At 44.5% G+C, this 130,896-nt stretch overlaps 1 protein-coding gene across 2 annotated transcripts; it reads left to right on the plus strand.

Annotated features, from left to right (window-relative positions):
- Window positions 1–2,369: 2,369 nt before the first annotated feature.
- Window positions 2,370–101,999, plus strand: ERGIC1 (endoplasmic reticulum-golgi intermediate compartment 1). Of its 2 annotated transcripts, none has more exons than XM_044280733.1 (10): window positions 2,370–2,531; window positions 30,211–30,272; window positions 36,062–36,134; window positions 69,427–69,521; window positions 71,744–71,868; window positions 73,160–73,264; window positions 78,634–78,694; window positions 80,814–80,914; window positions 81,692–81,814; window positions 99,007–101,999. In XM_044280733.1, exons 1-10 carry the CDS (start codon window positions 2,512–2,514, stop codon window positions 99,112–99,114), a joined length of 873 nt encoding a protein of 290 aa, XP_044136668.1. In that variant the 5' UTR covers window positions 2,370–2,511; the 3' UTR covers window positions 99,115–101,999. The 2 variants fall into 2 exon arrangements, with proteins under 2 accessions (XP_044136668.1, XP_044136667.1); XM_044280732.1 differs by lacking the exon at window positions 2,370–2,531 and adding an exon at window positions 2,584–2,647.
- The last annotated feature ends 28,897 nt before the right edge of the window (window positions 102,000–130,896 follow it).

Here is a 130,896-nt window from a genome sequence, read left to right on the forward strand (position 1 = left end):
ATGGTAGTTTTTTCATCCACGTCTTTCAGGTTTTGGTTGCCATTTTAAAGCATTTGCGATCATTTTAGCTGAGCAGCCTATCATTTTCTGTACTTCTTTATATGTTTTCCCCTCTCCAATCAACTTTTTAATCAAGGTACGCTGTTCTTCTGAACAATGTCTGGAACAACCCATGTTCCTCCGAATTTCAGAGAGAAATGCACTGCAATCAGCATGCACAACATTTGCTACCTTCCTTCCTTAAATAAATGCCACCTGTTTTTCAAAGAATGAATGACCTCACTCATTGAACTCCACACTGCTATTATTTTGGACATGCCCCTCTCAATAAGTGATTGAATTACAGATAATCAGCAACATGCATGTCATGACTGTTGGGTTTCTATTACGCTACTACACCTGCTAGTAAATTATTTGCATTATAGTAACCTATGATGCTGTGCCCACGATGTATGCCGCTCCGGGACATATGGCCCGCTCACGGACAATATGTCTCAGAGGGCATATGGGCATGTGCATGAGCCCTTAGACAGGGATTGACAAGAGTTGCAGTGGACTTCAAAACAAACCCTCTGTATGGAAGACATCTTGGCTAATTAAGCTGTCAGGGTGTACTTAGAAGGTATCTGAGGCTTAGCGCTGGAAACTTAGAGGGTGTCTAATGTACTCTCAGCAGCTCAGTGTGGAACACATGAATGCACGTGTGCTGACAGACGGTCAGTGGACCTTAACGAGGTAGGTGACAGACACTTCTAACATTTTCTTTACACCGGACACACTTGGTGGGTAAGAAGATCAATATTTATTAGGCAAACAACAAAGTGCTTGTACAATACAACCAAAGAACCGTGTTATAGCGGACCCTTCCACCTAAGCGCTGGTCATTGTCCCCATAATCCCTACCGTTAGCAGGACGGCGTGTCCTCTGAGGATCACCAATCTTCTACAGCAGCACCAGTCGCCTCAACTGGGGTAAGGAGTTACTTTCCGGATGGGGTTTATTATTTACATTAATAAACCATAGGAAGGGGTAATGAATCTTGCACACGTTAGGACCGCTCACGTATCCATTGACTAGGGCATCTCTCACCACATACCGCCATGTCAAACGGTCGGCAGCTGTCCATCCGTGCTTGTAAGCAGAGTCTCATGATGTATCTGGCATCTCCATATGTTCCATCAATCCTCCGAAAAAGATATGCAAATTACAACCTAGGTGCAACAAGGGTAGTGACATTGCACCCAGAGGTTCCCCTCCCTGTCTTCTATGCCACACCCTTACTGCTGTGATAGACATTTTGAAGTCTCACGGGATTGCGTTCTGTACACACACAGTAAAGGGATGGGACCGCCGGGCAATCTCCATCCCTTTACTGCACATGTACAGCATATAAGACAGAGAGAGGAGCCGCTGGGTGCAATGGCACCACCCTCATTGCACCTAGGTGCTAACATGCATATTATAAAAACATATGGAGATGCCAGAGACATCATGGGACTCTGCTAACAAGCACGGATGGACAGCTGGTGCCCATTTGACATGTGGTGACAGATGCCCCTTTAATGTGTGTGGTTTTCAATGGACCGTAGGTCTGCCCTGACACTACAAAGCATGCCCCATTTATGTCAACAATTACAGGTCCCTCGTGCACATTATAGTCTATGGGGCTGTGAAAACCACGGATACAACACGGATGCCATCTATGTTTGCTCATGGTTTTCACAGATCACTACTAGGAGATGCGCCAGTTTTACCGGGAATTGCTGCGGTTTTAGGCCTCATGCACACAACCGTAGTTGCAGTTTTTGCGGCTCGGGTGCGGACCCATTCACTTCAATGGGGCCGCAAAAGATATGGACAGCACTCTGTGTGCTGTCCGCATCCGGTGCTCCGTTCCCCCGCAAAAAAATATAGCATGTCCTATTCTTGTCCGTTTTGCGGACAAGAATAGGCATTTCTACAATGGGCCGCCCGTTCCGTGTTTTGTGGATCCGCAGTTTGTGGACCGCAAAAAACTTTACAGTCATGTGCATGAATGCTTCACCTGAGAAGTGGCACTGCCACATCACTTAGAAAATGCCCTAGATAGCTAGTGGGTTTAGTAGCCGGAGTAAGCCCTAACATGAACCCCTTCAGGTGCCCTCCTGATGAGGGAAGTGGCTGCCTCCTCGCAGCTCCAGTCACTGGCAGGCTGCAGTGGGGCACATAATGCTCTCACTGTGCAGGTGCCAGGCAATCAGTGATCCTTGGCACCCCGCTGCAGGAAGCAGGATGCAGAGCCAGCACTCAGGCACTTGTAAGAACACCCCACGTGGCTGCAGCGCTTTCCACCGGATGTGTCCTCCTCCTCAGGCCGCCCGCCTCCAATCACAGGCCGCCGGTGAGCGCTGCTGACGCCAGTTCCTTTGTGTCTAGCCGGCAGGCTTGAAGAGGGTGCTTACACTGACTGCCAGGACCAGAGGAGCGGCCCCTTTAAATCAGCGCCCAGTGGCAGTGGGAGGCGGTACATCATGCCCTTTGACTTTAGGAGGTGAGTGGTGTGGGCACCCTGCACTGTCAGGGAAGGATGCTGTGCCCGGCAGACGGGGCATCACCCTGCAGTGCTCATTGTGGGCTGCAGTCTACCTGGGGAGCTTACATGGAGAGGTAATAGTGTGCCACTTACCGATGTGCCCTGCACACTGCTGGCATCCTGCTTATCATTCCTCCAGTCATTCATTCATTCCTGTCTGCTATATGTAACATTTCTCTTTTGGGGGGCATTACCCCTGTAATCACTGGTATATATATATATATTTTAAATTAGACTTAAAGGGGTTCTCTACTATGACTAGAAGTAAGCCACCCAGTCTCACTGGATGTGTTGTATGCCATGTCCTGCACTATAAACAGATGATGGCACCTATAGAAGATCTGTGGCAGGGATCAGCAACCTCCAGCTGTTCTGAAACTACAACTCCCACTTCTATGGGAGTTACAAGAACAGATGAGTAAGAGTGCATGCTGGGAGTTGTGGTTTCACAGCAGCTGGGGTGTCGAAGGTTGCTGATCCCTATTCTATGGGGTGCTGATGGTTTACTTAAGAGGCATATGTCAGTGGCAATAGCAGAGAACCCCTTTAAAGTAGATGAAGGGCAGATTTTTTGCACGTCAAAAATCTATCGAAGTCAATACGGGGTTGTTTCTGCAGCATACACGTGGATTTCTGCCAACATCATCCTGATGAAAGAGACCCTTACGCGCACATTCTGCCCGTCATTCACGTACATGTCAGTGTTCCACGGACGTGTGCTGTACGTGTTCTCCACGGACAGCACACGTACCCATTCATTTTAATGTGTGTATTCACGCATCAGTATTTGAGCACGGTCCGTGGATTCGTGTTTTTAAAACGGATGCATGCTCTATTTTGTCCATCACGCTCATTATAGTCTATGGGTCCGTGAAAACCACGGCTGCAACACAGATGCCATCCGTGTTTCACAGATCATTAGGAAGAGGTGCTTTGAAAATTATTTTACAGCTGTTCGGTGAAACACGGATGACACAGACAGAAAAAAAACTGACACATGGATCCATTATGGACATCTTCACGGATGCATCACTGACCACCTTTTCATGGATTTAAGCATGGACACAGATGTGTGAATGAGGCTTTAGGGCTCATGCACACGACCGTATGTATTTTGCGGTCTGCAAAACACAGATCTGCAAAAAATGCGGGGGACAACTGTATTGCATCCGTTTTTGAGGATCCATTGTAACCATGCCTAACCTTGTCCGCAAAATGGACAAGAATAGGACATGTTCTATCTTTTTTGCAGAATAGTCATGGAGACATACAGAAATGGAATGCACACGGTGTCATTTTTGGTATGGTTCCGCATAAACCCCCGGGACGGACACTGAAAAAAAAAAGAGGCCTCCGTTTACGTTCTGTTTTTTGTGTACCGTATCCGGAACCATTCATTTCAATGTATCTGCAAAAAAAAGGAAGGTACTCCGTATTTCCTTTCAAAGATAGAACATGTCCTATTATTGTCCGCATAACGGACAAGGATAGGACTGTTCTATCAGGGGCCAGCTGTTCCGCACAAAACAGAATGCACACGGACATCATCCGTATTTTTTTGCAGACCGCAAAATACTGAAAAAGCCATACGGTCGTGTGCAAGAGACCTAAGCCCGTTCCGTATGCGGAACCATTCACTTCAATGGGTCCACAAAAACAACGAAAGGTACTCTGTATGCATTCCATTTCCGTTCCAAGATAGAACATGTCCTATTATTGCCCGCAAATCACGTTCCGTGGCTCTATTCAAGTAAATGGTTCCTCAAAAAAAACTGAATGCATCTGTATGTCTTCCGTATCCCTTCCGTTTTTTCCGTACCATCTATTGAAAATGTTATGCCCAGCCCAATTTTTTAATGTACTTACTGTTTAAACATTATTGTATGCTTTCGTTTCCGTTTGCGATCCGCAAAAAATGGATCAAAAACTGATCCATTTAAAATGGACCGAAATGCAGAAAAAGCCATATGGTCGTGTGCAAGAGGCCTTATATTGTATATATGATTGCGTTTAGGGGGTAATGACTGGTGTTCACCTCATGTACACGGACAGCTGAAGGCTAAAAATCTACGTTGTAATCTTTAGGCATCTCTGTATTTGATTTGAGATGTCGCGGTTTTCGATATTCAGTAAAAAGGCGCAATTATCTGTGCAAACCCAGCAATGGATGAGGTGTAAGGCTTCAGCGCGACATCTGTTGCATGTCTTCAACGTGACGACAAAATATGTGCGGCTTTTCTACAACTTGCTGTTGTGCGACTATTTTGTACTGTGATGTCATACATTACTTATAGTAAGGTCAGAGGCGTAAAAGTCGTGTGCAACTTCCGCCATCAGATCTGGATTTTTTGGGACTGCCTGGTCTTAAGCGCAGCGTTGTGACACCATTATCAATCATTAGATGTAATGACTCCGTGTAGTCCGCAGCCTCAGGGCTTATTCACGTGTCAGCAACTCGCGTCTGCGTGCTTCCACACATAGCATATGGATCCGTTGAATCATTTGTATCCAGGCGTCGGTATTTTTTCCAGGATCATCGGAAACATTCACTACTTTCATCCATTTTGCAAATGGAAGCCGCCCGTTCTACTCTTCTACTGCTCCAGATGTTGGCTGAAGGTCTTTGGAAAGCAGGACACACAAGTGGATTTTTTGCTACTAGTATTTTTGTTACTTAGACCTCTTTCACATGGTCGGTGTTTGGTCAGTGATTTCCATCAGTGTTTGTCAGCTAATACCATATACCTTATCTCTGTGTAGCTTCCACTCCTGGTTTTGGCTCACACTCACTGATAGAAATCACTGACTAAACACTGATGTGGGAAAGCAGAGGTTTTTTTTTTTTTTTTTGTCTTTCTGGCTCCTCATTGAAAATGCCTTCACTATAGGGAGAAAACGCCATGAAGAACACACTAGCGGTCGGTAATATGCTGTGGGGAAGATTTCTCAATACTGGTGTAAAGGAAAAACTGCACAGATTTTCTGTCTCAAAACCCGTACCTGTGTGCAGATAGTTTTAGTTGCCCATAGCAACCAATTAGATTCCACCTTCTATTATGCAAAGGAGCTCTGAAAATTGAAAGGAGGAATCTGATTGGTTGCTATGGGCACCTCAGCCAGTTGCACTGTTATTCTTTCTGATAACTCCTGGTTTTGGCTTAAAAAAACCTGAATGTGGACGCCCAGCCTTTGTGCTCGAATTGCCGTTTATTCTGCCCTTAATCTAGAACTCTACAAAAGGTTGTCACTAGTAAAATGTGTTACATAGCAGACAGCTGGGGTCCAAAATACATATTCTGGAAGTCCGATCCCCACCCAGAGCATCCATATTTGTTTGAAGCATTGCTTTATTGTTCTTTTCTAGATTTTATTGTGTGCTCATATTTTAGGGTTTGGCTGCTATAACTGATGAAAAAAGTAGAATTCATTGAGTAAGGGTACTTTCACATTAGCGGCAAGAAACTCAGGCGGGTGAGTGGCATGTTGTACTTTTATTCCGGCCGCCTCTCGGCTTGTTTGCCATGCTGCTGCCGGAACTCTGATCCGTCCCCATTATAGTCAATGGGGCTGGAGCGGTAGTCTGGGGGCACTAGCGGCAGCACGGATCCAACAGGCTGTTCACCCGGCAGAACAGCCTGCCGGAGTTCCTTGGCGCTATTGTGAAACTAGCCTAAAGGTATAAAATGACTACCCCCACCTCTACGCTGAATGGAATAATTCTCTGTATATTGTATGACTGGTTATGCTATTGTGTGATAGATTATTCATCGTGGCTCCACAAAACACCATTGTTCTTAGCTTTGGCTCTGGGTATATGCACATTTTGTGTAATGTGTAGAGCAGGGGTCAGCAACCTTCGGCACTCCAGATGCTGTGAAACTACGACTCCCAGCATGTACACTTTCCTTGTCTGATCTCCCATATAAGTGAATGGAGCATGCTGGGAGTTGCAGTTTCAGAACAGCTGGGGGTTGCTGATCCCTGGGGTAGAATATGTAGTGTGGTTGGTGTGTTAGGAAAAAACACGCATAAGCCTCTTTCACTCGTCCCTGAATCACAGACCGCTCATGTATCTATTGACTTTAATGTGTGTATTCACTCTATTTTCTATGGACTATGGGTACGTGGTCACACCATGGAAGCATGCCCTATTTGTCCATATTATAATCTAACACGAATGCCATACATATTTGGTCCGTGGTTTTGACGGATCATTGCTAGGAGATGCTCTGGAAACTATATAGATGACTCGTGGAGGGCAAAAAACAGACACATGGACCAAACGCTGATCTTTCACAGATGAACCACTGACCAACTTGTCACAGATGTCATCACGGACACGGATGCATAAAAAAGACCTTAATGTTCCAGGCAGGAATTATTCTGCTTGCTGAAAGTAGAGACAAAATGCAAAGTAGGGAATTTTGGAGAGTCGTTGGGTGGCAAAAACACTCTTGAGCAGGGGCGGTTCTAGGTGAAATGGGGCCCTGGTGGAGAAAAACAATAAGGCCCCCCCCCCATGACATCGATGACTTTTACAGAAGAAACTGTATATTGTGGGGCACAGTGTATGCTGTATGTGTATAACATAAACATATTTCATATGAAAAATTACAATTACTTGGCTTGGTCCTTGAGGATCTCAGACGCCACTTCAACACTCGGCAGAGCTGATGTTGTGTTTTTTATCCTAATGAGAAATATTTCATAATAAGGATTTGGAGAAGGACCAGAGGGATAGCAGAGCAGGGAGAGGCTGGTGCTGCTACTAGGGGGTCATACCATGGGGGAGTAATAAAGCCCACCATAATGCCCCCCCCCCCCCCCCCGTAGAAATAATTCTCCTTATTATGTGACAGTGCAAAAAATACCCCCTTGTAATGCCCCCAGTTGAGCTAATGTCCCCATAGTGCCCCCATAATGTGCCAGTATAAAATACCCCTATTTAGTACCCAGTAAATGCCCCCAGAGTGCTCCTCTCCCCCTCCCTCCTAATGCCCCCCATAATGTACCAGTATAAAATGCCCCAGTAGATGCCATCAGTGTCCCCATAATTTGTAAGTAAAAAATACCCCATCCCAGTGCCCCTGTAGATGACCGCATAGTACTCCTCTCCCCCTTCCCCATAGTACCCACCATAATGTGTCCCAGTATAAAATGCCCCTATACAGAGCCCCCATATAAAATAACCGTTCTTTGTGGCCTCAGTAGATGCCCCTATAGTGCCCACCAATAAATGTGCCAGTAAAATGTGCCCTCATAGATGCCCCCCCCTATATCATGTGCCAGTAGCCAGAGCCCCCCCTATATCATGTGCCAGTAGCCAGAGCCCCCCCATATCATGTGCCAGTAGCCAGAGCCCCCCCATATCATGTGCCAGTAGCCAGAGCCCCCCCATATCATGTGCCAGTAGCCAGAGCCCCCCCATATCATGTGCCAGTAGCCAGAGCCCCCCCCCATATCATGTGCCAGTAGCCAGAGCCCCCCCCCATATCATGTGCTAGTAGCCAGAGCCCCCCCCCCATATCATGTGCCAGTAGCCAGAGCCCCCCCCATATCATGTGCCAGTAGCCAGAGCCCCCCCATATCATGTGCCAGTAGCCAGAGCCCCCCCCCCATATCATGTGCCAGTAGCCAGAGCCCCCCCCATATCATGTGCCAGTAGCCAGAGCCCCCCCCCATATCATGTGCCAGTAGCCAGAGCCCCCCCCCCCCCATATCATGTGCCAGTAGCCAGAGCCCCCCCCCCATATCATGTGCCAGTAGCCAGAGCCCCCCCCCCCCATATCATGTGCCAGTAGCCAGAGCCCCCCCCCATATCATGTGCCAGTAGCCAGAGCCCCCCCTATATCATTGTTCTCCTGGGCGTCTCCTTCTCCTAGGCTGTAGCGCTGGCCAATCGCAGCGCAGAGCTCACAGCGTGGGAGAACAAAACCTCCCAGGCTGTGAGCTCTGCGCTGCGATTGGCCAGCGCTACAGCCTGGGAGAAGAAGACGCCCAGGAGAACAAGGGCAGTCTCTGCCTACTATAACCAACCGACTGAAGATACCGGAGGACATAGCAGGAGAACGGAGCGGCACCCAGGAATAATAGTAAGTGCAGTGAGATCCCTGGGCGCCGCTGTACAGATCATGATACTTAGTTCACAATGTTTTGCCAGATGAAAGGTCCCTTTTTAAGGCTACATGCGCATGAACGTTAGGGGCCCGTGCTGCGGACCGCAAATTGCGGTCCGCAATGCACAGGCACAGACTGTGGGTCAGCCACATGCTGATCGCAGACCCATTCACTTGAATGGGGTCCGCGATCCACATGAGACGGTCCGCACAGCAAAAAAGTAGTGCATGCTTTACTTTTTTGCGGTGCGGAGGCACGCCCACACACCTCCGTTCCGCATCTCCGTGATTGCGGACCCATTTAATTGAATGGGTCCGCAATCTCTGATGCAGAAGGCACACGGCCGGTGCCCGTGTATTGTGGGCCGCAATACGACCACAGGGTGCACACGGTCGTCTGCATGTAGCCTAAAGCAGTGTTCCCCAAATCCAGCCCTCAGGGCCTTCCGGTCATGTTTTCAGGATTTCATTAGTATTGAGCAGGTGATACAATTAGTGTTGATACATCCGGACTTACCTCAGGTATTCATTCTGACCAGTAGGTGGGCCCTGAGCACTGGAGTTGGGGAACACTGATTTAAAGGTATTCTGTCACCACATAAGCTGCTTGGTGCAATAAGGGTGGCACCATTTCACATCATTGCACCAAAATCCCCTCCTCTTATTGCTTCCTGCTCCATCCCCAGCTTTGAGTGACAGGGCCAGGCAGGGGAGGTGTAATATCGCCTAGCCCTGTGTTTTCACACGTACGCCAGCAATTTGGGATTTGGCCCATGCGCACACACAGGCCTGATGATTGCCCTCAGGCGCACACATGTAAGAACACAGGGTCAGGTGAGATTACATCTCCCCTGCCTGACCCTGTTACTCAAAGAATTCTCAAGAATGCGGGCAATCGGAATGAGGGGAACTGTTTGAATCAGGAGAGCTGCTCACATCTGACACTTGGATTACTACCGAGGAACATGGTGACAGATTCCCTTTAAATCCCCTAGGATCTGTGGCTACTGTTAAATAATTAATTGGAGTTTTCACTTTTCACAGCTTGCCAAGCACAGCTCCATACATTGTATAGTGGCTGTGCATGGTATCGCGCCCAGACCCATTCACATCTATGGGGCTGAGCTGTGTCTAGGCCAGGGATCAGCAACCTGCGGCTCTCCAGCTGTTGTGAAACTACAATTCCCAGCATGCTCCATTCATTTCTATGAGAGTTCTTAGAAGAGCAGAGCAAGTATGCATACTGGGAGTTGTAGTTTCACAACAGCTGGAGAGCCGGAGGTTGCCTACCCCTGGTCTAGGCCATGTGACTGATGAAACTGTCGTCATTGGCCTAGGGAAAGCAGAGTGAAGGCCGCTTCGCTACCACCTTAAACAGCAGATCAGCGGGGGTGTCAGACCCCACCGGTCAGACACTGATGACCTATCATCAGTAAAAGAAAATCTTGGGAAACCCCTTTAATGTTAAGTATATACACCATCCTCAACATTTAACCACTTCCCGCCCTTAGCCATATTATTGACTACACAGTTCCTGTGAACTGCCGTACTATTACGACCCAGTGATGGTGTGGGCACAGAATCATCATTTGGTGGTGCCAGCTCTATACAGCCAACACCTCGCTCTAACAGCTGGGATAGGAATTAACTTCTGTCTCGTCTCTATAACTCCTTTGAGGACACAGTCAGTACTGACCATGGCATCTTAGGCCTCGTTCACCTCTTCATTTGGAAATCCAGCAGTCTGTTCCGGCACAGAGCGGCCTGCTGGATCCTCTACTTCAAAGCTGGATCCTCTTTGACTGCAATTGGGTCTGGCGGTGATCCGACTGATTTCCAGCATAAATGCCGCGTTTTAGCCGGACAAAAACCGTTGCAAGGCTGCGTTCACACAGCACAAATGCATGCAACGTATTTTTTTTGTCTGGCCGAAACCTGACATTTATGCCCCATTTCAGTCAACGGGGATCGAAAAATTTCGTATGAAATCCATCGGGTCAGCAGTGAACTACCTCTTTGGCCACAGTGGATCTTAGGGATGCTTATTATCATGTTCCTATCCATCCACACCACCAAAAGTTTTTGAGAGTAGCAGTTCTCTTAGAGAGCAGAATTATGCATGCCCAATTTCAGGCCTTTCCCTTTAGACTGTCTCAGGCCCCAAGGGTTTTTACGAAGATCATTGCAGAGATGATGGCTCATGTGAGAGAGAAGGACTGTGATAATTTCCTATCTAGACTATTTTTTGCTCCTCGCCCAGTCAGATCACCTCTTGGAAGCACAGATTACCTGGTTGAGAGAGGTTCTGGACAAACTAGGATGGGAGATAAACTTAGAATAGTCCAGTTTGCAACCGAGTCAGTGCACTTTTATTGGGGATGATCTTAGATTCAAAGTCCCAGATGTGTCTTTTGCCCTTACACAAATCTCTGCTGATCTCATCAAGGATTCAGAACCTTCTTTCTCAGCAGGTAGTTTCCCTAAGAGAAGCCATGTCGGTGCTTGGGGTGATGACTGCCGCGATTCCGGGAGTGGAATGGGCCCAGTACCACTCAAGGCCCCTACAGCTTCAGATTCAGGCGTACTCTCTTTGGATCGGGAGTTTCAGTTATTATCCCAGACTTTGTGAAGATTCATCCACCACTCAAGAGAAAACAATCTACAAAAGGGTGTTCCCTGGCACAGAGATGCAGTTCTCTCTGTGACCACGGATGCCAGCCCCTTCTCTGCTACTGTAGGGAACCTGGGACTTCGGTTACCGTACCCAGTTTCAAAATTTCAGAGAACTGAATGCTATCAGCTTAGCATTGACTCAGGGTGTTCCGTTAATCGGAGCCAAAAATGTCAGGATCTACTCTGACAATATGACAGCAGTTGCCCATATCAACAAGCAGGGTGATACCAGAGCTCAAAGTCTGATGACCCTAAGCCACCAGATTTTCAGGCTAGAGGAGGATTTTTTCTTATCTCTTTCTGCAGTGCATTTAAAAGGGGTAGACAATGTAGAAGAAGATTTCCTCAGCAGTCATCTATGCCAGAGCGAGTGGTCCCTAGATCAGGGGGTTTTCGACAAAATCTCGGCCTTATGGGGCGTCCCGGAAATAGACCTCTTTGCCACCAGGTCAAACAAAGGTGGAGGGGTTATTTTCTCTGTCACCAAGGGATCAACCGAAGGCTGTAGACACGTTGGCTCAGTCCTGGAAAAGGGGTCTTCTTTATGCCTTGCCCCCTCTGAAGCTTTTGCCAAGAGTACTCAAAAAGATCAGGGAAGATTGTGCTACAATTATAGTGATAGCCCTCTTTTGGCAAAGAAGGGTGTGGTTTTCAGAGCTCCGCAGAATATCAGTCGCCATCCCCTGGATTCTTCCAGTTTTCCGGGGTCTTCTAGCTCAGGGACCAATCCTTCACCCAGAAGTGTGGAGTCTTTATCTGACTGCCTGGATTTTGAGAGAAAAGAAAGAAGGGGTCTTTTTGATGAGGTTAACACTACTCTGTTGGCTAGTTGTAAGAAGGTCACTTCTGACATTTATTTGAGGATTTGGAGGACTTTCTGCAGATTTGCCGATAAACCAGTGGATGTTCTGGAGGCTCCAGATATTCCTCTTGTCTTAAATTTTTTACAGGAAGGTTGGAGAAAAAAACTTAGACCTAGCACTTTAAAGGTGCAGATCTCAGCCTTAAGCGCCCTATTTGAATTTAAATTAGCTGGTCATCCCTGGGTAAAAAGATTCATCACTGCAGTTTTAAAATTAACCCCTCTTTGCAAAAATAGGGTCCCTCTTTGGGATCCAAACTTAGTTCTTTCAGTCCCGACGTCTGATCCTTTTGAGCCTATAACCAGCATTTCCACTAAGATGATCTCCCTAAAGCTGGCCTTTCTCTTAGCTATTACCTCTGCTAGAAGGGTTAGTGAGATAGCTGCTCTTTCCATTGACCAGCCTTACTTAAGGATCTTGGAAGATCGGATGTAATCTCTCCTGATCATTCCTTTTTGCCAAAAGTGTCCTTTTCACCGTACCCAAGAGACACGATAGTTCTTTCCTCCTTCTGTGCTTTTCTAAAAAATGAGAAGGAATCGGGTTTCATTGTTTAGACGTGAGGAGATGTTTAATTCAATATCTGCAGGTCACGCAGCCATGGAGGTCTTACTACCCTGAAAGCAAAGCAACAGACGGGAGGAAGAAGGGTTCCGCTTCATCTTCCCAGACTATCGATAGATGGATCAGGCAGGCTATTTACTTAGCATACTCTTCCAAGGGAGCTGTTCCACCATCGTGGTTCAGTGCTCACTCTGCTAGATCAGTCTCCACTATTTGGGCATAAAGGGCTTCTATTAAGCAGATTTGTAGGGCTGCCACATGGAGTTCCCCACATACTTTTTTCAAACATTATAAACTTCAGCTGCCTTTAAGGCCTGATATTTGGCCATAAAGTACTTCAGGTCGTTGTCCCACACTAGATAGATCTCGCTTATATCTCCACGGGTGCTGTAATAGGTGAGGGGGGGAAATTAGATTACACTAACAGGTAATCCCAAAAGGGGAATTATACGTGTATATCTTATATCTTATATGTCTTAGTTCTCGGAAAAGGACTGGAGGTGGAGAAGGCGGTCCCTCTTTTAAAGCAGTTTCTGTTTCCTGAGGAGGTGTTGTCTGTTTCTCTCCATGGGTGTTGTCATAGGCTCAAAGAAAACCGATTACCGGTAAGTGTAATCTAATTTTTGGCGGACTAGAAATGTGGAAATACGGATGCGGACAACATACTGAATGCTGTCCGCACATTTTTTTTCACCCATAGGAATGAATAGATCCGCATCTATTCTGCAAAACGCAGAACGGATGCAAATCGGAAGCGGATAAAATTATACGGTAGTGTGCATGTACCCTAAGGCCTCTTGCACACGACCGTATGGCTTTTTCAGTATTTTGCGGTCTGCCAAAAATACGGACGACGTTTTTTGTGGAACGGAACAGCTGGCCCCTGATGGACAGTACTATCCTTATCCGTTATGCGGACAATAATAGGATATGTTCTATCTTTGAACGGAAATACGGAAACGGAAGGCATACGGAGTACCTTCCATTTTATTTTTTATTTTTTGCGGATCGATTGAAATGACTGGTTCTGTATACAGAATGCAAAAAATGGAAACGGAAAAACTTTCGTGTGCAAGAGGCCTAATAGAAAGGTGTCAGAACGCAAATGGTGTCACAGCTTGCTGAATATGGGGCTACATAACCATAGACTGTTCATAGCGTCCATGCTGATCCCTCTCCACTGGAAGCATCTACAATGGGTACATTACAACTGAGCCATGGAGCAATGGAAGAAGGTGGCCTGGTCTGATAAATCAATTTCTTTTACTTTAATGGCCAGGGGTTTAAGCAAGATAAAGAGGTCTTGTGGAGCCTATGCCTTGCGAAGGGAAGCCTACTCCATATGAAGCCTAGTTCACACTTCAGTGATTTGACCAGCGATTTCCCGTTTTTAGGCCTCCTGCACACGAACGTAGGTGTCCCGTTGCCGTATTGCGGACCACATATGCGGATTCGCAATACACTGGCACTGTTCCGTGTGAATTCCGCATCACGGATGCGGACCCTTTGACTTGAATGGGTCCACAAATACGGAAATGCGGAACGGAACCCTACAGAAGCACTACGGTGTGCTTCTATGGGGTTCCGTTCCGCAAAAAGGTAGAACTTGCTCTATATTTTTGCGGAACGGGCGGATCACGGACCCATTCTAGTTGAGTAAGTGGGAATAAAAGACCAACCATATTGAAATTCAAAATTTACTATCTGTGTCAGAAATCGGCAACCTTCGGCACTCCATCTGCTATAAAAACTACAACTCCCATCGTGCAAACATGCTCAAAACTCCCACAGAAGTGAATGAAGCATTCTGGGAATTGTGGTTTCTGAACAGTTGGAGTGCTGGAGGTTGCAGATCCCTGATCTATGGGTTCAGCAGGCCTTTATCTAGGGTGTCTTATCTCAGGAGTGTGGTGTGCAGATTTGTGCATACAGGTAGTATATCTAGGTCCATATAATCGCTATGACGACTACTTTCCATGCACTGATTTATTATAGGTATTGGTAACAGGTAGCGCTGACTCTGCTCCTGCTCCTACTCTTCTATACTTGCTGACGTCCCCCTTGCTGATTAGGCTGAACAAATATCCTAGTTCCGTGAATGTTCATTATTTGCAGTTGGTTGAAGATATAAATGCTGTTACTATTGTAAAGTGGCTAATAGTACACTACGTTATCTTCTTTTCTACCATTAGTGAATAAAAAGCACCTTAAAAAGATTAATTTTAGTGTTGCTTACATCATATCTCCCACCATTGCACACCTGATATGGGATACAGCACAGCTGCTAAATAATGGAAGGCTGGGCTTGGTGGTTTTCCCTATCGCTGAAAAGTTAGCACAAAAAAGTCAACAACCTACAGTCCAAAAATCCATGTAGAAACTATATAGAAATTAATATCTTATGCAAGTGTATGACCAAGGCTACTTTCACACTTCCGTTTGGTGCGGATCCGTCTTCTATCTGCAGAGACGGATCCGCACCAATAATGCAAATGCTTGTATCCGTTCAGAACGGATCCGTTTGCATTATTCATAAAAAAAAAGTCTAAGTCAAAACAGATCCGTCCTGACTTACATTGAAAGTCAATGGGGGACGGATCCATTTTCAATTGCACCATATTGTCAGTGAAAAACGGATCCGTCCCCATTGACTTACATTGTAAGTCAGGATGGATCCGTTTGGCTCCGCATAGTCAGACGGTCACCAAAACGCTGCAAGCTGCATTTTAGTGACCGTCTAAAAAAACGCAACGGAGACCACACGCAGCCAAATTGATGCATTTTGAACAGATCCTTATCCATTCAGAATGCATTGGGGCTGAACTGATCCGTTTTGGGCGGCTTGTGAGAGCCCTGAAACGGATCTCACAGGCGGACCCAGAAACGCCAGTGTGAAAGTAGCCTAAGGGTGCCTTCATTCACAAATTGTTTGTTTTTCCACAATTTGAGTGAGTTTTTTTCTTTTTTTTTTTTCTTCGCTACATGGAAGTTGGAAAAACTCCTGAAAAAGTGCTATTGCTTCAACATGCTACCACAAAATTGAAAAAAAATGCAGTCTTTTTTTTGTCCTGCTTTTAATGTTTCCCATAGACTTTCAGCTAACAACTTGATCTGGTGTTTTTTTTTTTTTTTTTTTTTTTCTTCAGTGGAAATGCCCCCAAAGAGTGCTACTAAAAACACAGAAATTCTGAAAAACCACAAATGCCTATGTGTAAATCCACCGTAAGGGTCCATTCACACGTCCGTGGTGTATTGGTGATCCGCAATACACCCGTCCAGCGCCCCCCATAGAACTGCCTATTCTTGTCCGCAATTGCGTGCTCCGGAAATGCAGATACAGAGAGCACATAGTGTGCTCTCCGCATCCCTTTCTGCCCCATTGAGAATAAATGGGTCCGCACCCGTGCCCGATATTGCGGAACGGATGTGGACCCATTTGCGGACGTGTGAATGGACCCTAAGGGTCTATTGAGATGAGCGTTGTGAAAATCATCCATGTGCTGTCCACTAGAAATAGATGATTTTAAAGGGATTCTCCAGGATTTTCATATTGATGACCTATCCTCGGGACCAGCGGGAGTCTGACTCCCAGGAACCCCACCAATCAGCAGTATGAAGAGGCCAGGCGCAAAGTGAGCACTTGGGCCTCTTCCTAGGCCACTGACGTCACTGTACGTTGGTCACATGGCCTAGGTGCATCTCGGCCCTATGGGTATAAGCTGCAATGCCAAGCACAGCCACTATACTATGTACGGCGCTGTATTTGGTCAGCTGCCAGAAGGCTACAGCACTCAACCGCTCCCTCAAACAGCTGATCGCTGCGCTGCTGGGTTTTGGACAACCACCGATCTCATATTGATGACCTATCCTGATGATAGTTATCAATAAGTAAATCCTGGAGAACCTCTTTTAAGTAGTGTTTTCATTCCTTGTAGCCTTAGATCTGTAATACAGATAAGGCCTCATGCACACGACCGTTGTTGTGGTCCGCATCCGAGACGCAGTTTTTGCGGCTCGGGTGAGGACCCATTCACTTCAATGGGGCCGCAAAAGATGTGGACAGCACTCCGTGTGCTGTCCGCATCCATTGCTACGTTCCGTAGCCCCGCAAAAAAAATATAACATGTCCTATTCTTGTCCGTTTTGCGGACAAGACTAGGTATTTCTACCACGGGCCGCCCGTTCTGTTCCGCAAATTGTGGAAGGCATATGGACAGCTTCCGTTTTTTGCGTATCCGCGGTTTGCGGACCGCTAAAAAACGGCACGGTCACGTGCATGATGCCTTATGCTTGCATTGTAATTTGCCTGGTGATGTCACTTTTTCCAGGCATCAAAGCAACAATGTGCTCTTTTTGCTTCCTGCCTTACTATATTTTCTTGATCTAATTTCCTCCACAAATTCTCTTACTAGCGCCTCCGTTTGCCTTTCTTTGTATCCCTCTAATTTTCTGCTTTAATGATGATGGCAGTCATAGGACATCCTCGTGTTCCTTGCTGTCATCATAGTTGCCTTTCTGGAGTATATAATTCCAGCAGACCTGGAGGAGCCTCTGTGTTTTCTCTGTGCAAACATTGATGTCATAGTGTTTGCTGTCAAGTGTTCATATTGTACCGCTGCCGTTATTAAACTTAATCAAATTAAAGGGGTTGTCCATTTTTAATAACTTGAGAAATTCATTTCTACTGTAAAAAAACATTTACTGAACTTGGGTTCGCTCCATACAATATTTAAATGAAGTTTTATGCAAATGGACTTTGGATGTTTCATTTGCTCATCCCTAGTCATCAATATCAGATCGGTGGGGGTCTGACTCCTGGCATCCCTGCCGATAAGCTGTTTGAAGAGAAGGCAGTGCTCATGCAAGTACTGCCTTCTCCTCTCTGTTTACCTGCTTGCTGCAGCAATAGCAGTGGTCAGCAGGTGTAATTACAAGTATGGCGTCCCCATTCTCTTCTTTGGGACAACTCTGGAGTATTGACTTGAATGGATAGAAGGGAATGGGGATGCCATACTTGTAATTACACCTGCTCCCCACTGTAATTGCTGCGGCGAGCAGAGAAGGCAGCACTTGTATGAGTGTTGCCTTCTCTTCACACAGCTAATCGGCAGGTGTGCTGGGACTTGGACAGTGCCGATCTGATATTGATGACCTATCTTGAGTCCTCAATAGTAAAAAGCTGACATCCCCTTTAAGTGCCTCGATCTGTAATTTAGAACAGTAATGATTCTGCTACATGGCGATCTGGATTGTGTGACAGCTGTCGCACCTAGAATTGCAGTGTAGCGGTGTCAGCATAGAAATGAATGGGCTTGCAGTAGTGCATCTTGCATATCTGTTATTACGATGAACCCAGAATCACAAAAAATTCTAGCAATGTTGGATTTTTATTTTTTTCTTAATGGGGTTGCGGTAGTGGCATATGTGTGAGTTTGGCTTTGACCCATTTAATTTGCATGCTAGCACTGCTATTCTGCGATCCTTGGGCACGTCTGCTGTCACACGACCAAGAACGCTGTGTAGCCAAACCCCAAAGTTTACTATGTTACTAATATTGTAAGTTAAAGTGGTTGTCCAGGTTCAGAGCTAAACCTGGACATACCTCTATTTTCACCCAAGCAACCCCCCCCCCCCCCCCCCCTGACTTGAGCATCGGAGCAGTTCATACTCTGATGCTCTCGCTTTGCCCTGCTCTAAATCGTGCAGGGCAAAGGCATTTTCAAGAGTTCGGGTGACGAATCGGACTCTCCATGGGGCTGCCAGGAAGCCCGGTGACGTCACTGGCTCAGATGGGCGGGCTTTAGCGCTGCCCTAGCCAGTAAAACAGCTAGGGCAGCATTAAAGCACGCCCATCAGTCGGTGACATCACCGAACACCTTGCCGGGCGGAAGCCTCCGCCCAGCAGTGTTATTGTAAACAAAAGAGCCCTTGCCCTGTGCGATCTAGCGCAGAGCAAAGGGGAGCATCGGAGTCAGGGGGGCTGCCTGGGTGAAAATGGAGGTATGTCCTGGTTCTGCTCTGAACCCAGACAGCCCCTTTAAGGCCTCACGCACTTGACCGTATTTTGTATCCGTGTCTGATCCGTATTTATTTGCAGATTGCACGCTGACAGATTTATTTCTAGGGGTCCACAAAAAATTGTCATCCATGCGCTGTCTCCATCCATGTCCATTTCACAAATTATCGAACATGTCCTATTTTTGTCCACATTGCAGAAAAGACTAGTGATTACTAGTAATGGGAGTGAGAAAATTCTGGACTGATCACAGAAGATGTCTTTCATTTGTGGATCCATGGTTTGTGGATTGCAATACAGTTGTGTGCATGAAGCCTAAGTAACTTTATCTAGTAGTCAGTCAGTGGAAGATTTGACAGGTTGTTAGATTCTGTTTAGTAGTTTCCTCGCACCACTTTCTCAGGTTAAGGTGGAGGACAACTCCCTTTTTGGAGCTGTATTGGAGGCCATGTTGGTTGCTACCTAGCGTTCCTAAACTCCAGAATGGCTTAGCTTCCTAGTTATCTCTCACACTTTTATTTCACTGTATAATTGGGCATATTTGCTTGTAAGAAGATATTTGATATTTGAAAGCTGAGTGTCCCTCAACCTTTCCAGAAACGACTGACTGACATCTATGGCTGGCCATAGATATTTCTCTGCAGACCATTGAAAGATTCAGCTAAATTTGGTGAGATCTGAGGTCTATGGTGATCGTGGACAGAAGAGATTACCAGAAGATGCTGCTGTAATTTTGCCAATGATCTGCAGACAAGTATCTCATGTACAGTTGTGGCCAAAAGTTTTGAGAATTAGATTAATATTGGAAAAGTTGCTGCTTAAGTTTTTATAATAGCAATTTGCATATACTCCAGAATGTTATGAAGAGTGATCAGATGAATTGCATAGTCCTTCTTTCAACTGCATTTCATTGCTGTCATTAAAGGACCTGCTGAGATCATTTCAGTAATGTCTTGTTAACTCGGGTGAGAATGTTGACGAGCACAAGGCTGGAGATCATTATGTCAGGCTGATTGGGTTAAAATGGCAGACTTGACCTGTTAAAAGGAGGGTGATGCTTGAAATCATTGTTCTTCCATTGTTAACCATGGTGACCTGCAAAGAAACGCGTGTAGCCATCATTGCGTTGCATAAAAATGGCTTGACAGGCAAGGATATTGTGGCTACTAAGATTGCACCTCAATCAACAATTTATAGCATTATCAAGAACTTCAAGGAAAGAGGTTCAATTCTTGTTAAGAAGGCTTCAGGGCATCCAAGAAAGTCCAGCAAGCACCAGGATCGTCTCCCAAAGAGGATTCAGCTGCAGGATCGGAGTGCCACCAGTGCAGAGCTTGCTCAGGAATGGCAGCAGGCAGGTGTGAGCGCATCTGCACGCACAGTGAGGCGAAGACTTTTTTGGAAGATGGCCTGGTGTCAAAAAGGGTAGCAAAGAAGACACTTCTCTCCAAAAAAAACATCAGGGACAGATTGATCTTCTGCAGAAAATATGGTGAATGGACTGCTGAGGACTGGGGCAAAGTCATATTCTCAAATGAAGCCTCTTTCCGATTGTTTGGGGCATCAGGAAAAAGGCTTGTCCGGAGAAGAAAAGGTGAGCGCTACCAGGCGTCATGCCAACAGTAAAGCATCCTGAGACCATTCATGTGTGGGGTTGCTTCTCATCCAAGGGAGTAGGCTCACTCACAATTTTGCCCCAAAACACAGCCATGAATAAAGAATGGTACCAAAACACCCTCCAACAGCAACTTCTTCCAACAATCCAACAACAGTTTGGTGAAGAACAATGCATTTTCCAGCATGATGGAGCACCGTGCCATAAGGCAAAAGTGATAACTAAGTGGCTCGGGGACCAAAACGTTGACATTTTGAGTCCATGGCCTGGAAACTCCCCAGATCTTAATCCCATTGAGAACTTGTGGTCAATCCTCAAGAGGCGGGTGGACAAACAAAAGAATGGGTTGCTATAAGTCAGGAATTGGCCCAGAAGTTGATTGAGAGCATGCCCAGTCGAATTGCAGAGGTCCTGAAAAAGAAGGGCCAACACTGCAAATACTGACTCTTTGCATTTACCGTTTTTAAGTTCTGGGTGGATCCTGTAACCCTATTTGATCGGTCTAATATGCTGAAATGTGGTGACAGACTCCCTTTAAGAGCCTGTTAAGAAGTTTTGAAAACTTGACGTAAGAGTGGCTTCTCAAGACAGCACATGTCTATGAGCCTACAATGTAACTCCTATAAAGAGGGGCATACAGCCTGAAAACCATGCCACTATACAAGCTTTGTACACAGGGCTCTGCCATATGCCACCACCGTGAGCCGTAGAAATCCGCTTCAGAACCAGATACGGCCCTGAGGTGCAAATGAGGTGTATGAATTTTTTTAGGCAAGGTGACCAAAATATAACATATCTGGAATGTTTTGCAGTTATGTGCTTTACCGTGATGGCCATGCAATTTTTTTTTTTTTTGTAGGCTCTCGTACATGGCAGACCACAAGGTAAACCTACAAAACGATGTGGCCATCCATTATCATTGTCATCAATCAATTCTCAATTAATAGTTAATACCAATATTAACAAGAAAGTGGGGCACACTGAGAGTGTTGGTTGAGTGCAATTAAAGTACCGTATACAGTAGAAAAGAAGGCCTAAAAGAAAATAAGCAGCACATCCTAAAAAAAATCTCTATTATTGCCACAGCAAGACAAAGAGCTTAAAATATTGTATACAATAACAACCCTATGAGGAACCCAAAATACATCCCTACATGTAAGTACACGTATAGTGGCTGTGCTTGGTATTGCAGTCCAGGCCAATTCATTTGAATGGGACTGAGTTGTGCCAAGTCCAAATGACTGGTGAACGTGACATCACTGGACTAGGAAGAACTGTTTGACGGGGCTGCAGTGCTCATTGGCAGGGGTTCACCGATGAGATATTGGTGACCTATCCTCAGGATAGGTCACCAATATTTTACTCCCCGAAAACTCCTCTAAGCAGTTAATCAGAAAAATCTACTTTCTGGACTGTAACCCTCCAGAGCTATTTGTGAGGAGGATTGCCCCGTGTAACAGGATTCCCTCCTGTTTGCTGGTGAGGCCCTCTCCTTTGTGATGTATTGTTGTTATGCATTTTGAAAATACCTCTATTCATTAGAGCTAATGAAATGGGGAAGTAACTGAGGAATTGTCTTGTCCAATGAATTAGTTACTAATGCCCGTATTTATCATGACGTTCATCTACTGTCATAATAAAAGCATTTCCTAGTGATCGGCTCACATCTTCCTCCTAGACTGCACAGGAAACGGGAGTGAAATGCATTCCTCCAACCCATCCTGTTCTCACCTTCTCTGCTGGTTTGTTTGTCTGGAGGAATGGCTCGGAGCCGCCACTGGGCGTCAGCTTTGTGCATGCAGGAAGTCTGTGTCTTTCCTCTGAGCAGTGCCATGATGTCATGGCTTGGCAGTAATGTAAATAGTGTGCGATGGAGACTGGGAAGCTGCTGGCATTTTCCTGATTTAGATGTGAGAAGCGTCCAGCAGGTCCACTAAAGTGTCTAAGAAAAACAATATTTGGACCAAGATATATTTTTCCATTATACACTCTGCATCCGTTCCTCACAGTTTTCAAGATTTCTACTTGGACATTTTAATGAGAACCTTTAGGCTCGAATCGCACATTCAGCTTTTGATGCAGATTTTAGAGCCACAACCAGGAGTGCTTACAAAGGAAGGGAGAAACTTGTATCCTTCTTGACTTATGCCTCATTCACACAGGGCCACATTTATCATTAGCTCAAGTCAAAATAATGGCGTGAAAAAGTCGCAAACTTTTTTGCACAATCGCTAAGACTGCACAAAAATGTGCGACTTTTATTGGCTCTGCGCTATGCTCGCCAGTTTTCTGAAAGTGGGCGTGTTACCTTATGTAAATGAATTTCTAGACAGATTTACTATTGCGCCAATTTAAAAAGTCGCAAAAAAATTGCACAATTTCACTCCCGTGAGGACCGTGGTTATCTTATGCGACTTTTTAATAGAACATGCAACTTTTTTGTAAAGCCGCTTACTGAAGAATATACTGCTTCTATCAAACCACATTTATCACAGTATTAAAGGACCAGTAATAAATCTGACTTGGCCAAAAGTGACTTTGGACATATGTAAAAGGGGAGTAAGATGTAAGGCTACTTTCACACTTGCAGCAGAGGATTCCGGCAGGCAGTTCTGTCGCCGGGACTGCCCGCCGGATCCGGCAATACAGACGCAAATGGATAGCATTTGTCAGACTGATCAGGTCCCGAATGCATTGAAATGCTGGGTCCGTCTCTCAAGTGTCATCCTGAAAAACGCATTCGGCATTTATTTTTTTCAGTCTGAGCATGCGCAGACCGCAGTGCCGGATCCGCTTTGCCGAAACACTCGGTGCCAGATCCGGCATTAATGCATTTCAATAGGAAAAAATGACGGATCCGGCAAGTGTTCCGGAATTTTGGATGGAGATAAAACCACAGCATGCTGCGGTATGATCTCCGTCCTGAAAAGGCAAAAAGACTGAACTGAAGACATCCTGATTCATCCTGAACGGATTTCTCTCCATTCATAATGCATGGGGATAAAAACTGATCAGTTATTTTCCAGTATTGAGCCCCTATGACGGAACTCAATGCCGGAAAAGACTAACGGTAGTGTGAAAGTACCCTATGGCTCCATTCACACGTTCGCAAATGGGTCCGCATCCGTTCCGCAAAAGCGGAACGGGTGCGGACCCATTCATTATCTATGGGGACAGAAAAGATGCGGACAGTGAACTTCCGGGCTTCGGCCCCGAACTTCCGATCCGTGGTTCCACAAAAAATAGAACATGTCCTATTCTTGTCCACAATTGCGGACAAGAATAGGCAGTTCTATGGGGGGTGCTGGCCCGGTGTATTGCGGATCCGCAATTTTCAGATCCGCAATACACCACTGACTTGTGAATGGACCCTAAAGGCCTCATGCACACGACCGTGGTGTGTTTTGCAGTCCTCAAAACACGGGTGGCGTCCATGCGCCTTCCGCAATTTGCGGAACAGCACGGACAGCCTTCAATATAAATACCTATTGTCCGCAAAGTGCGGACAAGAATAGGACGTGTTATATTTTTTTTGTGGGGCAACGGATGCGGACAGCACACGGAGTGCTGGCCGCATCTTTTGCGGTCCCATTGAAGTGAATGGGTCCGCATCGGCGGCTCTGATGCCGACACAAACAGCGGCCGTGTGCATGAGGCCTAAGAGTAATGATAAATCTGGACAGTGATTTCCATCATGCCTCTTTCACACAACTGTGTGGCTTTTTCTGTATTTTGTGGTTCGTTTTTCACGGATCCGTTGTTCCATTTTTTGTTTTCGTTCCGTTGTTCTGTTTTTCCGTATGGCGTATACAGTAATTACATTTAAAACAATTGGGCTGGGCATAACATTTTCAATAGATGGTTCCGCAAAAATGGAACGGATACGTTTTTGTTTTTCTTTGCGGACCCATTGACTTCAATAGAGCCACGGAACGTGATTTTTTGGCAATAATAGGACATGTTCTATCTTTCAACAGAAATACAGAAACAGAATGCATACAGTGTACATTCAGTTTTCTTTTGCGGAACCGTTGAAATTAATGGTTCCGTATACGGAATGCCCGCAAACAGGTAAAAAAAAAACAACAAAAAAACGATCGTGTGAAAAAAGAGGCCTCAGTGATTTTTGAGCCAAAACTAGGTGCGGCTCTAAACCCAGAACAGGTGCAGAGCTTTCCCTTATACCTTATGTCTGTGGAGGCTCCACTCCTGGTTTTGGCTCCCAATCACTGATGGAAATGACTGACCAAGCACTCATGTGTGAATTAGGCTTTAGGCTGGATTCAAACATGGCATTTTTGTGCCAGTTTTATGATCCAAAGAATGGTTTCACACAGGCCTGCATTTACTGATGTGATCGCATCTAGGTTTAAAGCAAGTTCCTGCAGCTAGTCCATAGAGGCACATGGCTTCTCTGAAAACGTGGTGGAGATGTGACATATTGCCCCACAGTTCTGGTTTAAAATGTTGTCTCATTGTAGTTGGTATGGAGTCAGAGAAAAGTGTCTGCACAGATTTATCATCCAGCCTTGCTGTTGCTGTTTTCCGAGATTTTAATTAGGGGTGCACCGAAATTCCGGCGGCCGAAAATGGGCCTAATCCATTTCGGCCGATATTGGTACATATCGGCAGAAAATATGGTTGGTTATATACGTTCGGGCGGCCGGCCAGCGGCGCCCCTCATGCTGTGCCTCCTAAACGCTTGCCGCTCTAAAGAATCTCCGGCTCAGTGCTGCGCAGCCTGCTGTGTCTGCTCTGTGCTACTGCTGTTAGTGTAGCGTGGCCGAGCTCTGTTCGTTCCGCGGTACAGGAGCTTTTGTTTCCTGTACCTGGCCGGACTGACAGGAAGTGCTCACTTAGTGTGCACTTCCTTTCAGTCCGGCCAGGTACAAGAAACAAATGCTCCTGTACCGCGGACCGAACAGAGCTCGGCCACGCTACACTAGAGGTGACAAGGGAGGGGGTGGGGGGGTGTAAAATGAGAGTGACAAGGGGGGGGGTGTAGAATGAGAGTGACAAGGGAGGGGGGTAGAATGAGAGTGACAAGGGAGGGGGGGTAGAATGAGAGTGACAAGGGAGGGGGGGTAGAATGAGAGTGACAAGGGAGGGGGGGTAGAATGAGAGTGACAAGGGAGGGGGGGTAGAATGAGAGTGACAAAGGAGGGGGGGAGTAGAATGAGAGTGACAAGGGGGGGTAGAATGAGAGTGACAAGGGAGGGGGGGGTAGAATGAGAGTGACAAGGGAGGGGGGAGTAGAATGAGAGTGACAAGGGAGGGGGTAGAATGAGAGTGACAAGGGAGGGAGTAGAATGAGAGTGACAAGGGAGGGGGGGTAGAATGAGAGTGACAAGGGAGGGGGTAGAATGAGAGTGACAAGGGAGGGGGTAGAATGAGAGTGACAAGGGAGGGGGGGGGTAGAATGAGAGTGACAAGGGAGGGGGGGTAGAATGAGAGTGACAAGGGAGGGGGGGTAGAATGAGAGTGACAAGGGAGGGAGGGGGGGGAGAGTGACATTTTTTTTAAAATAACCACTTTGGGTGGCATTGTGTGTATAATATTTATGTATCTGTTTAACTTTATATTTTAATTCACTTTCCTTTTTTTTTACTTAAAAAAAGTATTTTAAAAGTATTTGGGCAAAAAGGCAGTTTCGGTTTCGGTTTTCGGTCAAGGGCATCCTGGATTTTCGGTTTCGGACCAGAATTTTCATTTCGGTGCACCCCTAATTTTAATACTGATCTTTAGGATAGGGGCTCATGCACACGACATGTACAGCCCGTGCTGCGGACCGCAAATGGTGGTCCACAAATCACGGGCACCAGCTGGGTGACCACCATTTGCAGATGCGGAGCTATTCACTTGAATGGGTCTGCGATCTGCAAGATTCAGTCTGCACCACAAGAAAATTGCTGTATTGTGTTCTATTTTTATTTTTTATTTTTTGCGGTGTGGAGATACGGACCAAAATCCCACAGAAGCACTCCGTAGTGCTTCCGTGAGCTTCCACTCCATCCCTCTGGTCCACATCTATAATAAAGAGTGCACACGGCCGGTGTCCGTATAGTGCAGGCCGCAGTGTGGGCATGAGTCGCACACGTTTATGTGCGTGAGCCCTAGTGTCTACTCGGTGGTGGTCCCAGGTGTTGGACACCCACCGAGTAGATACTGATGACCTAGGGCTCATGCACACGAACATGTACGACCTGTGCCCGTACAGCTATTTGAGAAGGTAGCCGCACTCACAGTATGGCGGCGACCTCTCAGCTTCATTGGTCACATGGCCTAGTGAATGGGCCTGAGTGTGATACCAAGCACAGCTGCTTTAGGGCTCATGCACACGACTGTTAGTGTCCCGTGCCCCACCTCCCGTGGGGCAGGCGCAGGGGGATCGCAGACCCATTCACTTGAATGGGTCCGCGATCCCTCTGTTCCGCAAAAATATAGAGCATGCTCTATCTTTTTGCGGTGCGGAGGCACGGAACAGACCCCAGAAAACACTCCGTAGTGTTCTGTTCCGCACCGTTCTGCATCTCTGGATTTGCGGACCCATTGAAATGAATGGGTCCGCATCCGTGATGCGGAATGAAAACAGAACGGTGCCCATGTATTGCGGATCCGCAAATGCGGTCCGCAACACGGGCACGGGAGACCAACTGTTGTGTGCATAAGCCCTTATAGTGTATGAGGCTGTGCTTGGTAACCAAGTAGAAGGCCGCAGAACTCGCAGGAGCGCCGGTCCTTCTCAAACAGCTGATCTTCGGGGGTCTGGGGTGTTGGACCTTCACCGATCAGAGGATAGGTCATCAGTATTAAAATCTCCAAAAACACCTTTAATGTTGGCATTTTTGGGTGGTCTTTTGTGCAGCCAAATGTTACAGTAAATTATATGTAATAGAAACGCTATAAATTTATATTTATAAATTAAAATGGTGAAATATAATTTGGTGGACAAAATTTATGCACATGCCTCTTAATAAATATGGCACATCTTCCAGCAGTCCATGGACCAGCTATGAGTTTACGCAGATCTGGACTATAACTTAAGCCAGATTCTGGAGTAAATGACTGTAAATGTTATGGGCCTAGACTCTAGAGAGGCCCTGTTATTCTCGCTACGTCCCAAACACTTTTGAAAGTGGTGAGAGAAGTGAAAAATTGCTTACTACTTTTTCACGTGACACAGACTGCTTCATATGTGAGCTTCCAATGTGTTTTTGTTTGGGGCGGGGGCTGTCCTTTATGTGCAAAATGTGGCATGCACTGGGTATCGCACTTTTTTCTAGTGTTTCTTCCAAAGCCTTCTCTATTGGAAAAATGGCAGAATTCGGCCTAAGTCAGGAGTTGATTAAAAATGGGCTTGAGCTGGCCATACACTTCGCACAGCTGTCTCTCCCGATCCCCTGCATACAGCTGAATGTGCATGTGGCGTAAGCCGCTACCAGACACGCCTGGTGGTGGCTTATCACCTTGAAGACAAAATTATCGGGCATGTTGGAATCCAACATGCCAGTCTTTCTGCTCCGTGACATCTGGTGTCGGGGGAGCATTGGGACATCCCCATACACATTAGTTGATCAGCCAGTCCAACTGGAATTGGCGGATTTGTCTGACATCATAACTAGAGATGAGCTCATTTCATGTTATGAAATTTGTTCACGCTTTGTTTGGTGGTGACAGCTGAATTGCGTTATGGATTTAGTTACCACAGACCATAACGCAATTCTACGAGGCATTCCGTTATTCAGTCCGTCATAGAAGTCTATGGCCTGCATAACGGATCCGTCCCGTTTCTGTTCTACTGGAGAGGACTCCCCTGCATAATGGAAACGGGACGGATCCATTTTGCAGCCCATAGACTTCTATTATGATGGACTGAATAACGGAATGCCTCTGAAGGCATTCCGTCGTAGAATTGCGGTATGGTCGCTCATCTCTAATAATAACGTGTGTTGTGGTCACCTTCACGGGTACTTCTCCACCCCTGGCTCTGGCTGGAGAATCTTTTTACAGGAGGTGTACCAATAGAATCTTTGGTCTATGGGAATTCATAAATTCATTCTTTGTATGAATTTCCGCACCTTCCCACACACAGCTTTTTATAGTGGGTTTGGTTTATTAGGAATAGATTGGTTTTATTTAATGATGGTTTATGGTCATTTTATCTAATGGAACATGCTTGGCTTACTTTTAATCAGTTTGAGGAGCGCTTACTTTAGGGAGGGACAATTTAAGGATATGAATTATACATGTCAGCTCTCTTTTGTAACCTTAAAATAGTGTCAGGAAGCAGGTCTTTCCTGGCGGCAGTACTGGGGCTGTGTCTTCCATTTTCCTCTTTATATGTGTATAATATTATTATTATTACAACCCAGAGTTATGAATGGGACCCTGGAGACCACAGCAGGTGTTAAAGCTAGTACGTATTTGTATATGTATTAGGTATGTGTTGGTCTACCGTATAAACAAAGTTATTTTTATGTATTATATGGGTCACTGCCCATTACGGCTTACAATGTAAGGGTGCATTGAGATGTAGCAGATGTGCCATCGTATCTGCTGCGTGGCGGAGAACTACAGGACAAAACCGCCATCCTGGTTAAGGCCTCATGCACATGACCGTATCCGTTTTGCAGTCCGCAAACCGGGGATCTGCAAAATACGGATGTGATCCATGCGCACTCTGCATTTTGTTTTTGTGTGGACCCATTGAGAGCGAGTCCAGATTTTCCAGACAATCATAGGACATGTTGTATCTTTTGCAGTACGGACATATAGATGCTGAAAGAACATGAAAGTCATATGTGTGCTTTCTATATCTTATATGACTTATATGACTGTCCTTTCGCAAAAGATACACAAAATAATGATGTTGTATCTGTGGTTTGCAGAAAAAGAAGTATCAGACAGTTGGATTTCAATATGCCCAATCCTTTATCAGGGAAGATAAGCTGTCGCCAGAGCTAGCAGCTTACTCCCCTCTCCCTTGCTGAGCTGAACTGGAAAGCTACTGTGTGGACCTTTTTTGTTACTAATAAAGCAACCTGATTCATTGTAGGCAAACCTTTCACGGTTTAGTGTTTAATACAGTACAATATGCAGACGGCCGGTAATGGCATGGTAAAGCCCTGAAACCACCTTTCTAAGGGTGTTTATTCAATAATGGATTATCTCAAGAGGTTTAACCTCATGGCCCGCTCCTTGCATTGCCTAGATTAAGGCTCTTTTAACAAGCTCCAATTGTATGCTGTTCTTCATTTGTGAAACACATGAGTTTAACCTTGGGATAAACTGCCTTCACAATGGCACGTCAAAACCTTTTATTAAAGTCCCTGCAGGTCTGCGCCGATGCGGCTCTGTTGGCTCCGATCCCGTGCAGTCATCTATCTGGGCAATTTAATACATCTGACGTGAAGAAGGTTGAATGGCGTGTTGGTTCTGGAATAGGAAGTGGAAAAAGAAAGCTGTATCTTGTATTCTTGCGGCTTTCGTTCTGAAACGGCGTATGATAGTGGTGACAAACGCAGGCTGAAGCTTGCTGACGTTTCTTCATGGCCACCCAAAAGATAATTAAAAATAACTGCTACTTGCTTGCTTCTCCATTCCCCTGCTGATCAGCACAGTGGCTCTGGTGGTCCCCCACCCTCCACAGACTGTCAATACGTGCCATACTATTAGTGTCGTGGCTCTGTGTGTGTGTGTGTGTGTGTGAAAATAAATAAATATATATATATACACAAAAGATGAGCTACAATTAAGCATTTATTCATATATTTATATTTTTTTGCTCTAGGTTTGACATCTACCGGAAGGTACCCAAAGACTTAACACAACCCACCTACACTGGCGCTATCAGTAAGTAATGTATACTGAGAATACCTTCATTCTTTGCATCGTTTTTTCATTTTGAATTAATATTGGTAAATTACAGGGGACCTAAACCCTTGCTGAAATTGACAGAATAGTCTGCACATTCGGCTTTCATTGTCTCTACTCTTTCTTTCCAGTATGCAGAGTGCAGATCTATAGAAAGTATATGGATCTGTACTCTGCACCCTGAAATGTGCAGGGTGCTCTGAGAAGTGCTGCTGCGTCTTCGTAGTTTCAGCAAGGGTTTAGATTAAGCTAAGACTGTGTGGTGTGCTGCAAGATAACAGGCTAAAAGAAGATGTGGAACCTGCATTGGCCTTCCCTACCCAATAAATGATTGTTACTAGCCTATTGTTTGATCCAGTCCCTGGTACGATAGGTTGCTTCTCTGGTGAGTAATGGTAATTTAATGGACCGCTTGCTCTAAAGTGGGGCAAATGGTGCTGCCATTTCTCAGCCGTGGGTTAACAATGCAGGGACCAGATTTTCTCTTGACTTGCTATTCAATAGAAGAACTACGAAGGATTGAGGTGGTGTTCACCACTGTACTACAGAACAGACCATGCTGGTAAGGAAACAATCTAATGTTTGTGTGTATATGTATGTATTGTATTTCTTGACTGTATATACGCGTCCATGCGTGTGCTTACTGTCTGTGTATGCTTGTGCCCGGGACTTACTTTCTTTTCTCCACTTGTGACTTGACCTGACCATCTGTCATCTGATAGCCGTTCTGTTTCCTGAAGACACAAAGAGCTACTGTCCTATGCCTAGCAAGAAAGCTTGAAAGGTCATCGAGCAAAAACCTTGTGGCCACATACCTTCTATTACACAATTGTTTATTCAGATATCCTTTCTGTGTAGGAGATCTCCTACTTTATGTCTGATCTGGCCACTCTTTGGATCTCCTGAGCATGAAGCACATGCTGGGTGACCTAGAGTGATCCTATCTTGGTCATGTAAAATCCAACTTAATTTTACAGGAATGTTGTCCAAAGAGCAGCTTAAATGAAGGGTTTTAGGTACTCTAATGAATAGATCTGAAAATGAGCTTTATATTTTTTAGTATGAAACTGAATTCACATCCTAGTCACATGCTGGCTAAGACGTTTCTTCCTGGTATTTATTTCCTCTGACATCAATGCAGATTTGTAGAATACCTCTACTATAACAATGCTGCTTTGTGCCCTGCACACACTAGTCTATTGGGTTCTGCTTATCTATGGCCACCGGGCATAGTGATTACCGAGGCAGCTACATTAACCATCTCATGATTAGCTAGAAGAAAAACTATTAAACCGTAGAATTAAAGGGTGTCTGTACCTATGACAGTGGCTGACCTGTTACATGTGCACTTGGCAGCTGAAGACATCTGCGTTGGTCCCATGTTCATATGTGCCCGCATTGCTGAGAAACATAAAGTTGTAATATATGCAAAGGAGCAACGGGGGTGTTGCCGTTACACCCAGAGGCTTAGCTCTGTCTGCAACTGCTGTGCCCTTTGCACTTTGACAGGGCCAGGCGTAAATTAGTTTTCACTTCTGAGCCCTGTCAATCAAAGGCACGAAAGTTGCAGAGAAAGCAGACCCTCTAGGTGTAATGGCAACGTTCCCGTTGCTTCTAAAGGCTTATTTGCATATACTAAAACTTCAGTTCCGCCCGTTTGATATGTACAAAACTGCTGACAGATGCCCTTTAAGTTCTGCTTGCCATAATGAAACGGCCATGGATTCCCGTTATGCTTGACTGGCCGCCTCACCCTGACAGGGGCACATTTTCCCATTTTTGAGATCTTCCCTTTACTTGGCCAGTTCTCTTCTATGTTGTGTGGTGACCATTATTCATTTTTCTTGTATCCCTCTAGGTCAGGGATCAGCAACCTCTGGCACTCCAGCTGTTCCGAAACTACAACTCCCATAATTCTGCTTTCACTTTTATGGGAGCTTCAAGAACAGCGAGCAAGTGTGCATGCTGGGAGTTGTAGTTTTACAGCAGCTGAGTGCCGACGGTTGCAGACCCAGGCTCTAGATCATTTTTGGTTTGGTAATCTGTAGGTAACCATTTTGCTACCCTTCCCCCTTCAAGTCTAACCAGTGGGTGAGATCAGCACTCCCTTTCTTTAGAAGTTCTTCCAAAAAATATCGAAATGTTGGAAAATGAGATAATAGTACTTGCTAAGTGGCCGGCTCTGAAGAAATAAATTGAGCGGAGCGCAGTTTTAGCTTGCACATTTATAAATTATATATCACAGTTCAATGCATAGAACTCCTATGTGCTTATTAGTATGCAGATCTATTGTAACAATGCCTGTCCTTGTCCACAAAACGGACAAGAACAGGACATGTTCTATCTTTTTTGCCGAACAGACAGGTAGACATGGAATGCACATGGAGTCATTTAGTTTTTTTCCCCAGCCCCTATGAAGTGAATGGTAAAAAAAAGACCGGAAACAGAAAAATATGTTCATGTGCATGAGCCCTAAAGGAGTATTCCCATCTCAGACATTGATGGCATATTGCTAGGCTATGCCATCAATATCAGATAGGTGTGGGTCCCACGTCCAGGACCCGCTCCATTTTCCAGAACTGGACCTCCGAAGTGAACAGAGCGGCCACTTACCGCTATGAATATTTCAAAAATAGTCGATCGCTCTGACTTAACTTTTTTTGCAACACTCATAGCAGCTCTCCTTCACTTTGTTCGACAGATAGGTGCATGATCCCACCTTTGGGATCCGCTTCTGACCTTGGTGGCATAGGCTAGCAATATCTGAGATGTAAATACCCCTTCATTCCTGTGATGGTCCATTAATAAATTATACAATATTAATATTTTGTTTTAAATCTGGAACTGGACGTGATACATTTCTACTCTCTCTGATTCTACCTAAAACTGCTCTGGACCCCACAGCCCCGATTTGTATTAAGTCACGTGGCACGTTTTTTGTGACATGGGATAGGCCATCAGTATTTGGACTGTGGGGGTCTAAATCCTGTAACCCCTGCCAAAAGCTTATTGGAATATGGCTCGATTTTCCCATGGCCGTAGGTCATTCTGCAGTCTGAAGCTACAGCTGCTAATAAGGTATGACCCTAGAGTTCTCCACCGATCATGTCATTTCCTATACCACCTTCTTCCATGCCATGTTTTACACTCTACTTATAGATATTAAATACATTCAGATATATTGATTTCGGCTTGCATGAAAACTGTACCATTCGGTGGGGCAGTCTCATTGGCTGTCGGCACTGCCGTCTATTTTGTGAGCTGTGGAAATGGCTAATCAGCTTTTCTAGGATTTTGTATGGGCCGGAAGTCTAGCTACATCACGAAGTTAATGATCTTAGGTTCTTAACCCCCTGTCACTAAGCTGGACACTGCCAACAGGTGGGTGACTACCTCTGCGATGCTGCAGCTCCTGAAGCACTACTACATTTGTGTTCACTTGACAGATACAGCTTAGGCTACTTTCACATTAGCGTTTTCAATTCCGCTATCGATATCCGTCATAGGATCTCAATAGCGGAAGAAAACGCTTCCGTTTTGTCCCCATTCATTGTCAATGAGGACAAAACTGAACTGAACGAGACGGAATGCACCAAAATGCCTTGTGTTCCATTTGGTTGTGCTCCCATCGTCCTGTCACACAATGTAAGTCAGTGGGGATGGATCAGTTTTCTCTGACACAATAGAAAACAGATCCATCCCCCATTGACTTTCAATGGTGTTAAAGACGGATCCGTCATGGCTCTAGAAGACCTAATACAACCGGATCCGTTCATGACAGATGCATGTGGTTGTATTATGGTAATGGAAGCGTTTTTGAAGATCGATGACGGATCCGCAAAAAACGCTAGTGTGAAAGTAGCCTTAGAAATCCAATGTAGCTTTCTTTAAAGTTATGTTCACATGGTATTTAAATGGAGGCATTAAAGGGTTTGTCACCACACTTTTCACTATTAAACAGGCTGACATTATACATGTGCAAATCTCACCTAAATTTAACCCGTTTTTGTGCAATTTTATAACTTTTATTATATGCAAATTAGCTTCTAATAGCCGGGGGAGGGGGCGTTGCACCTGCTCCTAGTGGCTCTGTTCCCATCTACTCTTGATTGACAGGGCCAGGGCAGCGTTGGTCTCCTCCTGCCGGGTGACAGAAACCCTTTAGTCAGTAGCTGAATCAGCATATTTTCCATGCTGATTTTGAACACAGATATCAAAATACACGTGGTGTTTGATACACATACGGCAGTTTTTTTTCTGCTTGCCATTCATTCAGTGGGAATTTAAGGAGCTGATTCAGTTTTAAGTTAGGGTATTATGGTTTATTTTTTCCCCCCAAGGGTTCTGAAAAAATCTGCAAAATATGAATTACAGTACGAGTATGGGAGGCAGACATTTTTCTTGCTGATTCTGATGTGGAAAATGATCTTTGTGAACATACCCTTAAGGAGTAGCAGGATGAAGGGGTTGGTTAAGCTTGAGGCAGACAACCCCAAGGTTCCAACCTGTGGCCCTGAACATAATCGCCCCACTCGCTGTTCCATTCCTGGCTGCTTCCAACTCTTGCAGGACCAGGAAGCTGATTGGTCCCCTGACTGCTGGGGCCAATCTCAGGCCTCAGCAGTCACAGCTTCTTGAAAGGTACATAACTGCTGTGATGCAGCATTAAAGCTGCTGAGACCTAGGGTTGGACGATATAAAAAATATTTCCACGATAACGATATTAAGAAATATATCGTGATAAATGCCCATTTAGAAGAAAAAACCACTTGGGGCCACAAGGAGACATTATACTGTATGGGGGCAGCCACAAGGAGACGTTACACTGTATGGGGCCAGCCACAAGGAGACGTTACACTGTATGGGGCCAGCCACAAGGAGACGTTACACTGTATGGGGCCAGCCACAAGGAGACGTTACACTGTATGGGGCCAGCCACAAGGAGACGTTACACTGTATGGGGCCAGCCACAAGGAGACGTTACACTGTATGGGGCCAGCCACAAGGAGACGTTACACTGTATGGGGCCAGCCACAAGGAGACGTTACACTGTATGGGGCCAGCCACAAGGAGACGTTACACTGTATGGGAACAGACGTTAATTGTTATACTTTTATATGTCATTGTTCACCATTTCGGGTATCTGTAACTAGTCAATTAACTTCTAGTAACAACAAAAACATTACAGGGTTAATTCTGTACCAGAACGAGTGGTTTATAGTAGGGATGTCCCGATACAATTTCTTTTTAGACCGAGTACCGATACTCTTATGTACTCACCGATACCAATTATAACAATTAAATAAATAACACATTTATTTTGTGACCACTGACCAACCAAAAGTAAAAAAATCAGCCCCCCCCCCCGTATTAATCATTAGTGGCAGTGTTCACAGGGTCGTCGTCGTCGTCGTCGTCGTCCCCCCCCCCCCATCATTGGTGGCAGTGGGCAGTGCGCCCCCCTCTCCCCAGTATTAATCATTGGTGGCAAAAAAAAAAAATAATATATATATATATATATATATATATATATATATATATATATATACACATTTTATATCTTCCTTAAAACACATCCCCTGGCATCACACACATTGTCTCAGATTACATGGTAGGTTGTGAGTCAACCTCATCTGATATTTGAGCAATATTTCTTTTGTATGTGAAATCTGTGTTGAGCGTCTCTCCTGCGCCTGTTCACATGATTCTGTCTGTACAGTCAGTGTTTTTATTCCTCCAGTGACACAGTTTTGTTTTCTTTCTTACAGTTTCCATTTGCTGCTGTTTCTTCATCACTTTTCTGTTCTTGTCAGAGTTGACTGGATTTATTGCCAGTGAAATGTGAGTATTTAACCACAGATAAGCCAGTACAGCAAGTGTGGGATATGTAGATGTATTTGTCCTTTAAAGTGGAAAAAAAAAGTTTTACATTGGTTAGTTTGAATAAAAAAAAAAAAAAGAAGTTGCACGAAGTTTGTCTGCAGTCTTCATTACTTTTTATTTTTTATTTATTTTCAGTCGTTCAATTTACAGCAGACTCCTAGTTTCAGACTTACTCATGTGGATGTGTCCCTTCCAGTATTATATGTTGGATCAGTATGCCTAGGATGCCGCTGCCTTCCCTTTCCCTTGTGTGTGCCTTACTACCCATCTGTAGTCTGTATGAACTGCCCTTCTTGAATCTTCTACCCCTCTCTGCATCTTCATGTACATCCTCCTGCTGTTATCTATAACACTGAGAGAATGGACGAGGAGAGCAGAGAGACCTGTTTCTGAGAGTCAAACGGGAGCAGTGCTCGGATGGATTTATGTAAGATTCAGCAGCACCATCACCTAGGTGAAGGACTTGCACTTACTGTGCAGAAGACTAGAAAGTTGCCTAATTTTGAATTTAGGAAGCAAATAAAGATTAGACCAATCTGTGCAAATGTGTCCATAGCATTTAAAGTGGCTGTCCAATTACAAACATTTAATTCCCTATTCTGTGGATAGGGTTTAAGTGTCTGATTGGTGGGAGTCTGACAGCTGAAGTCTATGCTGATCACAAGAATGAAGGCCCTGTGCTACCTCGTGTTTGCGGTGGTCACTTCGTTCAATTCTGTAGGACTGCCGTAGATAGGTAGCTGAGCACTTGTGATGGAAAGCAGCTGATTTCATTTGTGACATACTGTTGCAAAGAAAGCCCGCTAAAAGGTAGTATAAAGTTATACTACACAGTCTAAAGATGCAGCAGGATCAGCTACTGTAATAATCTAGCATATCTTCTAAATTTACACTAAATCTAAATTTTAGGATTAGATTTAGAAAATATGTGGTAAGATATTTAAAGCCCTTATAAGGGTTTATGGACATCGGGGTGGATGTTATTGAAAGAAAAGTTAAATTCCCACGGTGCAGGCTATCTTCATTGAATGTGCTGGCTGTCACAACTGGAGCATAACACTAATGTTTGTAATATGTATTTCCATCACAAGTAAAGAGGGATTTGCCCTGCCCTTGAACTATGAGGTCTGTCTGTTGGACAGGCTGGTGCATTATTCCCCAGTAAATGGAGATACTGAGCATAGTAAACTGGGATAGGGTACAGCCCACTGTTGTGTTGTATTTTTGGCATGATTTTTCTGTTCTTTAAGATCTAGATTGTTTCTTATTTAAAGAGGTTTTCCGGGAGTAGTGCATTGATAACCTAATCTCTGGGCAGGCCTTCAATATCTGATCTGTGGGCTCCTGACACCCCTGGTGATCAGCTGTTTAAGGAAGCCATGGCCCTCTGTAAGTAGGCGCTTTGGCCACATCACATTTTACCAAGTACAACACCGTACAGCGGAAGTGCTTGGTATTGCAGCTCAGGCCCATTCACATGTTACCAATGAATGTGATGTCACTGGCCTAGGAAGAAGTTGTGACACTGAGCAGAACCCCATGGCCTCTTTAAACAGATGATCAGCAGGCGTGGTGGGAGTCTGACCCCCACTGATTAGATATTAATGACCTATCCTGACGATAGGTCATCAATATTATACTCCCGGGAAACCTTTTTATTGATCAATTTAGTTTTTATACAAATTCCTCTAGAGTACACTAACCTAGGCAAGGAAGAGTCCGTATTTAACCCAATAATCCAGTGAAACCAATTCTTCAATTCTCCCTAAAAAAAAAAAAAAAAGTATGGATCGAGTTCACTAAAGCAGAAAAGAGGTGTAACATACAGAATGAGGTTGATTAAAAAGGACCCTACATGAATACAATGTTTCGGATCCTAAAAGCCTATTTCCAGTAGTGGTACAAGTGTAAATTTCAGCCTCGTAATGGTATCCACACCAATTGCATAGCCATGCAGGTAGTCCGCATACTCAGTTATTACTTGTCACTATATAATTTGAAACATGTGCGATATAAAGATATATCGCAATATATTATTTTCTTCTGTATGTATACAAACTACAAAACACCATCAGCCCCATGCCATTGCCACCATCATCATGTCCACCAGACAGCGCCATCAGCCCCATGTGCCATTGCCACCGTCATCTTGTCCACCAGCCAGCGCCATCAGCCCCATGTGCCATTGCCACCGTCATCTTGTCCACCAGCCAGCGCCATCAGCCCCATGTGCCATTGCCACCGTCACCATGTCCACCAGCCAGCGCCATCAGCCCCATGTGCCATTGCCACCCACCTCCTGGTAGATTCGGGCCCTGCTACTTGCCTTTCCTGCACGGCTGGCCGATGGATTCCGCAGGAGATGGGCTGCGTCTTTTTCCCAGCATGCACTGGGAGGGACCTGACGTCACACACAGCGTCAGCCAGCTCGCTGACTATGTCTGACCGCGAGGCCCTGCAGCACGGTGCAGAGTTGGGAGGCCACGGAGTGGTGAGAAGCTTCTTCAATTTACCACTGCTCCGTGGTCATCTATCGCGATATGGCGATTATAACTAAAATCTATATAGTCGGCTGAATTGGTGACGCCCACCCCTAATTCCAACATCTGTGGAACAGTCCCGCATAGAACATAACAATTCTGACTTTAATGTCATTGAGTGAATATTGCTTTTTTATGGACATTACTTTCATTGTGTGTGTGCCCTAGGACAGTAATGAACATATGCAAATAACGTGAGGCTTATACGAAATGTTTGCGGCACACTAGTGTTAAAGAGGTTTTATATTAATGAACTACCCTCAGGAAGGATACTGATAGTTATCTGTGTGTACACACTTACACAGAGAATGCTATCAATAACTGATAACACCTCCCCTGTGTACAACTATCAGTGCCTGACTATCTATGTATTCACTCTTATGGTCCATTCACACGTCTGTATGTGTTTTGCGAATCTGCAAATTGTGGACCTGCAAAACACGGGCATCAGCAATGTGCGTTCTGCGTGTTGCGGACCGCACATTGCCGGCACACTCATAGAAAATGCCTTTTCTTGCAATTGCAGACAAGAATAGGACATGTTCTATTTTTTTTGCGGAACAGAGGTGCGGATCCGCAAATGCGGATGTGGACAGCACATTCCGCCGCTATTCAAAATGAATGGGTCCGCATCTGTTCCGCAAAATTGCGGATGTGTGAATGGACCCTTACACAGAGAATGCGATCAATCACTGATAATACCGCCCCATGTACATCGATCAGTGACTGACAGCTATCTATGTATATACCCTTACACAGAGAATGCTATCAATCACTGATAACACCTACCCTGTGTACAGCTCTATAGAGGCAAGGAACCAGGTTGTAAATTAAACTTTAGTGTTTTATTCACACTCAGCAAATCAAAAGAGTCTTGGTGCTTGTTCATACACAGCAAAAACAAAACGGTGTTCACCTGGAATCCTAGGTGTCAGTTTACACCCAGCTGAATGCTCAGCCACAGAAAAGTTCACTAGCCTCTTCCAGGCGGCCTGCACGCCTGTTTGCAGTCTTTGACTACTCCCAGTAAAAGCCGTCCCGGATCAGCTTTACAGCCATACTAAACAGCTGAAGTGTCGGACTGCAATCTGCAATAATGACCCTTGAGAAAAATCGGCTCTTAACTTACCGAGGCCAGGAACCTCGGTGACACATACCGACCATCAATGACTGCCCCTTGTTCCTTCCTACAACACTTACACAGAGAATGCTATCAATCACTGATAACACCTCCCCGTGTACAACTATCAGTGACTGACAGCTATCTATGTATACACACTTACACAGAGAATACTATCAATCACTGATAACACCTTTCCCATGTACAGCTATCAATTGTATACACACTTACACAGAGAGTGTGTATACATACAACTGAGGTCAGAAAGAGCAGAGATTTAAATGTATAAATTACAAGTTACTCTATATCGATCTGCTCAGCTCCTCCTGCTCTATAACATGCTGCCTGCAGACTACACTGCATTTTTGGTGACAGGTTCTCTTTAAAGATAATGCCACATTTCTAGCTGAATGTGCTAATTTTTGAACAGATAACATATTACTCATGGCATTTCCTAATATAAGGTAATTGTTTTTCTGGTTACTCCTCTGCTTCCCACAGACATTCTCAGAGCCCTCGTAATGTTTCCTGGACAATGCTACTCGTCCCATCCTGTATCATCCTACAGAACTGTACAATAGATGAAGGTCCAGTCAGCGTCACTCCTTCCCAGTGTGAACGTTTTCACAATTATTCCCCCTTCTTTCTACACTCTATACGCAGTCCATTTTCTTTCCAGCAATAGCTGCTAATGTGAGTTATTTGGTAAAATTTGTTTGCTCCCTATCACAGTATGGAGTTACTGTGTTCTTCCACATTCTTTGAATGCATTTAGTTGGTCATAGACATAGGATAATCAGTATATTTCCCAAATCTTTTATGTTGCTCCTGGTCCCAATAAAGATGGGGTAGTAAAAAAACATATTGGCTTATTTTCACTTTAGAGTTGTTGAAAGGATTGGCACAGCACTAAGGTGCACTTTGTAGTTAGTCTAGAAAATTTGGAAGGAATGTTGAGTCTTAAGCCACACCACTGGCGTTTAGAAACCCTCTGGGAGTTCCCTAGGTTTACTTGTAGAAGTCCATCCAAAAAAGAAAAGAGCAACTTGAAGCACAGTTATTCTCATACTCCAAAAAGATACTCAAATATCCAGCTTAGGACTCGTTCAGATCACCAATCTCCTTTCCGTTCTCTGGCTCCGTTGAGGAGCAGGAGAACGGAAAGGACAGATTCTGCAGATAACTGAGACCTAACAGAGCGTAACAGAGCCTAAAGACCCCATAGACTATAATGGGGTCTGTTCGGTGTCCGCTCAGAACATGATTTTTGAATTTGGGTGCACCCCTACCTTTTTGTTTTCTTTGTGTTGATGGGTACTGCCCATGCCGCACTGTACTTCTCCAGTACTTCCAGGCTGTCTTGTAGGCCTCTCTCTGTTGGTGACAGTAATAGGAGATCATCTGCATACAACAGGAACTTCACCTCTGTCATGTAAGGCCAGTCCTGGTGCTGAGGAGGATTCTAGGGCTGCAGCCAGTTCATTGATGTAAATGTTGAACACAGTTGGACTTAAACTGCAGCCCTGTCTAACTCCACGAGCCTGCTGGAAGTACTGTTCTTTTCCCATTCATATTTATGCTGCAGATGTTCTCAGTATAGGAGCTCTTGATGACCTCATAAGTCTTCCCTCCTATTCCACTCTCCAGTAGTTTGAGGAACAGACCTGGGTGCCACACGCAGTCAAAGGCCTTCTTAAAGTCCACAAAGCAGGCAGGCAGGCAGATATCTTCCCGTGCTTTGTATTGTGGACATGGTTCTTGATGAGACTGTGTAGAGCAGGCATGGCCTACCTGCGGCTCTCCAGCTGTTGTAAAACTACAACTCCCACAATGCTCTGCTGTAAGCTGATAGCTGCTGTCAGTCTGGGCATGATGGGAGTTGTAGTTTTGCAGCAGCTGGAGAGCCTCAGGTTGGCCATCCTTGGTGTAGAGTATAGATGTGATCAGTAGTGCGATAGTTTGGCATGAACCCGGCTTGGCTTCTGTGGAGGATATTACGCTGTGTCAGGAAGGTGGGGATCCTTCTGTTCAGAATACTATTGTGCTGCTGACAGATTCCTTTGTAGTTGGCCGGGTCATACTTGTCTCCACTCTTATGGATGGGTGTCATGAGGCCTTGGTTCCATACGTCAGGGTAGTGCCCAACACTCAGGGCCAGGTAGAAGACCTTCCATATTGCGGCATGTACCTCTGGAGAACTGTGTTTTATTATCTCTGGAAGGATTCTATCCATCCCACTGGATCTTTACATCGCAGGTCTTTAATTTTCTCAGCTATTTCTTGGGGTGTAATGGGTGTGACTAGGAGGTTTTGGTAATCTTTGATTGTTTCCCCCATTTCATTGAGTCTTTGGATGATGTGATTTTGTTCCACACTCAGCTCCTCATTTGGAATGTCTTTGTACAGGCTCTTGAAGTAGTTGAGCCAGATGTTGCCGTTTTGGATGTGGAGATTGGTTTTCTTGGATCCTGAGCCGATTTGATTCCAGGTTTCCCAGAAAGAGTTTTCCTGAAGAGCATCTTCCAGTTGTTGCAAGTTTCTGGAGAAGTCTTGTTTCTTCTTTCTCAGGATTTGTTTGTAGTTTTTCTGTAGGGCCCCATAAGTGCTCCTCAGATCAATATTGTCAGGGTCTTTGTGTTTTTTATTTGAAGCTGTTCGCAGGGCGTTTCTTAGAGTTCAGCATTCTTTATCAAACCATTTATTTGGCTGTTTATTGGCTGATTTTCGGTGGGTGACATTTTTGATGTTAGAGGTTTCTGCAATGAATTTGTAATATTCTTTGGAGGTCCTCTGCTGCTCGGTTCACCCCTTGGGGACTTAATACATAGGTGGTGTTGTGGAAGTTTTACAAACCGTTCTTTGATGTCGTGTCTGTTGGCTACCTCTCTGGAGGTTGTGGTGGACTGTCTGGACCATTTAAATGATGGTGGGAGGTTGTACAGACCGGTCTGATGGGGTTTTGAGGATGGCTTGTTTGAGGATTTGATATAGAGCAGTAGTTGGCTGTGGTCTGACAGGTGTGTTTGTGGGGTAATTGTGAAGGCGTTGATGTCTGTGGGGTTCATGTCTGTGATGGCGTAGTCTACCACACTGTTACCTACATGGGAGCTTAGTGTGTATCTTCCCAGAGAGTCTCCCTTGGTGCAGCCATTCAGAATGTAGAGCACTAGACTCAGACACAGATTCAGCTGTTTTCTTCCACTCTTGTTGATCGTATTGTCATAGCTGTTTCTCTGTGTGTGTATTGACTCCTGGCAGTAGCTTTCAGATCCCAATATGTATGTGTTCCCCTGCGGTGACAGTCCTTTTCTCTTCCAGTCTCTAGGACATGTGCTCATCTATGGAGACCTCAATGCCAGAACTGGAAGTGGTTGATCTCGCTTTGTAGAGCCTCATAGATGTCTGGTCTGAAGTATGGGGATTCGGGTGGGGCGATATATACTGTACACAGGTAGATGTCAGACTGAGGGGTGAGGATGGAGCTACTTATTTTACTTCCAGATGTGGAGCTCTCCTTTTTTGATTGCTCTGATGTTGTCATGTAGCTCCTCTTTATACTACACTAAAATTCATCCTGAGTAGTGACCCTGTTTGATGTTTTTATCTTTTTGGTCGGGCACAGAGAATTCTCTATAGCCGAGGGGCGCTTGTGATTCATCCTGTGCCCGGCTCCATGTTTCCAGAAGGATTTGTGTGTCGCTATCCTGCAATCTTTGTATGAAGTCTGGATCTTTTACTTTGGATCCAAAGGCTGAAGCGTTCAGACCTTGAATGTTCCAGCTGCTGATTATAAGTGATGTCATTTTGGATTGTTATACCTTGTTATGAGTAAATTGTATGGGACAGTCCAGCTTGTAGATGGTCGTCACTGTGTCTGTTACATAATTGGTTCAGTCACATTAATTTGTTACATAACGTGCTGAGGAGGGTCCGTATCTCCTCCATGTCTCTGCTCTCTGGTGGTCTTGAGATCCATCTTGGGGTGGGTGCTTCCCCCCCATTCCTGCCATCTGTGCGGTCTTGTTTTTGAGTTCAATGTGTTGTCCTTGTATTGGTTTGATGATTGAGGTCTACTGTTATTATGTTAGTTTTTGTTTGGTTTGTACCAGGTTCAGGGGTATGGGTTCTGTTCAGCACAATGTCTTTTAGCTCTCTGACCAGGTGACTCGCCCCTTGTTTGTTGTGGTGTTTATTATCATAGAGGTGATGATGTGTTATGAATGATGTTGGGGCAGGTGAATGTTGGGCTTTGAGCTAGTTTTTTTCCCGCCAGTTCTGTATTTATCTTATGGATGATATGGTCCGCTATGTCCAGGACAGGACAGTATGACTTTGGAGTGGGGGAATTTTTGCTGTGCAGTCTGTTAGTTGTGACATTCTGTCTGCAATGATTCCTTGTTGTTTCTGGATGTTGCTTGTTCCTGTGTGTATGATAATGTGTTTGGGGTCGATGAAATAGGGATTGTTGAGGACTTCTGTTGCATGTTCAATTGTAGCACAGAAGATTTTGGTGACTCTCTTTCCTAGGAAGAGCCGTTGTGTGTTGAGGCATTTCCCATTTGAGTCCATTATTATCATTTCAGAAGTGTGAATTCTGGGGGTTTGCTGGCTGTCTGGTGGTGGCTTCAAGATTATCTGAGTGGCTTTGGCTTTCACTGCTCTTTGTTATGTTGATTTTTGGACACTCATTAGTCTTCTTGGTGTCTTGTTCATTGTTGTGTACTTTGTCTGTACATATCCTCCTTTTTGATCCTCTCTCCTGGTTGTTGGGCTGTGTTTGTGTTTTTAGTTGTGTTATCTCTTCTCTCAGTTGGGTATTTTACTCTTGTAGATGTCGGATCTTCAATTGCACTTCCTGTAAGGCAGACCTATGTTCAGATTTCAGTTTGTTTATTTCTTCTCACTTGGTCATTTGTATTGCTTTCTGCTAATTGTCTTTGTCTTTGAAGCTGTTCCTTGAATTGAACGAAATCTCTTTCTAATTGAGATAAGCATTCTCTGAAGACCTCGGGTGAGGGGCACGCCGGACTGGGACATGATGCAGGCATGTCTCTGGAGGATGTCTCTGTTGGAATTTGTTCCTCACAGGTCTTGTTCGATGGACTTTGTATATCCTTTGTATTTAATTTGGGGGAAAAGTTGTTCAAATTCTTCCAATTTGGCCTCGGTGTCTTGTGCCAGGATGGTGCCATTGTGGTAGATGTTCAGGGTGAGTACCTCACACTGTTGATTTTCCTCATCCCTGACCTTGATCTGCCGGCCCTTGCAGATGCCTCCTTTTGTGATATTAGAGAATTTGCAGAAAGCTGTATGCCATGCCTCGCTGTTCTCAGTATAAAAGAGTATATTGGATTTCTTCCTGCCATGGTCATTGTTAGAAAAGTCAGCAAACAATCTTTCTGGGTTTTGTTCCATTTGTATTTTTTTTTTCCTTGCTCTTCTTGCTTGGCTGTTCTTTTCTGTCTGAGTAAGCAAACTCCAAGGTGTTAGACCCCCTGCTGGCTGTGGCTTGTGTGTTGGAGTCTTTGCTAGCAACATCTTATGTGTTCTGTCCTTTTTAAATTGCAGTTTTCCATGGTGAAAGTATTTGTATGTTTCAAATATAGTCCATATATTTTAGTAATCCTGTGTGTTGTTGGTGTGGTGGCAGGATGGTCTAACCTTGTGTTATTCTGTTGGAATCCTTGGAATTCTTTTTGGTTATGCTTGTCCTCTTCTCCTCTAGATGGTCTTCCTCAAAAAAAAAAATTCCGGTTCTGTCCTTTTTTGCTCATTACAAGGTACAAAGTGGTTCAGGTTGAGGAGCTCATTCTTAGTTGCTGCTGCCTCTCTCTCCTCTGTCCCCTGTCCCTGTGCAATGATTAAATAGATTTCTTTCTTTCTCTTTCTCTTGCTCGCTCTTTCTTTCTCTTGCTCTCTCTCGTGGCCTCCAACAGTTATTATTTATTTATTTATTATTTTTTTCATTTGGTGATCATCTCCCATCTTTTCCTCTTTTGCTGCAGCAGTATTTAAGCATGTTGTAGAGCTTACCTACTGCCACTGTAGGAGAGGACATGCATCTCTTCTTCACCACCATATGTCCTCCTGAGATATGCAGGTTTCTAGAAGGTAAAAGGATTAAATAGATTTCCCCCTTGATCCAAGTCTGGACAGGAGAGGCTCGGAAAACTGGCAGATGGAAATATGTGTCTGATTGCTAGTGGTCCCAGATAGGGTTGGGTGATATACCGCAGGTTTTAAGGAACGGCAACATGGCGATATCACCGTTTCTTAATTACTGAGGTATTATAGTGATATCGTAGGGGCAGTCACACTTGACAGTGCTGACTGCTTCTAAAATGTCCAGCGCACATTACACATTAGTACGCCAACCAGCCAACAGAGTGGAGAAGGAGGGAGTCCCTCCCTCCCCACTGTGATGCGGCCTCTTCTGCCACCAATAAAAGATTAAGGGGAGGGGGCTGTGAAGCTGCCATTGGCCACCAATTAATATAATACTGAGGAGTGTGGGGGGAGGCCACTGCACCACCTATTAATATAATTAACCCCTAGATACAAATTTACGCGGCAGGTGCCGGCACTATGACACGGCCTCAATGACCTGCAACAGCGAACCCGCCAAACCCCATCAGTTAACCCCTCAGATGCTGCACCAATTCTGGTAATTAAGGCCGGGTGCCAGCTGTGTAATAAAGTCGGGACCCACTTTGTACATTTGTATTTAGGGGTTAATTATATTCATTGGTGGTGCAGTGGCCACAGTTCCCCCCACCCTTCTCATTATGATATTCGTTGGTGGGTCAATGGCCACAGGCCCCCCCCCCCCCAAGTATTTTCATTAGTGGTAGTGGCAGCTTCCGATCGGAGCCCCAGCAGTGAATTTGGTTACCATGACAGCCAGGACGCTACTAAAGCCACCCATGGCTACCATGGTAAGCTCCCTGCTGCTGTGTGCACAAAGCACAGGGCAGCAGGTACAGTGTAAAATCCTATTCACCATAATAGATCTCTACTAGGGTGAAAAGGACAAGGGTTTTAGCCCCTTAAGGTGGCTAATAGTTATTTAAATAAAAAGTTAAAAAAAAACAAAAAACACCAACATATTAAGTTTAAATCACATAAACAATGATCAAACATATTGGGTATCGCCACATCCGAAAAAGTCCAAACTATTATTAAAAAATAACTCCTATGCGGTGAATGCCGTAACAAAAAAATAAAAAAGAAACACGCAAATCGCCATTTATCTTTGTCACATTGTCCCCCAAAAATAGGATAGGACTATTCTATTATGGGTTGGATGTTCCATAAAATGCAGAATGCAATCAGCTTTTTGGGTGTTTTTTATTTTTCATTTCTGTGGTATCAAATGGTATTTAAATCAAATCAGAAATTTTGGTATCGTGACAACCCTAGTCACATGGACATAACGTCATCTCAGGTCCTTTACCTCACCAAGAAATGGCATCTAGCGGCTGTAAACCACCAGAGCCAGGAGACCCGGTACTGGATAATAGTAGCTATGCTCCGGTGGCTGCTAGGCAGAGAGCCACAGGCCAGGGCTAAGGTAGTATGACTGTAGTGTGTAGTGACTAAGACTATGTGAAGCACCGGTCTTTAGCAAATGACTCCCAATGTTTTATTTGACTGAAAGGTTTATGATGCCAATGTGCCCTTTTTGACCATGTGCACTTATTATGGGCACACTCTGAACAACCTGAACAACAGGGTTTCCGCTAGCATGTCCCATTTCCTGTGGGAGCACCAAAGATAGCAGCGGTCAGCTATCTCCAGCACTGCCGTAGAGAATGAATGGAGCAGCAGCAGGGGGCACGCCCGACTGGCCGCTCTATCAGAATGGGGGGAATGGTAACCCTATTCTTGGTAGGGTAACTTAGAGATATTACTGTATGGATACATCAAGGAGACATTATAAAATATCAGGGCAACAAGGAAACGAGAGTACATGTTTTGAGTGTTTTTTGTTCTAAATGGGTATTTATCGCTATATATATTATCGTGATAAATTTCTTAATATCATCATCGTGGGAATATTTTTTTATTTTTATTCTAACCCTAGTCCCAGAGAGAATGGGGTATTGTGTGTGTGTGTGTCCCATTATGAATGGAGCAGCGGTCCTTTTTAGCAGCATGTACATACACTGCGATACTGTGTGGGTTTCTTTCCTGTGAATCCAGTATCTGTGATAATAACCCTTCCATTCTCACTGGATTTCTATTCCCCCATTCTATATTCACTGATTCACACGCTGAAATCATCTTTCGATAGCTTGAGTATCCTCAGGGCATCGAAGTCAGCATTGTTTCCCAGCAACCATACTAATGAATAGATACTACTAAAACAAACACACAAAATACGACATTTCTTATGTGTGAGCTGTCAATTCTTTTAGGAGTATGTAGTAACATAAGCATGCCCTACTAACACCATGGAATCAGATCACTCTGTCACTTCCTGGGTGTCACCTGGAGATTCCAGTGTGGTTATTGCAGCATTAATATTCTCTTTCCTGTACAATTCTACTTTCATTTTTCTTTTCTGTTCACATAGATTCTTGGTATGTTTTTGAAGAACCTTACACCCAGAACTCCTGTTATAGTTTATATAGATCAGCTATAACGTTAGAACCGCCTGCCCAATGTTGTGTGTAATGGCTGATCTGAGATCTACTTGCCTATAAACTGTAACACCACTTATGCCACCAAAGCAGCTCATAGTCGTTGAGGCATTGACTGCGGAAGACCTGTAAATCAGATCCAAAGAGGACGTGTCACTACAAACTGCAGTGTTACAGAGCAGGAGGAGCTTACTAGATAGATATATAGAGGGGCATATATCAATGTTTTTATGCCACCATTGTGGTGTTGCAAATTATGGTGAATGCCATAGTTTGCAAGCTTTTGCGCTTCTCAACACTTTTTTTTAAAGTTGTGAGAAAAGGGAGCGGGGCTTAGAAACCAGCATAAGTTATAGCTGAAGTCTGTGCCAGCTCCTGTCTGGCATAGATTTGACTTTCTGGCCCATGGATGCCCTTTAAAATGAGGATGGCCAGAGATGCGCCTACTTTTATTAAGAGGCATCTGCATCTTAATAAATTAGAAGAATCTTACTCCAGTGCAGGGAAATCAAGACTGGTGTATGGGAACACCAGTCTTAATAAATCTTCCCCATTGTTTTGTGGGAAAAGATTCAGTAAAACTTGTAATTTATACATTTATATCTCTTCTCTTTCTGACTTCAGTTGTACACATGGGAGGTGTTGTCAGTGATTGATAGCATTCTCTGAGTAAATGTGTATACAGAGATAGCTGTCAGTCACTGATGGCTGTACACAGGGAGATATCAGTGATTGATGGCATTCTCTGTGTAAGTGTGTATACATATGTAGCTGTAAGTCACTGATAGTTATACACAGGGAGGTGTTATCAGTGATTGATAGCATTCTCTGTGTAAGTGTGAATAAGGTTAGAACAAGTAGAGAAATAAATGTCCTCTTTAAGTCCTGTAAGGCTGAGTTCACATCAGTGTTCAGCCTTTCCGTTCTCCTGCTCCTAACGGACCCCATTATAGTCTATGGGATCCGTTGGCTCCACTCGTCTCAGTTATGTGCCCAATCCGTCCTTTCCGTTCTCCTGCTCCTATAACGGAGCAGGAGAACGGAAAGGTTGAACGCTGGTGTGAACGAAGCCTAAGTTGTGAGGCCGAGCTTCCTTAGATCAGACTTGTTTGTCCATTACATCCCATGGATGTTTGATTGGATTTGATATCTTAAGAATTTGGAGGCCGAGTCAACACCTTGAACTATTTGTCATGTTTCTCAAATGATTTCAGAACTGAAACGTGCGAATTGATTCTAACAAAGCCCCCTCCTGTTAGTCTAGCAGCAGGTGGGCACTTCTTCACCTGCCTGATGAGGCAAATCGATTCCCTCATCTCTATTCCAGGACAATTTTTGCAGTGTGGCATTATCTAGCTGAAAAAGGTCACTGCCATTAGGGAATGCTGTTGCATCAATGTTAAAGGGGTTATCCCATCATAATGATCACTGTTAAATCTGTTAATGATTTGACAGTGATAATTTTTGTAAATATACTTTATTAGCAAATTCCCACCGATTAGGATAAAATTCATCCCCACTTACCTTATTGTTGTGACTCTGTCTCCCCTGGTTACGACCACCGCTCTTCTCCAAAATCCCGATGGTCGCGCTTGCCCAGAAGACTCCTTCTTATCTCCCGGCCGTGCCGCTCGCTGTTCTGAACGCGCACGCTGCCGCGCATGCGCGACGGTGACTTCTTCCCGGCCAGAATAGTACAGAGCTGCGAACGCACACGCCGGCTCTGTACTATACTGGGCAGGAATAAGTCACCATTGCGCATGCGCGGCGGCGTGCGCGTTCAGTCCAGCGCGTGGCACGGCCGGGAGAAGACTTCAATCAAGATGAAGCCCGCCCCCATCCAGAATCCAGGAAGTGAACGTGCGGTGGCAGCAGGTAAGTTTAAAAACGCAAAGTGGGATAACCCCTTTAAGGTTTGTGTACATGTCAAATAAATATCCACAGGAATAGCATTTAGGAATTATAAAAAAAAATTAAAAAAAGAGGATGACAGACAAATTTATAAGATTAGGCAGAGAGAGGCCAAACAAGTTATAAGAGCTTCTAAAGCACAGGCAGAAGAGAAATTAGCTCAATCAGGGGAAAAAGGCGACAAGGCATTCTTCAGATACATAAATGAAAAACGGAAACTAAAACAAGGAATTACAAAATTAAAAACAAAAGAAGGAAGGTATATGGAAGAAGATAAAGAACTAGCTGACTGCCTCCAATGAATACTTCTGTTCAGTTTTTACAAAGGAAAATGAAGGAGAAGGACCTCAGTTAGGAAAGAAGACTAATGAATCTTTTGATGCATGTGTCTTTACAGAGGAAGAGGTTCTAAGTGAACTGTCTAAAATTAATACAAATAAGTCACAGGGGCCTGATGGGATACACCCAAAGCTATTAAAAGACCTTAGCGGTGAACTAGCAAAACCATTAACAGATTTATTTAACCAATCACTGGCAACAGGAGTCGTCCCAGAAGATTGGAAATTAGCAAATGTTGTGCCCATTCACAAGAAAGGTAGTAGGGAGGAATCGGGCAACTATAGGCCAGTAAGCCTGACATCAATAGTGGGGAAATTAATGGAAATCCATACTTAAGGAGTGGAACATCTAAAATCCCATGGATTGAAAGATGAAAAACAGCATGTGTTTACTTCAGGGAGATCATGTCAAACTAATCTTATTGATTTTTTTTGATTGGGTGACTAAAATAATAGATGGAGGAGGTGCAGTAGACATAGCTTATCTAGACTTTAGTAAGGCTTTTGATACTGTCCCACATAGAAGGCTTATCAATAAAGTGCAGTCATTGGGCTTGGACTCTCATATTGTTGAATGGATTAGGCAGTGGCTGAGGGACAGACAACAGAGGGTTGTAGTCAATGGAGTATATTCAGACCAAGGTCTTGTTACCAGTGGGGTACCTCAGGGATCTGTTCTGGGACCCATATTGTTTAATATCTTTATCAGCGAAATTGCAGAAGGCCTCAATGGTAAGGTGTGTCTTTTTGCTGATGACAAAAAGATTTGTAACAGGGTTGATGTTCCTGGAGGGATACACCAAATGGAAAAAGACTTAGGAAAACTAGAGGAATGGTCAGAAATCTGGCAACTAAAATTGAATGTTGATAAGTGCTAGATAATGCACCTGGGACGTAAAAACCCAAGAGCAGAATATAAAATCAGTGATACAGTCCTAACCTCAGTATCTGAGGAAAGGGATTTAGGGATCATTATTTCAGAAGACTTAAAGGTAGGCAGACAATGTCATAGAGCAGCAGGAAATGCTAGCAGAATGCTTGGGTCTATAGGGAGAGACATTACCAGTAGAAAGAGGGAGGTGCTCATGCCGCTCTACAGAGCACTAGTGAGACCTCATTTGGAGTATTGTGCTCAGTACTGGAGACCATATCTCCAGAAGGATATTGATACTTTGGAGAGAGTTCAGAGAAGAGCTACTAAACTGGTCCATGGATTGCAGGATAAAACTTACCAGGAAAGATTAAAGGACCTTAACATGTATAGCTTGGAAGAAAGACGAGACAGAGGGGATATGATAGAAACGTTTAAATACATAAAGGGAATCAACTCGGTAAAAGAGGAAAGAATATTTAAAAGAAGAAAAACTGCTACAAGAGGATATGGTTTTAAATTAGAGGGGTAAAGGTTTAAAAGTAATATCAGGAAGTATTACTTTACTGAGAGAGTAGTGGATGCATGGAATAGCCTTCCTGCAGAAGTGGCAGCTGCAAATACAGTGAAGGAGTTTAAGCATGCATGGGATAGGCATAAGGCCATCCTTCATATAAAATAGGGCCAGGGGCTATCCATAGTATTTAGTATATTGGGCAGACTAGATGGGCCAAATGGTTCTTATCTGCCGACACATTCTATGTTTCTATGACCCAAGGTTTCCCAGCAGAACAGTGCCCAGAACATCACATTGTCTCTGGCATCTTGTTTTTACCATAGTGCATCCTGCTGCCATCTCTTTGCCAAGTGAGCACGTGCACACGTTCATCCATATGATGTAAAAGAAAACTTGATTCAGCAGTATATGTCACCACTTCCATTTCTCCATTGTCCACTTTTGATGCTCACCTACTTGCTGTAGGCACTTTTGTGGTGGACAGGGAAAATTACATTTCAGACAAACCCTTAGGCTGGGTTCACACCTGAGCGTTTTACAGCGTGTTCAAACGCGCTGTAAAACGCTCAACACATGAAAACCAATGCTTCCCTATGGGAATGGTTCTCACCTGGGCATTTTACAGCGCGTACGATCGCGCTGTAAAACGCCCGACGCATAATCAAGTACTTGAGCTTCTTTGGGGCGTTTTGACGCGAGTTTGTGGCCATAGGACACTGCAGTCAATCACACAAACGCGCGTTTACTATTACAAACAACGCGCGACAAAAACGCGCGTAAAACGCGCGTTTGAGAAGCGCTCAGGTGTGAACCCAGCCTAAAACATGTTATACTCGCCCCTTTCTCTAGCGCTGTCCTGTGTGGCACTAGTACCGTTCTCCTTACTCTCTAAGGGGGAGAATTGTCAAGACTGACATTTTCTGTCCCCTACGCTGCCGGATGATGCACCTAATTAATGCATTCTCCTGCAGTCCGTGCACCTAACCAGAGATCTACGATGGCTCACAAAACTGGCATACATGAAGATAAATTTGTCGCAGTGACTGGCCACGCCCCCTTCCTTGTCTCATTGAGGTGTGTATATATGAGAGAGTACACTTAGATCAGTAATTTGATCATCATTTTCTTAGAACAGTCATTTATGTTTTTGCTCACTTGCGACGTAGGCCATAAAAACCGTGACTTCTATCTGTTAGGAATGTTTTAGTTGCTCCTTAGTTCCTGAAAGAAAAACAAGAATTCATGGTAGTTATGAGGAACTTTTTAAATTCTTGTCATTACATTGGTATGCAGCTTTGATGATGCATGTTTCAGATGCTTGACCTATTTTATACTTGGGCATTACAGTGGTGAAGCTGGTTGGCGCAAGTTTTCCCTTTTAATTGGGGACCTGTACGTCACCAAATATGTTTTCTGTGTACACAGTGCATTACTAATGGCATTTCTACAACTTTTATTTGTGAATTGTTACATTCTATGGCTTTGTTATTTTTTATTAATTTCAACCCATAGTGACTTCACAAATAAGAGTATTGGAGCAGACATTGCATAATATAGAATGTGTGATATGTGTCCTGATTCTATGTACGAATTCCTGGTCCATACATAGTCCTGTCAATCACTTGAGTTTTCCGCAAAATCAGATGATTTAAGCAAACTATATGGAGACTTATTATTAAATTAGTAATAATATGAGAAAAAAGGAATTTTAGGGGGCAAGTCAAAGGTGAAAGGAGTACAGGGTATGCTGTGAAGCAAATTTTATCAGCAATTTAGATACATTTAAAGAAGTTGTCACCCTGAGACCTTTCCATATGCTTTATTAGGGCAATATAGATGCTCATAGACTGGAATTCCCTAAAAAAAAGTGTCTGTTGGAGCCAGTGCATTATGTACTACATGGTTGGCCCATCATTTGAATAATCGTCATGTAATACTATGTTTTTACCTTGTGGTGGCCGACCTCCACAGTTGTATCTAAAGCGTCATTCATGAGAGAGTCCATTTAATCTGTGTTATGTTAGTAGATTTACATCAACAGCAACAACCATTGGAGACTAGTGTAATTACGTCCATATTTCATGCCCATTCGTTTCTAGCGCTTTTTCCTGATCCAAGTGTGAAACTTGTTATCATTTTCTATATCTTTCTTGTACTTTCCATAAAAACTTCAAAAGACTTAGATACATATTTTTTTGTAAAGGGTTTTCATTTTATATATATATATATATATATATATATATATATATATATATATATATATATATATATATACATACATACACATATATACACACACACACCCCCCCACACCCACACACACACACACACACACACACACACACACACACATGCAAATCCCACCTCCGTACCTACACCTATCTCCAGAATCGGGGTCCCTAGTGCTGAGGATATAGTAAAGTGTGAGAGGGGGGGGGGGATGGTTGTGCATGTGCTGCCCTCTCCAATAGTTTCTTTGTGCTGAAAACAACCAAGAATGGCTGCTTAGCTATTTTTGGAACATCCATAGAAGTGAATGGAGGGAGATCTACATGCACTCCACTCACAATAGCCACTTTATGGGGGTCATGAAACACCCAATCTGGAGATTGGTGTGGGCCCCAGAGTTGAAACTTGCATCTCTCAGACGTTTATGTGAATGTGCTTTAAATATCTAAAATGAGAAAACTCATTTTAAGAACACAATTCTTAAAGGGAACCTATCACAATGAAAGTACAATGTAAACTACAGACAGCATGTTATAGAGCAGGAAGAGCTGAGCAGATCGATGTATAGTTTTATAGGAAAAGATTCAAAATAACTTGTCATTTATTCATTTATATCCCTGCTTATTCTGGACTTTTAAGTCAAGGAGGAAGAGGTCCTATCAGTAAATTGACAGTGATCTATGACTGTGTATACAGAGATAGCTGTCAGTCACTGATAGGACCGCCTCCTTGTCTGACTGTGTATACAGAGATAGCTGTCAGTCACTGATAGGACCGCCTCCTTGACGGACTGTGTATACAGAGATAGCTGTCAATCACTGGTAGGACCGCCTCCTTGACTGACTGTGTATACAGAGATAGCTGGTAGGACCGCCTCCTTGACTGACTGTGTATACAGAGATAGCTGTCAATCACTGGTAGGACCGCCTCCTTGACTGACTGTGTATACAGAGATAGCTGGTAGGACCGCCTCCTTGACTGACTGTGTATACAGAGATAGCTGTCAATCACTGATAGGACCGCCTCCTTGACTGACTGTGTATACAGAGATAGCTGTCAGTCACTGATAGGACCGCCTCCTTGACTGACTGTGTATACAGAGATAGCTGTCAGTCACTGGTAGGACCGCCTCCTTGACTGACTGTGTATACAGAGATAGCTGTCAGTCACTGGTAGGACCCCCTCCTTGACTGACTGTGTATACAGAGATAGCTGTCAGTCACTTGTAGGACCGCCTCCTTGACTGACTGTGTATACAGAGATAGCTGTCAGTCACTGGTAGGACCGCCTCCTTGACTGACTGTGTATACAAAGATAGCTGTCAGTCACTGGTAGGACCGCCTCCTTGACTGACTGTGTATACAGAGATAGCTGTCAGTCACTGGTAGGACCGCCTCCTTGACTGACTGTGTAAACAGAGATAGCTGTCAGTCACTGGTAGGACCGCCTCCTTGACTGACTGGTGCAGAAGAAGAAAGAAACTGAACCTTTTGGATGGCGCTGCAGGCTCTTGTATCAGCCATTCCTCCAGCCTGCAGCGCCATCCAAAAGGTTCAGTTTCTTTCTTCTTCTGCACCAATACCTCTCCCTGATGAATGCTCTCACAGCACGGGCTGTAACCTAGGCAGCAGCGCAAACACCCCGCACGCTGATCGGGAAAATCGGCACAAGCTTCATATAGGTGTTGTGACTTCTCACAACATCTTCTGGTAAGAGTTCCTACTTATCTTTTACCAATTTACTATACAACGCCACACATGAGGCGCTGCCTCCTTGACAGACTGTGTATACAGAGATAGCTGTCAATCACTGGTAGGACCGCCTCCTTGACTGACTGTGTATACAGAGATAGCTGCCAGTCACTGATAGGACTGCCTCCTTGACTGACTGTGTATACAGAGATAGCTGTCAGTCACTGATAGGACCGCCTCCTTGTCTGACTGTGTATACAGAGATAGCTGTCAATCACTGGTAGGACCGCCTCCTTGACGGACTGTGTATACAGAGATAGCTGTCAGTCACTGATAGGACCGCCTCCTTGTCTGACTGTGTATACAGAGATAGCTGTCAGTCACTGATAGGACCGCCTCCTTGACTGACTGTGTATACAGAGATAGCTGCCAGTCACTGATAGGACTGCCTCCTTGACTGACTGTGTATACAGAGATAGCTGTCAGTCACTGATAGGACCGCCTCCTTGTCTGACTGTGTATACAGAGATAGCTGTCAGTCACTGATAGGACCGCCTCCTTGACGGACGGTGTATACAGAGATAGCTGTCAGTCACTGATAGGACCGCCTCCTTGTCTGACTGTGTATACAGAGATAGCTGTCAGTCACTGATAGGACCGCCTCCTTGACGGACTGTGTATACAGAGATAGCTGTCAGTCACTGATAGGACCGCCTCCTTGACGGACTGTGTATACAGAGATAGCTGTCAGTCACTGATAGGACCGCCTCCTTGACTGACTGTGTATACAGAGATGGCTGTCAGTCACTGATAGGACCGCCTCCATAACTTCAAAGTCCAGAATGAGCAGGAATTGAATTGTATAAAGTATAGGTTTTACTCCTTTCCTAGTCTTTTCCTATAAAACTATATATCAATCTATTCGGCTCCCCCTGCTCTACAAGAAACTGCCTGCAGCTCAGACACCATGTTCTACATGACAGGTTCCCTTTAAGATCAGAATCAAAAATCAACTTCTGAATCAAGAACATTTTGTTTGTGATTAACCCATGGCAAAAGCAGTTTTAAAAATTCAACATGGATCGTTCCTTTCTTTTGTACAGAATTGTAGTAAGCTGCGATAGTCTGCCTGCCAAAAAATGAAGCCTGACAAAATGAAGGGTAGCTGATGCAAACCAATGAGATGGCAACAGAAAAATCCCACTGCAATATCACTGTGTGTTCCTGTAAACATGATGGAACGCACCAACCTAATAAGGCCTCATGCACACGACCGTTGTTTGGGTCCACATCCGAGCTGCCGTTTTGGCGGCTCGGATGCGGACCCATTCACTTCAATGGGGCCGCAAAAGATGCGGACAGCACACGGAGTGGCTCCGTTCCGCGGCCCTGTTAAAAAAAATATATAATGTCCTATTCTTGTCCTATATATTGCCGGCGCCCATCCCGTTCTGCAAATTGCGGAAGGCGACACGGACGGCTTCCGTTTTTTGCGGATCCGCGGTTTGCGCACCACAAAAAACGGCACGGCCGTGTGCATGAGGCCTAGGTCAAATGCTAGTCTTCATAGATACTTACTAGGGCTTCTCTTAAAGGGCTTGTCACGTCTGCAAATGGCATTCATCATGTAGAGAAAGTTAATACAAGGCACTTACTAATGTAATTTTTCCATCAGATCATACACTGCTTGTATTTAGAGCAGGCATCATCAAACTGCGGCCCCCCAGCTGTTGTAAAACTACAACTCCCACAATGCCCTGCTGTAGGCTGATACCTGTAGGCTGTTTGGGCATGCTGGGAGTTGTAGTTTTGCAACAGCTGGAGGGCCACAGTTTGAAGATGCCTGATCTAGAGGTTGCGGTCACAGCTGTAGCACAGATATGAGGTGGCCTGGACAGGATCTGCTGCATACACAAGCCTATATGCGCTCCCAACAGTCCCGGCCACCAGAGAGACCAGTGCTTTTTCCTATAGTGTGCAAGCACGACCACCGCTGATGGATTGCAAGGTGGTTGGAACCATGTAAATAAGCAGTGTATAATGTGATGGAAAAATTCATGAAGCCAGTAAAGGAAGAAATATGGATAATCACAATACATTAGTAAGTGCCTTGTATTAATTTTCTCTACATGGTAAATGCCATTTGCTGAAGTGAGACAACCCCTTTAAGAGAGATCTGAGGAGTTGAAATATTTAAAGTCTTCATTTTCTGTTCAGTGATGTCAGATATAACTACTGGTTGTAGTAGCTAGCTCTACACTCGAAACGGTACACAATCCTGTTAATTTAGAATGAGTTCCATTATTTAGGCCTCATGCACACGACGTATGTGCATTCCGTATTTAGAGGAAAAAAGCAGCTAGCCCCTGATGGAACAGTCCTATCCTTGTCCTTAAAGGGATTCTGTCATCAGATTTGTGCCCTAAAAGCTAATTTGTGCCCAGGCGCCGGCCTGATGCGCATGCGCACTTCGCTCAACGAAGCCGCTGCCAGGAGTCCGCGGCGCAACAGGCTGAGCCTAGTGTGCAGGCGCAGGATCTGGCAGAGGGACGGGTGGATTGAGGAGGCGGCACTGAGGTGAGGAAGGCGGCGCTGGGCACCAGACGGCGAGGGGTGCAGGCGGGCATCCTGGATTAACGTAAAACCCCTTGGGCACCTTTATGTAGGTGAGTGACAGCTTATAAAAACCTGTTTTTTGGGCTAATAGAGCCACAAGCAGGTTTAATAAGGGCAGTTTAGGATTCGTGTTATTGGCACCGACATGGCCATATGTTTAGCTTATAGGGCACAAATCTGATGACAGAGTCCCTTTAATGCAGACAATAAGACATGTTCTATTTTTTTGCGGAACGGAAATACGGACATATGGAAACGGAATGCACATGGAGTAACTTCAGGGTTTTTTGGCGGACCCATTTAAAATGAATGGTTCCGTATACGGTCCACAAAAAAAAAAACTGGAACGGACACGGAAAGAAAATACGTTCATGTGCATGAGGCCTTACAGTGTGATATGTGTGACTTAGGGCTCATGCACACGACCGTTGTTTTGCGGTCTGTTTTTCATGGATCCGTTGTTCCGTATATGAGGATTTTTTTTTCCTCTGATTTAGGTCCTCTTCCGTTCCCTTATTCCACAAAACATATCCGTATGGTTTCTGTATTTGATCAGTTTTTTGCGGATCGTAAACAGTAACTTATTAGTCACCAAACACATGAGCAATATTGGCTGGGCATAGCATTTCTACAGTATGGATCCGCAAATACAGATGACATACGGATGTGTTCTGTGTGCGTTCCGTATTTTTTGCGGACCCATTGACTTGAATGGGGCCTCGGACCGTGATTTGCGGACAATAATAGGACATGCACTACTTTTTTTGTGGAACAGAAATGGAATGCACACGGAGTCCTTTCCGTTGTTTTTGCTGACCCATTGAAGTGAATGGTTCCACATGCAGTCCGCCCCCCAAAAAAACGCAACGGAAGCAGAAGAAAATACATTCGTGTGCATGAGCGCTTATCCTGATTATGGTCAGCGGTGGACTCTATGATGACTATATTTTGGAATTGTAATATGTTCCCTACTCCCACTCCCTACTTGACGCCTTGCTCACGTCATGTGGTTTCTCTGCTACCTGTAGCTTCTCTGTAATTAAATGTACTTGTTAGCAATAACCTACTTTCCAGGATAATTACAACCTATGCTTACAACCAAATAAAGCTCTGAAAATCTAAATGTAAATGGTTATGTAAGGCATTTTGTAAAGGTGTGGCATGTACAATGCCAGCTGTTTATGCCAGCTTTTGTGTCATTACATAAGTATGAGACCTAAAAAAAAAAAAAAAGCATTCACTGTGTCTTCTCCAAACATTTCCACAATGTAATATCAAGAATAAGGTAGATGGTGGAGCAATTTCAGTACCTAGGTCTATGGCATCAACTATCTGTCATTTTACAGAACTCTCACTTTGCACTTCATTTGTTGTATATGTAAACCACTGTAGTCAAATAAGTTCGAGTCTGTAAAGAAATCGAGCAGTCTAAGGCCCCTTTCACACTCGCGTTTGGTGCGGATCCGTCATGGATCTGCACAAATGCATCCGTTCAGATAATACAACCGTCTGCATCCGTTCAGAACGGATCTGTTTGTGTTATCTGTAACATAGCCAAGACGGATCCGTCTTGAACACCATTGAAAGTCAATGGAGGACGGATCCGTTTTCTATTGTGTCAGAGAAAACGGATCCGTCCATATTGACTTACATTGTGTGCCAGGACGGATCCGTTTGGCTCAGTTTCGTCAGACGGACACCAAAACGCTGCAAGCAGCGTTTTGGTGTCCACCTCCAAAGCTGAATGGAGACGGAGCGGAGGCAAACTGATGCATTCTGAGCGGATCCTTTTTCAGATTGCATTAGGGCAAACTGATCCATTTTGGACCGCTTGTGAGATCCCTTAACGGATCTCACAAATGGAAAACCAAAACGCGAGTGTGGAAGTAGCCTTATGCAAAGCCCCGAAATATTAAAAGGGTTGTCCACTTTTTACAATAACCTTCTATTAGACGTGTCTCTTTAAAATAATACTGGGTCCCCAAGTGATCTTTCCAGTAAAAGTTAAATTCAGCCTTTGCAGGTGAAATGAAGCAATAAAATGTAACTATTGAAAACTAGTGGGCAGGAGAGGTCCTCCATGGAATGTTATGCAATATATATCCACTATCCATACTGGCTGGTCCTGATGTCTCCATGCTGGCTGTTGGAGGGTCCTGAAGATGTCTCCACGCTGGCTGTTGGAGGGTCCTGATGTCTCCACGCTGGCTGTTGGAGGGTCCTGATGTCTCCACGCTGGCTGTTGGAAGGTCCTGATGTCGTCGTCTCCACGCTGGCTGTTGGAGGGTCCTGAAGATGTCTCCACGCTGGCTGTTGGAGGGTCCTGAAGATGTCTCCACGCTGGCTGTTGGAGGGTCCTGAAGATGTCTCCACGCTGGCTGTTGGAGGGTCCTGAAGATGTCTCCACGCTGGCTGTTGGAGGGTCCTGAAGATGTCTCCACGCTGGCTGTTGGAGGGTCCTGAAGATGTCTCCACGCTGGCTGTTGGAGGGTCCTGAAGATGTCTCCACGCTGGCTGTTGGAGGGTCCTGAAGATGTCTCCACGCTGGCTGTTGGAGGGTCCTGAAGATGTCTCCACGCTGGCTGTTGGAGGGTCCTGATGTCTCCACGCTGGCTGTTGGAGGGTCCTGATGTCTCCACGCTGGCTGTTGGAAGATCCTGATGTCGTCGTCTCCACGCTGGCTGTTGGAGGGTCCTGAAGATGTCTCCACGCTGGCTGTTGGAGGGTCCTGAAGATGTCTCCACGCTGGCTGTTGGAGGGTCCTGAAGATGTCTCCACGCTGGCTGTTGGAGGGTCCTGAAGATGTCTCCACGCTGGCTGTTGGAGGGTCCTGAAGATGTCTCCACGCTGGCTGTTGGAGGGTCCTGAAGATGTCTCCACGCTGGCTGTTGGAGGGTCCTGAAGATGTCTCCACGCTGGCTGTTGGAGGGTCCTGAAGATGTCTCCACGCTGGCTGTTGGAGGGTCCTGAAGATGTCTCCACGCTGGCTGTTGGAGGGTCCTGAAGATGTCTCCACGCTGGCTGTTGGAGGGTCCTGAAGATGTCTCCACGCTGGCTGTTGGAGGGTCCTGAAGATGTCTCCACGCTGGCTGTTGGAGGGTCCTGATGTCTCCTCCACGCTGGCTGTTGGAGGGTCCTGATGTCTCCTCCACGCTGGCTGTTGGAGGGTCCTGATGTCTCCACGCTGGCTGTTGGAGGGTCCTGATGTCTCCACGCTGGCTGTTGGAGGGTCCTGATGTCTCCTCCACGCTGGCTGTTGGAGGGTCCTGATGTCTCCACGCTGGCTGTTGGAGGGTCCTGATGTCTCCACGCTGGCTGTTGGAGGGTTCTGAATGTGGAACGCCCAACTCGGAAATTACTGATGGACTGTTAGGGTACTTTCACACTTGTGTTTTGAGGATCCGGCAGGCAGTTCCGTTGCCGGAAAAAACGGAAGCCGCCCGTGTGCCTTCCGCAATTTGCGGAACGAGCGGCCCATTGTAGAAATGCCTATTCTTGTCCGCAAAACGGACAAGAATAGGACTTTCTATATTTTTTTTGCGGGGCCACGGAACGGTGCAACGGATGCGGACAGCACACTAGTGCTTTCCGCATCTTTTGCGGCCCCATTGAAGTCAATGGGTCCGCACCCGAGCCGCATAATTTTTATTTTTTTTGCGGACCACAAAAACGGTTGTGTGCATGAGGCCATACTGTACAGATTGCTCTCCATTCAGAATGCATTAGGATAAAACTGATCAGTTTTTTCCCGGTATAGAGCCCCTAGGACAGAACTCCATACCGGAAAACAAAAACGCTAGTGTGAAAGTACCCTAAGGCTACTTTCACACTAGCGTTCGGCTGTCCGCTCGTGAGCTCCGTTTGAAGGGGCTCACGAGCGGACCCGAACGCTTCCGTCCAGCCCTGATGCAGTCTGAATGGATGCGGATCCGCTCAGACTGCATCAGTCTGGCGGCGTTCAGCCTCCGCTCGCCTCCGCACGGACAGGCGGACAGCTGAACGCTGCTTGCAGCGTTCGGGTGACCGCCTGGCCGTGCGGAGGCGTGCGGATCCGTCCAGACTTACAATGTAAGTCAATGGGGACGGATCCGTTTGAAGATGCCACAATATGGCTCAATCTTCAAGCGGATCCGTCCCCCATTGACTTTACATTGAAAGTCTGGACGGATCCGTCCGAGGCTATTTTCACACTTAGCTTTTATATGCCAAAATAATGCAGACGGATCCGTTCTGAACGGAGCCTCCGTCTGCATTATTATGATCGGATCCGTTCAGAACGGATCCGATCGAACGCTAGTGTGAAAGTAGCCTTAGACAAGCCCTTTAACCTAAAGTGCATAAAGTGATTCAGAATAAATTTAGAAATAATGCAATCTGTAATTTCTACGCCATAATTGAATATATGCTGCCTTGCATGATGTTGTAACAGGATCACCTGGAGAAAGTGTGTTATATGATTTTTGGGGCATTTCCATTATTTTCTTTGGTCTCTGATAAACCTTGTCCTAATTCTTATTGCTTTATGCATAATGATACACTTGCAGTTTTAGCCAGTCCGACAATCCAGCACCCCAAAAATTACAAGCTAGCAAAGTCACAAGCCAAAACTGTATCCAATGAATGACATTTTAGGAATGACCTGTTCACCAGACCTGCATACAGACTGGAATTTCTTCATCCATTATAGAGTTCTTCGTGTTCCAGGTTTTCAGGGTATCATTAAAAAGTCCTTTTGACTCAGAGCATGTCAGACATGCCAGCCGACCAGATGTGTATGACTTACACCTTGCCCTAGTATACTTAATCCCTAAGTTTCATGTCATGAGGTGGCATACTTCAGCTCTTACAGCCTGCATATAATAATCTAGTGGATGCAGCTACTCTTATCATATTGAGTGGGGAAAATATTTCTCCATATTTTTATTTTTTTTATATTTTTTTTCGTTATGTTGTCTTGGGTAAGTGTTCATAGAGCTGCTTTAAATCTTCAGTTCAGTTTTCATGCATTTCAACTTTAAAAGCCATGTTGCTTGCTCTCCTGCATGGGGTCCGTCTAATAGACCCAGAAGGGAGCAGCCTACAGCAGTCAGAGGAGCCACGTGGCCTGCTCTCTTGCATGGGGTCAGTCTAATTGTCCCCACTATATTATAGACCCAGAAGAGAGCAGCCTACAGCAGTCAGAGGAGCCACGTGGCCTGCTCTCCTGCATGTGGTCCGTCTAATTGTCCCCACTATATTATAGACCCAGAAGGGACCAGCCTACAGTAGTCAGAGGAGCCACGTGGCCTGCTCTCCTGCATGGGGTCCGTCTAATAGACCCAGAAGGGAGCAAGCTACAGCAGTCAGAGGAGCCACGTGGCCTGAGAGGTTGTGCTGCTAAACAGTAGTGAGTGGTCAGGGGCAAAGTCTGGGATCTAAAGACTTTTTCAAGTGGCAGGATATAGGTCTTTAAAATGTTCTTGATCCATGATTTTTATGATTTTTCCATTACACCTTTTATAAAAAGTACATACATAAGAAACATACTCATAAATGCTATTAATATAGCTCCATCCTAAGGCTGACCATATGTATTAGATAGCTGTCAACTGAATATTCTCTTATCCCCCCCCCCAATACTCATGCATTCTCGGTCAGGTGTGCATGTTCTTCTGAACCCAGACAGGGGAGAATGTTCTGGCTGTGGCTTTTTTTTCTTCAAGAACAAAGGATCATACAGTCCTGATCAAAAGTTTAAGACCACTTGAAAAATGGCAAAAAATCATATTTTACATTGTTGGATCTTAACAAAGTTCCAAGTAGAGCTTCAACATGCAACAAGAAGAAATGAGAGTGAGACAAAACATTTTTTGAGCATTCAATTAATTGAAAATAACGATTAAACTAAAACAGGCTGTTTTTCAGCTGATCAAAATTTTAGGACCACATGCCTTTAAAAGGCCAAATCTGTGCACAGATGTGGATTATTGTCATTTTCTGTCAGGTAGTCACACATTGTGATGGCAAAGGCAAAAAACTCTCCCTTTTTGAACGTGGTCCGGTTGTTGAACTGCATAAGCAGGTGGGATGCAGTAAGACAGTCATTTGGAATTTCTTAAATGATCCTGAGGGTTATGGAACAAAAAAGTCAAGTGGAAGACCCAAAAAAATTTCATCAGCACTGAGCCGGAGGATCCAATTGGCTGTCCGTCAAGACACTGGACGATCCTCGACCCAAATTAAGGCCCTTACTGCTGCTGACTACAGCCCCATAACCATCAGACGACAGCTGAGACTGAAGGGCTTCAAAAACAAAAAACTTCTTCAAAGACCTCGTCTCCTTGAACGCCACAGAACTGCTTGTTTGGACTTTGCAAGAGAGCACCAAACATGGGACATTCAAAGGTGGAAGAAAGTTTTATTCTCTGATGAGAATAAATTTAACCTTGATGGTCCTGATGGTTTCCAACGTTACTGGCATGACAAGCAGATCCCACCTGAGATGTTTTCCACGCACCACAGTGGAGAGGGGCGCTGTAATGGTCTGGGGTGCTTTTTCCTGTAGTGGAACAATGGAGCTTCAGGAAGTGCAGGGGCATGAAACGGCCGCTGGCTATGTCCAGATGTTGCAAAGAGCATTTCTCATGACTGAGGGCCCTCGTCTGTGTGGTAACAACTGGGTTTTTCAACAGGACAACGCTACAGTACACAATGCCCGCAGGACAAAGGACTTCTTCCAGGAGAATAACATCACTCTTTTGGCCCATCCTGCGTGTTCCCCTGATCTAAATCCAATTGAGAACCTTTGGGGATGGATGGCAAGGGATGTTTACAAAAATAGACAACAGTTACAGACAGTAGATGGCCTTCGTGCGGCCGTCTTCACCACTTGGAGAAATGTTCCCACTCACCTCATGGAAACGCTTGCATCAAGCATGCCAAAACGAATTTTTGAAGTGATGAACAATAACGGCGGAGCTACTCATTACTGAGTTCATGTTTGGAAGTTGGATTTCTATTTTAGGGGGGGTTTAGTTTTTTTTTGGAGGTGTGGTCCTAAACTTTTGATCACCTGAAAAACGGCCTTTCAGTTTATTCGTCGTTTTCATTAAATTGAATGCTCAAAAAATGTTTTGTCTCACACCCATTTCTTCTTGTTGCATGTTGAAGCTCTACTTGGAACCTTGTTAAGATCCAGCCATGCTAAATATGATTTTTTTTTGCCATTTTTCACGTGGTCTTAAACGTTTGATCAGGACTGTACATTGAAATTCAACAGCCCGATACTTACAGTATCTCCCTCAACATCTGCTGTCAGGAAGCCCCCATATACATTAGACTGTTGGATGATCACTTTGTCCGATATGCATCTAAGTATGCAGTTTGGAAAATACAAAGTTCAAATATCTTCCCTGGGTCTCCTGGCCAGTGTGTAGTAGGAGACTGCCAACAAGTTGACTTTTTTTTAGTGCTCCCTCCCCCCGCTGCTGTTAGGTGGCAACCAGGGACTGTAGTGAACAGTTTTTCCTGACTGAGCACAGTGGTTCCATCTATTGCCAATTACATGACCACAAACCTTAAAGTCTATGACCATGTCCCATTTTTGAAGAACTGCTTTGTTTTTAATGTCACAGTACTAGCGCCCCTGTTCTTTCCATTATACCTCTATTGTATTTTATGCTTTCATTCTCATTATAATTTTCACTGACATTTCCTTTCTGACCCAGTTTCTTGATAACCACCTTGTGAGTTATGATTGGAACGCACCCATTTAACACACCCCAAATATTCATGTCCTCAAGTACTAGCACATTATCCACCATGCTGAGATGTTATGTAATTGTTGTATAAGCCACATCTATCGGTTTTATACACAGCTCTGCCAAATTAAATTGGCAAAGTACATTTCCCCCTCCATAAAATGCGCTTGGGTTAGTTGTAGAAGAAATACATCTTTACTAATAACATACAGGGATATTTCTATATAAATCCCCCATGGTGGTGGTCCGTGCTCCTTTAACCCAGCGTGAAATTACGTTTGCATTTTGTGAATTATAAAATGTGGGTTCTTGTAAGTGGAATATCTTGGTAGGATAGCTAAAAAATAAAACATACATTTTTACCTATGTTCTTACATAGGATTTAACTAAGCAAATAGTTATGAGCCTCATATTGGATAATTACTGCATGGGTGATTATCTTTCAGCTGGCAATACGTTATTTAACCCCAACAGGTGCAATAAGTTGCTTCTCATTTCCTAAACAACAATGTTGAAAGACGCATCTCGTGGTTGTCAAAATGATGTTAGTCTGTTTGAGAAGGGTCAAATCGTTGGCATGCATCAAGCAGAGAAAACATCTAAGGAGATTGCAGAAACGACTAAAATTGGGTTAAGAACTGTCCAACGGATTATAAAAAAAACTGGAAGGATAGTGGAGACCCATCGTATTCGAAGGAAGAAATCCTGAATGATCGTGATAAGCGATCACTTAAACGTTTGGTGAAATCAAATTGAAGAAAAACAACAGTAGGACTCAGGGCTATGTCTAATAGTGAAAGTAAGAGCATTTTCACACGCACAATGCGAAGGGAACTCAAGGGATTGGGACTGAACACCTGTGTAGCCGTAAGAAAACCACTAATCAGTGAGGCTTCAATTTGCTTGGGAGCTTAAAGATTGGACTCTGGAGCAATGGAAGAAGGTCATGTGTTCTGATAAGTCAAGATTTACCCAGTTCCAGAGAGATGGGCACATCAGGGTAAGAAGAGAGGCAGATGAAGTAATGCACCCATCAAACCTAGTGCCTACTGTACAAGCCTGTGGGGGCAGTGCTATGATCTGGGGTTGCTGCAGGTCTAGGTTCAGCAACAGTATGTGCTCCAAGAATGTGGTCAGCTGACTACCTGAAGATACTGAAAGACCAGGTTATTCCATCAATGAATTTTTCCTTCCCTGATGGCACGGGCATATTCCAAGATGACAATGCCAGGATTCATCAGGCTCAAATTGTGAAAGAGTGTTCAGGGAGCATAAGACATCATTTTCACACATGTATTGGCCACCACAGTGTCCAGACCTTAACCCATTGAGAATCTTTGGGATGTGCTGGAGAAGGCTTTGCGCAGCAGTCAGACTCTACCATCATCAATGCAAGATCTTGGTGAACAATTAATGCAACACTGGATGGAAATAAATGTTGTGACATTTCAGAAGATTATCGAAACAATGCTACAGCGAATGTGTGCCGTAATCAAAGCTAAAGGCGGTCCAACAAAATATTTTTGGTGGCGACTTTTTTTTTGGGGACGGGCAGCGTATATATGTGTTCTGTACAGTTTATTGGAATCTAGACTATAGTGGTAGTGTTCAGTTTGTCATATTATGATGGCCCAACTTCAAGGGTTGGCATTCACTCACATACCCAGCTGCCTATATGCCTATGTTACCAATGTATTTTTAGCCAAAAATAGTTACATTCCTTTAAAAAAAAAAAAAAAAGGAGGAATACGTTTTCTACATCTGTCTGCAAAAATATCCTCTTCCAAATGTGTACAGAGGATACATGGACCAAAAATAGTAATTTAAAAGATCTCTATAGATGTGTGCGTCCATACCCAGACGGAGCATGTGCAGAGGTGGCATATTTGAACAGTGTCTGCCAAAGTGTCCTTATAAAGTTGACGGAGAGTTCCTACATAACATGACCAACACATTATGTAGAACAAATTTGTTCATACCGGGTTTTTCTCTGCTGTGTATAGGGTTCCCACCCCAAAACGTAATATAATAAGAATTTCTTTGATTGCAATTTATTTTATGCAGGTTATACGCGACTTTCATGTGTAAGCGCGTTTTCGGCTATTAATTCGCCTTCATCAGACACTATGGAACAAAACGTAATAGTGTCATATATACATACATATACATACAAGGTATATACATAAATCTATGTAGTAAACCATGGATGACAATAAAAAACATGGACATAAATGTGAAAAAAAGAGAAAAAAGGAACAAGACAATAAGAAAAAAGAAAAAGGAAAAAATGGCAGGCAGAGAATCAATGAGAAATCATCCAGATGTAAAATTACAATTCAGTAGCTGCATAGTAAATCCTATGCTATACGCCAGTGTAATACTATGCAGCTACTGAATTGTAATTTTACATCTGGATGATTTCTCATTGATTCTCTGCCTGCCATTTTTTCCTTTTTCTTTTTTCTTATTGTCTTGTTCCTTTTTTCTCTTTTTTTCACATTTTATGTCCATGTTTTTTATTGTCGTCCATGGTTTACTACATAGATTTATGTATATACCTCGTATGTATATATGACACTATTACGTTTTGTTCCATAGTGTCTGATGAAGGCGAATTAATAGCCGAAAACGCGTTTACACATTAAAGTCGCGTATAACCTGCATAAAATAAATTGCAATCAAAGAAAATCTCTCACTTGCTGTGATTCTTATTATATGACCAACACATTGCCAGGCACAATGGCCCCTATTTCAGTTGTTACAGTCCCCATAAGGGACAGACAGGTAACTAGAGGGCCACTCAGCAGATACACAAGGGCCGCTTGTATAATGGGTATTAGTATGACACACACATCATCGTGTGCCGTACTCATAGTTTACAATGCACATACGCTGGCGCATCCTAAATTGAGTGATACTTGAATTGCTTTTTGGTCGGACTTTATAATCTCTATTTTCTCTCTGTTTTATGCCAAATCCTGTGCATAAGTTATTATAATAATCCTGCAACCAGTGACTTTTTTAAATCTCTTTTAGTGTCAATGAACTGTACGTAGATGACCCCGATAAAGAGAGTGGGGGTAAAATAGACGTGAGCCTGAACATCAGCTTACCCAACCTCAACTGTGAATGTAAGTATAGAGCGCTCAAATGTTCTTGTGGGCACCATCACAAGCTTTACTGTTAGGGCTCATGCACACGGCCGTAGATGTTTATCCGCTCTGCAAAACACGGATACCAGCATAGAACTGTCATATCCTTGACTGCAAAACGGACAATACTAGGATATGTTCTATATTTTATTTAATTTTTTTTGTGAAGTGAATTGGGCCGCATCCAATCTGCAAAAAATTTGTATCGGATGCGGACCAAAACCATGGTAATGATTGTCTAGAGTTATATGACAATTTGCAGGATTTTGCATTGCTGAGAGGACTGTAATGTGCATGAGCCCTTAGATTGATTGTCTAGAGTTATATGACAATTTGCAGGATTTTGCATTGAGAGGACTGTAATGTGCAAAGGTATTGTCTTACATTTATTGATGCTGCATTATTATGATTACTTTGGTATTGGATTAGGTTCTGTTTTGTCCCAGATTACGTGATTGTTCCCTATTTGTGGACTTTGTTGAGCTATTTGTCTGTGCCTGCTTTTATTTGTACCGGCACACCTTCTATTGTATACAATTTTTAAGTGTTTGTGTGCCTTTCACAATAAAATTGCTATATAATTGGATGTGCATTGCCATTGCGGTTTTCTTGGCTCAGTCTTTGTTTATTATAGTGTACAAACCGTTTTTGCACTCCTTGTTATAGTGAGTGTGGCCCTTCTGCTCAGTATTACTATCCTCAGGATAGGTCATCAGTACCAGATTAGTGCGGGTGCCAAAATGATCTCAAAATGATTATGGGGGCAGCCATCTTGTCTGAGCTGTTCTTAACTGCATTGAGAAAACTGCTTTACAGCAGCCACCATATGCTTTAGACACAATGGACACGAGGACCTCCTGGGTGAGTTTTCTAGGCATGCTCTGTGACCTACCTATGCAGAGGTCAGGAGGGAGTAGATGAGCTACATTTATCACCTTTTTGGTGAATGGTGGATCCTGTCTTATCTATATATAGGTGATGTCTATCCCTGCCTGTAATGATAAGCAGATATCTGCAGTAAAGTGATCTGTGCAGACCTATTGGGCTTAGTTGCCAGTGTGAAAGCTGCAGGATTTTAATATTTAAAAAACGGAAACCTGTCACCTCCAAAAACCATCTCAAGTAGCCAGCAGCGTGTTTCCGACGATGCTTTTCTTCCTGAATGCGGCTAAAGCTCAGAAAACGTTCTTTTATCCCCTGCTGGCGCGCTTCTCTATTCATGCTTGGAGTCAAGGGGGCAGCGGCCTTCCCGCTTCAAGTCCAGATAACCTCGCCCCCTTCCCTGCCCCTTTGCTGTAAATGACGGCGCTTATGCAGAGAGTTCGGCAAAGTCAGCCAAACTGCCGGCTGTCAGTCACAGCAAAGGGGCAAGGAAGGGGGTGTGGTTATCCTGACTTGAAGCAAGAAGGCCGCTGCCCCCTTGACTTCAAGCATGAATAGAGAAGCGCGCCAGCAGGGGATAAGAGAACGTTTTCTGAGCTTTAGCCGCATCGGCCGTCAGGAAGAAAATTATCATCGGAAACACGCTGCTGGCTACTGTCAGGTACTGCTGACGGCTTGGGATGGTTTTTGGAGGTGACAGGTTCCCTTTAAGATTGAAAATAAAAGATATTATCAAAAAGTCTTTAAAAATATGTTTAAAGAGTAACTAAACTTTTGTATATGTTTTTGTTAACCTGTCTCTAATACCTTAAAGGGCTGTTTCACACGAGCGAGTCCATTGCGGGAATCACGCTCCGTGTGTGTGTGATCCTCCGCTCTGGACTTGCAGGAGCATTATCATGATTTATAATGCTATGTGTCTCTGCATGGCCTTTTTTCCAATAGTGACATAAAGCTGTCAGTATGATTCTGTAGAAATAAGGTCAAGCAGAGACACATAGCATTATAAATCATGATAATGCCGCTCGCTCCTGCAAGTCCAGAGCGGAGGATCACACTCACACACGGAGCGCGATTCCCGCAATGGACTCGCTCGTGTGAAACAGCCCTAATAGTTTTTGTAATATAGTTTATTCATGTTTTTTGTATTTTTAATACACTTTACCACCTCCCCCCTTAAAGAGCACATTTCGCTGTGTGCTTAAAATCTACTTCTCTGTACACCGCTGAATTCTCGGCAGAGTACACATCTTTATCAATGTTATATTAGTGTTCATTGAGTGAAACTGGACTGTGAACAATTTTTCTTTTCTTCATAGTGGTGGGGCTGGATATTCAGGATGAGATGGGCAGGCATGAAGTTGGACACATAGATAACTCAATGAAAATCCCACTAAATAATGGGAATGGATGCCGATTTGAAGGACGCTTCACTATAAATAAGGTAGTGTACGAAACTTGTCGGGCGTGTAATATGTGCACACTTTCTTCAGTGATTTATGTTGCACATTACTCTGCTTTACAACCTCCTAATATAACTCAGCTCTGCAGCGGAGATATTGTGGCATTCCTGTTCGCTGTTACTTTTGTGATGAAATCTAATTATGTCTAATAACATGGATGTGGGTTATGTGAAAGCTGATGCCATAATATGGGCAGGACAAGAATTGTACTGGAACATTGGTACAACGCCCATAGATACTATTAACTGATGATATAACAGTCTGGAGAGTAGTCGTGGAGCCAAGTATACAAGTCCCTTCAAAGCAGGGGATTTCAGGTAGATTTTAAGGTCTACAAGATGAGAAATCCCCTACAATTTGAAAAAGGGCCTGACTGATATCAGATTAATTGCTCATGAACTTTTTTCCACTTTGTTTGATTAACCAGTTCTTGCCCGGGCCATTTACCCCCTTTCCTGACCAGGCACCTTTTACATTATTTTGGTATATGCGTCTTTGAAGCCATAACTTCTTTTTCGTTTCATGTTAAGTAAATAATTTTTGCACCTTTTTTTTGGTGATGCATGGGGCTTTATTCTTACTGTATTTTTCTGTTCTTATATTTTATTTAAAAAAAAAAGAAAATGTAAAAATATATATATAATTTTTATTTTTTTATTTTTATTTCCACAATGGTTATTTTGATATATGGGTTATGGTGGCGGGGCTGAGAGCCGCATTGCAGTGTGTGGAAGGCAAGGACACTGTAAAGGGGAGCCCTGCTGTCTGCATGCAGCTGCAGTCTCTGCCTGGATGTTTTAAAACGTCCGTGCAAAGATATATGCTGAAGGCCCATCATAGTAATTACTAAATGGACCCTCTCCGGTTATCACTATTTTATAAATGCTTCCCCATAAAATATCAAATTCAGAGATGTATATATTTTTTATACCTCCATGTTGAGTAACCACAGAAAACAGGGATGTAGGACACTGACAGTACAGTAAGGCCCTTACATAGGGACCACTCTGCACACTAGGCTCAAATGGGGGCTTTTATCAAACTGGTGTAAAGTAGAACTGGCCCACAGCAACCAATCAGATTCCAGCTTTCATGTTCCAAAAGAGCTGTGAAAAATGAAAGGTGGAATCTGATTGGTTATCAGCAACTAATCCAGTTCTACTTTACACCAGTTTGATAAATCTCCCCCATAGGATACAGTGATGTATATTGTAGCATCTAAATGAATGGTAAGCCTACAGATATAATGTTAACTATTTGTTGGTTAATTAGGTGCCTGGAAATTTCCATGTATCTACACACAGTGCCACAGCTCAGCCTCAGAACCCTGACATGAGCCACTTCATTCACAAGCTGGGCTTTGGAGATACTTTACAGGTAAGCATGCGCGTCAGCTGACATCTGCCCTAGTGTTTAGTACCATATATCTGAATATAGCTCTGTAATTAAAGGTTACAACATTATTATTTTTTCTTCTTTATACTGTTTTATTAGGTTTTCAAAAGCACATAATTAGCTCATGGCCATGTTATATGAAGATAGAGTAGATAATACATATGCAAAAATGGACATAAACATCACAAAAAACAAGTGCATGTGGCCTCATTCACGCGACCGTTGTCTGGTTCCACCTTCGAGCCGCATTTTCTGCGGCTTGAATACTGACCCGCTCACTTCAATGGGGCCGCAAAAGATGCGGACAGCACTCCTCGAGCTGTCCGCATCCGTTGCTCTGTTCCATGTCCCCGCAAAAAAAAAAATCTAACATTTCCTGTTCCTATCTGTATTGCAGACAAGAATATGCATTTCTATAATGGGCCACCCGTTCTGTTCTGCAAATTGCAGAACACACACGGGCGGCATCCGAGTTTTACGGAGCCGCAATTTGCGGACTCCAAAACGCGACATGGTCATGTGTAGGGCTGAAACGATTATTCGAATAACTCGATTAAATCGAGTCAAAAAATTCATCGATGCAGTTTCCCTGCATCGAGGAATCGTTTAGATCACGTGATCACGGAGCGGGAGTGAAATTAAGCGTCTCACTCACCGCTTCCGTGTCCTCCGGAGGCCAGAGAGGCAGGACTGAGTGGCCGACACAGCTGAGGGAGGAGGAGGAGGGAGTCTCTCCCTCCCCACTGTGCGCGGCTGCCGCTGAAGACCAAGTAGGAGGAGGAGGGGAGGGACTGAGTAGGAGGAGGAGGGGAGGGACTGTGGCCACTGCGCCACCAATGAATGTGCCGGCCATATCCCACAGGGTCCCCCTCCTCCCCCCCCATCATTGGTGGCAGTGTCAGTTCCGATCGGAGCCCCAGCAGTGTAATGCTGGGGCTCCGATCGGTTACCATGGCAGCCAGGACGCTACTGAAGCCCTGGCTGCCATGGTATGTTAGTGAGCAGAGAGCAGCGCATTATACTCACGTGCGCTGTGGCCGGCGGTCGCTCCTTCTCATAGGTCTGTGCGGCGCATTGCTAATGCTGTAAGCATTAGCAATCCGCCGCACAGACAGAAGAAGGAGCGACCGGCGGCCACAGCACACGTGAGTATAATGCGCTGCTCTCTGCTCACTAACATACCATGGCAGCCAGGGCTTCAGTAGCGTGACTCCTGGCTGCCATGGTAACCGATCGGAGCCCCAGCATTACACTGCTGGGGCTCCGATCGGAACTGACACTGCCACCAATGATGGGGGGGAGGAGGGGGACCCTGTGGCCACTGCCACCAATGATTAATACTGGGGGGGGGGGGGTTGCGTTACCAGAGGGGGCAGGCAGATCAGAGGCTGGGGGGAGGGGGGGGAGGCAGATCAGAGGCTGGAGGGGGAGGCAGATCAGAGGCTGGAGGGGGAGGCAGATCAGAGGCTGGAGGGGGAGGCAGATCAGAGGCTGGAGGGGGAGGCAGATCAGAGGCTGGAGGGGGAGGCAGATCAGAGGCTGGAGGGGGAGGCAGATCAGAGGCTGGAGGGGGAGGCAGATCAGAGGCTGGAGGGGGAGGCAGATCAGAGGCTGGAGGGGGAGGCAGATCAGAGGCTGGAGGGGGAGGCAGATCAGAGGCTGGAGGGGGAGGCAGATCAGAGGCTGGAGGGGGAGGCAGATCAGAGGCTGGGGGGGGAGGCAGATCAGAGGCTGGGGGGGGGAGGCAGATCAGAGGCTGGGGGGGGGAGGCAGATCAGAGGCTGGGGGGGGGAGGCAGATCAGAGGCTGGGGGGGGAGGCAGATCAGAGGCGGGGGGGAAGCCAGATCAGAGGCTGGGGGCAAGCAGATCAGAGGCTGGGGGCAAGCAGATCAGAGGCTGGGGGGAGGCAGATGGAGAGAGAGTGGTTAATGGAGGCTGCAAGCACCACCTTGGCATGTATAAAGTTATTGGTTTAGAGAGGGGTTAATGAAGGCACCTCCAAGGTGCTTTCATTAACCTCTTCAAACCAATAACTTTATACATGCCTAATGCCAAGGTGCTTCCATTAACCCCTCCAAACCCAATGGGCATGTATAAAGTTATTGGTTTGGAGGGGTTAATGGAAGCACCTTGGCATTAGGCATGTATAAAGTTATTAACCCCTTCAAACCAATAACTTTATACATACCTAATTACGTACGTTATTTTAAGTAGCTTTTTCTTATTAGATTACTCGATGAATCGAGAAATATAATCAATAGAATACTCGATTACAAAAATATTCGTTTACTGCAGCCCTAGTCATGTGCATGTAGCCTAACCCTTATTAGAGAAGTGAAATTGGGATGGATGAGAGTCTGTAACATTTGAATGCCGGTGTGTCATGTCTAAGTCCTCCTGTTACTAAATCCATGGTTATGGTTTCTGGGACAGATTTCTTCTAGCTTGGTTCTGTTTGTCCTTTTCCTTCTCCTTCAAGGTTTTGCCATCATTTGTCCTTAAAGGGTTTGTGCTACGGTCACCTATGCGGCATATGACCCAGTGACCAAGTATATATTTAGGGTCTTAGATCCACAGTTGACCTGCATGACAGCAGTACTTCTGACTGAAATGGGAGGCATGTTTTTATCCCAATCTGTTAGTAGTGCAGTCTCAGGCTTTGGGCCTGTAATGTCAACTGATCATATCTCATCATAGAAATAATGGTCTCCCTTTTAAGAGGAAAAAAATCTGCAGCGTACTTATGCTACAGACTTTCAGTGCAGATTCCATTGAGATAACGCCACTTTACATATGGGGATTTTGCAGCAGATTTTGTCGCGAAATCGTGACCGAAGCAATGACTTGGCCATATCTACATGCTGGCTGCAGCCTATCACTGGCCTCAGCAGCAGGGTTGCCAACTGTTTAGAAATTTGTGGACAGTCTGTAAAAATTGGCAACTTTTTTCCTGTGTCCATGAAAATAAATTGAGGCTAGTGATAGTGGACTAGAATATTATGGTGGTAATAATCAACATTTTGCAGCTCTAAGTAAATGCTGGTAATGAGTTCTTATCAGTAAATTGCGCTATAGACGTGTAATCTTTATCATTCATTATGGTTTTCCGGTGCCAAGGAGCGCACTGCGCATGCATGAGACTTATGCGATCCTGGCCGCACTGCAGGCTGTCACTCTCAGGCAAGAGGGGACGGTTAGGGGGCGTGCTTACCTTGACTTGAAGCAAGGAAGCCGCTGCCCCTTGACTTACCCTGGGTTCACACCTGAACGTTCTGAAAGGAGCGCTCTGTATGCGCGATTGTACCGGCGTTTGCAATCGCGCATACAGAGACAAGCGAACGCCCATTGTCGCGCGTTCCCGAAAGTCTATGTACGGGAACGCGCAACAAAACGCCCCAAAGAAGCTAAAGAACTTTTTTGAGCGTCGGGCGTTTTACAGCGCGATCGTACGCGCTGTAAAACGCTCAAGTGTGAACCAGGGCCATAGGGAAGCATTGTTTTTCATGTGTTGAGTGTTTTACAGCGCGTTTGAACGCGCTGTAAAACGCTCAGGTGTGAACCCAACGTTAGAGCTGACCGGCAAGATAGCGCTGATGGTGCTTAAAACGTTGTTTTGTGAACCTATGGAGCATTAGATCAAACACATAATTATTAACAGACTGGGGGCTACTATGAGGTACTGCCGGCGGTTTTATGTGTTTTTGAGGTGACAGGTTCTCTTTAAGACAATATACTGTGCTGGAACTTTCTTGTTTGCTCAAAGACTTGTGAGTGACTAAATCACCTGAAGCAATAGCGTCACCAGAACAATGCTGGCACCACTTAAGGATGTGGCAAGATATATCCATGCAAGCTCTATTGTAATGCACTCAAGGGGATCCATGTAGTTTTTCTACGTCAGTAGCAGTGAGTAGAGTCTGAGTGTGTGTCTTTTGTTTGATGGTGTTGGACTGAGCTCAGTACATGACCTCAATCAGTGACTGTTTATTATGCCACCTATATTATCTAACTTCTATACCCATCCAAGAATCTAATATGTAATGCGTTACGTAAAAAGTTGCCAATCTGGAGTTTGTATGCTCTCCCCATGTTTGTGTGGGTTTCATCCAGGTTCTTTGGGTTTACTCCCACACTCCCAAAACATACTTTAATTTGGAATTTAGACTGTGAGCGCCTATGGGGACAGGTGCCAATCTGAGTAATGGCAATCTCTGTGCTGCTCTACAGAATATGTTGAAAAATATGTTGATAAATGAATAAAGTAAATACATAAATCTGTTATATATTTCAAACACTTCCTTAGCGATGGACGAAATCTGAGGCATCACAATGTCTTGCACTCTGTGTATATATGCAATAGAAATGACTTCATTTGCATATCTAAATATATATTCTATATACATGCAGTAAAACCATTTTGAGACAACCAACTAGGTGGTCTTCTAGGGGGTATGTGTGTGTGTGTGTATACATACATATATATACATACACACACACTGTATATATACACAACTGAAATAAAAAATCGCAGCACTCTGAGATAAAGTGCAATAGTGTGTTATTAATCCATATGGCTGGTTCACTTTAGCATCTGCATTAAGCACACAATTGCATGTTTGCTGTGATTTTCTTAGTTGTACTAAGGGATATATATATATATATATATATATATATATATATTATACACACACATTTTATTAGAGCATGGTTTATCTGGATCCTATGTTCCCTGAATTCATGTTGTAGGCCCAGGAGAGGCAAGTCTGATAGTGTATGTTCCAATCTTTGTCATTGGTGGATGGGCCCGCACAATTTTGATGTGTGCAGTGTGCCCCAAAAAGTTTAGCGGTACTTGCAATTCAGAATAACCCGTGGAGCAGTGTGCTGCTACATGTAGTGTTTGTTTGTTTTGGCACGTCAACCATGGTAGCATGCACCTGTACATTTACTTCATATTGCTTGGAGGTGGTGATCTAATGTTTTTTCTTTTTTTTTTGCATTGTACATTCCGAGGAGTGGCTGTCGCTAACTTGGGCCATGCCCTACAGCCCATCTGCCTAGTCTAATTAAAAGCCTTAGAATATAACTTGATCCTACATTGCCCTGAAATCATGTTGTGGGCCTAGCCCTAGGAGAGGCAAGTCTGATAGTGTAGGTTACCATCCAATAGATACCCTTTGATCATGTGGTTCTAGGCACTCTGTACAGAGCAGCAGCTCGGATTAGAGAACTCTCCAGTCCTTGTCATCTAACCCCCTAGATGGATGGCAGCATTTAAGATTTCAAAATCTATTGGTCCTGTAGACCTAACACCTCTGCTTGTGTTAAATCGTGCTGGTTTGTCTTTCAGGTTACCAATATTCATGGTGCGTTCAATGCCTTGGGAGGAGCAGACAAACTTGCATCCAATGGTGGGTTCATTTAACTTTGAAGTAAATCTGTCACCAGTGACCTCCCTATCTGTATGTTTGCAGAGCAACATAGCTGTGGTTGACCTGATTAAAACACAGTTTATCTTCTGTTGATCCCTGGCTCCGTTCCTGAGTTATAATATTTTTTTATTTTCATGCAAATTAGGCTTTTGGTGCAATGAGGGTGTCACCACTACTGTTGTTGCACCCAAGCTCCACTCATTTCAGTGGCAAGCCCCCTCTCTGGCTGCTTTGATTGACAGGGCCAGACAGTGGCAAAGCAGTTCTACACTGACCACCTATAACAATAAAACTATGTTCACACTGTGCCACCAATGTTATAAATACAATAGAGGGAGGGAGGGGGGCCGCACACTGGCCACCAATGGTATAAATACAATAGAGGGGGGGGGGCCACACACTGGCCACCAATGTTATAAATACAATAGAGGGGGGGGGGCGCACACTGGCCACCAATGTTATAAATACAATAGAGGGAGTGGGGGGGCCGCACACTGGCCACCAATGTTATAAATACAATAGAGGGGGGGGGGGCCACACACTGGCCACCAATGTTATAAATACAATAGAGGGAGGGGGGGGGGCGCACACTGGCCACCAATGGTATAAATACAATAGAGGGGGGGGGGGGCCACACACTGGCCACCAATGTTATAAATACAATAGAGGGAGGGGGGGGCGCACACTGGCCACCAATGTTATAAATACAATAGAGGGAGTGGGGGGGCCGCACACTGGCCACCAATGTTATAAATACAATAGAGTGAGGGGGGGGGGGGGCGCACACTGGCCACCAATGTTATAAATACAATAGAGGGAGTGGGGGGGCCGCACACTGGCCACCAATGTTATAAATACAATAGAGTGAGGGGGGGGGGGGGGCGCACACTGGCCACCAATGTTAGAAATACATCCGTGTTTTTTACGGACCCATTGACTTGAATGGGTCCGTGAACCGTTGTCCATCAAAAAAATAGGACAGGTCATATTTTTTGGACGGACAGGATACACGGATCACGGAGGCGGATGACAAACGGTGCATTTTCCGAGTTTTTAACGGACCCATTGAAAGTCAATGGATCCGCAGAAAATCACGGAAAACGGAACAACGGCCACGGGTGCACACAACGGTCGTGTGCATGAGGCCTAACATTGGTTCTCTGGTTAAAGAGATATTTAAGGCAGCAATGAGCAGACAGTTCATAATGTTGATACCTCGGAAGTAGGAAAAATGGGCAAGAGTAAGGATTGGAGCAACTTTGACAAGGGTCACATTGTGGTGGCGAGACAACTAAGTCAGAGGATATCTAAAATGGTATGTAGATAGTAGATGTTCCCAGCGTGCAGTACCTACCAACAGTGGTCCAAAGAAGGACAGTCTGTAAACCAACAACTGGATCATGGGTGTCCAAGACTTGATGGGAATGGGGTGTGAGGGATAGCCCGTCAGATTTGTTCCCACAGAAGAATTTCTGTAGTGCATATTGCTGAAAAAGTTAACGCTGACTGATAGGTGTCAGAACACACAGTGCATCTTAGCTGCAGACCAGAGCACCCATGCTGACCCCTGTCCACAGCTGACAGTGCTTACAACTGGCACATGAGGATCAGAGCTGGACAATGGAGCAACTACATTAGGTGCCATGGGGAAGAGATGGTACCAGGATGCACTACAGAAGGAGGTGAGCTGGTGGAGACTATGTAATGCTTTGGGCCATGTTCTGCTAGGAAAAATTGGGCCTTGGTATTCATGTGAATGTTACTTTGACAGGTGTCGTTTTCACCAGATCTCAGTCTGGTTGAGCATCTGTGGGATATAGGACTTGCTTTGATATTTTCACACATCTTCTGCTTTAAGTATCCCAGACAACCCCTTTCTTAGAATCAGCTGCTATTGGCCTGGTGACCGATACCACAGGACACCTTCAAAGGCCTTGTGGAGTCCCTACCTCAATGGACCATAGTTTGTTTTTGTAGCATAGGGGGAGCTCCACAATGTTATGGTTGATCGGTGTATCTTTACTAGGGGTTCATGAAGACAAGTACACACATTATGTAGCGCTGTATGCCTGCTGACATTTTCTCGTCTCTTATACAGCATTGGCTTCTCATGACTATATATTAAAGATCGTCCCAACCGTATATGAAGACTTGAGCGGGAAGCAGAGGTTTTCATACCAGTACACTGTAGCTAATAAGGTAAGAATAACGTTGGCAACAGGAAATGCATGATGTCAGTTTTATTCTTAAACTGCACAGAAGGAGGTTGCCAAAAGGCAAGAGACAGAAAGACAGACTTCTTCAAGAAAATAAAGTTGCATAGCTGAAGAGTAATGTAATCTGTAGATAACCAGAGAAGGCCTCTTCTATTCCCATATCACGGTGTGACATTGTTCATCGGTATCCTTTGCCTCTGCTTATAGATGTGAAACCTGCTTTTAAGGCTACTTTCACACTAGCGTTCGTCGGTCCGCTCGTGAGCTCCGTTTGAAGGAGCTCACGAGCGGACCCGAACGCTTCCGTCCAGCCCTGATGCAGTCTGAATGGAGCGGATCCGCTCAGACTGCATCAGTCTGGCGGCGTTCAGCCTCCGCTCCGCTCGCCTCCGCACGGACAGGCGGACAGCTGAACGCTGCTTGCAGCGTTCGGGTGTCCGCCTGGCCGTGCGGATCCGTGCGGATCCGTCCAGACTTACAATGTAAGTCAATGGGGACGGATCCGTTTGAAGATGCCACAATGTGGCTCAATCTTCAAGCGGATCCGTCCCCCATTGACTTTACATTGAAAGTCTGGACGGATCCGTCCGAGGCTATTTTCACACTTAGCTTTTTTTTTGCAATTTTAATGCAGACGGATCCGTTCTGAACGGAGCCTCCGTCTGCATTATTATGAGCGGATCCGTTCAGAACGGATCCGCCCGAACGCTAGTGTGAAAGTAGCCTAATCTGTAGTTTTTTTTTTTTCCAATTCCTTTAGGAATATGTATCATACAGTCACACAGGAAGAATCATCCCTGCCATCTGGTTCCGGTATGACCTGAGTCCCATCACAGTAAAATATACAGAAAGGCGGCAGCCTATGTATCGATTTATAACCACGGTAAGTAGGGATCACTGTACTGTACTGTACGACCACCCTGCAATCCATCAGCGGTGGCCATGCTTGCAGACTATAGGAAAAAGTGACGTCCTCGCTTTTTCCTGTATTGTGCAAGCATTGCCACCGCTGATGGATTGCAGGGTGGTCGTAACCATGAAAGCAAGAAGTGTATAATGTGATGGAAAAATGAGCCTAGCCAGCAAAGGAGGCAATATGAATAATACATTAGTAAGTGCCTTGTATTAACTTTCGTGACATGATAATTGCTATTTGCTGAAGTGAGATAACCCCTTTAACCATTTTTATCAATGACTTACAGCTAAATGCAGCTTTGCAACGATTTCGGGAATATTTGTCAAAGGAAAAACTGCAGCAAAACAGTTAGTCTACTTTCACACTAGCGTTTTGTCTTTCAGTTTGTGAGATCCGTCATGGGCTCCCACAAGCGGTACGAAACGGATCAGTTTTGCCCTAATGCATTCTGAATAGAAAAGGATCCGCTCAGAATGCATCAGTTTGCCTCAGTCCAGTCTCCATTCCGCTCTCGAGGCGGACACCAAAACGTTGCCTGCAGCATTTTGCTGTCCGCTTGATGAAACTGAGCCAAACGGATCCGTCCTGACACAATGTAAGTCAATGGGTCGGATCCGTTTTCTCTGACACAATATGGCACAATAGAAAACGGATCCGTCTCCCATTGGCTTTCAATGGATTTCATGACGGATCCGTCTTGGTTTTGTTACAGATAATACAAACTGATGACAGATGCATGCGGTTGTATTATTGTAACGGATCAGTTTTTGCAGATCCATGATGGATCCTCCCAAACCGCGAGTGTGAAAGTAGCCTTACAAAACTATAACCAACAAGTACATTGGTAGTCTAAAAGTAAAAACAAAAATGCAACATTTCTAATGGCACACTGTGAATAATATTTAATACAATCCTATTCAGAAGAGTTTAACTTACAGGAAATTAAGCTCACTGCCATGTTCATGCAACCAACCTGAGACAACCTCAGATAATCTTTTGAAATGGTAACTTGCGGGTAGAAGAAACTATAAGATAACTGGTAGCTAGTGACCATAAAAAATTCATATGCTTAACATTATTCAGGTAGGCTGTACGATTCAAATGATCCTTTGGCTCTGAGGAGCCTAATGGGATGCTAAGATAACCTACACACTAGGACGGATTCATGTGCGTTACGTCCTATTCCACTGGATGTTTTTTACTTTGTGCACTTTTCTCTGTAAATACTGTAGGTTATTTTCCTTAAAAATTCCCAATCCATAGTTTCTGAAATGCTGAAACCACCCAGCGTAACAATGGTGACTTGCCTTTGACCCGTGCTTTATTTATTTATTTTTTATATCCTTTATCATGAACATGCCCCTTTCACTTGTTACTATTCACCTTTTCCTCTTACTTGCTATGTTAATGTAGTTGATAATATGTTTAAAAAGTCACCTTGATGATGTCACTTAGGGCTAGCAGTGTAGACCTGTAGCAAACATGTTCAGCGAGTATTTGGTCATCATGCTGCTCCTGAAGAGAAATGTTTAGGGCAGGCATGTCCAAACTGCGGCCCTCCAGCTGTTGCAAAACTACAACTCCTAGCATGCCCTAATAGCTGTAAGCTATCCAGGCATGCTGGGAGTTGTAGTTTTGCAACCGCTGGAGGACCGCCGTTTGGACATGCCTGGTTTAGGGTGTTTGGGTTATAGGCTCTTTAAATTATGTATGCTCAGCAAGTACAAGATCTTTGGGCCAGGCACTGGGCATAATTTGCCAACTAATTATTTCATGCAAGCTGTGGGTGAAAAATTGAGAAATTTAGTGTGAGTGCCCACAAGATGCCCACTTTGTGTGGAAAACAATCTCCCCTCCCAGTATCTCAACTGTATACTTCATAGATGTGTTTTGACTAATTTGAGGTTCATTGGCCCCTATAGCTCCCTTTGAAATGTGTGGTGACAAAAAACATATTTTTGTAAAAGTGAACATGCTGATGGAACGTACATTTTTTCAGAATGCCACATTTTTATTTTAAGCATATGAACATAGCTGTTGGAAGCGTAAGAACCATTTTGGTTGGGACGGATCCCAGTAATGTTATTTCAGGAATTAAAAAGATTCCTGTAATTGCGTCATGGAGCACTATTCCCGAAATAGGATTTTTATGATTTCAGCTTCTGCACCATGCCAGCTGATGGTAATAAGTAAGAATGAAACTATAGAAGATTTGCGCTTACTTCATTTTCTTACAAAAGCAGCACTCACTTCACCCACACAACAAGCTCTGGTGGAGAGCACTTATTGTGTACACGCAGCAGGTCCTCATTGTTGCTTGCATGACTCAGAAGATAAATTTGTACTAACTACCTGAAAACGAGCAGTGGACGCTTTGTACTGTCATCCCTATGACTCTATATCTGGTGCGGGGTTGTGGATATATTGGCGCTCTGAGGTTCATAGGAAGAGTGAATATAAATTTTTACTGCATGGGAGAACTTTAGGTTTTGAATAGTTGCATTTTGAAGTGAGGGTCTGGATTAGGTTGCAGTTGAGGGCTGGATAAGGACCTGCACCAGGGACAACAGGTGTATCTGCCTGTTCCATCTAAACAATGGGCCTCAGAAGATTGAATAAAGTGTACATATTTTATCTGAATTTTATTTTTATAGCCGTTTCTGATGGATGCCTCTAGTTACATGACGATCCATCAGTGGTCCTGTTTAGGCCAGATAGCTGTGGAGAAGAATTTACTAAACAAGGGTTCAGGACTTGGTGCTCATCTCCTAAAAGCAATATGTTAGAAAGTGCTTTATAATGTTGTTTATCTCCAACCCCTTTAAGGAAATAAAAACCCTGGTGACCACCAACTCTAAGCTTCCTGGACCTGTATTAATATGCCTTGAAAGAGAGAAGTAAGAAACTGGAGCAACTCAAATTTTCATATTTCATTTGGAAATGGCCTTTAAAATCCCCAGGTTGAGCTCTTGGGTTGCTGTATGTTAGAGTTACAAGATCCTCTATGGATGCACTGCTTTACATATAGACTACAGTGTACACAGCAGTCCTGAAGAATTTAGGCCCCTTAAACACAACCATATTTTTGGGTCGCATCCAATCCACATTTTATGTGGCTTGGATTCAGACACATTAATTTCAATGGCACCGCAAAAAATCCGGACTGCACACCGTGTGCTGTCCGCATCCGTATGTCCGTTCCGCAAACAACAACAACAAAGAACATGTCCTATTCTTGTATGTTTTGTGGACGAGAATAGACATTGTTACAATGGGTCTACAAAAAAAAAAAAAACGGATGAGACATGGATGTCATCTGTATTTTTTGCGGACAGTGTGTGAATGCACCCTTAATGTATGGTCATTTCTGTATAAGCGCTGATGAAATTGACTCAACTGGCTTCTAACCATAAACTGTATAATATTGTATTTTCCCTTGACATAGAAATGCCAGCAAGTGCACCACGATTCAGTGTCTCTGAAGGGAAAAGGTCACATGGGAATGAAGTTTTGCTGCTCTGGGCAGATCATCTGCTTAGCTTCTATGTAGGTGACTTGGGAATCCTTTGAAACATTTGCTTCCCATGTATCTATTAAGTGGGATGTGGTCTCCAAAAGACATTAACTAAACAAGGTCTTGGTCAGTGTGAAGTTAATTGGCACTGTCACATACTAGAGTGTCCTCCCCTCTGCTGATCGTATAATCTCCATCTGCCGATGATCCACTTTGTCTGTAGTATGTGAACTGTCTCTTAGAGAGAACACTGCTCTTCCACCCAACAGATGGTGTGTGGATTACAAATGCTGGCAGATCAGGGGTGGGGGCTGTGGAGAAGCACCTGCTGTTCGGGCTGCTACCTCATTCACAATCTCTTGTTCAGTCCACGAGACCGGCAGCACATCCATTATTCACCCGTGTTTCCCAGTCAATGAGAAGAGCTGTGGGCCAACAGCTAAGGAAGGGGGGGCTATAAACAGACGATTAAGAAACTGAAGGGGAGACCTTTTGTAACCCCCTGCTAGAAGGAAGGCCGGAACAAAGAAACCACGCACAAAACACAGCAAATTCCCAGGGTCCGTTAGACATGTTGCTGCCTGGTAGGAGGGATAAGTTGTTTTTTAGAAATTCAAATAATGCTGTGAATGAAAGTGTGCTGCGCTCCCACCGTTACATTGTAGAAGATAGGAGGAAACCGGGACAATGCAGGAACCTGCTTACTTAATAGAAGTAATAAAAATGTATATATCGACATGTACCGTAAATATGAACTTTTGTTAAATTAATTTTTATTTTTTAATAACCTGTTCCACTTAGGCCCCTTTCACACGGGCAAGAATTCCGCGCGGGTGCAATACGTGAGCTGAACGCATTGCACCCGCACTGAATGGGCCTGTGCAGATGAGCAGTGATTTTCACGCATCACTTGTGCGTTGCTTGAAAATCGCAGCAAGCTCTATATTCTGCGTTTTTTACACAATGCAGGCCTCATAGATATGAATGGGGCTGCATGGAAATCGCAAGCATCCGCAAGAAAGTGCGGATGCGGTGCCATTTTCACACATGGTTGCTAGGAGATGATAGGGATGAGCGACCCCGGACCCCATTAAAGTCTATTCACTGTATTATTTTCCATTATAACATTGTCATAGTGGAACATAATAGCATTCTTTAATACAGAATGCTAAGAATAATGTCCATTTGAGGGTTAAAAAAGTTAAAAAAAAATAACTCCCCTTATACACTTGATCACGCAGCTGGCATAGTCTTCTTTCTTCTTCTTTCAGGACCTGCACGATCAAGTGGTCCGGGTTCGGGTCTGGGTACCACATTCAGTTTTTTCTCACACGCGTGCAAAACGCATTGCACTCGCGCGGAAAAAACTGAATGTTTGAGTGCAATCGCAGACAAAACTGACTGCAATTGTGTGCCTACTCGCACGGGTTTCCCGCAATGCACCCTGAACACATCCGGCCCTCACCCGCAATGCCCGTGTGAAGGGGGCCTTAAATATGAGTCTTTCATTGTTTCGTGGGGCCACATTTTCCCATTAGATAAGGCTTCCTGTACACATGCCGTGAGTGTTTAAGACTGGAGGAACCTTTTACAGTTTGAAATTAATTCCAGTGCCATTTTTTTTTTTTTTATATATACCTGTAGGTAATAAGAATTTTTGGGAGGCATTTTTATTTTATTTTTTTGTCTCACTTAGTACCTGTGTTATGTTTGTCACGATAAGACTTGTTTTGGAAAAAAATGCAATTGACCCTAAAAAAAAAAGCTAACAAAAATCCACAAACTAAAGTTTGTATGTAGTTCATCTTATATTACACTATAGATTCCAAAGTATCTTCTGGCAGCAAAAAGAAACTAAAAAAATACAGTAAACACCCTGACAAACATAAAAAAAAAAAAATGCCGTGTGTGAAGCTAGCCTGAAGAAAAACACAATGCAGATCTATTTATTTGACAAATATACATTCTTAAACGTTTAGACAATGCAATGAAAATATAATGTAATTGGTATTGGATTTTTTTTATACTATACTATCCAGGTCAGATTCCACCCTTAGATTTTTCAGCGCTCCTTTGGAAAATGAAAGGTGCAATCTGATTGGTTGCTATGGGTAACTAAGCCAGTTTTCCTGTGCACACGTTTTGATAAATCTAACCCAATGTTCTTGTTTAAGCTAGATTCACAGATGTTATTTTTATGGTGTTTTACGGATTTTAGTGCAATACATTTGCAGTACGGTATGAGCAAAGAATGTGTATCTATCAATTCTCATCAACACGCTGGGGACCCGTAGTGCAGATTTTAAATCTGCAGCATGCCAATTTATATCGCAGATTTTCATTGCAGTTATCACCCTTTGCAATGGAAAGAGTGAAATCTAATTAGTACATTATTTTTTTTTTCCTGTTGTGGATTTCCAGTAGAAATTCAGTCATAGGATGTGGATGTACACTTAAGGGGAGATTTACCTTGAACAGTGGTGTTAAAAAGTCGCAAATTATGTATTTGTGACTTTTTAACTGCAAATTTTCTAAAAATTGTCCCAATTCTGATTTTACACCACCCTCACTACTTTCCCTAAGGCCTCTTGCACATGAACGTTGTGTGCCCGTGCCCAATTTACTTGAATGGGTTCGCAATGGCGGAACGGAAGCCCGGAGCGGAACCCCACTGAAGCACTACGGAGTGCTTCCGGGGTGTTTCTGTCTGTGCCTCCGCACTGCAAAAAATAGAACTTGATCTATTTTTTTGCAGTGCGGACGGTTTACTGACTCATTCAAGTTGAATGGGTCTTGATCCGTCCCGGCCGTTGCAACGATGCACAGAATGGATGCGCAACATTCGTGTGCAAGAGGCTTGAAGTAGAAAGGGTGGGAAGCGGGCATAGACAGCCGCTCAGTCTAATTCATCTTTATATGCACCAGTCTTCTGGCGCAAACGAAGCCAGAAATCTACGGCAGCTCTGAGCTGTCACGGATTTCTGTATAGACGCCTGGACTGCGTGCGCCTTGATAAATCGACCCTTTTTCTATAGGGGAAAAGTTGCCTAAAGAAAAAAATTACGTGGAGAGAAAAAACGCCTCTAAAAAGTGCCATTAGAAATACATGTGACATAATTTTTTTTTTTTTTTTTTTTTTTTTTTTTTTTACCAGTGTACTAGTCAAAAAGCACCAAACCAAATTAGACTGACCTTAAAAAGCTCACAACTATGTGAAATCTCTCAGAATGAACATATTGTTGGTCTAGTTTTCTCCCCTTTTTAATTTTATTGTACCTACTTTTAAATGGACATCACTGCTTTATGAAAGCTTCATCTTTCTGGTCCAAGGCAGTGAAATAAAGCATTTCTCCAGATGGGGGTTTTATGTGGCGGTTCTGTGTATTCTGTCTGTGCTGGCCGGTCAGGAAAGGGTGTAGACAGGTACTGGATGAAAGCTGACACATAAGCCTACCCTTTAATCTCCCCACCCTAGTGTCAGCATGTCACTCTCGTCTGAGAAATGACGTGACCACTAATTCTCACACGTCCATTGTGTGTCCTGATTTAATAGGAGCATCTGTGCTGCGGCTTCCATTGTGCGCACACAGCACATGTGTATTCAGCAGAGGGTGCGCGTTAACATGTCCGTTATTCACTAATGTAAGGCCTTTCCAGGTTTATGCAAATGAAAGCGTCATCATTGTTTACATGAAAAGTAATGCAATATTCCAATATACCTTTTATGTGTCAATTCCTCAACGTTTTCAAGGTCTCTGTTTGCTGTCAGCGGATGAAAACCTTCTTGCTGAGACGTAGTTCACACTGCATTGCAGAGTACACATGCATGTGTCCATGTCTTCACTGACTTTTAGCCATTGGTTGTAAACAATAATCTTTATTTATATAGTGCCAACATATTCCACGGTGCTTTACAACAATATTTCCATTCACTGACGGCAAACCTCTAGCCTAAAATTCAGAGAAACGTAAAGGGGGAGATTTATCAAAACATGTGTGTGAGAAAACTGGTTTAGTTGCCCAAAGCGGCCAATCAGATTCCACCTTACATTTATCACAGCTCTTTTGGCAGCCAAGCCAATTTTGATAAAACTCCTGAAATGTGTTTCTCCAGAGCTGTTGGTCCTGCCTCTGCTTTTTTTTAAAGGGAACCTGTCGCCTCCAAAAACCTGACAGTAGCCAGCAGCGTGTATCCGATGATAATGTTCTTCCTGAAGGCTGATGCGGCTAAAGCTCAGAAAACGTTCTCTTATCCCCTGCCAACGCGCTTCTCTAGTCATGCTTAAAGTCAAGGGGGCAGCGGTCTTCTCGCTTCAAGTCAAGATAACCATGCCCCTTCGCTGTGACTGACAGCCGGCAGTTCGGCTGGCTTTGCCGATCTCTCTGCATAAGCGCTGGTCATTCACAGGGAAGGGGGTGTGCTTATCTTGACTGCCCCCTTGGCTTCAAGCACGACTAGAGAAGCGCGCCGGCAGGGGATAAAAGAACGTTTTCTGAGCTTTAGCCGCATCGGCCTTCAGGAAGAAAATTATCGTCGGAAACACGCTGCTGGCTACTGTCATGTTTTTGGAGGTGACAGGTTCCCTTTAAATCAGCAGTGGTGACGTTCTAGTCATCAGAACTGTGATTGGCTGCAGCAGTCAGGTGCCCAATCCCAGTACATCACTGACACTGCACCTGACCGTTGCAGCCAATCACTGTCCTCCGTGTTAGAACACTGAAGACTGTGATTGGCGACAGCATCGGGAGGTGGTCATGGCAGCTTGTGATTCACACTGCGACCCCATTCAGTTTAATGGCTGCACAGCTACAAAGCAAAGGAACATTCAGAAGACTGGGAAAGGTGGGTGATATCTAGATAGCTGTAATGGCAAATGATGTCTATATTGTCTGTGCCTATGTATTATAATCTCTCTAGTAATGACAACATCTTATGACTACACAGAAGGAAATCATAGCGTTCCCCTGATTCATATGTTACACACAGTGTATGAGCCACTCTTTCCGTTCTGCTCAGGGATGCCCTGTATCATATGATGAAGCAGACCGCTGGAGCAGGGTAGAAATATCTCATCATACAGCACCTACAATAGCTTACATATATTTTATTTTTATATATATATATATATATATATATATATATATATATATATATACTCGCCGCTTTCTCCAGCGACAATCTCTGTGTTTTATCTCTTCATCTGAGGAAAATGTGACTGGTGAGAAATGAGAACTATGCTTCACTGCACGGCATGCGGATATAAACGCAGCTATGGACCATTATACTTTCAGATACAGCATGATGTTAAATCAATTTCCACCTTCCCATAATTCCGTAGTTGGCAACAGCCTTTAAAATAATTTTCCAAGATTACTGACGACCTATCCTCAGTATCTGATTGGTGGTGGTCTGACACCTGGGACCCCCACCAATCAGATACTGATGACCTATCCTGAGGATATGTCTGTGAAGGTTCTCATTTATCCAGGTCATGGTATATCTGTAAAGAATAAATCAAGGCAACTGGACTTACTGTAGATTTCTTGAAAACGTTTCACTCGTTCTTCCAACGAGCTTTCTCAATTCTGAGTGATTCACTCCATACAAAGCGTTGTTTTTGTGACATTTTTGGCAGTTCTGATACTTTTTTTTATTTTTTCTCCAATACCATGCATGTTTTAGGTATGCTTTTTTTTCTAGGCTTCTCTATTGAACATGAAAAATGTCAGAAAAAAGCACTTTGTTTAGTAAAGCAAAGGTACCAAAAACTCTTGTAGGAAAAAAAAAAACTCCAAAAGTGAACTAAAAAGTTCGGAAAGGTGTAAAGAGAAAAACTGTACTTTTCTCTTTTGAATCTGCTACAACGTTTGCCTTAAAAACTACATACAAAAAATTTTATTACATTGTTTCCGTTCCATTTTAGGGTGGTTTCATATCATAAAAAAAAAAATACTGCAGCCAAGATGTTAGCTGTAAGTCAGTAGACCAGGGATGGCCAACCTGAGGCTCTCCAGCTTGTTGCAAAGCTAAAACTCCCAGAATTCTCAGACTGACTACAACCATCGGCCTATAGCAGGGCATGGTGGGAGTTGTAGTTTTACAACAGCTGGAGGGCCGCAGGTTGGCCATCCCTGCAGTAGACAAATATTAAATGCACAGCACAGGTGAATGAAGGTTTTCATTCACGGTCTAGATACAGAGGTCTTGAGAACCTGAAGAATGGATACAGCAAGTCTTTTATAAAGTCCTCTAACTTTCCATTGCACAAGCACTGAATCCAGAGTAGACTTTTACGTGAATTTAAACTCAGTAGTCTGAAGATACATGTCCTGTAAAGAGGCCGGCCAAGAAGAAATACTTTGTATGTACAGTGAACTTTAATTCTTAATACAACATATGGAAATTGCATATGAGAAGATATAGCTGTAATAACAAATGACAAAGTATGAACAAACACATACATGCTTCCCGTTGCTGCCCTCCGAGTGCGTGCCGGCTAATAATAGTATTTCTAATATCTTATTTAAGGATAATAAGAATGTAATAACGGTATTCCAAGAGCATGACATCTCACCAGTTTGGGGTGCCTCATGGTATTTTGTGTGGGCAGTTGGATTTCAGTGGCAGCTGTTAGGTTCTAAAGTTAAGTTATGGCCCTAGGATGGTTTGGGACATTAACTTCAGTTGACATATTGCCAAGATGGTAGAGTTCTCGTGCTTTTCTAGGATACCAGTATCTGCCTATCAGCAGATTCTCTATTTTATTTCACGTATACATTTGGAAATGTAATCCTCAAGATTTCAGCCACACTGCTGCTGATCCATTGTTTGGTAGACACTTATAGCTTCTTGTCTGACAATACATGGCCTTCATTTTATATTAGTTTGTAATATGGAATATACAGCATAATCAGTATTTTGGAATTGTTACCCATTTGTAACTGTTACATTGGCGGCCTGTGCCTACCTTTGTCACACTGCCCAGGGTGGGCACAGGCAATATTTCACTCACTGCAGCCTGTCCAGCGGCCAATAACTTCCAGCCCCTCTCCCCATCCTTGAGGCTGTCCGGTCCACCTTACTTGTCTATAACCGCATCCTGCAGGCTGTGGCCTGCTTCTTGATGGCAAAGGCCTCTCCCTTCTGCTCACATTTGTTCCTTCCAGCTGTTAAAGGGCCAGTGCATGATCACCTTAATTTACCCCACCCTATGGCTGACCTCCTCTGGGTACTTAAGGCATCTTCCCTTATGGGAGGGTGCCTGAGCAATAGGTTATCTGACTTGTTAGTCCCCTGCATAGTAGTATGTAGTATTAGTTTGTCTGCCTGTGTACTGACTTCTGCCCAAAACCTGGATTCTGACCTGACCTCAGACTGTGTATTGTATTCCTCATATTTTGCCTGTTCTGAGCTCGGCCTGACCTGACTGCGCTTTTGCCCGATCATTCTTTGTCTCTGACCTCTGTGGGTCCGCTGTCAACCACATAGACTATTTCAGGAGGTAGCAGCCTGGTGGCTCCCCCTCCGAGAATTCCAGATTTTTGTATATTGTGAATACCAAGGGACTGCCAGGGTTAGCCCAAAGCCAAATCTGTTTAACCCAGTGGTTCCACATCTAGGGCTGCAACGATTAATCGATGTAATCGATTATATTCGATAACTGGATTCGTTGTCGACGAATCCAGTTATCGAATAATCGCCGATTCGTTGCTATTCGGGCGGGCGGGCGGGCGGGCGGGCGCTGCATCTTTATTTTACCTTTTTACAATGACGCTCCCGCTCCTGTAACAGCCAGGCAGAGCGGACGGCGGCGTAACGTCACTCAATCACGTGACGCGCCTGCTCCGCCTCCTTCATTCATGAAGTGGGCGGAGCAGGCGCGTCACGTGATTGAGTGACGTTACGCCGCCGTCCGCTCTGCCTGGCTGTTACAGGAGCGGGAGCGTCATTGTAAAAAGGTAAAATAAAGATGCAAGCGCCGGGGCTGTTAGGGGGAAGGGGGGTCTGTGTATAGCACTGCTATGGGGAGGGGGGAGGATCTGTGTATAGCACTGCTATGGGGAGGAGGGGGGGTCTGTGTATGGCACTGCTATGGGAAGGGGGGTCTGTGCACTGTTATGAGGAAAGGGATCTGTGCACTGTTATGCCCATAACAGTGCACATATCCCCCTCTCCATAACTACGCCGTCCACAGATCCCCCATAATAGTGTCGTCCACAGATCCCCCATAAGTGTCGTCCACAGATCCCCCATAAACGCCGTCCACAGATCCCCCATAAACGCCGTCCACAGATCCCCCATAAACGCCGTCCACAGATCCCCCATAAACGCCGTCCACAGATCCCCCATAAACGCCGTCCACAGATCCCCCATAAACGCCGTCCACAGATCCCCCATAAACGCCGTCCACAGATCCCCCATAATAGTGTCGTCCACAGATCCCCCATAAACGCCGTCCACAGATCCCCCCATAAGTGTCGTCCACAGATCCCCCCATAAGTGTCGTCCACAGATCCCCCCATAAGTGTCGTCCACAGATCCCCCCATAAGTGTCGTCCACAGATCCCCCATAAGTGTCGTCCACAGATCCCCCATAAGTGTCGTCCACAGATCCCCCATAAGTGTCGTCCACAGATCCCCCATAAGTGTCGTCCACAGATCCCCCATAAGTGTCGTCCACAGATCCCCCATAAGTGTCGTCCACAATTTGTTTTAATATGGCCTTTGAACATAATTTTTCAAGTAAGATCATATAAACCTCTGTTTTGTAATTTTGTCGTTTTTCCCGATTAATCGATTAATCGTAGAAATTAATCGGCAACTAATCGATTATTCAAATAATCGTTAGCTGCAGCCCTATCCACATCCACTGTGATAACAGTAATTGGTCATTCATGAAGATACCCAGAGAGATGCTTGTGGATATACAAAGTATGTGGAGGTGTAACTTGCAGCTCCTGGGCTGGATTTAGCAAGTGCCATTTATAATACTGGTGTCTCCTTATGAGAGACTTTGGGCCTCTACATGCACAAGGGCTCAGGTGCAATTGCTACTCCTGCACCTTTCCATAACTGTATATACTTTTATGTATTTTTTGACTTACACCATAAATCTCTGATAGATGCAGATCTCTGGGACCTGCATCTATCTCTAGAAAGATGACCAGGTGTACTCCCATAACTCCTATAGAAGTGAATATGCCTTACAGAAACTGCGTAGCAGTGAACATGGCTGTTTCTGTAAAAGTGACCACCTCTTACAGTGTGGATGTGGAAGACAGCAGAACTGGGTCAAGGGGCTCCCTTTCTAGAGATAGCTACAGGTCCCACCTCAGGGTCCACTTTTTATCAGCCATTTATGACACATGCTGTAGATGTGCCATAAATGTCTGAGATGAAAGTACCCCTTTAAACATCTGCGAGTAAGAAAAGTTTAGGCAGATGTGATCCATGAAGAAAATGTATGGGTTGCTAAGCATATATAATGGTCTATAGAGTGTATGGTACCATGTTTATCATTTAACTTGGATCAAAAGTAGACTAAAGAGGTAATTGAAAAATACATAATATGAACCAATGTGACAAGATGCTGATACCTTCAATTTAAAAGGTGATCCAGAAAGATAAAAATGATCAAAGGGATAAAAAAAAAAAATGTAATTTAAAGTGCTAAAAGTTGGTGATTTCTCTAGTAAAGTCAACTGTATCCAAAACTTTATAGGGGCCTGAACACTAATCTCGAATTCCAAATTCCCTGCTTCTCTCTACTGAAAGGGAGCCTTTCGCCTGCAAAATCAGTTTTAATGCAAGGATTAGAGGAACAGATGTAACAAGAAAGGTATGGTTGTCTTTTAGGCACCTATCCTATATGCTTACTTTGGAACAATTTGTAGGTGGCAGACTCCCTTTGAATGATTCCGGCTGCTTACAGCCACTAATGGGGGCGCTAATTGCCCATAGATTTATACAATTAGCATTGAAACCAATGGTAGCTGTATGACAAGGCTGGGCACCATAGCAGTTGTGTGATCTCCCGCTATGGTAGGTTTGCCGCTGATCGCCTCTTCCTTCTAAGGCTACATGCACACGAACGTTGTTTGTTTCCGTGCCCGTTCTGTTTTGTTTTTTTTTGCGGATAGGATGCAGACGCATTCATTTCAATGGGTCCGCAAAAAATGCGGACAGCACATTGTGTGCTGTCTGCATCAGTATGTCCGTTCTGTAGCCCCGCCAAAAAAATAGAACTTGTCCTATTCTTGTCAGTTTCCGGCATTGTTACAATAGATCCGCAAAAAAAAAAAAAAAACAGATGGCATACGGATGTCATGCGTTTTTTTTTTAAGACCGCTAAACACATACGGTCGTGTGCATGTAGCCTAAGGAGCAGTTTTTTTTTTATTTTTATTTCATCAGTCTGAACCTATATATAGGTAATACACTAACCTTTATTTACCGTATGTAACGTCAATAAAGAGTATATAGCAGCACTTTTACAAATGTATGGAAGACCTGACTTGCACTAGTGGGTCGCACGTTAAAGGGGTTGTCTGGACTCTAATATTGGTGGCCTGGGAGAGCTCATCGGTATTAGAACAAGGAGGGACCAATTCCCAGGACTTCCACTGATCAGCTTGTTGTTTACCTGGCACAGTGGCAGCCGTGCATGGTACTGCAGCTTAGTTATTGGGAGTCTGAGCTCGCCGATCATATATTATTGACGTACAGTATCCTAAGGATAGGCCATCATCATTTAAGTCACAGAAAACCCCTTGAAGCACAAGTAGAGTTCTCAGTGTTCCTATTTTAAAGTGCGGCCTTTACACATTGTAAATCTGTCTGCTTTGAGCTAACGCTATAGAAGATGTTCTGCGGTGCGTGTCCTGACATGTATTCCTCTTCATCATAGCTGGACAATTTTTGGGCTGCTGATGAGACCTTTCCTCTGTCACTCCACATTAAGTGTTAGCACATTCTCCTTTATTTTCAGTAGTGAGTCACTGCTCTAACATACAGTCAGTGTTTCCCTGGCTCTGCGCTGGTAGCCCTGGTCCCACGTCACTCTGAGTATAGGAACCTGTGTGTCACTTGGGCACATGCTAATGGGTCACACCTTGTGAAGCCCACAATGCCAACAGTGACCTTGCCACACATAACATTCCACAGTTATTCTGTACTCTTGGCTGGGACCTTATGATGAAGATATAGTATGGGCTGAATTTATTAAAACTGGAGAGGACCTGTCACCACAAAAGGCAGCGCAGTCTGCAGGCAGCATGTTATAGAGCAGGAGGAGCAGAGAAGATTGATTTATAGTTTTGTGGGAAAAGATTCATTAAAACTTATAATTTTTATATTTATATCTGGAGACCTGTGAATCAGTACAGGAGGGAGCTGTTATCAGTGACTGACAACTATCTCTGTATGTATACTTATACACACAATGCTATCAATCACTGATTACTCCTACTCCCTGTACCGATAGCTCAGGGATGGCCAACCTGAGGCTCTCCAGCTGTTGCAAAACTACAACTCTCATCATGCCCAGACTGCCAGCAGCTATCGGCTTACAGCAGGGCATTGTGGGAGTTGTAGTTTTACAACAGCTTAAGAGCCACACGTTGGCCATGCCTGCGATAGCTGTTCACAGGGCCTGCAAATAAAGCAAATATATAAATTATGAAGTGTTAGGCTACTTTCACACTTGCGTTCAGAGCGGATCCGTCTGAGACGGATCCGCTCATATAATGCAGACGGAGGCTCCGTTCAGAACGGATCTGTCTGCATTATATTGTTAAAAAAATTTGTAAGTGTGAAAGTAGCCTGAGCGGATCTGTCCAGACTTTACATTGAAAGTCAATGGGGGACGGATCCATTTGAACATTGAGCCATATTGTGTCATCTTCAAACGGATCCGTCCCCATTGACTTACATTGTAAGTCTGGACGGATCCGCTTGCCTCCGCACAACCAGGCGGACACCCGAACGCTGCAAGCTGGTTTATAGTGCTACATTTTTTTGATAAATCGGCTGTTATCCAAGGGTCTCTTCCAGGGGCTGTCCTCTGCTTCATAAATGTGATTATTTTTTCAAATTACAGTCCAAATCAAAAAAATCCCCACCATTGCTCTTCTATTTAATAATTATTATGCAATTATTTTTCATCATGAAAAGCCAAATAACTAATTATTCTCTAAAATCGACACAGAGAGGCCACATGGTTTCCATTCGGAAGCTTTTTCTATTTATGGCTGCTTTTCTCCGCAGACATGTATGTGAGCAAGGGATCATTTCTGTGACTAAATTAGACTTCGTCAACCAAAATTAATCAGGTCACATATTTTGCATGACGGATCGTGGTTTTTAAAACAGCTGTTGCCCCAGGGAACTGATATGTTTTCTGTAAACAGACCAAATATATATTTTGATGGCTACGAACGGATGGTCAACCTGCTTCATTCCAACTAGCAAAGCATGCTGGGAGTTATAGTTACAGCTGGGCTGTCACCAAGCCTCCTCTTTTAGAACATCTCGGTTTTTACAGTCCTAATTTGCCTTCTAGTAAAATTCCTTATATAGACTAACATATTCGGGGTGTGACATTTTGTAGATCAAGGTAAGCCCTTTTTACAAGAAGTGTTTTAATGGCTTCTCAGCAATGGAGTAAACAATTGCTCTCCTATCTGAAAGCTGCTTTTGAGAGTTGTTGAAATGTAAAGGAAGCCTGTCACATTGAACATGGTGCCCTATCTTCAGGTGGCATGTTACAGAGTAGAAGAAGCTGAGCAGATTGATATACCGTTTTTGGGAAACGTTCCAGTATAACTTATACTTTGTTCATTTTGCGCTTTTTATGATTTGGAGTCCAGTGGGTGGTAATAATCATTGACCAACAACTTTCCCTATGAGAGTGCTTACAGACATAGTAGTCAGTCACTGATAAGACCGTTCTCTGCTCTGTGGCATACTGCTTAAAGATGGGGCATCCCGTTCAACCCTTTTTAAAACAGTCCAGCACTCTCCAATAGATGTATATCTATAATATTTAACACTTTCATTGGTGCTTAAAACTTATTCCATACATTTTTTTTTTAATTTTGGTACAAATGTTATAATTTATTGATTGGTGTCTGTTTGTGGGACAAAAACCCATAATTTGTGAAAGCTATTACATGCAAATTTGAAGGAGATGCCCACAATGACTTTACATGTTGTAGCCAACTCCTAATCCCCCTCCTAATTTTTCAGAACCTAAAAAGAATATATTTGTTACCTTTTGGTACTGCATCCAAACTGCACATGTGCTGTAAAAAAGGAAATGTGACTCTAAAAATGTGATTTTTTTTTTTTTCTTAGTTTTTCAATGTGTAGGAATTTTGCTTTGCCCTGATCACTATGTTCATGAAGCGTAAATGTTGGCCATAGGTTGATAATGTGGCAATTTTCACCTTCTTCCTTTAGGGAGTGCTTTCACGCATGTCGTTTCGATGCAGCTTGAAAGTACCCTTTCAGTTAGCGAGTCCATCCCATGTAGAAGTCCTATTTTGCGATCAGAAGGAAGTCGTACCTCATGCCTGAATCTGTCATTTATTAGCTGGTTCCCTTTGATTGTTATATGTGATTTATCTATATGTTATTCCAATGCAGGTATGTGCCATCATTGGTGGAACGTTCACTGTAGCCGGCATTCTGGATTCTTGTATTTTTACTGCATCTGAAGCCTGGAAGAAAATTCAACTGGGAAAAATTCACTAGGAACGGTTTGTCATCTCCTGCCACCAGCCAGAGCACATGGAAGATATTGGAGAAGCATCAATTTATAAGGAAATGTATACCGTATTTTGTAGTTTTCATTGAAGAAAAGACATGACTTGTCATTTATCTCATTTCTGGGTATATCGTCATATAGGGACTTTTTAGAAAATTCTAGAAATACTATGACATTACTCCAGGAGCCCCTTTTAAAGGTACTAAGTGTCTATGGAGGTAGCCATTTTTTCAGCTGATCAATAATCTCATAAACTTGTTGCCCATAGTCCTAATGCGTTACTAGATTCGGATGATCCTATAAAATGGTTGCCTCCCTTGGAGGAAATAGGCCATTTGGCCTCCTCTCAGATTCTGTATTTGATCTGGACTCCCCCGCAAGCACTTTATAATGAAGTCCCAGTTCAGATCTGTGCAAAACGTATTTTGTGCCAAGACCAACCTAAATAATCCCATATCCTCTCTAGGTAGTGCTTTCGGTCACATCGCATTGTACATTGACTGTTTTTGTTCTATGAGATTTATCCCGTGATGCATATTTTAGTATTTATTTTCCTGGTCATGCTAATAGTTGATATTGTCTGTTACTTCTTGATATCTTATTAATATATCCGATCAAATTTTGGATATCCTAATAGATGTTGGGTGAAAACAAAGATGAAGGGTTTCAACATGCCTATCCTTTATCCAAGTATGAGATGAGGTATCCAGCAGCAGATTATCTTCCTTACCCCATGAAATAAGCCTGCCCCCTCAACTGAACATGTATATGGGGAGGGTCAAGAGAGAGAGAGCGGTTTGGCCATCAGCTCCAACCTCCTCGTAAACATTCTTGACAAGTTTAGCTTATCTTATGTGTCTGGCCAAATTAGAAAAGTGACCAAATGTGGGGCCTTCTGTGTCTTAGTGTTGATACTTCAAAATATAATATAGGAAAAAGGGACTTCTGCTAACACTTTTTTACTGTAGTCTTGTTCCATATCTGTAGTAACAGTTTGTTCTTAGCACACCTTGGGTCATATGCTGCTGCCCACCATGGACAGTATCCAGATGACCTCTACTTGTAAATGCAGCATTTCTTTTTAACTAAAAGGTTCCCATAGCTTTTAACTAGTAAAGCTGCTGTTAAAATATTAGATGGAAAGTTAATCTATTTTTACTTCTGCATCCAGAGTTTATTTTTAACCGATTTTTCATAAAAGCTAGGGTTTCCATTTTGACCTATTGTAAAACAGTACCACAATAAGGCTCTTCCTTCATAGGAGCGTGAAAATGGAAATAAGAGTGCTAAGTCTGTCCTACTGTATGATGGCCACCATTCCCATCATGATGTCAGTCATTTCAAAGAAAGAATAGCGCAGCATTGTAGTATTTACTAAAACAGACATGTTGGGGGAGCTGATGGATCCTTCTTGATGTAAAGTTTTTCTTGTTTTTATTACAATAAGCCATTAAGAGAATGGGAAGCATAGGGCATCATGTCTAAACAGTGAAACCTCATCACAATCAATCAGATTCCAGCTCTCATCTTTAATGGGGAAGCAGTGATCTGAATGGTTGCTATGGGAAATATTGAAACTTTTCTAAGCAAGTTATAGTGTAATAAACCCTACGTGAGTGGTCTTTGCATAACTGAACAAGGGCCATCCTCAGTAAATATGTCTGCAGGCTTTCCATAGAAGGCATCCCAAGTACATCCTGTTGGAGCAGATCTAAGGATTAGAGCAGGATCAATTTCATAGTAGCTGTATCCTATATTAGGGACCAACTTAGTGCATGTCAGATGTTCTATCTATAGTTCTGTGTATTTAATTACATATCTAAAAGTGTCCGGCGACAACAGGGTTCATTTTACTAAACACAGCCATGCTGCAGACAACTGGCAATAGCCCTAGGTGACTGACCATTGCACTTGAATGGACCCTGGTTTGTCACGTAACATTGTGCATTCTGAAAACCAAGGAGAACTTGTTAAGATCAAACATATGGGAGTCTGACATTCGGCAGCTCTGTCATAACAGACAATAAAAGTGCCACACATAAAGACAGCAGCACAAGATTCTGCGTAGAGACGGTATCTCATAAGCCGATAGTAACTCACACGAATTCTATTCAGTCATAATCATGTACCATCTATTGAATCACTACAAGTTTGTATCGACTGCATTCTCAAAGTGCAGGCTGAAACTGAAGCTTTGACCGCCTTGGAAAATCCACTAGATGCCACCAGCCACTCTCCTGCTCTGCATCATTAGTTCGTTAACCATTGACTAGGGCTAGAAGATCAATTTTGTAATAAAACAACTACCTGCTGTCCCACAACGTTTTTTAGTTTACGGTCAAAGGCACCAAATGTTGACCACAAGATCAAAACTGACCAAAGGTCACACTCTATGGAAGTCAGGGACTTGATGTCTTGGTGGAGATATTGATTAAAAGTTGCACACTCTTGGAAAAAGAACACTAAAAAGTATTAAATGGCCGTTTTCTAACTGTTCAGTTCAACAAAAATTCCCAAGAGTCTCTGAAGAAGCACTCCGGGATTTTATTTCTTTAGCTATATAGTCAAGGATAGACCATTATTAAAGATCAGGATAGAGTATCTTGTTTATGCCTTATGTATACCAGTTTTATTTGATGTGTAATTTGTGGGTTGTCATCCGTCTTGTTTCCTTCTCCTCTTGGATATGGTTTTTCTAATGAAACCTACATTTCCCATCATACCTGGCTATGCAAAGATAGAGGAGGCAGAGGCTCACCACACTGCAATGCGCTGTGTAAGGGCAGCCATGACGGATAAGTGACACAGAACTGCTATTCCCTCATACTGCAGGGCCTCCATGTTCCACTATGTGATGTTGCTTAAAGAGGACCTTTCACTAGTTTAAAAAGTAAAAACTAACTATATCAGTGGGCAGAGCGGCGCCCAGGGGTCCCCCTGCACTTACTAGTATGTCTGGGCGCCGCTCCGTTCGCCCGGTATAGGCTCCGGTGTCTGCAGCTCCTTCTTTTGTACTGGGCGGAGTTTTTGTATTAGGCTTGTCCCTTGCTGCAGCGCTGGCCAATCGTAGTGGACAGCTGATATAGCCTGGGACGCTACGATTGGCCAGCGCTGCAGCAAGGGACACGCCTAATACAAAAACTCCGCCCAGTACAAAAGAAGGAGCTGCAGACACCGGAGCCTATACCGAGCGAACGGAGCGGCGCCCAGACATACTAGTAAGTGCAGGGGGACCCCTGGGCGCCGCTCTGCCCACTGATTATAGTTAGTTTTTACTTTTTTTAAACTAGTGAAAGGTCCTCTTTAAGCCTGTCTGCCCTGTTATCTCTCCTTTATCAGGTGTTAGAGGCAGGGAGACAGTGTGAAGCTACATCCCATCAAACTACGCTGGAGACTACACAGATGGCATAGACAGGCAGGAGGTTCTAAGGAAGTCCACCACAGCGAGAGACCACTTTCCTGTTTACACGTGAGAGCAAGCAGTCAGACTTGAGGTTAAGTGACCAGGTTACCATAATGAAAAGGTTCAATATGTATGGATGTAACTGAGTTGCACGGCTAGAATGCTGGTGTGGAGTTAGTAATATATCTAAAAAATAACTGGTTTCCATGAACCTTCCTAATACTACTAGCGCAGACTAGTGGTTCCGGTTGAATATATTTTCCATTAACACTTAAACAGTAGAGTCTACACTACGACTATGACTCTTGCTGGCCAGGTGTGATGACATGGCATTTGTAACTTGACTGGGCTTCCCCACTCATCCCATTACTAACATAGATGGATACAAGTCTTCCACAGATTGACGCTTGACATGGTATGACAATGAGATGGAGATGGTCTTCAATTTAAGGGTATTAATACCAGCAGATTAACACATTGGTTTCTCTAGCTTAATTTAGGTGAGATTATATGCTTTTTTTAGGTACAATATGGGTACGCTTGGAGGTTTAATTGTTTTGATTTTAAGCTAGGTCTATATGAAGGAGGTCTGAGCTTGGTGTGTTCCTTAAGTGCTGTCATTATTATTCTTATCTACCTCTTAGATGGTGAAATGTTTCGGCTTATCACTTCTTATGCATTATCTTACCACCTACAAAACAGCATACTTTTGTAATATAACAAATTGTTTTGTTACCTCACCCCAGATATGATCTTGGGTTTTACATGTAAAAGGAACTGGTCAAACATCATTAAAGAGGCCCTGTCACCTCTCCTGACATATCTGTTTTAGGCTTATTTCATACTTGCGTGAAACAGATCCGGCAGGCTGTTTGATCCGACCTTGCCAAGCACTGCTGGCATTCTGTCCGGCTCCATTCATTATAATGGGGGCCAGCGGAGATCCATCCGCAAACCAGCAAATATGCCAAGGAACAGACGGAAAATACCACTGCACACAGCAGTTTTCGTCCGGCCGCTCCTCAGCATGTTTGCCAGGTTGCGGCTGGATCTCCCCTGGCCCCCATTATAGTGAATGGGTCCGGACAGATTCGACAGGCTGTTCCCAACTCTCGGCAAATACATATCCTATAGGCTGATTGCTGCCGGATCAGATCATGCAAGTGTGAAACAAGCATAAGTAACTTTTTTCTTTCTCCATGTAATAACAATCCTGGAACATCTATTCTTATGACTCTGTGGTGCCATTCCTTTATTGTTTCTACCACAGGTTTATGAATAGTCAGCAGCTTGCAATAAAGGAACAGTTGGGGGTGTGTCCCTGCACAGTCGCAACTGGCAGCACTGATTGGTCAGAATCAGGCACACCCACTTCTGGTAACACCCAGCAGTACTTTTACCACAAACTGCTTGAAATGTATTTGTAAACTTTTGCAGGAATAATACAGGAATGGCACAACATGCAGACATAAGAATAGATGCTCCAGCATTGTTATTACATGGGGAATGCAAGTAGTTACTAAAACGGACCTGTCAGGAGGGGTGACAGCTCCTCCTTAAGCATGGTGCTTTTTTACTGTTAGCAAGATTAAATCTAGGAGATGACAACTCACTTTGCCGACCAGTTTTGGGGCCATGTTACATTACTAAGGGCTGTGTATTTATATAATGGTTTGCCATTAGCTTGCAGGCAAGGAGTACACCATGTTTTCTGCACCGTTTTTGGAAGAATGTTACTTTTTGTTTTTGTGAATGAGGGGAGTGATGATGTAGGAGTCTATGGGGAAGATTTTGGAACTTTGTGCAATTTGGTCTGATTTTGTTCTGCGTTACTGAGTATCTGTTTTTGTAAACCTTGAAATAAAATAAAAAAAGATTTAAAACGATTTGTTGCCTTTTTCTTCTTTGATCTGTGTTTCATTTTATGGTATCCCATCTGATGGAATATTACTGCACCAAAATGAGCGTAAGAATCGGGTCATTTTCCTCATTGCTGTTAGTCATAACCCCTCCTCAGAACATCTGTGCTCAGTTCCACAGGTCATGGGGAGATTGCAGGGACACTGAGTCAAGCTATTCAAAGAAATGCTAAACGCTTGCTTAGATGTGATGATTACCCAATGTTTGGCAATCTATTTTATTGATTTTAATACTCAATCTTAGGACTAGGAATTTTGTAACCTAAAGTCTGAACTAAGAATCATATAAACATTACAAGAGGAAAGCCCTACCAGTGGTCTCAAACTGTGGCTCGCCTTCAGCTTCATAAAAAATATGGTTGATATTGGCAACAGCAAAGTTAGTATTTTCTTTGCTCTAGTTCGTACATACCACCACTAGTGATGTGCCCATATGCATCATTTAAAGGGAATCTACCAACTCCGAAACACCCCCTCCATCCAACTAGAGTAAGCGGTGTATAGTGTAAGTGATGCGGAGTCTGGTTATGTAATTTTTATCTTCATACTCTCGTGCATTCTGACAAACCAGCAGTAAGATGCATTGAGAGGTCTCCTGTGCTCTTGCACGCAGTGGAGAAGACTCATAGAGGAGTCCTCCCAATGTGTTGTACTGATGGTTTGTGGGAGTACAGCGTCAGAATGCAACTGAGTAACCACACTCTGCATAACTTACAACAGGGGTCTGCAACCTGAGGCACACGTGCCAGAGGTGGCACGCCAGCTGTCGCCAAATGCTGGCAAGATTTTTCAGTCTTATCGCTGGTTGCTCCACCGATGGGGGTGGCCGGAGGATGGTAAGTCTAAACATGAGTGCTGTGGGGGATAGGGGAGGCTGGGAGCCAGCTTTCTGACTGGTTGACTACTCGGGGGTGAGGTTGGATATTTAGGGTACTTTCACACTAGCAGAAGGACGGATCCGTCAGGCTGTTCACCCTGTTGGATCTGTCCTGCCGCTATTTCGCCGTGCTGCTGGTATGCCGCTCCGTCCCCATTGACTATAATGGGGACGGGGGCGCAGATCCAGCGCAGCATGGCGGTGCACGGCGAAAGGCTGCCGGACTAAAAGTACTGCATGTCCGACTTTTTAGTCCGGCGGCCTTTCGCCGTGCTGCGCCAGAGCTCTGTCCCTGTCCACATTATAGTCAATGGGGACGGAGCGGCAGTCTGGCGGCACGGCGAAATAGCGGCAGGATGGATCAGACAGGGTGAACAGCCTGTCTGATCCGTCCTGCCGCTAGTGTGAAAGTAGCCTAAGTCTGAATGTGATTACTGTGTGTGGAAGGGGGGGGGGGAGATCTGGATGTGATTGGTGCGTGGGGGTGAGCTCTGATTATTATTGTGGAGTGACCAGTATATGGGACACCAGTGTTGTGGGAGGTCAACACCCCTAAATCATTTAAAATTTGTGAGGGCTGCTCTCCCCAATTGTCAGTAAGTGTATGGTTGGTGGAGAGGTCCCCCACATACTAGTCTTCCTTAAACTGGTCCCTGGACGGATTCAGAGGAGTAGTGACATGCTTTATTAACCATATATTTCCTGGAATGCAATTTTTCAAAAAAATTCAAGTAGTCACTAAAACAGACTTGTCAGGAGAGGTGACAGGGGCTTTTCCAAGATCACCAAAAAGGTGGCCGGGCGAGGACAATGCCATAAAATAATGGGTAGATGGGCACCTCATAAATGCAGCACAGCAGAGATGACTAGAGCAGCAATGCTGGAGCCATGATTTATGACATGAGTGTTCTTTGAGGGGTTCTTTTATTATATTATGCCCCGACCCCCATAACATTTTTTGTAGATCTCAGACCTCCCTTTTAAGATGATGTTGTTACCTGATGGTGGTGTGCTGGTGGGCATAAAATTCAATATTGGCTTTGATAATCATGTTGCTGCTGCTGTACTCCTTCCTGAGATTCCACTGGAGAACCCTTAGGGCTCATGCACACGACCGTTGTTGTGTTCCATTCCGCAAAATGGGGTTCCGTTGTTCCGTGATCCGTTTCCGTGTGTCTTCCTTTATTTTTGGAGGATCACCAGACATGAAAGAAAGTAAAAAAAGTCTAAGGCCTCTTTCACACTTGCGTTGTCCGGATCCGGCGTGTACTCCACTTGCCGGAATTACACGCCGGATCCGGAAAAACGCAAGTGAACTGAAAGCATTTGAAGACGGATCCGTCTTCAAAATGCGTTCAGTGTTACTATGGCAGCCAGGATGCTATTAAAGTCCTGGTTGCCATAGTAGTAGTGGGGAGCTGGGAAGCGGTATACTTACAGTCCGTGCGGCTCCCGGGGCACTCCAGAATGACGTCAGAGCGCCCCATGCGCATGGATGACGTGCCATGCAATCACGTCATCTATGCGCCTGGGGCGCCCTGACGTCACTCTGGAGCGCCCCGGGAGCCTCACGGACGGTAAGTATACTGCTCCCCACTACACTTTACCATGGCTACCAGGACTTTAGCGTCCCGGCAGCCATGGTAACCATTCAGAAAAAGCTAAACGTCGGATCCGGCAATGCACCGAAACAACGTTTAGCTTAAGGCCGGATCCGGATCAATGCCTTTCAATGGGCATTAATTCCGGATCCGGCCTTGCGGCAAGTCTTCAGGATTTTTGGCCAGAGCAAAAAGCGCAGCATGCTGCGGTATTTTCTCCGGCCAAAAAACGTTCCGGTCCAGAACTGAAGACATCCTGATGCATCCTGAACGGATTTCTCTCCATTCAGAATGCATTAGGATAAACTGATCAGGATTCTTCCGGCATAGAGCCCCGACGACGGAACTCTATGCCGGAAGAAAAGAACGCAGGTGTGAAAGAGCCCTAAGTCAAGTTTGCCATGCAAATGATAGGAAAAAAAGCGGACGCGGATGACAATTTTGTGTGCCTCCGCGTTTTTTTACTGACCCATTCACTTGAATGGGTCCGCGAACCGTTTTCCGTGAAAAAAATAGGACAGGTTATATTTTTTTGACGGACTGAAACCACGGATCACGGACACGGATGACAAACGGTGCATTAGCCGAGTTTTCAACGGACCCATTGAAAGTCGATGGGTCCGCAGAAAATCACGAAAAACGGAATGGACACTGAATTAAACAACGGTCGTGTGCATGATGCCTTATATGAACATTCAACAATACAGGAGATCAGTCTCTGTGCTGCTATAGTAGACACTCTATATTCTTTATTGGGTTGCTTGGAACACATTTCTGAGCAGTACAGGTTTCTTATTCAAGTACTATACTACAGGAAACCCAGAGAACTGGTGTAGTACCTGACAAAAGCACTTGACTAGAGGGACGTGACAAGCAGCAGCCCTTTGGTATGGATGCCAGGTCATGCTATAGTCATACTTCTATTGGATATGATTATGATATGGTAAGAAATTTTTGTTCGATAATATAAAATGTGATATTTTTTATGTAGGTTAATTAATAGCAGGGACCATAGACAAAAGCCCTATTCTACATACAAGCTCCAGAGATGTAAATCTTGGACTGCCATGAATACACAATAGTGACGTCATACAGCACTGCTTATGGTCACCTTCAGTATATTCCACTCTCATGCAGTTCAAAGTTACCTTATGCCATAAAAGACTGCTCTAGAAGAAATAAGACAGTCTCTAGCGCCACCTATAGGTCACTAGTCTGCATATTTTTTCCATTGCTCTGAAGACTCCCTACCCATTTGGATCTCTGCAAGGAGAATCTTATTTGTCTAGAAGCAAATTAGCTTTGTTAATAAGGTGCCGCAGTTACTGTAAAATAGCACTGTAGGTTTACGTTAGAATATACTCCATATACAATGTGTGGTGTGATATCTAACATATGATATAACAATGAGCTTCAGTTTATGGTTTCATCTAGTTTTGGCATTTCATTTGCAAGATCCCACTTTCACCTATGTACTGGAATGATGTGAAGAGAATTTCTGGCATGTTATTCACCCTTCTAAGGAAGATTGGGTAAATGTAGTGACGCAATGTAATCCCGCTTTGTCAACCTTACTTTTTATGCTGCTTAACTACCGGATTACACATCTGATCTATGTACAAATGGCTGTCAGACCAATCCCTCTCACTCCTGGATCAGCAAGAAAAAATGTGCAAGACTAAACAATATGGATTCCTTTGTCATTTTCTGGCATGACTTGTGAAATAACACAGCTGGAGGGGCTACAGTAAAGTATGTGTGATACATTTATATCTGCAATGAGACGTCCTGCGCTGACAGCATCACGCTCAGAGGAGTGACATTTGTGTGCGCTCACAAGACTTAACTATTCCAAGTTAATATTCCTTGGTGTTGGACAAAGCCATTGTAAAGGGGTGTTTTTTTTAGGTTTTTTTTTAAACTATGTTCATGTAAAAAAAAATTGTGGGGAATTTTGGGCTATTTTTATTCCAGCAGCACAGTGTAATTGACGATTAGAAATATTGTCCTTCTGTAGAAGTCAGCACAGAGAGAGAGAGAAAACTATAGATGGGCAATCCATTGTCAGTTTAGGCTAGTTTCACACTAGCGGCAAGGAACTCCGGCAGCTGAACAGCCTGTTGGATCCATGCTGCCGCTAGTGCACGTATGCCCCCAGACTACCGCTCTGGCCCCATTGACTATAATGTGGGCGGGCTGGAGTTCCGACTGCAGCACGGAAAACAAGCCGAGAGGCGGCCGGAATAAAAGTACATGTTCCCCACCGGAACAGCCTGCCAGAGTTCCTTGCCGCTAGTGTGAAAGTACCCTGAGTGCTGCTATGATAGGAAAATGTTATCTAAAGAGTAAACCTCATGTTAATAGTTGGTATAGAATTAGGATAACTACAAGTCTGTTGTTCTCTTGATAGGCCTAGATAATGATGTCTACAGAAGAGCATTGAACGGTATTGTAATTCGTCTGTGATTTCCATCAGTAATTGTGAGCCAAAACCCACGACTGGAACCTCCACAGACATAAAGTATAAGGGAAAGATCTGCACCTGTTCTGTGTTTAGAGCCGCACCTGGTTTTGGCTCAAAATAACTGGTGGAATTCACTGACCAAACACTGAGGCCTAATTCACATTTCCTTGTCAGTGTCACGTCTGTGAAAAAAAAGCGTATGTGTTTCATCCGTGAAGGATCCGTGGTTGGTCCATGTGTCTGTTTTTACCATTTGTATGTCCTCCTTAATTTACAGACATTGCGCAGTTGAAAAATAATTTCCAAAGAATCTCCTATTAGTCTACAGTGAAAAACGGACGCAACACGGATGCTTCCAAATGAATTAGCAGGGTCAGAAATACTTCTATTGTGATCAGCTCAGGAAGTGATGATGCCGCTGATCTTGTGGGCACAGGCTCAAACATGCCTAAACTCAACTGGCCAGCATTCCTTCTCCTGGTCTGGCAGCCAGCTTGCATCCCCGTCATCATAATCAGCAGTTTCTTCTCCTGCTCAGACTCCTCCTCTACCTTGTCCTCTGCTCTAATGTGAAACATCCATAATGGAATGTGTGTAATTTAGAAAACGATTTTTGACCACAAGCTAGCTTATGTGTAAGTTGAACTCTCACCTGGCCAAGTTGCTGGCGGTTTAGTTGCTGCCGTACTACCTAGTTGCAGTAAATGTGGTAAACTTACGTGCCTGGGCGGTGGGCCACGCAAGTAAGGGTTCTGCGGCTATATGGAAAATTTAACTTCTCGTTGGAAATGTGGCACACTTCCGCACCTTTGCCTACATTACTGTATTTTCCTCTTTATAAGACGAACCTGATGATAAGGCGCACCCCAAGCAAATCATACTTATCTTCTGACCTTTCAACCATACCATAAAATATATGACTTAAAAGCAAGAGCATACACAGATCTTATAGGGTCCTATAAGAATATTTCATACCCACCTCCTTCCAGATTTCTGTAGGGTTCAATTGAAGATTATATCACAAAAGCCACTAGGATACCAAGAAGTCAACTTCTCCAATACTAAAGAAAAAAAAGAACCAGTGTGTACCTCTGGTAGTGACATACAATCTACAACTAGAAATACTGAGGAAAACTGCCAAAAAAAAAAAAATGTACTTCATGCACTACATAAGGATGACCAGCGAAAAACAATTTTCCCAGATCCTCCTTTGTTATGTTACCGACAACCTCCAAATCTGAGAAATAGTCTGATCAGGAGTTCATTGCCATGTACCACACAAAAAGGAACTTATCCCCGTAATATAAGAAGATTCAAAACCTGTTCCCATATATACAACAGATAAGACCCTGATCCCCAACACACAGCAGGACTATAAGATACCTGGGACATTTACATGCTCTACATACAATTCTCGGCACTAAATGCAGGGGTCGAGTGGAGGGGGAACGCATGGGAACGGCGTTCCTGCACTTTTTTCATGGCAGGAACGCCGTTCCCTTTCAGCCTCAAGCCAGGAGAACACGGCTGAATCAGATTCACAGGGGGAGACGGAGCGCACTGTGCAGGGCAGGTTAAGGGAGGAGGGGCGGCTTCAGTTGAGAGGAAGCTGTCTGTGCGGTGCTGCTGCCTGCGACTCCTCTCATGGTGCCCCGCCCCCTAATGACATCATCTCCTTCACTATGAGATCATTTAGAATGTCTTTTAGAAAAGTTTGTCCTGGGATTCGAACTCACAACCTCTACACATCAGAGGAAGGCATTTACCCTCACAGCCATGAAAGCCGTCTAGGTAAATGCTTAAAAAAAAAAAAAAAAATATAAGACTTCTAATTATACCTAGTGTACTGATATCTAGTGTACAACCATACACATGACAGCTGCCCACTGTGTATGGATGTAGCAGGGCTGGGTGTGTTGGGGCAGCTGTCATGTGTATGGTTGTACACTAGGTATCAGTACACTAGGTATAAGTAGAAGTCTTAGTTTTTTTTTTTTTAAGCAACTACCTCAACAGCTTTTATGGCTGTGAGGGTAAATGCCTTGCCTGTAATGTGTAGAGGTCATGAGTTCAAATCCCAGGACAAACTTTTCTAAAAGTGTTTTTTTTTTTTTATAAGACTTCTACTGATACCTAGTTTACTGATACCAAGTGTACAACCATACACATGACAGCTGCCCACTGTGTATGGATGTAGCAGAGCTGGGTGTGTTGGGGCAGCTGTCATGTGTATGGTTGTACACTAGGTATCAGTACACTAGGTATAAGTAGAAGTCTTAATTTTTTTTTTTTAAGCAACTACCTCAACAGCTTTTATGGCTGTGAGGGTAAATGCCTTGCCTGTAATGTGTAGAGGTCATGAGTTCGAATCCCAGGACAAACTAAAAGTGTTTTTTTTTCTTTTTCTGATACTTCTACTGATACCTTGTGTACTGATACCTAGTGTACAACCATACACATGACAGCTGCCCCAACACACCCAGCTCTGCTACATCCATACACAGTGGGCAAAGTTACCTACAGTAGAAGTCTTATATATATTTTTTTTTAATTAGCAAGCTAGACAGCTTTCATAGCTGTGAGGGCATATGCCTTGCTTCTGCTGTGTAGAGGTCATGAGATCGAATCCCAGGACAAACTTTTCTAAAAGTGCTATTTTTTTAATTTATTTTTTAGTCCGCAGCGATACAAATTACAGCATGCTAGATTTTCTGTGCTTTTTTATTTTTTGGAGGGGGGGGGGTTGCAGTGGATCTTGGGTGAGTTCCCACACTTTTTTTCCCAGGACTTGACCCCTGACTAAATGTCTAGTTGGAGGCCTCTATGTTGTTGAAACTGGACAGAAACTTAAATCAAGGATGATGTTCCACCGCCACACAAATGAGAAAAAGGTACATTTTCCTCTGGTTAATCATTTTTGTAGCCTGGGACACAAAGAATAATACATGAAAGTAGTCATATAAAAAGGTAATTTCAAAACTCAAAGAGCCAGAATCTACTGTAAAAAGCAATAAATGACTAAAAATTTAAATCTGAGGGGTCAGCTGTAGCCTTCAAAATTTACAAAGAGCTTAATAAAATATGTAAAAATTAGAAAATCTGCAAAAATACTAAATGAACAGCAGGTGGCAAAAGAGGGCAAAACAAATCCCCCAAAATTCTTTAAATATATAAATGCTAAAAAACCAAGGTCAGAGCAGGTAGGTCCCCTAAATAATTGTAAAGGGTGATAGTTACTGAAGATAAGGAAAAGGCAGAGGTACTAAATGGGTTTTTAGATCCGTATATACAAAAGAAGATAAAGGAGCTGATATCAGTGGTGCCAGGGCTGATATTACACTCAGTAATATATTCAACTGGATAACTGTAGATATGAAGTTAAGGCTACTTTCACACTCGTGTTTTGGGGGCGGATCCATCATGGATCTGCAAAATGGATCCTACAATAATACAACCGCATGTATCCATCATGAACGGATCCATCATGAACTCCATTGAAAGTCAATGGGAGACGGATCAGTTTTCTATTGTGCCAGATTGTGTCAGAGAAAACGGATCCCTTCCTCATTTGATCCGTTTGGCTCTGTTTCGTCAAGCTGACAGCAAAACGCTGCAGGCAACTTTTTGGTGTCCGCCCCCAGAGCGGAATGGAGACTGAACGGAGGCAAACTGATGCTTTCTGAGCGAATCCTTTTCCATTAAGAATGCATTAGGGCAAAACTGATCCGTATTGGACCGCTTGTTAGAGCCCATGACGGATCTCACAAACGGAAAGCCAAAACGCCAGTGTGAAAGTAGCCTAAATAAGGTAAATTTGAAGAAGGCTCAGGGTCTAGATGGATTACACCCAACAGTTCTTAAAGAACTCAGCTCAGTCATTGTGTCCCTGTTTATAATTTTTAGAGAATCTCTAGGGACTGGTACAGTGCCAAGTGAGTGGCTCAAGGCAAATATGGTGCCCATATTCAAAATGAGTTCTAGGTCCTCCACAAGTAATTATAGACCAGTTAGTTTAACTTCTGTTTGTTTTTATGAGGTGGTGAGTAGAAGCCTGGACAGAGGGGCGGCTGTGGATGTAGTATGCTTGGTTTTTGTAAAGGCTTTTGATACTGTCCCTCTTGACTTTTAATGCAAAATAAGATCTATAGGCTTGGAAACTATAGTTTGTAATTGGATTGAAAACTGAGAGAGAAGTCGTGGTCAAGGATTCCTATTCAGAATGGTCCCTGGTTATAAGTGGGGTACCCAGGGGCATAGCTATAGGGGGTGCAGAGTCGCTACCAAGCCCAGGAGGGGGCCCAAAGACCCTTGTGCCACATAAGAAGACACCAGTATTATAGAAAGGGCATGCTGGTCAAGTTACACCTCTGGCTGGAGTGAAGGGGTTAGGTCAAGAATTTGGAATAGGGGGTGTGTAGTGTACGGGAGAGTAATACCCCGTCACTACAGAAGGGTCACTTGGGTACTGTCGTTCCCCCTGTATTTATGGGGAGGTTGGTATAAAATATCTTGTTAATGTCATGCTATGTACTTCCTGTTACTGTGAAATGTGCATGTGCAGGCCGGCTAGGGTGTCATACCAGCTCTGAGTCACTAGAGGGAGCTAGGGAACCCTAGTTTATATAAGGCCCAGTCAGGAAGTAGTAGTAGGGCAGACAGTGAGAAGAGGAGTCAGAAATGATCCTGTGTCTGAGTCAAGGCCAGGCTATGGGCCTGTGAGAGTAGAGCAGGCCTGAAGCCTGCCGACTAGGAGAGGGTAGTAAAGGCCCTGTAACCGGGTTCCGGATCCAAGGAAAAGGTTCCCCTCCTGAGTCATCATCCGTTTAGCTGAAACATCATAAGCAAGCAACCAGCCGGGACACAGAATACTACAGAGGCCGATCAGATAAAGCAAGAGGTACTCAAGATAACAGAGGAGGTACTAGATAAGGACAGCTTCAAGGGTACGCCAGATAGAGGGCATTGGACCTTGGAGAATAAGTCACATGTTTCAGGACCAGTCAGGAATAGTGTGCAAGCCGCCTGTACTGCATCTCCTGTAATTAACACTCTGTAAAGAACATTGCTATAACCGGCCATTCTGTACTTCTAAGAACCAGCTGTATTCTAATAGAAACCAACTGTCTTCCATGGAACTGCGCTTCCAACTGCGTCCATGTATGATTATCACTGACATTCAGTAAAGTTCCAGTTTTGGTTGGCTATCCCGTGGTTGCTTCATTCTTCTACATCACTATATACGGCGTGTCACCGTTTAATTGACACTGGCGTCACGAACATTGAATACCTGCCTGTTCCAGTATTTGCCCCAATTGAAGACGACAGTGGATCCCAGGTTAGTGGGTCAATCTGCACTACAAAGCCCAGCATACACTACTGACCCCCTGGGACACTGCATCGCTCTTTTTGGCGTCACGAACAGGATCCGCATACTTCTGAAGTGCAGAGAAGTGTGAACTGTGTGCTTTAACTATTCCACCACCGTATTGCGAGGACTGTACCCTTTATTTCCAAGCCGGTGGATTAAAATTGTGCCTGGGAGGAATCGGAGGCGCTGTACTGTGATGCGCTACCCCCAGAGGGAAAATCGTATTTATGGACTGTGATTTATTGGACTTTTCATCAACCTGCTTGCTGTCATTGAATTGCAGCATCAGGACATCCAAAATGGCCGCCGACGCCATGAGGCTTTTTACTGCGCCATCACGATGTACAGAGGCGCGAATATTTGGCGCCAAAACCCTCCAAGAAGGAGGAGGAGATTGTCCTGGAGCGCCACCCACCTTGAGAAGTGATGATGCGGCTGACTTCCCTGAAGAGTTACGCCTGGGAGGCGGGCCTCAGATGGAGGTAGACCGGCCCAGTGTGTGGGAGGAGCCAGTGTCGACTCTGTACCCAGTGAGAGAAGAGATGGCGTGCGCTGAGGAGCTGGAAGTTGAGACCACGTGTGAGTGGGGGGCCACTCCACCGGACTATCCCGAGTTAGAGGCATGGGACCCTCTAGCCTGGACGGCCACCTCTTGGGAACAAGCCATGGATTTGAGCATAACCCGTCCCCGGTCCCCACCGATCCGTCACCGGCACGCGCAATGGCCGACCATCATGGCCGAATTGAAAGCCACGGTGGCTAAGAAAAATACCAGCCGGAAGAAGAGGTTCGAGGAAATGGCCAAGTCCATCCAAGGGGACTCCTTCCCGGGTAAGCCCCAACTGGAAAGGCGCCGCGGGATTGGGGTGGCCTTTGATAAGGAGAGGGGATACGGGTTCATCCAGGAGTTGGGAACTGGCCGGGACTTTTATGTTAACCGGCGGTCGGTGAAGCGTCACTACCTCCCGGAGCATCTTCACAACTTGACCATGGGAGAGATAGTGGAATATACACCAGCCGAAAGCTTACGGGGCCCCTACGCTACAGCCGTCACTCGCCCGAAGGCGCCGGCTGAGACTTGGGACCCAGAGAAAGAGGAGATAGACCCGAGCGAGACAGAGGAGGCGAGTACTGGGCCGGCCCGAACCACTCACCGGCACAGTCAGATATATTTAAGCAGCCATGTCTTCTGGGAGCCTATCATCTTGCAGGGGCCAGAGGAACCATACCCCCCTCCCGATGCGGTGAGGCGAGAAGAAGAGAGAGAGAGGCTGGACAGCTGCCAGCGGGCGGAAGAATGTGCAGAGGCCCGACGTCAAGCAGCGGCTGCCACCGTTACCCCAGAGGCCACTGTCACCGGACCTCAGGTAGCCCCAACGACCTGCACCAAGGCTGACATAGAGGCTCTACGCAAGAGAGTTTACTGGGTGGAGGACCTCGGGTACGCAGGATGCGTACAATGGATCCCGTTTCCCAGGACGGATGCAGAAATGGAGGCAATGAAGGACAAACCTCCCCCTTTAAAGATCGTCAGAGGAGATGGATTCCAGATGTGGCCGGCCTTACCAGAACAGTTGCTGCAAGATCCGTTCATCGAGTCTTCATCAGAGGAGGAGTATGACACTCGTCTGTGAGTAGGCCTTTCTTCATGTCTGTCTCCATAATGGCCGTTTTGTCCCTCCGGTTGGCAGAGCTGGTCAAGCTTGCTGCCAGTTATACACGGCCGGTGGCATTCTAACCGAATGATGGAGCCACTATATACCACTGCTTCCAGCTGCCCATGTTGTGTTTGGGACATCCGGTCTGCTGCTAATATCCCAGTTGTGCCTTAAAGTTTTGCACTGTTTTTCCCTTTTTACCCCCATTTCAGGTTGAAAAGACATTTTTATGTCAGCACTATTTTAAAGGGTAAGCAGGACTTGCCAGGATAACATGGCCCTGGTATTGTCAGAGTCCTGTATTGTCATTTTATATATGTGCTGCTGACAGTATTTAATAACCGGTTTTCTATTCACGTCTATGTGCCCAGAGATGGACTTCCTATGTGCAAGCCTCTGAGATGTTGATTTTATTATGGACTTATTTATTGTCATGGACTATCCTGGTTTTTAAACATCCGCTGTGCCAGGTCAGCGCCCCAGTTCCACTCACTATCCTGTGAAGAAGAGATCGACGCCCCTTGTCACCGCACTTCACCTTTGCCAATTGGGTCTGATATGAGTGTAATTGACATATATGTATGCATGCATGTGTCTTTCTCTATTTCAGGTAATGATTCCAGTTGGGCGGGCCCTGATGGAGTACGAGGTCGTACTCAGCTTAAAGCAGCGGGGTATGTAGTGTACGGGAGAGTAATACCCCGTCACTACAGAAGGGTCACTTGGGTACTGTCGTTCCCCCTGTATTTATGGGGAGGTTGGTATAAAATATCTTGTTAATGTCATGCTATGTACTTCCTGTTACTGTGAAATGTGCATGTGCAGGCCGGCTAGGGTGTCATACCAGCTCTGAGTCACTAGAGGGAGCTAGGGAACCCTAGTTTATATAAGGCCCAGTCAGGAAGTAGTAGTAGGGCAGACAGTGGGAAGAGGAGTCAGAAATGATCCTGTGTCTGAGTCAAGGCCAGGCTATGGGCCTGTGAGAGTAGAGCAGGCCTGAAGCCTGCCGACTAGGAGAGGGTAGTAAAGGCCCTGTAACCGGGTTCCGGATCCAAGGAAAAGGTTCCCCTCCTGAGTCATCATCCGTTTAGCTGAAACATCATAAGCAAGCAACCAGCCGGGACACAGAATACTACAGAGGCCGATCAGATAAAGCAAGAGGTACTCAAGATAACAGAGGAGGTACTAGATAAAGACAGCTTCAAGGATACGCCAGATAGAGGGCATTGGACCTTGGAGAATAAGTCACATGTTTCAGGACCAGTCAGGAATAGTGTGCAAGCCGCCTGTACTGCATCTCCTGTAATTAACACTCTGTAAAGAACATTGCTATAACCGGCCATTCTGTACTTCTAAGAACCAGCTGTATTCTAATAGAAACCAACTGTCTTCCATGGAACTGCGCTTCCAACTGCGTCCATGTATGATTATCACTGACATTCAGTAAAGTTCCAGTTTTGGTTGGCTATCCCGTGGTTGCTTCATTCTTCGACATCACTATATACGGCGTGTCACCGTTTAATTGACACTGGCGTCACGAACATTGAATACCTGCCTGTTCCAGTATTTGCCCCAATTGAAGACGACAGTGGATCCCAGGTTAGTGGGTCAATCTGCACTACAAAGCCCAGCATACACTACTGACCCCCTGGGACACTGCAGGTGCAGTTTACATTTTTGCATCAGGCAGCACGAATAGACTTTTTGGCGTCTATTAATGTAAAAAATAAGTACTGCAGGGTCAACTCACAGTGCCCCACCAGCATACCACATGTGCAGGGCACGGCGGTGTCATGCTGTTCTGCACCTAGTTTGCCAGGGCAAACTGAGTCACACAGGGGAGGAACTGCTGTGCGCCCTTCATCAAGAAATGTAATCCTGGATTTCTCCTCGACAACTCAAAATCAGAACCATGGTGACCAACAACGGGAAGAACATGGTGTCGGCACTGCGTCAAAGAGGGCTGAGCCATCCAACCACCCATACATCGCCAAGCACACCCTCCTTGAGCTACAGCGGCAGAATGGCGGCCCCCTAAGATAGGCTGATATGTGACGTTTCCACCCGTTGGAATTCCACCCTCCATATGATGGACCAACTGTTCGAACAGAGAAAGGCCATAAACAATTTCTTGATTATACAGATGGACAGAGGTACTCCCCTGTGTAACTTCGATGTTTGCCAGTGGCAGCTCATGCGTGACACCTGCCGTTTGCTCGTATATAGGTATAAATATTGTAAAAACACAGAAATCTCTTTACTCCGTAAATTATACTCCCCTTTTAACAAAGATTATTACAGAACTCAGACGGTGGCAGCCATGTTGAGTGGAATCGGTGAGTAAATCAACACCATCCAAATCTTTTGGCAAAGGATGTGAAGCAAGCTTGAGCCATGGACATCAGCGCATGGAGAGCTAAGTATTGATTGATGCAGCGATTGATCACCGCTAACTTTTTACCTCCCAACTGCTGGTTTATTAGCCCAGGGTTTACTAGGGCTTTATTAAGTATTTGGTTATAATTGCTGATTTACTAGCCCAGTATCTACTAGGGCTGTATTGAGTATTTGGTTACTCTTGGTTATTACCTTTAAATGTACCAGTCCCCTGATGATTTGGCTGCTGGCCATTGAAATGCGTCGGGTCATATTGTGGAATTGGTATGAGTGTATTCTTGGTCTTTGGGCTCCCTGACGAAGCTGGGCAGTCATTGCCATTATATAGGGACGACTAGGGACATCTGGAGAGAGATGGAGTGTGGAGCAAGTTACAGGGATTTATAGGGGAAGAGACCCAGTACCTGTGTCCCTCTAACCTTCTCTTTCAAATACCCTATAACATCATACCCTCCTCTCAGTATACCTAAACAGAGATGGCCTTCTGGTTCACCCGGCGGTCGTTTTGCGGCAAACTTTGCGCGTTTTGCCGAACTTGCGAACATATGGCGATGTCCACCGGCGCCATATTTTTTTGCATTGTACCGAACTTTGACCCAAGACACATCCATCAGGTGGGACAGAACAGCCAGTTGAGACGTTTCAGCACATGGACACACCCCCGCCCTATAACAGAACCCGATCTGGCAGCCATTTTACATTCTGTGTTTTACCAGTGTAAGGAGAGGTTGCTTTGTGGAGCAGGGGCAGGCTGTTAGGGACACCAAACGCTAGCTAATAAGGCCAACAAGTCCCTTTAAGGACTGGTATAGGTGTGCTATCGATAGGTGTAATATACTCATAATATACTTTCTAACATAGAAAGTATATTATAGTGCATTTGTATTGTGTAGCAGTTGTGTGCGGTTCTGCTGCAATATGGCAGCTATATAGAGGGTCAAGCACTATTGGAACAACTATTTGCAACCGGTATGACATACCTGTTGCCAAAAAAAAAACTGATTAAGGGGTGTGATATACCTGCTTCCACAAAATACTGATTGACGGCTGCGATATACCTGTTGCCCCAAATCAACAGGGTGCTGTGATATAACAGTTGTGGCAAAAAAAAAATATTGAGGGGTGTGACATACCTGCTTCCACAAAATACTGATTAAAGGGTTTGATATACTTGCTTCCACAAAATACGAATTGAGGGATGCAATATACCTGCTTCAACAAAATACTGATTAAGGGGTTTAATATACCTGTTTCCACCACATATTGATTGAGGGGTGTAATATACCTGCTTCCACAAAATACTGATTGAGGGCTGCGATATACCTGCTTCCACAAAATACTGATTAAGAGGTTTGATATACTTGTTTCCACCAAATATTGATTGAGGTCTGCGATATAACTGATTCCACAATACATTGATCTTCTTTAGGGACTTAGGCACAGGGTTATTTTGAAAATGACAGGTAGAGGAAGAGGCAGGCCATTCCGCAGGGTTGGTAGCGGTTGGGCTGGTGCACCAGGCCGGAGCCTAAGTTGAAAGTTGGAGAAGGTGCGTGCGATTACTTCAAAGGACGCACCAGAGTTGGTTTAGGGGCTCATTCTGCCTTCCAGTTTTGAACCCTCCTCATCCTCTGTATCTGCACCCTCCTCACTCTCTCCTGTGTGCACCCCTAAAGACACCACCACCACCATAGCCCCTCCACTCGAGTCAGAGGACTTATTTTTCCCTCCATTCCCAGACCATACCAATGCGCAGCCATTCTTGACATTGGATGAGGAAGAGGAGGTAGCAACGGCCACCACCCAGCGGTCTGACGACAGTACCCAGATCAGCTCAAGGAGGGAGGTCCCCACTGTTGCTGCCTAGTGCGAGATCTCAAATGTTAGTGGTGGTGAAGTTGACGATGATGACGTGTCGATGGACGTCATGTGGGTGCCCTCAAGAGAGGAAGAGGAGGGGAGTTCAGAGGGAGAGACTGAGCAGCAAAGAGGGAAGAGAAAAAGGAGAAGCAGGCAGAGCTCGCAGGGCACAGGAGGCAAAAGCAGACTGCAAATGTATCTGGAGCGAGCCATCCACCATGCACGGTCCCTTCTGGCACTCCCAGGAGGCCGGCACATGGCTCCGCAGTGTGGGCTTTTTTTTACCGTGTCAGCTGCTGACAATAGTGTTGCCATCTGCAGCCTTTGTTGTCAACGCATAAGTCGCGGTTAGCCCAACACTCACCTAGGGACAACCACCTTAAGAAGGCACCTGGCCTCCCATCACCGAGCCCAGTGTGAACAATGCCGTCAGAACCCACAAAGACACATTCCTGGCGCTCCAAGTTCTGCCTCTTCTTCTTCTCCTCTCTCCTCCAAATTGGCAGAAGGCAGGCTTCTGTGGCCCAAATGTTTGAGCGTAAAAAGTTGATGACGCCGGATAACCCTCTTGCCCAACGGCTGACCGCTGGCTTGTCGGAACTGCTAGCCCGCTAACTACTGCCATATAAACTGGTGGACTCAGAGGCCTTTTGAAAATTTGTGGCCATTGGCACACCGTAATGGAAGGTCCCTGGAAAGAAAATATTTCTCCCAGAAGAGCATCTCAGAGCTATATGGCCACGTTCAGCAGCAAGTGAATATATCTCTGGCACACAGTGTCGGTGCCAAGATACGTCTGACCACAGACACGTGGTCTAGCAAACACGGGCAGGGAAGGTACATAACTTTTACTGCCCACTGGGTGAACCTTCTGACGGCCATCAAGCATGTAACCCGTGGCTCCCGTGTGGATTTGGTGTTACCATCATGGATTGCATACAAGCCTGCCTCTTCTCCCCCTCCAACTCCATCCTCCGTATCCACCTCAGCTAACTCCTCCTTTTCCACTGCTACAGCCTCTTCCGCTGCGCCCCCAAGCTCCCCAGAACCTATTTGATGTGCCAGGTGAGACGTTGCCATGCTATGCTGCGGCTGTTGTGTCTGGAAGCCAAGAACCACACCGGTCCTGCACTGCTTTCAAATGACACACGTGCCGTGCATGGCACATATCCTGAACTTAGTTGTGCAGCGATTTGTTGCCAAATACCCCGGGGTCCAGGACATCTTGCGGCAGGCCAGGAAATTCTCTGGCCATTTCAGAACATCTTACACGGCCATGGCTCGCCGTGCTGACGTTCAGCGGCGACACCACTTGCCCGTCAGACATCTGATTTGTGACTGCCCGACGTGCTGGAACTCCACCTTGTATATGCTTGATAGGCTTCTCCAGCAGAAACATGCCGGTAACAACTACCTGTACGAACTCTGCGGCAGGACAGGTTCTGGGGAGCTTGGTTTTCACCGCGCAAGTGGCTGCTCATGCGCGGCGCATGCAGACTTTTGCGGCCATTTGATGAGATCACCAAAGTGGTCAGTCGCAGCCAGGGTGCCATCAGTGACATCGTACCTTACGCCTTCTTTCTGGAGCGTGCATTGTGTCGTGTCATTGATAAAGCTGTCGAGGAGCAGGAGCATGAAGGATAATGATGTCGCAATGCTGAATGAATTCCCAGGCGGGGCTACTCCATCTGAGACAAGTCAGCAGGAGTCTAAAGAGGAGTGAGAGGAGGATGGTGCCTGGGGGAGGAGGAGGAGCAAGAAGAGCAGGCTTTAAACTTTTCTGGGGTCCCTGTTGTCTTCCGTGGATGGGGGGAGGAGACCGAGGACGACATTCTTCTGGGTGATGAGCAGGAGCCAGGCCGCTCCACCGCTTCCAATTTAGTGCAAATGGGGGCCTTCATGCTTATGTGTTTGAAGAGGGACCCCTGTATAAAAAGCATAAAGGTCAAGGACCTGTACTGGGTGGCAATGTACTTAGACCCCTGGTACAAACACTAAATGGCGGACATGTTACCAGCATCACAGAGGGTTGACAGAATGCAGCATTTCCAGGCCTTGCTGTGAGAGATAATGCATTCTGTTGTTGCGGGCTCTGGCAGAGGAATTTCCACCCACAGAGAAACAGTTGCGAGTACCAATCCTACAGCACATGCAAGAAGAGGGCGGTTTGAAGATGTGTTGGCTACTTCGGATATAAGATCATTCTTGCGCCCAACCCATTGACAGCCACCCTCCGGATCCAGCCTCGGGGAACGCCTAGACCAACAGGTGTCAGACTACATTGGGTTAACGGCCAATGTGGACGCGCTCAGAAGTGAGGAACCCCTGAACTACTGGGTGTGCAGGCTTGACCTGTGGCCAGAGCTGGCACAATTTGCCATGGAACTCTTGGCTTGCCCCTCATCGTGTGTCCTGTCCGAAAGGAAGTTCAGCGCAGCAGGGGGGATCCTGACCGATAAGCGCACTCGTCTACCTCACGACAATGTGGACTACCTCACATTTCTAAAAATGAATGAGGCATGGATCTCAGAGGAATTCAACACCTGTGACTACCACGTTTAATAGAATTTTCTCATGACAGCCCACAAATATCCGCCACCACCCAGAACAAATAATGGTCCCTGTCTTAGGTAAGTACAACGGCATAAAAGGCCTTTTCTGTCCGGTGAATGCCTAATGTTTGGGACCTCGGAGGAATTCAACACCTGTGACGACCACGTGTTATCGAAATCAACTATTATCATTTGGGGGTTTTTCAAGAGGGGGGATTTTGTTAGCCATGTTTTTAATCCAATTTTATATTTTTTGTTCTTTTAAACATATGTATTTGACATCTATTTGTACTGGCCTTTAGTAAAATTGATATCTAATGACCGTCTAATATACCTCCAGCCACATAATTTCCTCTCCTTTTCTGTCCGGTGAATGCCTAATTTAACTGGCCAACAGTAAAATTGTTATACAATGAGTGCCTAATTTACCTCCAGCCACATTATCAATTGTGCTTTTTTGTACGGTGAATGAATATTTTTGGGGGCCTGTAGTCCACTGGCCTGCAGTAAAATTGATATCCATTGACCGTCTAATATACCTCCGGCCACATAATCACTTGATCGTTTATGTATGTTTAATGCATAATTTTTGGGGCCTGTAATCTAACTGGCCAACAGTAAAATTGTTATATGGTGACCGCCTAATGTACCTCTATCTACATTATCAATTGTTCTTTTCTGTCCGGTAAATGCCTAATGTTTGGGGCCTGTACTACACTGGCCTGCAGTAAAATTAATATTGAATGAGCTTCTAATATACAAACCGGATTCCCAAAAAGTTGGGACACTATACAACCGAATGCAATGATGTGGAGGTGCCAACTTCTAATATTTTATTCAGAATAGAACATAAATCACGGAACAAAAGTTGAAACTGAGAAAATGTACCATTTTAAGGGAAAAATATGTTGAATCAGAATTTCATGGTGTCAACAAATCCCCAAAAAGTTGGGACAAGGCCATTTTCACCACTGTGTGGCATCTCCCCTTCTTCTTACAACACTCAACAGACGTCTGGGGACCGAGGAGACCAGTTTCTCAAGTTTAGAAATAGGAATGCTCTCCCATTCTTGTCTAATACAGGCCTCTAACTGTTCAATCGTCTTGGGCCTTCTTTGTTGCACCTTCCTCTTTATGATGCGCCAAATGTTCTCTATAGGTGAAAGATCTGGACTGCAGACTGGCCATTTCAGTACCCGGATCCTTCTCCTACGCAGCCATGATGTTGTGATTGATGCAGAATGTGGTCTGGCATTATCTTGTTGAAAAATGCAGGGTCTTCCCTGAAAGAGATGACATCTGGATGGGAGCATATGTTGTTCTAGAACCTGAATATATTTTTCTGCATTGATGTTGCCTTTCCAGACATGCAAGCTGCCCATGCCACACGCACTCATGCAACCCCATACCATCAGAGATGCAGGCTTCTGAACTGAGCATTTATAACAACTTGGGTTGTCCTTGTCCTCTTTGGTCCGGATGACATGGCGTCCCAGATTTCCAAAAAGAACTTCGAATCGTGACTCGTCTGACCACAGAACAGTCTTCCATTTTGCCACACTCCATTTTAAATGATCCCTGGCCCAGTGAAAACGCCTGAGCTTGTGGATCTTGCTTAGAAATGGCTTCTTCTTTGCACTGTAGTGTTTCAGCTGGCAACGGCGGATGGCACGGTGGATTGTGTTCACCGACAATGGTTTCTGGAAGTATTCCTGAGCCCATTCTGTGATTTCCTTTACAGTAGCATTCCTGTTTGTGGTGCAGTGTCGTTTAAGGGCCCGGAGATCACGGGCATCCAGTATGGTTTTACGGCCTTGACCCTTACGCACAGAGATTGTTCCAGATTCTCTGAATCTTCGGATGATGTTATGCACAGTTGATGATGATAGATGCAAAGTCTTTGCAATTTTTCGCTGGGTAACACCTTTCTGATATTGCTCCACTATCTTTCTGCGCAACATTGTGGGAATTGGTGATCCTCTACCCATCTTGGCTTCTGAGAGACACTGCCACTCTTTTTATACCCAATCATGTTGCCAATTGACCTAATTAATGTTAATTGGTCTTCCAGCTCTTCGTTATGATCAAATTTACTTTTTCCAGACTCTTATTGCTACTTGTCCCAACTTTTTGGGGATTTGTTGACACCGTGAAAATTTGAATCAACATATTTTTCCTTTAACATGATACATTTACTCGGATTAAACGTTTGATCTGTCATCTACGTTACAAATAAAATATTGACATTTGCCATCTCCACATCATTGCATTCAGTTTTTATTCACAATTTGCTTAGTGTCCCAACTTTTTGGGAATCCGGTTTGTACCTCCAGTCACATAATTACTTGTTCTTTTCTGTCCGGTGAATGCCTAATGTTTGGGACCTTGGAGGAATTCAACACCTGTTGACGATGACCACGTGTTATCGAATTTCAACTATTATCATTTGGAGTTTTTTCAAGAGGGGGGATTTCGCCATGTTTTTAATCCAATTTTATATTTTTTGTTCTTTTAAACATATGTATTTGATATCTATTTGTACTGGTCTGCAGTAAAATTGATATCCAATGACCGTCTAATAAACCTCCATCCACATAATCACTTGATATTTTCTGTCAGTTGAATGCCTAATTTTTGGGGCCTGTACTCCCGTGGCCTAAAATTACATTTTTCTAAGCTCCAGCAGGCCACATTTCTGAGAATTTCCCTTTAAGACGCATAAAAATGGCCCCTAATTAAAATACATATTTTTGGGGGGTATTTTTGCCATTGATCCTCCTTTGGTATGTCACTGTCCATGTTGTGGGACGATTTGTGCACTTCTAGTAAGTATTCGGTGGCTGCAAATATGACCTGAAGGTTTTTCAGGTTCGCCTGCCATTAAAGTGAATGGGGCCCGCCGCGAACTTGCGGTTCACGAACATTGGCCGATGTTCGTCCATCACTAATTACTACAGCTGTACCGGCATACTATAGCGGCAGCGTGCGTGTCTGACATTTTATTTGTTTTTAATTTTCCATGTATTCCATAAATTTAAACAAAAACCATAAAATCCTGCAGTTTTTGCACTGGCCCCTATGTCTAATAATTGGCACCACTTCTTGGTTTGTGCAGATTACTTTACTGCGGTTAACTCATTCCAACCCTGCCTGTAATTATATCACCTCTGTGTATAGAAAAGACAGGATCCACCATTCACAATAGGGGATTGTCAGAGCTTATCTGTTCTTTCCTTCCACAGGTCACAAAGCATGCCTAGAAAACTCTCCCATAGAAGTCTATGGGGCCCGCTCCTGACTTGTGTATATGATCCGTGGGGCTGCAGTAGGGCTGCACGATAAATCGAAAAAATAATCGAATCGCGATAATCGGCAAATGCGATATGGTGATTTGGCCGACCCGAAAATGCAGCGATTATATATAAAGGGGCCCCCCGTACATAACTGGCTTTGCGTGTAAAGTATTTTACTAGTGTGTGAAACAATCTCTCTCCTATTGATAACAGGTCCAGCCTCTGTACTCACTGTCACTATGAATGCAATGCACTGCAGCGAACGGCAGCGAGCGGGCCGGCCGGCGCGTGACTGACGTCACTTAGTAATGCTCCTGCTTCCTGAAGTGGGAGGAGCGTTAGTTAGTGACGTCAGTCACGCGCCGGCCGGCCAGCTCGCTGCAGTGCATGCAAAGTGACAGTGAGTACAGAGGCCGGACCTGTTATCAATAGGAGAGAGATTGTTTCACACACTAGTAAAACACTTTACACGCAAAGCCAGTTATGTGTGCAGTTTAGGACACATGAGGGGACACATAGGGCCATGAGGGGGACCAGCATAAGATGCTATATGTCTTATGCTGGCCCCCCTCATGGCCCTATGTGTCATAGCACACATCCCCTATATCAGCGTACTCCACAGATCCACCCCATAACAGTGCCATCTACAGGTCCCCCATAAGTGTCCTCCACAGATCCCCCATAACAGCGCCCTCCACAGAAACCCCCATAACAGCGTCCTCCACAGATCCCCCACATAACAGCGTCCTCCACAGATCCCCCACATAACAGCGTCCTCCACAGATCCCCCATAACACTGTCCTCCACAGATCCCCCATAACAGCGTCCTCCACAGATCTCCCATAACAGCGTCCTCCACAGATCCCCCATAACAGCATCCTCCACAGATCCACCATAACAGCGTCCTCCACAGATCCCCCATAATAGCGTCCTCCACAGATCCCCCATAACAGCGCCTCCACAGAAACCCCCATAACAGCGTCCTCCACAGATCCCCCACATAACAGCGTCCTCCACAGATCCCCCACATAACAGCGTCCTCCACAGATCCCCCACATAACAGCGTCCTCCACAGATCCCCCATAACACTGTCCTCCACAGATCCCCCATAACAGCGTCCTCCACAGATCTCCCATAACAGCGTCCTCCACAGATCCCCCATAACAGCGTCCTCCACAGATCCACCATAACAGCGTCCTCCACAGATCCCCCATAATAGCGTCCTCCACAGATCCCCCATAACAGCGCCCTCCACAGAAACCCCCATAACAGCGTCCTCCACAGATCCCCCACATAACAGCGTCCTCCACAGATCCCCCACATAACAGCGTCCTCCACAGATCCCCCACATAACAGCGTCCTCCACAGATCCCCCACATAACAGCGTCCTCCACAGATCCCCCAAATAACAGCGTCCTCCACAGAAACCCCCATAACAGCGTCCTCCACAGATCCCCCAAATAACAGCGTCCTCCACAGATCCCCCACATAACAGCGTCATCCACAGATCCCCCATAACAGCGTCCTCCACAGATCCCCCATAACTATGTCATACCCAGCCGCGTCAGCGGCTCATATGGGAAAATCCAAGCAAATAGACCTCTAGCACGATTCCCTTAAAATATTGCATCGCATATCGTTATTACAATTTTTAGGGCCCTAATCGCAATTGCACAAAATTCCCATATCGTGCAGCCCTAGGCTGCAGTAAAGCAATTTTCACAATGCTTTCTAAATGCTGTTAAGAACAGCTCAAGCAAGATGGCCACTCCTATAATCATGTTCAGAAAATAGAATTTAAAAAAATCTACAATTGGAAAATAAAAACAGATTCGAAAAAAAAAATAAAGATGTGTCACTATCTGATTTTAACTGGCAAAATGCTCCCTGTGAGAAAGAAATGTGTTAGTTCTTTTTCAAGCTAAAGCTGTCCCTGTAGTGCCATCTAGTGGTGGTAGATACCCTATAATCAGACTTTAAAACATGAATGAGGAGTTTTGCCAAAACAAGAGCCTTTTCCAAACAAAAAAGAAACAGAAAAGGGACCCATCTACAAGGAACACGTAGGGTTTGCCCCTTGCAACAGCAGAGCAGGGTCTTTGTTTGGCTATGTGGAGAGGTCTTTGATGTAGTTCTAGGGGCAACATCACACTGGCCAACTGGAGCATCAGGGAATCATCTAGTGAGCCCTCCCTTCTCTACCAGAGAAGAAAGCAAGAGCAGAGGCCCCTCTTCCAATATCAGTTCATTTCCCTGGCACACCCAAATCCTACCTCCCCTTCCTACTGAAAATGACAGCAGCCTGCTGTAACTTGGCACAGTTAGGACAAAAAGAAAAGAAGAAAGGAGGTGGAGTGGGTGAAGATACAGACACTGAATTATCCTACCTTCCTGACACTCTCTACGGAAAAGGAATACATCAAGGATGAACATGGTTGAATCACATTTTTTCCTAAAATGGCTGATGCACATATTAGGACATGGATTAAAGAATTCTGGGAACGAGGGATCACCCACAATGCCATGCATGCAGCCAATCAGCAGCCAGCCCCTGTGATGTCACAGCCCTATAAATATCCTCAGCCATTTTGGATTCTGCCATTTTCCAGTGTACTGTACTTAGTGCAGGGAGAGACGTCAGCAGGCGCTAGGGAAAGTGCTAGGAAAGACTTCATTGTGCTAAAAAAAAACGATTTACAAGTGCAGGGAAAGATTATTCAAGGTGTAGGGAAAGGATACGGAGGCATCATCCACGCTATAAAAGGAGAACACGGTGCAGTAGAGGAGTGTACAGCCTGGGTAATAGGAGCGATTCTATTACACCTTGCTGCACTAATTGGGGATCCAAATTGCTCTTATACTGCTGCTTTCAGGTTTGCACTAGATGGTACCTCTGTAATTCCAGCAAACCTTGCTTGTTATTGGGGTGCAAGTGCTGTGTTGCAGGGTGCATTTATAGGAAATATAACCGTTACTGCTGAGCGAGCATGCTATGTTCGGCACGAGCATCGCTATGTTCGGCACATGGCGGTACTAGGCCAAGTACCGCATGTGCTCGAGCGCCTTGCTCGAGTCTCCTCACCGCACATTTATTGGCTGCTATGCAGCCAAGAAACGTGCAGGTAAGTACTGCCATCACTGTAATGCCATAGCATTGTTGGTTACTGACATTACAGTGATTGGCTGGCCGGAACGCGTGATCTGGCGCATGTTTGGCTCATTGTTAGACAGAATCTTTTATTGGACATACACTTGTAAAAAACATAGAAGTCCATATATATAAGCAGCATTACATCACACAGGATGATCTCCACAGGTCTATTCCGTTATACTACATATAGTTTTGCAAGTACAAAATCCCTAGCTGTGCAGTACAATAAGCAATCACAGTCTTCAGTCAAATATATATAAAGTGCATAGTGCCTCAACTAAATAATGACACAGGGAAAATACATGCAATACAGGTAACTACAGACCAAACAGTCCTGGATCCCAACACGTGTTTCGCGGTCGCTTTCTCAAGGGATACTGGTGGTGTGTCTAGACTGATCATATATAGTCTCCAAATTAGGGTAATTAAAAACGTATTTATTACTTGGGGGTATGAATATAAATATTATGTTATATACAGGGTGATTCTGCATGATGCTTTTAACACTTGATTGGGTCTTATCTTGAAATATAGATTTAAGATGAAAAGAAGGTGCAATGTCGCTTGCGTTCCAGCGTGGAGCGCATCACACACTTTATTCCGCTGGCCTCATGCGAATTGCGGAGTAGGGAGGCGATCTTGCCGGCTGGGTTTGAGACCAATGCGTTCCACGGTGGAACGCATACTGGATATCCGGTTTTGATACTTCCGGTTCGGGCGCAGCTTTCCTCCGCTCCTCACAGAGGTCTCCCTCTGCATCTTAATATGAAATGGGACCGCTACAATGTTTTTAAACATATTGATATACGTTCTGTGCCCTATCCTATTGTTAGTTGCACTTTATACTAGGAGAAATAAGTTCAGTGTCCGGACACAGACGGGACCGGAAGTGATGCGATGCGTTCCAGAGTGGAACGCATCGCACTTCCGGTCTTAACTTTAATCATTAGTATGCAGTCCAGGAGTTTTTAATTACCCTAATTTGGAGACTATATATGATCAGTCTAGACACACCACCAGTATCCCTTGAGAAAGCGACCGCGAAACACGTGTTGGGATCCAGGACTGTTTGGTCTGTAGTTACCTGTATTGCATGTATTTTCCCTGTGTCATTATTTAGTTGAGGCACTATGCACTTTATATATATTTGACTGAAGACTGTGATTGCTTATTGTACTGCACAGCTAGGGATTTTGTAATTGCAAAACTATATGTAGTATAACGGA

The sequence above is a fragment of the Bufo gargarizans genome, chromosome 2 (genome assembly GCF_014858855.1).
Source record: "Bufo gargarizans isolate SCDJY-AF-19 chromosome 2, ASM1485885v1, whole genome shotgun sequence".
In the NCBI taxonomy this organism is placed as follows: domain Eukaryota; kingdom Metazoa; phylum Chordata; class Amphibia; order Anura; family Bufonidae; genus Bufo; species Bufo gargarizans.

Excerpts from the sequence above, each read along its gene's own strand:
- ERGIC1 (XM_044280733.1), top strand. The coding sequence starts at position 2,512 with ATGCCCTTTGACTTTAGGAG. Across the intron at positions 73,265-78,633 it reads GCTTTGGAGATACTTTACAG|GTTACCAATATTCATGGTGC; the intron begins GTAAGCATGCGC and ends TTTGTCTTTCAG. Across the intron at positions 81,815-99,006 it reads TGTATCGATTTATAACCACG|GTATGTGCCATCATTGGTGG; the intron begins GTAAGTAGGGAT and ends ATTCCAATGCAG.